We start from the raw sequence: 144,179 nt of genomic DNA, 5'->3' as shown, positions 1-144,179 counted from the left end.
GGAACAGGTCCTACATCACTCCACAACGCAGGACACTCTTTGCAGGCTCTGTAAGGCTGAAGGAGCCAGGGCAAGAAGGCTTATGGTGTTATGGGAGGGAAAAGCAACTAGACAGGATCCACAAAGTGAGTTTCCTCAGAATTATTGACTTGTCAGTGCACCTAGTTAGCCCTCAGCTGGTTCTCACCCAGCCTGCTCAGGTGTCCAAGATACCTGCCTGACATTTAGCAATTCCTATCTCCATCTGAGGGACGCGGGTGGCGCTGTGTGTTAAACCACAGAGCCTAGGACTTGCCGATCAGAAAGCAGGCGGTTTGAATCCCCGCGACGGGGTGAGCTCCTGTTGCTTGGTCCCTGCTCCTGCCAACCTAGCAGTTCGAAAGCACGTCAAAGTGCAAGTAGATAAATAGGTACCGCTCTGGCGGGAAGGTAAACAGCATTTCTGTGCGCTGCTCTGGTTCACCAGAAGCAGCTCAGTCATGCTGGCCACATGACCCGGAAGCTGTACGCCAGCTCCCTCGGCCAATAAAGCGAGATGAGCGCCGCAATCCCAGAGTCAGCCATGACTGGACCTAATGGTCAGGGGTCCCTTTACCTTTACCTATCTCCATCTGAAGACACCACATTCACACGCAAACAAAAGGTATATGTGACAAAATTCTTCTTCTTCTTCTTCTTCTTCTTCTTCTTCTTCTTCTTATTATTATTATTATTATTAAATGTAAATAAAGAAGATCTTAGGATGTGCTGCACTAAGGACCATATTCAAGAACCTAAAGTGAGCTCAGGATGGAAAGATGTTTGACCTCTGAGTGCACTGATTCAGCACATTCCAGCCCTGAGGTGAGCACTGGGCTGATCACCACCAATCTTCCTAGCAGAGTGGAGGATAGTCAAGATCTGCATAGGTGGCAAGTTCAAAAACAAGGGACTGCTTACTGCTGGCAAAGCTCTTGCAACTTTGTATTGTTTAGTTCCTCCCTTGAGTAAATAGGCTATTCCTGCTCATTTTCTGCTTTCAATGATCAATATTTTTTTTAGCTCAGTAGATGCACTGAAAGTGCATTTATCACATCAGACTTTCAACCTAGATTGTCCATCTCTGGACATTTGGAATGTTGATCATCAGGTCACTGTGGTTCTTTATACACAGTGGCAGCAATGTGATGTTAACGTACACTAAATCAGACTGCTGTGACATCTAGCTTAGTATGATGTAGTACAGTGGTACCTCGGGTTAAGAACTTAATTCGTTCTGGAGGTCCATTCTTAACCTGAAACTGTTCTTAACCTGAGGTACCACTTTAGCTAATGGGGCTTCCCGCTGCCACCACCCCGCGATTTCTGTTCTCACCCTGAAGCAAAGTTCTTAAGCCAAGGTACTATTTCTGGGTTAGCAGAGTCTGTAACCTGAAGCGTCTGTAACCTGAGGTTACCACTGTATAGTTAATATAATGGCAGTGGCTTGTAGAATCTCAGACAGGTTTCCTCCCCATCATGCACTCTGAGATCCTTTAACTAGAATGCCAGACACTAAACTAGGGGTTTTCTGCATGTACTAAACTATGACTGCTCTCTGAATTACCTTCTTTGACTAATATCTGGCTAGCAGATTGGATTTGATACTACTGTAGCAGAAGCATTCTTATTTTCCCATTTAAAGCAGCACCACAACCTTTCCTGATCCCTTGAATACTGCAATCTTATGTACACTTGTTTGGGAGTAAGTTCCTTTGGGATTTACTTTGGAGTAATGCTGCATAGGGTCAAGCAGTGCATCTTAGCAAATGGGTGACAGTGAACAGACTAGGTGGATCTTTGATTACTTTCAGAAACAATTAGCATCAGATGTCTCCAGTTCTACTCTGATCCTTTGAATGTAAGCATGAGCAAGATCAATCAGTGTAATGAGCACAGTGGAACAGAACATGTTTTGCAACTGTTTGTCAGAAGAGGATAACCTTGTTTTCTGATCTCTGCAGAAGATGCAATAGAACTTGCTTCATCCTGCTACTGGTTGCCAGATGGCAATTCTCCCTAAAGGAACAGGCTATGCAAATCATAGGTTTCTGCATATTTTCTCTGATATATACAGTATAACAGTGTTTCCCAACCTTTTTTGGGCAAAGGCACACTTGTTTCATGAAAAAAATCTCGAGGCACACCACCATGCCAGATGGGGAAAGGTCACTTTTTACTTATGTAAAAAAAAAATAAAAAAATAGTAACAGCATAGAAGGTAATGGTTAGGCTAGCATCCCTCTTCCAAATATGCTAGGTTTTTATTTGCAGGGACTGTTCTACATGGGAAAGCATTCAGCACTGTCATTCTCCCATCTGCCATCTGAATTGGTACTATTCTGGGTCAACTTACTCTGCTGCATGTGTAGATGAAAATGGCACCAAGTGTGGGGGATGGGGCAGAACAGGTTTCAGATACAGGATATTAAGCATACACGTACTTCAGATTGAACTGGTTGCTTGCTTTGCAAGTTTTCATTTCCCAAATGACTGCCTTGGCAAGCGCAATACCTACCAGGCTCAACGCCGGTCTTGCGCTGCCGCTTCCCGCGCTCTCAAGGACCCGGGAGGAGGAAGGCGTGAAGGGAATCCCGAAGGCGCAAAAACCTCGCGCATGTACAGGCCTTCCGCCTGCGACAGCCCAGTAGGCCGGCCGAAGTGAGCGGCGATGGGATGTGGGAGGGAGCTCGCTCACCGCCCCGCGTGTGCCTATGTGGGGCACGTTACAGCCCCGTGACGTCAGCGCCACGCAGGCAGCCAGGCAGGCAGACGGCGAGAGCCCCGCGCTGGGCGGCCTCTCCTCGCCGCCCCGCCTCTCGCCGCCCGACTCGCCCGCCTCCCTCCCACGGCACACCAGGCAATGTCTCGCGGCACACTAGTGTGCCGCGGAACACCAGTTGGGAAACACTGCAGTATAAGAAGAATGTTTCTCACAGGCAGGCATGAATGTTGGAGCCAAGAATTTCCTGTAACAGTTTCCTCTTCAGAAATTGATTTCATTCTCCAGTTGAATGAAATCTGGAACTTGTTTAAATCCCTTTCTTTTAGATCTCGTTCAGGTAAAAATGGTGAGGTGTGAGCTATTTAGTGACTTTTCTTTTCTCTGTTCCTCCTTGCTCACCCCCACCCCCACCCAAACCTACAAAAGGGATTATGGGGTGCACATACATTTTACACTAGAAGGGGAAGAAGGTAGGTGCTGAATAAATTTGTGCCATTCCCTTGTCATTCTTTGAGCTGCTGACAGGGCAAGGGGAATGAGGCTGGGAGCCAAGCAGAGAATAGAATTTCAGCAATGGATGCTGTTTCACCAGTAGAGAATGCCAGTTAGCCAACTTCAAGTTTTTACTCTTTGTACATAAATAAAGCATTTTAACAGTTTGGGACCAGTTTACTTAAGGATCACCTTGCCTCAAACAGGCCTATTCAACCACTTTGATCTGTAGAACCTGAAGTTTTATATCATGCTTGTTCCACACCTGTGAGGAGCTGATCTTTTAGTGTGACAACAACTTTGTTTGGGAACTCCCATCCTATTCACACCAGGCAGGTGTTTGCATTGTTTTAGATGCCTGCCGAATTTATTTTGCTTTATTTCATCAAGCCTATCCAGATATAGAATAGCATCACCTGTATTTGCTTTAAATGTTTGCTGATTTTATTTGCATTTTAATGATAATTGTTTCATGTTTTTGATTTGTTTGTGGATTTTATTTGTGCTGTTGTTTATTTACTGCTTGGAAAGTTCAGTGATTAAGTGATATATATTTTTTTCTTCTTTAAAAAATTGAAACAAATTTTTAAGGGGTCATTGTCATTGAGGCTGAAGTGTGTGGTAGGAGTGCCATTTTTCTACTATGAGGATTCCCACTGGAGATTAAGATTTCCATTGGATTCCTCTTAGAGGGACTGTGTCACACAATATTATGAGTAGGTTCTGCCCTTACAGCTGCCAAGAGTTGCACCCGTTTATTTTGCCTCTTGAGGAGTCAATAGCAGCTATGCACTAGCATGGGAGAAAGTAAAGGGAAGTCCTCAGGAACAAAAAGCTGCTGAGAAATTTGGTCGAGAAACTTGATTTCATTGCATTTTAATGAGGAACTACCTACTTCACACATCCCAAGCCAATATGTGAACTGAAACACAGCTATTCTTTGAAATCCATGTATCTCCAGATTTCACAGTGCACTTCTCTAACCAACTAGTGTACTGCATATTCAAATGTTTTCTTCTTCTTCTTTGGCAATCACTCGTAGCCAAGTAAGATTGTCTTCCATAAACATGGTTTTAACCATGAGTCCGTAAGTGACTATGGAGGCCAATTCTGGATCCACACGTCCTTCCACAGTTGGGACATTGGTTTCTGGGCAGGAGTTGATCACGATGTGCATTTGCCAAGCGAGCCTTCATCTTAGCGCGTTTCTCCCTTGCGTCCTGAGTCCAAGTGTCTTCAAAGCCCATGACACCTTTGGTAAAGGCTGTTCTTCAATTGGAGCACTCACAGGCAAGTGTTTCCCAGTTGTTGGTGTTTATATTACATTTTTTCAAATTTGCCTTGAGACAATATTTAAATCTCTTTTGTTGACCACCAGCATTACGCTTTCCATTATTATGTTTGGAATATAGTTGCTTTGGAAGACATTAATCAGGCATCCACACAACATGACCAGTCCGACAAAGTTGATGTTGAAGAATCATTGCTTCACCACTGGTGATCTTTGCTTCTTCCAGTACACTGGTATTAGTTCGCCTGTCTTCCCAAGTGATGTGTAAAAATTTTCAGAGAAACAGTTTATGGAATCTTAGTGTGATGAAGAGGAAAGCGGCACCAACTTCTTCTTTAACACCACAGCTGCAGTCGATATGCCGCACAACCGAACGAAGTTCCAAGTAGCCTTATTGTACAAGGACAATCGAGCTAGGACATATCTGAGGAGCTGAAGGACCCTTTAACGGTCCTCCTCCAGCCTCAACAATTTTTTTTCCTTTGTTTAAGTAATCGCCCAGGACGATATCTACCTTTACCTCCCCACCCCTATTTTATGTTGTTATCTCAATGTATATCATGCTATGGCCACACGGCTAATGCAATAAAATAAAATAAACTTGAAACTCAAATCTTTCGAGGAGTTGGAGATGGTGTTTATAAGTGGTCCATGTTTCACAAGCATATAGTAGGGGAAAGGATACATAAAAATGCATGCTCTCATGAAAATAGCACATACTGTTTTAGGGGAAATTGCTTGCAAAAATGTGAAAGGTAGTCAAAACCTGTGCATAAATATGTGTACCTTAGGAGAAATTTGCCTAATAATTCTGATGAATTTTCATGAGGTCCCCCCCCCCCACTTTAATTGCAAATTGCTGCTGCTATTATGATTGGAAAAAATGAGAAATGGAGAGAAACCCAAATTGCCAGACTCTTCCATCCTTTACTATACCTCTCAGCTTTTATCTGCACCTCTTTTCTGTGTTTTATGGCTTTGCAAGGCTGTACTTTCAATTGTTCCCACAGTGCTTGGAAGTGGCCATATGCAAGCAGAGGCTGCTCTCTCTGGATCCTTCCTGCCTATTTGGTTTTACTTAACACCCTTCAAGAGAGCTGTGTAGCCTAGCTGTTCCACCAACCAGCTTCTCTACATCATCCAGTCTGATTTCTCACTGCCTTTTTCTTGCAAGACCTGTTGGCCAAGAAAACCGTCAGCTCTTCCTTGTAATTGCTGCTTATGTTTCTCATTTTCCCAAGTGTATCTTGACCTGCTAGCCTGAAGGGATCATTAAACTTTGCCCAGAACTCTTACTGTAAAACTGTTGAATAATGCTCTTGGAAAATGAGCATGGTTTTGCATTGTTTTGCTTGTGAAATGAATTCCAGTTAGCAGAGAGTCTCTCCTACCACCTTCTTCATTGATCTACACCCTGCCACCCTACATTTGCCTCTCAAGCAGATATTTTTCTTCTTCCTTTTAGTAAATCTCACTTACTGTGCCCATGACATACAGTAAATAGGGCAGTATTCCAGTGAAGTATTGTATTGTATTTTGAGAAATATGCTTTTTTAAAAACAGCCTTGCTCTTGTATTCCCCTTGAAGACTTGGAGACCATTTAGGCTTCAATGCACGTCCATTAACTCGCAAAATGTGGGAGCAAATTAGGAGCCATTTTCTGGTGTGGATTCTGTAAGAAGTAGCTAGCCATCCTCAAGAATTATTTGCACTGAAGCAGGTTAGCAATTTTTTTGAAAGAATTAATCAGAACACCTATGAAAAACCCTTTGAAGGAGAGGGTTTGCAGATTGCTGCATTAGCCCCCATCTATAGACTCAGGCTCAGGAGAATTTGCTCTCATGATGTCCTAGTTAAATACATTGCAATTGTTTCGGGTTTTGCCATTTGCTGCAAGCATGGGAATCTGCAGTGCATTTCCCAGCCACCATTGGCAAGTGATGGTAGTGATGGAGAGAAAGTTGCTTCTCAGTCACCACACACTGGGCAATGGTGGGGACCAGGATTCAGGCTAAAGGCACTGTGCCTGTACAAAGAAGCCTATAGCAATGTAGGGTGATGACGAGACATGCTGATTGGGTGTGCTTGGCCCAATATATCTGAAGGAGCATCTCCACCCCCATCGTTCAGCCCGGACACTGCAGTCCAGCTCCAAGGGCCTTCTGGCGGTTCCCTCCTTGTGAGAAATGAAGCTACAGGAAAACAGGCAGAGGACCTTCTCGGTAGTGGCGCCTGCCCTGTGGAATGCCCTCCTATCAGATGTCAAGGAAATAAACAGCTATCTGACTTTTAGAAGACATCTGAAGGAAGCCCTGTTTAGGGAAGTTTTTAATGTTTGATGTTTTATCTTATTATTATTATTATTATTATTATTATTATTATTATTATTATTATTTTGGGAGCCTAATAATAATAATAATAGACCTTTGCAGAGGCATAGCTTTGGAACAAATGGAGCCACCGTTTGTCAGTAGTTTTTATTAGATGGCTAATTTCTTCCAGAATGCTGGAAAACTATACATATGGAACCAGGAGGTTCAAGGTGCCCCTTCATAATAATAAATGAAGATCTGTTCACTTCATGTGAGCAATGCCCCATCTTTCTTTCCTAAATGCTTGAAGATAGCCAACATACTCTCAAACTTCACACTGGCCTAACTCCATAAGCAAGCTAAGTGGCTAGCAATTCTGAGTGGCTGGCAATATTTTTAGGGCCATGAATGTACAATCCAAAAAATGCTCTGTAAGATCCCTTGCAATGTTGCCCCTCTGTTAGTAATGTTTGTATTGAGTTATCACACAGCAGGTGTTCATAGCATTGTGGTCAGTTGCTCAGGAAGGACAAAAGAAAATACTCTTTTGCTTTACTGTAAAACCCTATTCTGTAATGTGCCTTGCCACAAAATAAAGGAGAAACAGTGAAGTACCAATAATCAGTTGCTTGTGTAAGTCATGGTATGGATGTTCACCAAAAGTACTTCCTAATAAGGATAGCCCAGCTACATCAGACCAACTAGATGTCTCTAGGAAGTCACAGTACGTGTGACAATCACTATCTGGATTATTATGAGCTGAACTACATTGCCACCGCTGTGAACATGTGCCTTTGACCTTTAGATTCCTTCTCCCCTAAAGGTTTTCTCTCATTAAAAATCATTATTGTGCCTAGAATATATTCAGATTGTGTGCATTATAGCGGATAAGAAGTGAAGAACAGAGCAAAAAGAAGAAGAAAAGAAACCAGAGACTGACTTTTATTCTGTAGCCATTCTGCTATATTGCTGTACAGAGTCCTTCAGAATTGTAAGTGTATAATTTTTCAGAATTGTGCACGTCCATGAATAAGATATTTTCCCTTAAGTCCTATATTTGTTCTTGTGCCATTACAGTATAAAGCTTAGTAGATAGGTGCTTTTCTGCATTGGAATGTCCTTGAATAATCCTCTCCTATATACTTTAGAAGCTCTCCTTTCCTACAAGAGAGTTCCTTGATTATACATTACCCAGACTTTGCTTGCCTGCTGCCATTGAACTATATTACTGAATAGCAGTTCCTTTTGAATTAGACTCTTCTCCTGTACTTTTCTGACCCCCTTAGAGAAAACTGTGCTGGGCTGTGAATGGCTAGCATGAGTTATCTTTTATTCATTAGGATGCTAAATGTTATTGAAATATATGCTTATATATGCTTAATTATTCCCTGCTGAAAACAGTGGTGTTCATGAACAAGTGTTTTGCATTTCACTATGTCCTGCTGCTAGCATAGTTAATAATGCATGTAATAAAAATCAGAAACTATTATTGCAGAAATAATAGAACTTATTAACATGATTCAATTTAGGAAATTGTTACTTCTGTCTTTCAGGAGCCATGAGCAGCCATCTCTGAATAATTCAGGTGGCTAATCGTTATATGGAACTTTAGAGCTGAAATGCCAACATTTCCTGTTTGTTTAGAAAGAAAATCACTGCACACTGTGCTGTGAGTGCCTTCATCTTGGCATAGTAGTTCAAGAATTCCAGTGCCACCTCAATGATTCTATCCTGGGGAAAAAGCTTGCCACTTCCCCACCCACCCTTATGGGCAGAAATTTAATGGGCAAAGGTTTCCTTACTACTGCATTTCCATGCTGGCAAGAGTTGAATTTTTGCCTATCATTCAAGTTGTTGAATGCACAAAGCCTCTGCAGCTGAGGGGATATGAGATATAGCTGGGGTATTTGTTTCCCCCCCCCCAATCTCGTGGGGAACACATGCAAAAGTGAGCAGCAGAGCAGTGGATGAGCTAGTAGCCACTCACACACAAGTCAAAGGTATCCATAGTACACACAGCCCTCTGTCTGGATCCAGGCAAGCCAGAGACACCATCAAAGGATGCATTCCAGATGAGCAAAAGCCTTTTAGAATGTTTTATCATTTTACTCTGATCGCCAAAGAATTGATGCTTTTGAATTATGGTGCTGGAGGAGACTCTTGAGAGTCCCATGGACTGCAAGAAGAACAAACCTATCCATTCTTAAGGAAATCAGCCCTGAGTGCTCACTGGAAGGACAGATCCTGAAGCTGAGGCTCCATTACTTTGGCCACCTCATGAGAAGAGAAGACTCCCTGGAAAAGACCCTGATGTTGGGAAAGATTGAGGGCACAAGGAGAAGGGGACGACAGAGGACAAGATGGTTGGACAGTGTTCTCAAAGCTACCAGCATGAGTTTGACCAAACTGCAGGAGGCAGTGGAAGACAGAAGTGCCTGGCGTGCTCTGGTCCATGGGGTCACGAAGAGTCGGACATGACTAAACGACTAAACAACAACAACAAATCATTTTACTGTTGTTAGCCGCTCTGAGCCCGGCTTCAGCTGGGGAGGGTGGGATATAAATAAAATTTATTATTATTATTAATTTATTACTGAGGAAGTTGTAGAGCAGGGGCACTGAGGGGCATGGACAGTAAGGGGAAGAGGCCCTTGAATCAGATGGAGAGGAGAGGACTGTGGGCCATATGCAGCTTTGAGGTTCACCTGAGACCTGTGTAAACCTCATCAATGTTTATGGGTCCTGGTCATACAAAATACCTTACGCTGCAGACATAGGGAACTTGTGGTCTTCAAGATGCTGTTGAATTCTAGCTCCAAACATGACTGACCAACAGATCATGCTGAGTTTGAAGCTGCGGTCCAACCTCAACCCCCTTGTGCTGGGCTGTGAGGGGTTTGGACTGAGCGGGGGAATCCGTTTGCTCACCTCTGCTGGCTGCTGAACATGCAGGTAGGTGGAAGGCCTGCTAGCAGCAAGCTGCCAAATGGGGTATTCCAAGGGTGGGATGGGGTGGGGATGAGCTAGCCCTGATCTGCTGGATTCTGAGCCATTCTCACTGCCAGTACTGGCTGGTATCTGGCTCGATCTGATTTAAATTGCTGCCCACCCAAATCAACCCACCCTGTTAAACAGAATGAATGAAGCAAGCAGGAACTTTTCACTATGATAGAATAGAGCAGGAACATTCCTCAAGCAACCAAAATTTGTTTCCAATAACTAAGATTAAACATAAACCTGCACATTATGCTTTTTCACAAATGTGCCTAGATATGCAATAATTCTCCATCTTTCTCCAGAAGCTGATTATCACTTGCCTGGCTTTGTACTTCCATAGCCCTCTTTCAATCACCAGTGATTGCTAGGCTCCCACTGAGACCTTTCACAATATATAGTTAATTTCTTCTTTCAGAGTCTTCTGTTGCAGTCTGGTCCAATAAGTTCCCCATCATTCAAACACACATCCGTGGTTGTCCCTGACAACCAGTAGAGCCCAGGACCTGAGTTCCTACCTAGATCCTGCTGTATTTTAAACACCTGGAGGCCAGGAAACCAATAACCATCTAGTGATTTCACAGCTACATCCAAAATGGTGAAGAGAAACTTTAAGGAATGTAAAGGAACAGCAATTGGCCGGGAGCCACACACACAGATTACGTCTTTTGCCTCCTCCAATTGCAAAGCCTTTAGGGCAGTGAGGGCGAGCCTGTGGCCTTCCAGATGTTGTGGACCATCAGGTCTCACCAGCCCCTGTCAGCATAGCCAATGGTCAGGGATGACAGGAGTTGTAGTCCAACTACACCTGGAAGCCCAAATTTCCCTAATCCCGCTTTAGAGCTGTGATTGGGTGATTGGTGGATTTTGAACTGCTAAGTTGGTAGATCTGAGCTGCTGTTCCTCCCAAATTAAGTCTGGCAGCACAGAAGATTAGTCTCACGGAATAAGGCTTAAAGGCTCACAGTCTAGCAATCCTGTTCTCATAGTGACCAATGAGTTGCCTATGGGAAGCCTGTAAGCCCGCAGGCTTACTCCTAATTGAAGTGCAGGGTGTTTGAGTACTGGGACATTCACAGGGGAACCAAAATGCTTGTTTACAAAGCTATTGTACTACCAACCTTACTGTATGCTTGTGAAACATGGACCACTTATAAACGCCATCTCCAACTCCTCGAAAGATTCCATCAACGGTGTCTCTGAAAATTTGTATACATCACTTGGGAAGACAGGCAAGCTAATGCCAGTGTACTGGAAAAAGCAAAAATCACCAGTGTCGAAGAAATGATTCTTCAACATCAACTTTGTTGGACTGGTCATGCTATTCAGATGCCTGATTATCGTCTTCCAAAGCACTCTATTCTATTCTGAACTTAAAAATGGAAAGCATAATGCCAGTGGTCAAGAAAAGAGGTTTAAAGACTCTCTCAAGGCAAATCTAAAAAATTGTAGCATAAACACAACTGGGAAATACTGGCTTGTGAATGCTCCAATTGGAGAACAGCCTTTACCAAAGGTGTCATGGGCTTTGAAGACACTCGAACTCAGGACAAAAGGAAGGAACGAGCTAAAAAGAAGGAACGTTTGGCAAACCCTCACCATGATCAACTCCCACCTGGAAACCTATGTCCCCACTGTGGAAGGATGTGTGGATCCAGAATTGGCCTCCACAGTCACTTACAGACTCACTGTTAAGACTGTTCATGGAAGACAATCTTACTTGGCTACGAGTGATATCCAAAGAAGAAGAATCCATGATTTTGTCTTATCTCCCTTTAAAATCACTTAGATGCCAGATGGGCGGGGTATAAATAATAAATTATTATTATTATTAGGCTGGTGGACATCACTACATCCTGAGGTAGAAATTCGATTGTTTAACAGCAAAGAAGTGCTTCCTTTTGTCTGCCTTTCATATTCCAGTAGTCAGCCACATTGGATGGCCATAGGTTCCATCATTTATTTAAGTGTACCACATCCATCCAAGGAGGCCAATGTGATATACATAGGTCTCTTCCTCCCTGTTTTATCCTCACAACAATCTTTATGTATCACTGACAGAGACAGTGACTGGCCCAAGGCCATCCAGGGATCTTCATGACTAAGTGGGGATTTGAACCCTTGTATTGCAGGACCAAGTCTGACACTCTAACCACTACACCATCCTGGTAGGGGGGCGGGGAAGTCTCACTAGCTACTATTTCCATTCCATGCATCGTTTTAATGCATCTCTCTTGTGTACACCTCATCTTTTCTCTAAACTAAAAAATGCCCCATACATTGTGACCATTCTCCTCCCAAAGCAGCTCACAATCAGAGGGTTCTAAACAAAAGTTACAATAACACAACATTATCAAAAGCCGATTACTTACAGTAGCTACTCGTTTAAGCATTTTACAGAGCATTTTGCCTTCATTTGTTGGCCATATGTTACATATATGATAGGACAATCACAGGGATGGCAAATCCCGATGAAATATGACTTTATTTGGTATGCATAACATTTGTTTTGTAGTCTTTCTGTATCATGTTGATTTTTGTTGCACATCTGATTTAATGTCTCTTTTTCTTTTTCTATTCCTTACTGGGTTGTAATTTTAACTTCCTAACAAAGACTTGGATTATTATTTTTTAAGCTGATAACTAAAAATCACATGTTATCTAGAAAGTTGGAAAACGCTAAATCCTTAAAAATCTAAACATCTTAAAGTAAAAACAGAGTAGCATTATAACACTGCATAAAAAATGGTAAGAGTCAGCCAGTTTGCTGGAGTGTCAGATACAGCAAGAACATAGGAACCAGGGGAGGAAGAGGAAACACTAGCTTTTATTGAAAGTTGTGAAAGCCTCTGTAGACTTCAGAAATGTTGCCTTATGGAAAAAACAAGATAACAGAAAAATCATTATGCAAAAACATCGCCTTAGAGAGATTTATGCCCCCAAGGAAGAGCTTTTGACAGCATCTAAATATTTACTTTTTACCAGAGTTTGGGGACTTCATGAGTACAATAGTCTTAATCTACAAAAGGTTTTTTATTGTGCCAATTTTTTTAAAATGAAGGATGATTTTAGGGGCCTGCAGCAAAAAGGAAGCATTTAAGACCCAGTTATTCTACATAGCATCATTAAAGAGCTCGTTATTTTGAAAGGAAGACAAAAGATGTTGAACGTGTCCCTTTGATTCCCCCTTTGAAGTATAAAGAGGGATTTTGGGATTCACTTGGCATATTTGAAGCTTCTTTGTGTTTATTTTTTCTTCTGTTTGCAACCAAACCTGAAATTAAAAAACATCTCCCTGATATTCCCATCCTCCATCTACTTGTAAATATCCTACCTCAAGAAGTCCGAAAGAAACAATTGTTCCAAGGTTCTGCAGACACACAAACATTATTTTTAGACAAACTATAAAGTATAATTACTTAATTGACACTGAAATGGGGAATGCCTGAATGTGTACTACTGAAGGCTTTAACATGGGGGATTTTCACTGGAGTATACTAAGTGGTTTCTGAGCTCCTAGATGGATTGATAATTAAGTATTGTTTTCTGCTAGCTGACATGTGAGTGTTTAACCTTAGATCAGGTGACAAAGGCATTTGATTGCAAATTCTCTATCTTGGAAGGGTGGTGGCTGAGTCTTTGTTCCCAGGCCCTGTGGGAGTAAAGTGTCTTTCCAGGAGCTGAACAACCATAGGGGCTAGAATGCAAACAAATGGAGCCTAAGGGAGAGAGAGCTATGTTGGTTAGCTCTGATTATAATTTTCTTTTATTTTTAAGAAGATGAACCTGTGCTGGACTTGTACAATATATTGTATGGAATTATTTGGATGTATCTTTGATGTTTTTGTGCTGCTTTAAAGAAAAATAATGCAAGTAAAGTTTTGAATAATATCTAATTGGTCTGGACAATGCTTCATTCCAAAAGAAGTCAGTTTTTGTGCATCCAGTCACTTCAAGCTGCAGAATATCAATATCTGCAATATGAACACTGATTGATGCAAAATTATTATTTTTTTTAAAAAGAGGTGATGAAAAATATCAAGGAAAAAGAGACTTTGAGGGTAGGCAGACTCTTATGGAGCTTTCTGAGTGGCACCCTGTATCTGGAAAACTATAAAAGGACTAGACCTCATATGCAAATACACCTCTGTGGTCTGAGCACTTTGATTTCTTTTCTTTTCTTTTCTTCAAATCAAAACAGATTCCCCTCCCCCAACCCATACACACACATGAGAAAATCTGGACATACAGACCAATCTGCTTGACTAAATCACTTCCACCTCATTATGATGTTAAGTAATGAATGCCTTTTGTGTCTGCATGGTATTGACTAGGGGGTCTGATCACAGCGTTTAAGCTGGCATGCCATATGGACTGCTAGAATAACAAGAGCTGCGTTGTGTGCCCAGTCTGAACAATTTGGCTCTTTTGCAATCAGGTGAAGAAACTTAATTGTGATTTTCTGTAGGATAGGCTTTGCAGAATGGTTCCAAGTGCATAATGCAAATCATCCTGTGACCCTTATCCTAATAGTTATGCACTGCTAGCAGCTGAACAAATCTTGTGAGCGACAAGATTAAACAGACAGTGCTGTGAGGCTCCACTTCACTCTTGATAAAAACTCTCTGCAAATTCTGTGGAGATTCTTGTTATGAAGTGGTTCTGTACCATTTGATCTTAGTTTCTTTTTCTTATTGGTATTAGAAAGAAACATTCCTCTTTTATGCATGTACAATAAAATGTCTGTGCAATGTTCAGTTACTGGTGTGTTTACTTTATCTACTTGCCATGCTTTTCTGCTTTCAGTCAAAAACATCTATTCTTTCTGTTCTTGAGATTGTTTATATCTGTTAAGAAAGTAAGGCTTAAATAATAGATTTTTTATTTTTTTAAACTGCATCATTTCCTTCACAGTTGGACAAACTTGTTGTAGAATCGAGTAACATTTGTGTGAAAACAGATCAATATCACTTAAAAAACAACTTCAGACTGCCAAACTATACCTAGCAACCTGCGAGTAAGCCCAGTTGAACTCAGTGAGACTTACTTCTAAGTAATAGCACTGTCAATTATGTCACTACGTACTGGAAAAGATGTCTCTTCATTTTAAAATTTTGCTGATGTTCTGTTTGATCATAACACTTTAATGCAATTTATGTTCTATACGTTTGCCAGTAGTGTATCCTAAGGCAAAATTCACAAAGAGAATGAGTCGACAGGATGAGGAACTGATTCAAACTCTACAGAATCTGATAGAAATATAAAAAAAAGCTTTGATCCAGTCTTAAGAATCAATGAAAATACTGCAAAGAGGGAACAAGAGCTAATAGAGAATGAAAAATAAAGGGAATAAAAGATACTCAGGCATAAATTTCTGTAAAGAACAAAATCACACTTTGATCTGATAGCTTACAGTTCCATTTTATGTTTGAACGATCTGTATGCATTTCACAACATGGGGAAATTCCACTGAAGTATACTAAATAGTCTCTGAGCTCTTTGTTGGGCTGCTAATTAACTATTATTGTTTTCTGCTAGCTAACACATGAGTGTTTAACCTTAGATCAGGTGACAAAGGCATTTGGTTGCAAATCTCCATTTTGAAAGGAGTTGCCTGAAGTCTTTGTTTCCAGGCTCTCCAGGGACTCAGCAGGCTAATGGAGCTTTGTGTGTGAGAGAGCCATCTTTGTCAACTCTGATTATAAGCACTTTTATTTTTAAGAAGATGATGGACTTGCACAAGATATTGTATGGAATTATTTGGATATACCGGTATATTTGATGTTTTATTCTGTTTTACTCTGCAAGTAAAGTTTTGAACAATCTAATGGGTCTGGCCAATGCTTTATTCTGAAAGGAGTCAGTTTTTATGCATCCAGTCACTTCAAACTGCCCAATATTAACACCTGGAATATTAAATGTGCTGTTAATATCAACTGTTCATCTAAATGAACGAGAGCTGGAGAGATATTGGGCTCATCCACACTTTCTTTTATGCCGTGTTCTTAGGCACAGGTCCGAGATTTGCAGGTCAGTGTATGAGCAGATTGGGTTTTTTTTGTCCCAGTGATTTCCCCAGGGAAAGTCTATGTTTTATCTTTGAATCAGAGGAAATGGCAATTGGGTTTTCCAGTGACACGCCTTGCTCTGTACTGTGACTAACAGAAAAGCAATATCTTTTGGGGCTGATAATGCTGTGAGCCCTCCATCCTATGCTCAGTTTTTTTATGTGTGTAAATAAATCCATATATCCTAAAGACACAGCAGTCTCCATTGACCTTTATTCCGAGGAAAACGAATCCTGGGTAAGCTCTCAGATATTGGGGTAGCATGTAACAATATGAAAACATCCTCTGTCTTTATAAAAATGCCTTATTCCTTGGCCTTTCTTTGGAATTGTAACCTTATTATCATTTGATTCATTGCTGAAGCTCTGGGTTCCATGATGTGTTGTTAATACTCCCCTCCCCCTTTCAAAATGCTATTGTTATATTTTATTTGTGCATTTTATCTTGCTTTTATAAACTGCCCTGGGAGCTCTGCAGAAGACTGGACTATTGATCTTTCAAACAAATAAGAGGATATGAAGACTGAGAAACAAGTTTACAAAATAATAATAATGCTGATTCGTAAAAAGTGGAAAGTTAATGCATGACAAAAACAATCAAGGCAGTCACCCTGCTGTATGCTTTCAATTTTTGGGCGATAACATTGGGGGGGGGGAGTGGAATTGTGATGGCAGAGTGAGAGCAGCTGAATAAAAGGCTTGATCTTTTTTTCTCATTTTTTTTAAAGTTCTCTTTAAGATTGACAAAAATAGCTGGCTTCTTTCCTGGAGCTGTGTCTTCTCCCTTTAATGAATGTCAATGAAGCAGAGGCAAATAGCTCCATTTTCCTCACGCCGGGGCAGCTGCTCTCAACATGTAGTAATGTTTGGTGCTAGGATACAGATCTAAATTTAATCTTTCCTTGGGACAGAAGCGCAGGGGGAGATTGCAAATTAACTTGAATGTGTTTGACAGCCCTGTGAACTCGTGAATAACACATGTGGGATGGTGGGTAAACATCTCTTGACTCTTCCACCCATTTGTTATGCCGGGGCCGCGGGCTCTGTGCATTCTGGATGGTTCCCATGTGTGCAGAAGGAAGAAAGAGACCCTTCTGCGGATCCCTGCAAAGAGGTGAGTTTCTCTCCAGGCTAATGTGCACCCAAATCCCACACCAATTAAGGGGAACTCTGCAGCATCCCATTTAACGCAGAGAGATAATTTCTCATTTAATCATTGCGTTAGATGAAGCCGCAGCATTCGTTTTGGAGCTGGGCGCTTCTACGCAACTGGGAACTAGGGCTGAGCTTAAGGAGAGGCGTGTTTCACAAACATTTCAAATGGTATCTGCCCTTCTTAGTCATGTTGTGGGAGGCTGTTAAAGGAGGGGAAAGTGGAAACTGAATCCCCACTGTCTCCGCACCATTTACTAAATGATCACCTGGTGCTCTGCATGTGACAAACTGAGTCATGCAAGGTACTAGACATCATGCTAGGGATGAGCAAATCTGTTTCAATTTCACATTTTCCCAGTCTTAAGCATGGTTCTCCACATTTCTACATCAGTTTGTGATTATTATTATTTTTAAGTCCTCATGGCATTTTAATTTTGTAGGCACTTTTGTCTCACAGACAAATTTTTGCAAAGCAATTTCGCCGAACACGATGCATTTTGGTATATTATTTTCACCAAGCTATCCTGTTATCTGCATTTTTTCTACACGTTACTGGGCTGGAGAACTGCACTGCAAACTTGAAAGGATGTATTTCAATTCTCATATTGTAGTTTCATTTTTAAATGCAAACCAACTACTACTACTACTAATTTATTTGTACCCTGCATCTTAAAAAGCAGAGACATTACCTTGCCAACAAAGGCCGGTATAGTTAAAGCTGTGGTTTTCCCAGTAGTGATGTATGGAAGTGAGAGCTGGACCATAAAGAAGGCTGATCGCCGAAGAATTGATGCTTTTGAATTATGGTGCTGGAGGAGACTCTTGAGAGTCCCATGGACTGCAAGAAGATCAAACCTATCCATTCTGAAGGAAATCAGCCCTGAGTGCTCACTGGAAGGACAGATCCTGAAGCTGAGGCTCCAATACTTTGGCCACCTCATGAGAAGACTCCCTGGAAAAGACCCTGATATTGGGAAAGATGGAGGGCACAAGGAGAAGGGGACGACAGAGGACGAGATGGTTGGATACTGTTCTCGAAGCTACTAGCATGAGTTTGACCAAACTGCGGGAGGCAGTGGAAGACAGGAGTGCCTGGCATGCTCTGCTCCATGGGGTCACGAAGAGTCGGACACGACTAAACGACTAAACAACAACAACAAACCTGCCCATCTGACTGTGTTGCCCCAGCCACTTGAATCCCCGCCCCCAATTTCTAGCTAAGGCCCAACACATTTCATTCTCAAATCTGGACATCTTCAAATATATCAAGAGCTGACTCATGGAAGAGGAAACAAGAAAGGGGATTCTGACTAAACATCAGGAAGAACCTCTGACCACAAGAGCTGTTCCACATTGGAACAGTTTGTGGACTCACCTTCCTTGGAGGTTTATAGGCAGAGGTTGAATAGCCATCTGCCATGGACGGGTTAGCTGAGATTCCTGCATTGCAGGGGGTTGGACTAGATGACCCTTGGGTCCCTTGCAACTCTATGATTCTATTAATGCAATTGGAATGCTTTGGCACCCAAAGCATGGCAGGAAAATGTTCAAAGTTTTTTGTTTCAGATTGATGTTGTGCTGAAGGAAGCCTAGTAAAAAGCTGTGAAGTGACTGCTCTGTACTGTTAGATGAGTGTAAAAAGGGTTAGGGAATGTGGGATTTTGGAAATCATCGCTTTTCCCGCAGCCTTCAACATGTGTAGCTGTTAAAGCTGAAGAGCAAAGTGACAAGGTAATTTGAAGCTGTCATGGGAAGCAGCAAAAGTGAGTCACAGGGATACATATACCTTCATTATTCAGGTAAGAGACAGCCAGGGGACACACACACACACAAGCATATACACACACTCAAATCAATTCACATATCTAGGTCAAGTGAAGTCAGCCTACCAAGGTTCAGGCGAAAACAATCTTGGTGTCAGCTTCTCCAAGTAAATAAGCCATATTTATTTTTCTTTTCAGTTTTGAGTTAAAACACATGCATTCACACACACTATTTGGGATTAAAAGAGCAGGTTCCTGAGCAACCTTCACCAGAAGCAAATTACAAGGTAGTCATAGCTAGAAAATGCAGTGCCTAGCAATGGATATACAGTGGTACCTCAGGTTAAGTACTTAATTCATTCCGGAGGTCCGTTCTTAACCTGAAACTGTTCTTAACCTGAGGTACCACTTTAGCTAATGGGGCCTCCCACTGCTGCTGCCACGCTGCCACCGCACGATTTCTGTTCTCATCCTGAAGCAAAGTTCTTAACCCGAGGTACTATTTCTGGGTTAGTGGAGTCTGTAACCTGAAGCGTATGTAACCTGAAGCGTATGTAACCCAAGGTACCACTGTAATGCATTTATTTCTTAAATTGTTAAGCAGCCTCAAGGTTGCATGCATAGTTCTTCAACTCCTCATTTTACCTTCACAACAACTCTAACAGGAAGTTCCCTTAACCCTTTTAGTTTTTTTTAAACTAGTGAGCAGTATCTAGCTTTATTAACCAGGGGTTGTTTTTGTTTTTGTTTTTTTTAAAAAAAAAACCTAGTATCTTAGATTTATCTGTTTAGCTTGTTTAGTGCTTCTGTGTCCTGGTGTTTTTTGATAATTGGAGTGATAGCCAAATAGTGCATACTCAGAGCAGACCCATCTAAATCAATGGATTGCAGTTGCTACGTCTATTGATTCAGTAGGTCTGCTCTGAACACAACTAATCATGGAGATAATTGTTGGGTTTTATGACAAGTGCAGCCCTAATCAGCTGTACTCCACACCCTCAAGTGCTTTTGCCTGGTTGGATGAACTTGGACAATGCCTCTTGCTTAAGTGGATTGAAATATGGGTGGGGTGTAGAAATCTCTGGCCTTTGCAGAGCTGGAATGGAGCCCACTGTACAAAGATAAGAGTCATGTTGGCTTCTCCTCTCCTCTCCTCTCCTCTCCTCTCCTCTCCACCTCTGACCCCACACCCACTACTGGCATGCAGCTCCTGTGCTGTAAAAGGTCCCCTACAACAGTTTTATGGCATGCCCCTCCCTAGTATCAGTGTCAACTTTTATTCATGGGTTTTGCGTAAAATAATTTAGAAAAATCTCTGCACAGTGTACAATGTAAAAGCAAAAAATTGTATCATTAAGGCAGAAATGCGACCCAAAACTAGTAAAAGATTAGAAGAAAAGCAAGTTTCAAAACAAAACAGGATTTCAAAATTCAAATAAAGAAAAATGTATGGATGAGGGAAAAAGAGAAAAAATGTATTTGTGTGTAAAGATCCCCAAACCACCTAGAAATAAATTCACACAAGACTCAAATTTAAGTTTGAGGTTTTGGCATAATTTTGGCCACAACTTTATTGATTACAGGCTGTGATTGGTTTGCTTAGGCATTGGTTCAGACTATCTGAACCTGTCCACGACTGTCCAGAACTGACAACTGCCAGCACACAGGTCAGTGAAGGTAAGCACCCTGGGAGATCGTTTGGGATGGGAGCAGATCCCAAGATCATGCCCAGAATGCTCCCAGGGACTCTTGCGTGGCCCTATCCCCCTTTCAGGGGTCAGACAAAAGCATGGCGAGCCCCTGGATTCCTTTAACAGAATACCCACACAGCAACCATTGGAGGGACAGCAAGGCCACAGCAACACCTAGTCCTCTCCACCACACATTAACCAATGCCTAACTGCAAACCTTAAAAAGTTGTGACAATTTGCTACACGATAGGCAAAACCCAAATGGTACCAGCCAATCGGCCAAGTGGGAAAAATTCCTGCTGGGCCCCTGCCCCAAGAAGGAACGACCCATGACGGTATAGCAAGGTCAATCAAACCCTAAATATAGGGAAGGGTGGGCGGTTGATCTGGTGCATGAAGCGAAAAAGAGGAAGCTCAACGCGATCGCACAGCAGTATATAAAAGTCCCTCAGATGCAAATTTAAGCACCCATTGGTCAGAAGCAGTCCCATGCCTCTGAGGGACCAATTGGGTAGTTGTGGCTATCCAAAAATATTCACTCCACCAATCAGCAAGCAGTTGTGGTGATCTCACCACAAAGCGTGCTTTCTGTGAGGAGAACCCGATTTACAAGAAGAGCAAGCCCTGGTGCAATGTAGGGACACAGCATGTGAAGCCCTAGGTTTGAATGCCACCTTTGCTCCTCAACCCAGGAGAATGCCTTGGGGGAGGGGGAAATGTTTTTCCCCTCAGTTCCCCTCCTTCTTCACTGCCTCACATACATATTTTTAATAACATTTGTTGTTTTTTAGTTTTCTCATACTTTTTTTTGATGCATTCTATATATTAAGTGGTATAGGTAAAAATAAAGGGACCCCTGACCATTAGGTCCAGTCGTGATCGATTCTGGGGTTGAGGTGCTCATCTCGCTTTATTGGCCAAGGGAGCCGGCGTACAGCTTCCGGGTCATGTGATCAGCATGACTAAGCCGCTTTTGGCGAACCACAGCAGCGCACGGAAACGCCGTTTACCTTCCCGCTGGAGCAGTACCTATTTATCTACTTGCACTTTGATGTGCTTTCAAACTGATGGGAGGGAAGGAGCAGGGACTGAGCAACGGGAGCTTACCCCGTCACGGGGATTCGAACCGCCGACCTTCTGATCGTCAAGTCCTAGGCTCTGTGGTTTAACCCACAGCGCCACCCACATCCCATTAAGTGGTATAGGAATGGCCTAAATAAACAAACAGAATAATAAAGGGTATCAGCCAGAAATAATATACTGCTGGGAAAAGTTGAAGAATTAACTTTTCTCTGTACCTGACTGTCATTGATGCAAATGAGAGCCCGTGGCTGGTAGGGGTGCAGATGAATTCCAGATAGGCAATTAATAGGCGTGCAACAGGTATGAGTGGCTCCCCTGCCCCGGGGCATTCTGACTTGTCTCCAAGCAAAGCCACAGCTCATGCATATTTTGGGAGAACAAGCACTTCTTAGGCACTTCATAGATCAAAGAATGAAACTGCCATTTCTGGGTCCCAACTGTGCTAAAAATAGAAATATTATCTTGTTAAAAATGGGAAAACACAGAAACATCAATGCTGCCGTGGCTGGTTGGGAGAGTGAGTAAAAGCCATGAGGTGACAGCATTTCATCTCTATGCACTGAAATCCTTCCAGCATACCCAGAAGCCCTCTGTAGTGCCAGCTAGTTTGTCTTTCATTTGCTCATATAATTTTCAAATCTTGGTCTGGATAAATATCTTATTGACTGGTGTACAGAATTGGGTTAATGATTCTTTGTGCCTTATTGCATCAATGACTTCGAACAAGGCAACATTCCTCCATGGCGTATGCACCAATCCATTGCTAGGTTCCGATGCTGACATGAAACTATGCTTTGTGCTAACAGAACCAACACCATTGTTTGGGCTTTCAGGCATATAACAGACAACCTACGGTGTCTACTTTTTGTTTCACATCTACTCACAGTATTTGGCCTCGTAAGCTCATAATAAATGCACTCATGCTTCCATGGTGCAGTAGTCTTTTGAGGCTGAGCAATGGCACAAGCTGTAGTTCTAGATCCTGGTTTTTCAGACTCAACCAACCATAGTTTGTGTGAAGCTCAAGTTGTTTGAACCATAACTTAGGTCTGAACTTATCACACCCATCCAGAATGGGGCAGCTAGATTGGTGACTGCGAGTGGCCACCAAGACCATATAACACCGGTCCTGAAAGACCTACATTGGCTCCCAGTACATTTCTGAGCACAATTCAAAGTGTTGGTGCTGACCTTTAAAGCCCTAAATGGCCTTGGCCCAGTATACCTGGAGGAGTGTCTCTACCCCCATCATTCAGCCTGGACACTGAGGTCCAGCTCCAAGGGCCTTCTGGCTGTTCCCTCACTGCGAGAAGAGAGGTTACAGGGAACCAGGGAACCATTCCCGCCCTGTGGAATGCTCCCCCCCATCAGATGTCAAGGAAATAAACAACTATCTGACTTTTAGAAGACATCTGAAGGAAGCCCTGTTTAGGGAAGTTTTTAATGTTTGAAGTTTTATTGTGTTTTTAATATTCTCTTGGGAGCCACCCAGAGCATCTGGGGAAACCCAGCCAGATGGGCAGGGTATAAATAAATGATGGTGGATAATGATGATGTGTGTGATAAGTCTAGCCAGGTGAAAGATGTCTGCGACAGGAACAAGAATAGTATATTTAGATCTCATAGCTTCAGACCCAACCAAGTGCAAACTCAACAGGGACCCATAACTAATCACCATTTCATTTAATTGCAAACATATCTGTTGCTTTTACATTTAAGACGTTAGGTGTGCACTTAAGGTCCTGCTTATGGGCTTTGCATAATCATCTGGTTGGCCACTGCAAGAACAGAATACTAGATAAGCCTTTGGCTTGAACTGGTTGGATTCTTCTTAATATCTTATGTTAGGCATACATCTATGTTCTATAAAATATGATGTGTATGAACAGCCCAAATAACCTAGTTAACGGTTGTGTATATTTCTTAGTGTTGTATTGGTTAGTAAATCTTGTGGTGGCAGCAATGTTGCCATCTGACCTTCATGCTCAGTGTGTGCAAGGATGTACAACATGTACAGTACTATTGCATAATAAATCCCAGCTCACACGTGTTAGGAATCATGAAATCCTGGACACCTGGTCTCTTGATAAATGCCAGAAGGTGGGGCAGCGCTGTCCTTCTCACTTTTGCTTAGACTCCAGGAGATCCTGTGTTTCTCCTTAAGCACTTAACTGCTTACAATTAAGTAGTAAATCCTACTTACAATTAAGTACTGTTACAAAGGTACTGCCAGAATGGTTCTTGTCACGGGGATACAGACGATGTGCATACAGAATAAGTACCAAACATAGAATCATAGAATTGTAGAGTTGGAAGGGACCATGAGAATCATCTAATGACCGCAGGAATCCTTTGCCCAATGTGGGCTGGAACCGATGACTCTGCGATTAAGAGTCTTGTGCTCTACTCCCTAAGCCACCACAGAAGGCGATTAAATGGCAAGGCTGTTAAATGTACCTTTTCTTTTAATGGCACTTTTTTAAAAACGCAAATTGCATCAGCTGGTGTGGTGGGGTGAGGACCACAACTAGAATCAAAGCCAGCATGGAGGGATATTTAACCCTTTCCTTCCTTGTCGTGGTCCTGAGGCAAACCCCAGCTCTTTGCTTTGGAAGAAAATCTTCCACTTGTGCCAACAGGAGATTTCCTTCCGCTCCCTGCTTCAAAGCAAATTCCATCATCTGCAAAGAAGACTGTTTAATTTTGTCTGGACTGAGTATTTGTCATCTGAGTCTTTCAAGGAAAATGCATTTTCTTCTTTTAAGTATTTCTGGTTTCAGCCTGGGCTAGGCAGGCGAGCTGATGTAATTCCCATAAATATACTCCATATGTCACTTTCTCTGCTGCTTATTCCAGGTTATAAAACCTTGGAAAAATCTGAATAATAATATGTGGAGAGTGGTTGGGTTGGCGAGAAGCATGTTGGCAAAATGTTACCAAATTAAGACATTCACCCTTTCTTTCTCTACCTTATTTATTTAGTCATGAACAGAAGGGAGAACTGTAGCGTCGCTTTTGCTGCAAATCCCTTGAAGCGAAATGGGCACAGGGGACTGTCAGGCCGGATAAAGATAATTTACTTGGATACAGACTTTCTTGAGTGACAGGGAAGCAATAGCAACGAAACTTACAATGGAATGCAATGGTCTGACTTGTGCATCAGTATTAAGGCACCTGCATTTGAATCAGCCATGTGTAATTATTAGTCTCTTGACTCATCACCAGCTTTCAAAACAAGATAAAGGTGGCTACGATCATTTCTTTATGCTTTATTAAATGGGACGCAGTCAGCATAGCCACATAAATCCTTCAATATTAAGCTGCGAATAGCAGTGCTTTATTAAGAACCCCCACTCAAGCCACAGGAAACACAAGGAATAACGTTTCGCTACCTCCCAGTGAATGGTGAGCAAGTACAAAGGACGATGGGAAATTCAATCAAGAAACAAATTCTCCTCTCTGTGAGGTCAGGCAATAGTATTATGTGTGGATGTGGTTTAGAGGCAGCCAAATTGGAAGGTTGTTTTTTTATTTCCCTGTTCCATAGCTGGCATTTCCCTCAGCAAGCAGGTGTGCAAGATGCTCATTTTGCATAGTAGAAAGCATATTTAAGGTCCTCCCACTGTCATTTGAAGCACTGCGGGCCATTAATTATAATTTTGTGGCGGCATACAAAAACACCTTTTGAAAAGCCCTGGGCACAAAGAGCTTGCAAAGTAAGCAACAGATAAGAGACAACAGGTGAATGTAAGCTAAGGATGAATCCACGTAAAAAGATAGGGCTCAGCTCAGCAGCTGAAATATCCTTTGCTATAAGATGTATTTAATAAATGGGACCATTTCCTACAAAACAGCCTATTTGTATTCCTACACCTTTTATAAGGCTCTTTTGTGTTCTTATAAAGGCTTGCTGGGAAAGTTAAATGTGTTATTGGCTGCAAGATGTCAGGGATTAAAAGCAGGTATTCAAATGCCATAGTTTAGTGGAATGAGTTATAGGCATTATTTAAAGCTCCAGTAAGCACAGGGATACCTGGGAGGGCCAGGGCTCCTTTCTTCTGCATGTCAGAAACATTGTGTGCTGTATTTACATACAGGGAGTAGGAATGGAGAAGAAATCTGATTCAGGTCACATTAAAAGCAAACATACATAATTCACACTTTCCAAAATAATAGGAGTAGCAAAACACAAGTCACCCTTGGAAATCTGTATTACTCTGACTTTTGAAACGCAGTTTTCCAACCAAGTAATGTGTACAGAAATGCATGTAACATTAAAAAGCCATTATTTTAGGGGAAATTGCTTTGCAAAATTGTCTCTGTTGAGCAAAACAGTGTCCAAACATGTGCATTTGCACTAAAATGCTGATGAATATCCAAGAGGATAAAAATAAATAAATCAGTGTCTCATGTGGGGAATTAAACTTAAGACTGGAAAAATTCGAAATGGAGAGAAAATGAAATGGACAAATTTGCTGATCCCTAACATGGAGCAATCCCTACTTTGCTTTATTGTTCTCTTGATCTACTTACCTGTCAGAGCTGTTGGTTTGTGGTATAGGTTTTAGTACATGGATCAGGAGTGCTCTCACAATACAATTGTGTGTCTGTTGATGTTTGAATTATTGAACTCCACATGCCATAGTTTGCAGGCAGCTCCCATCCTTTGTATCCTGGTTCAGTCCCCAGCATCTCTAAGTAGGGCTGGGAGGACTCCTGTCTTTGATGCAGTAAAGCTGTTGCCAGTCAGTGCCAACAATGCTGAGCTAGATAGACCAATAGTCTGACTCAGTATAAGGCAGTTATCTATGTTTCTCATCCCACTGGCTCCTCTCCTCTCAATTTTAGCAAAATTGTGCTCTTCTGCAGCCTTCTCAGAAGAGTTGTTTAGGTGGGTCGACTCAAAATGGAATAGACCCCTTCTGGGCCCTTGTAATCCATAGAATCACAGCATCTGAGTTGGAAAGGACCACAAGGGTCATCTAGTCCAACCCTTGCAATGCAGAATTATTTTTGCCCAATGTGGGGTTCGAACCCATAATCCTGAAATGAAGAGTCTCCCATGCCTTAAGGCCCTATACCACAAAGAACAGGCACATGAAACCATTTCCCAACACCCTTATTGTGCACCTGAAGAAGTTAGATGCTTAATGAGAAATGACACTGTCAGGATTAAAATAAAGCAACCTCTAAAATAGCTTGTGAAACAAGTAATGGAGCACATGATTATATTATGAGAGTATATTACAGTAAATCTGGTTCCTTGATTATTGCTGAGCTTGATGAGGCTAATCTTATAAGAGCATTTTGAGAAAGTTAATGCTGATGAACAAGGAAAGACAATGCAGCATTTGGGAGATATGCAGACTTTTTTGGCTATGTACTTACTGGACTGTAACAACAGATAAACTGGCATGGAATCCAGCTTTAATACCTACCAATAGGCTTGAGCAGGGCTCCTGCAAAATCTCTCTCTCTCTCTCTCTCTCTCTCTCTCTCTCTGTGTGTGTGTGTGTGTAAGAGAAACAGAGCTAACACTTAATGGTGTGATGAGTTGCTTGGGTGAATCAGGATAACTGCTGAGTCCCCTTTTGCCACCCAAATTTGCAGTGGAATAGCAAACAGTCCACAAACATGATGTGAAGTTTCAGTACAGGTGTTCCCTTGCTGCAATGATGTTGATGTGTGGCCAAGGTTGGATGGAGATAAAGATGTGATGGAGATCAGCAGCCAGATATGCTATCCATCATTCCACAACTAAATTAAGCAATGTTTTATGCTCTGTAGGGACGTAAGAGCATCTTAGGTTTGGGGAGAATGTGCAGTGAGTCCCCAGACCTGTTTCAAACGAAAGGTCCCCTTCATGTACAGTGTTCAAGCACAACATCAAAGCAGAGGTGGATAGTCTTTATCAGGACTTAAGTAAAAAGGTTTGAGTATTATTTTGTAAGCAGATGGTGTTCCTTCTTCCCACACCATATGGTGTACACAACAGATGCATCACATTTCCTTCCAGTTATAATGGATAGTTAACATCAGCTACATGTCTCTACTTGTATGATGTGCAAGAAAAAGTACTGTATGGAAATACAGGAAAGTACAGGTAGGTTCAGTCTAGCAGCTAGAATGTGAGCATTTGAGTGGGTTTTCAGCATCTGACACCTCAGCTATGGACTCACTGTGAGAGGGCATGAATCTATTCAAGTAAAAACAAAAAAGCTTAATACAACTGAAATGAAACATAAGTGACTGTCTTCACTTAAGGATTGCAAAAAGAGAACTGGAGGACCAGACCTGGAAGGAAATATGTATCCTAGGAGGATGCAGGGGGGAAATGAAAATGTATGTTTCCATTTGTGAAGGGTTTTCAGATACACAAAACCTTTAACAACTTGGACCCATTAACCTGTCAAGCTGCATATTGTGGGTTATTTCCAAGCACCCCCCACAACAACCTATTTGATATCTGAGGGATGCAGTTTTTTATTACACACATACACACTTTTTTTCATACCTGGCCTCAGGGCTTGTTTTCAGCCAGAATTCATCAGAACTCGGTTCCGGCACCTTTCAGGTGGGCGCTATTGCCATTATAAGAGAATGAGGGAGGTGTTCATGGTGGGTTCCAGCACATCTTTTCCTAGAAAAATAGCACTTCATTGCCCAGAACTATGAATGGGCATCATTCTTGCAACTGCAAGATAGGCTCAATTAACATTACTTCCTCTTCTCTCTAATGTTCAGTCAATGAAGATTTTGGGATATGGCTATACTTCCTGGGCAATGGCAGTGCTTCCGTAATTTCACTGTAAAACGACACTCTGAGCTACTAGAAAGAAGGCTATGATACAGATTAATTAAACCAAAGGCAGACAGAACTAATTCAAGTAAAGCTTTGACCAGATGTCTTTCATGGCACTGGGTATTCTGTAATAACATGCAGAACTTTTGTATCTGCAGACAAAGGAAGCAAGGCGGAATGTTCCATGCCTATATTACATTCCATGCACATTGGCGTAAAATGACGCAGACTGTTCTGATTATGAAGGGACATTATTCTTTTCAGATTGTAGATTGGTTCTTTAAGTACTCGGATGTGTTGAAAGAGAGAGAAAATGACAAGGCATTCAAGTCTGTAATTAGCAAACTTAAAGCAGCATTTGCTAGAAATGAGATACTATCAGAAATGGTTAGTGACCTCTTGCTAGAGGAGGACTGAGGGTTTTACAAAGCATTTGGGGAAGCTGTTCAGAGCATTTGAGCACAACCATTTGAGCTATGGCTGAAAGGAAGAATTCAAACCTTGAAATTATGATGCAAAAGAAGAAGAAAAGCAAGAACCACAGGCTCTTCCTCAGATTTCAGAGAGTTTTCTAAATGGCATTCTAAATTTCTCTTCTTAATATTGCACATAGCCATAACTTATCTTTCATTCTACACCCATTTCAGATTTAGCAAAAGAACAGTCCAGTTACTACATTGGCAACTTGAGTTAGCAGGACAAGCAGACCCCAACCCGCATCATTGCATCACCAGGCTCTGAAAAGCCACGCCAAACAAATAACAGAATTCCTATGTTATGGAGAAGGGAATTTCAGCAGCTTGCCACCCAGGAGTAAAAAATTCTGTCAAAATGACCTGTTTGGCACAACCATTAGAGATATTGGGGACCTCCTCGGCCTTTTTGTCTAGGCATTCTAGCAATATTCCAGCATTTGACCCTAATCTTGCAAAGTTCAGTACAGGTTGTAAAATCACACCAGAAGAGGTTACAGTTGATGGCACACTGGGAGATTCAAGTGTCAGCACTGATATGAGATAATAGATCTGAAGACAGCCATGAGGCAGGGAGCAAACAGGGATGTAAGGCAATGTGAGAGAGGTTAAACAGCAGTTTCACTATGTGACAGTCTGGGAACACAAGAGGCAAAAACAGATTTAGGAGTCTTTGCAGAGCATAGAGAAGAAATATATTTTGGGGTTGGGAGCACATAGGATGGTATCAGAGAACCGTGAACTATTAAATATTTTTGCATGGGCGCATATTTTTTTTTACACAGGCTATTTGTCCCTTGGCACCGGGATATTCCCAGGGGAACTGAAGGAGGCGGTGGTGCGTCCGCTCTTGAAGAAAACATCATTAGATCCCTCAGATCTATCCAATTACCGCCCGGTCTCGAATCTTCCATTCCTGGGTAAGGTGATTGAGAGAGCGGTTGCTGAATAGCTTGGTAGGTTTCTGGATGAAACATCTGCTTTGGATCCATTCCAGTCCGGCTTCCATGCTGGTCATGGGACCGAGACGGCTCTGGTCGCCCTAACAGATGATCTCCACAGGCAGCTGGATCGAGGCGGGTCGGGGCTGCTGATTCTTCTAGATCTGTCAGCAGCCTTTGACATGGTCGATCACGAACTCCTGGACCACCGCCTCGCCGACGTGGGGATCCAGGGCACAGTCCTTCAATGGCTGCGCTCGTTTCTCTCTGGTCGGGGACAGAGGGTGGCGCTTGGGGGGGAATTGTCATCGCGCCACTCCTTGGTGTGTGGAGTGCCTCAGGGTGCGATTCCCTCCCCGATGCTTTTTAACATCTTTATGCGCCCCCTCGCCCAGCTTGTCCGGAGTTTTGGGCTGAGCTGCCATCAGTATGCCGATGACACCCAACTCTATCTGTTGATGGATGGCCATCCTGACTCGGCCCCAGACACACTGACCAGATGTCTGGAAGCTGTGGCTGGATGGTTACGTGGGAGCCGGTTGAAGTTAAATCCTTCGAAGACAGAGGTCCTCTGGCTGGGGCGGGACGATATGGGATCGAGGGGGCAACTCCCATCTCTTGCGGGGGTGCAATTAGTGCCAGCACCGTCCGTTAAGAGTTTGGGTGTAATCTTCGATACCTCCCTCTCTATGGAGGCGCAGATTACAGCTATAACAAAGGCGGCATTTTTTCATCTCCGCCAAGCTAAGCAGTTGGCCCCTTATCTCTCTCGCCCTGACCTAGCCACTGTGATCCATGCGACGGTCACCTCCAGACTGGATTATTGTAACTCGCTCTACGTGGGGCTGCCCTTGAGACTGACCCAGAAACTCCAGCGGGTGCAGAATGCCGCGGCGAGACTCCTTATGGGGCTTCGCTGCGAGATCACATTCATCCGGTACTATACCAGCTGCACTGGCTCCCGGTGGAGTACAGGATCAGGTTTAAGGTGCTGGTTTTAACCTTTAAAGCCCTATACAGCCTAGGACCCTCGTACCTACGGGACCGCCTCTCCTGGTATGCCCCACAGAGAAACCTACGGTCTGCAAATAATAACATCCTCAAGGTCCCAGGCCTCAGAGAGGTTAGGCTGGCCTCAACTAGTGCCAGGGCCTTCTCGGCTGCGGCTCCAATCTGGTGGAATGCTCTGTCACAAGAGACTAGGGCCCTGCGGGACCTGACATCTTTCCGCAGGGCCTGCAAGACAGAGCTGTTCCGCCAGGCCTTTGGTCAGGGCGCAGCCTGACTCCCTCCTCTGGCAACCTGCACAGAATTTTGCTTAATTGGTTGCCATCAATTTGATTTAATTAATTTTTATAATGAAATATTTTTAGATTGTGTGACTATTTGTCTGTTTGATTATTTGATTGTTGTTAGCCACCCTGAGCCCAGCTTCGGCTGGGGAGGGCGGGATATAAATAAAATTTATTATTATTATTATTATTATTATTATTATTATTATTAGGCAGTTATAGAATACTACTTTTAGAAGGCAGCTGATATTCCTGCTGACATTTTTATGTTTTTTGGTTCAGCACACAGTGGTCCAGACCAAGTGATAGTCACATATACTAAGGCAGGGATGGGGAACCTGTAGCCCTCCAAGTATTGTTGGGCTAAAACTCTCAACATCCCTGAACACTGGATTTGCTGGCTGAGGCAAAAGTACCGGTAAGTTAAGAGTCCACCAACATCTGGAGAGACCGGGTTCCCCATCACAGCACTAAGGTATACTATTAGAAATGTAGTGACCCTATATAACAGATGGACATGTATAGTTGTAAGTGGATATGAGGGTGCAGTCCCATCCACACTATCAATTCTTATGGAAATTAAATTTAATAGAGTACATCTGTGAAAGCACATCTAAATCCTCTGGTATTCACTTAGTTTTTCATGTAGGCCATGGGTCCCTAAAAAGGCTCCCACAAGGATCTAGTTCTTGGTCCTTGCTGCTTTTAGGCCTGAAATATATCTATCATCTATCTATCTATCATCTATCTATAGTACACACACACACATATACATATATAAAGACTAATTGCTGCTGTGGTGGTGGCATGTATGTTTCTGATTTTCCTGAAGTTTACAGCCAGGAAGAGAAATTTAACTCTCCAGTAAGATCCTGGTCTTGCTGGTGATTTGCAAGGTGGGGAGAGCAAATGTGCAGGCACATGGCACTGTGAGGCATGTGTAAGTTGTAGTGTATGCAGGATGCTCACAGTTTCTCTGGTTGGAAATATGCCCAGAGACCCCCTGAAAGCTGATAATGCCTGATCTAGGGCCATATGTTACATAAGGATCTTTGGTTATAGGATGAAGGCATCCAACCAGAAGAAGCTGGTGTATTGTTGAATTGACATGTCCTGACCCAGTCCATGTCTTGACACTGATTTTCTCTGTTATTGGATTGAGATGACTGTAAGGAACACATGGGCAAATTTAGTATTCATACAGATTTTAGCAGGACTCCAAACAACTATCATTGCACTAGTACATTTGCCAATTTTAAAAATTGATTGATGTTTGCTGTCTATCAAATCATTTGGCAAATTTGCAAAAAACAAGATCTGCTACTGTCTGTAATAATGCCATAGTATGTTTCCCTCTTTTTTACCTTTCCTGATACAAAAAGGGTGTTCTGAATGCATGGGGTTTGCTTTGCTTTATTACTTTCAAAAATTAGATTGTTCAATCGTTATGTAAGTTAAATGAAATTTTCATGCTTCCACCAGCATTGGAGCTAGGCCATGGTGAAGTCCGGTTCCTTCATCCTGGCCCAGACCTCCCTCCCAAGTCTCTGTGTTGTGGGCTGTGAAGCTACCTATTGGGAAGATTGCTCAAAAGAGAATGTGGCTCCCTGAAAAAAATGTTCGTCACCCTGGTATATAGGATGGTTCAGTTAATGGCTTGAATGTATGCTGTATGTCACAAAGAGGGCCATGTAGGCAGCACTTCTGTTTCTCCTAGGTCACCCAAATGTCCTGGGTGCTTCAAAGATGATCGATTGCACAGGGAGAAATCTTTTCATACACTTCTTATGCTGCAAATGGAGATCCACAGTGAGCTCTAATTATCCAAGAAAATTAATGTGGCTTGGGTAAGCCCATGCACGCTACACGTGCACTAGTATTTTCATCAGAACAAAGGAATTCTGTTAATGAAATTGAACTGACTTAATTAGGACGGAACAGATTGGGAATTTCGCAGTGTCAGTTCCATAAACATAGTCTATAATTTTTATTTTTAATGATGGCACAAGCCTTAACCCCAGAGATGAAAACAGATGTCATCCTGTATGGAATGCAACTTCAAGTAGTATTCTAGTAAAAATGTTTCAGACACAGACACTGATACATTGACAGTGAGCCTATGGCCCACCCACACTTTCATTTGTGCTGTGCCTAGAAAGCATGGGGGTGAAAGATTCCCCCCTTGCCCAGCTCCTTTGCAAGGGAAAAACTGCTCCTTAGCAATAGATCAGAACAAATGAAAATTTGGGGGAAACAAAATTGCTGTTTGCTCTGATGGAGTGCTAAATAGTAGTTTTCCCCAGGGAAAAGCAGTGAGTCAAGAGGAAGTATGCATGAGCCCTTAACCACTTCTTGACAGGTGACTGGGCAACAACCAATGAAGCTGAATACTGAAGATTCAAGAAAGACAAAAACTTCATACAATGCAGTTAACCTGGAATTCTGGGAGCAGCTTGTTCACTGGGGTGGAAGGACCTGCAAGAAACAATGGCCTCCAGACCTCAGCAGTGCTGCCACTTACTGAGACTTACTGGTGAATCAGCGGCTACCAGAGCAACCATGCATCCCTACCTTGCTCCCACCGAGATAATTTGCTCCCTTAAGATATAGTGATGCCCTAAGATGTAGCAATATTCGCCAGCTTGGATGGCTTTGAAAGAGTTTCAGTTTAGACATACTCATGGGGGATGAGGGTATCAGTGGCTACTAGCCCTGGTGGCTATACAGTGGTACCTCGGGTTAAGAACTTAATTTGTTCCGGAGGTCTGTTCTTAACCTGAAACTGTTCTTAACCTGAGGTAGCTAATGGGGCCTCCCGCTGCCGCCGGAGCACGATTTCTGTTCTCATCCTGAAGCAAAGTTCTTAAGCCGAGGTACTATTTCTGGGCTAGCGGAGTCTGTAACCTGAAGCGTCTGTAATCCGAGGTACCACTGTATTTTACCTCCAATGTTGGAATTCTACATGAGGGGAGAGAGCTCTTGCTCAGGTTCTGGTTTGTGTGCTTCTCATAGGTGGGCTATTGCTTCTTTTAGCTGTTATTATTTTATCTGTAATCAAAACTTGAGTCCCTGTCAGGGCAGATGGTGGGGTGTACAAGCAAGCAAGCCAGCCAGCCAGCCGGCCAACCAACCAATTTGTTATTCACCTCTTCTTCACTGGAGGCTTTTTTAGCGGAGGTTGGCTAGCCACTAGTCAAGGTGGTACTTTATATTCCTGCACTGCAGGGGGTTGGACTAGATGACCCCCGGGGTCCCTTCCGCCTCTACGATTCTACCACGGCTCCGCTTCGTCAGCGCAAAGGCTGCGGGGCAGCCAAGCACGTCTTGGGGGAAAAAACCCATCTCTTAAGGGCGACGACGCGCCCTTACTCCAGGAACCTTCGCTTAGGGACCTTGTGTGCCCGAGCGGAGCAGTCACTGCGCAACACCCTCCCACTCCCGCCTTCCCGCCAGCCTGAGGATTCTCTCGCTCCCAGGATGAAAAGGAGGGAGAAAGAGAGAGCCGGACGGGAGAGCGTTCTCACAGCGCAGGCGCGCGCCGTCCTCGCCGTTCCGCCGGGCTGGCGGCAGGTGGCGCTGCCGGGGAAGCCTTCCCGGGCGGCCAATGGATGAAAGGAGGGAGGCGGAGCTCCGGCGCGGAGGGAGAGCGAGCGAGAGAGAAAGCGAGCCAGTGAGCCGGAGCCACGGTCGGCTCAAGTTGGTTCGCGCGCCGCGACGGCGGCGGCAGCAGAGAGCGAGGAAGGGGCGAAGGAGCGGCTGGGCTGAGAGAGAGAGAGAGCGGCGGTTGCGCTGGCTGGGCAGGTAGGAGCTGGAGCCGCCGCTGCTGCTCTCCATCCCCACCCCTTGGAGCCCTTTTCGCTCCTTGCAGAGAAAGAAGAGGGGGGGGGGGTCTTATCTGTCAGTCAGTCAGTCACCCCCCCTCCCAATTTCTCCTCCCGAGGGTCCCTTCTGCGCCGGTCTTCCCCTTCTGCGCCCTCCCCACGGCAGCCCGGAGGCGGGACAGCGCTTCTCCCAGCGCCCCCCCTCGCCCACCCCACACTCGTCCACGCGCACCGTCGTCGCTCCGGCTCCGGTGTGGCGGCGGCAGCGCCTCCTCTCCTCCTCCTCTCGCTCCGAGTTCTCGCTGGCTGCTCAGGCTGCTGCTTCCAAACTGATTTACAACCCCCCCCCCCAACAAAAAAAAATTCTCTCCCCATCGCTTTCTAGGCAGGGACTCCCGTCCCACCCCTGTTGCCACTTCTCAGGATCCATTCCTCTCCAAATCTCTCCTCCTCCGTTACCCTTTAGGAGCCTTTCCTACAGGTTGTGGGGCGGGGGCTACGGCGGCGTTTCTCTGTCGCCTAGCCCCACCAGTTGAAGCCCTTTGCCTGCCCCATGCTGCCCTAACCTTTCCTTAACGCTGCGGGGCGAGATTCCCATGCCTGTCCAAAGTCTCTGCTTCCCCCCCCCTCCTCTCTCCGCTTCCTCCTCCTCCTCTCCAGTTTTAAACTCTCCCGCAGCCTCCCCGTGGATACTTTAGGTCCTCTTTTTCTCCAACGTGCCCTTTAAAGATGCTCGCTACGAATTGGCTCTGGAGGGTGCTGTCGTTTTCAGTTCATTGTTCGCTTTCCACTAGTGGGGCGGTTGTGTTTGGTTTCTTGGCACGGCATCAGTTTGCAGAAGGTGGACTTCTAACCCGGGGGACTAGTATTTGGCAAGCCTCCTTCGCATCCTTTTTATCTTTCTCACACACACCTTCCGTAGCTCAGCTGAGCTCTGACAGCGATTTTGTCCCCTTTTTAAAAACCATCCCGAACGATTTTCTTTCTACACCTGGGTTTTGCTCCCTGTTCTCCTCAGCCAGCAGTGTAGTTAGTGAGCAGTTCTTAGGACCACCTGCTGCACATCTTTTGCTGTGTATAAAAAGAAGGAAGCGACTTCATGTAGAGAGCTGGGTGAGGGTTGCTATTGCCCATACCCTTTTGTCAGTTTGATATATAATACGATAATTCAAACAAGTGTATTGTGGTAACTTTGTGATTTAATGTCTCTTTCCCTTCCCCGGGGAAACAGCAAATGCAGAACTCAGTTTTCCCTCTTCCTTTATAAACAACAAATACATCTGAGCCTAACATAATTTTCCTTTGCCGAGGGTGCTGTACCCATCAATTAAAGCTTCCACTATTTCATATTTTAATTGTCCCAAGAGTCACTTATGCCATGGCACAGCACTAAAACTGCTAGCACATCTGCAAAGCTAAGCACGCTCTGGTATGGTTTCAAATTGGATGGGGGGGGGGTTGGACTAGATGACCCTCAGGGTCCCAACTCTACAATTCTTTAATTCCATGAGTGCATGAAGTTGACCTGCAAAAGCTTCTGCAAGTGTTAATTTAAGTTCTTCCATAGTTCATTTGAAGTGGTGCCTCGCAAGACGAAAAGAATTCGTTCCGCGAGTCTTTTCGTCTTGCGAAGCACGGTCCGTCGCAACTGCGCCTCTTCAAACGGCTTTAAAAAAAAAGCAAGCCCATAGGGAAATTCGTCTAGCGAAGCAACGCAAAAACGCAAAACCCTTTCGTCTAGCGGGTTTTTCGTCTTGCGAGGCATTCGTCTTGCGGGGCACCACTGTATGCAGTACAGCTGTCTTGATCTCTTTTAGGAAAAACCTACACGGAGATTGCATGTGCTTTTATCTAACCAGACACCTACTTTAGTTTAAAACTTTGCTTCACCTTTGAAAATACATATTTGTCTTCTGTGGAAGAAATCAATGGACTAAGTGGATGTAGTAATGAAGGACTTAAAAAAAATATGAATTAGATATTCATAAAGAATATTGTGTTGATAGTATGAGTAGAATACAGTATTTAAACTGTGCCAAGTGGTGCTTCTGAGAGCCATTCTACACATGGACTATGGAGGTAGAATTCTAGAATGTACCACTTCAGACTACAGGGGTGTGTGTGCGCATGCTATTTTGAGTATGCACCATATAACAAGGTCCTTGAATATAGAATGCTTGCAACCAAGGATTAAGGAGAAATTAGATTCAGTTTGCATTTAAAGGCGAAACTACCAAATTGCTCTTTCCGAAAAGTATATGAACCAAAACACAGTAATCCTTTGAAATGGATACTTCTCCAAATTTTGCAATGCTGTTAATTCTCCAGCTAAGCAGTTGTACAAAAGTGCACCTACTTGGATAAAGTGTGTATAAAAAGGCATATAATTGCGAAAATAAGATACAAAGTGCCATTATATTGGGAGGTGGAATGCTTTGTCAAAATCTGTACACTTCATGACAGTGAGTTTAGGAGAATGTTACACTAAAATGCTGATAAATTTTCTTGAGGATTTTTTTAAATCTGCAAATTGGTGCAGAAATGTGTAGAACTGAATTTAAGATTGGAAAAATGAAATAACCGAGAAAGCTGAAATTGGGAGATCTGTCTCTAGCTATTACATTGGGGAGAGGGGTAAACTTTCCCCATTATATGTTGGATTCCTATGTTCAAAGAGTTCTTAATTTGGGTTGCATTCAACAGTACAGCAGAACAAAGTACTAGACTGGACTGTCCTGCTTGAAAGTTCACTGTACAGTAATACCTCCGCGAATGTCCGCCTCGTCTAGCATCCATTCCGGCGAACGTCCATGGCAAACCCGGAAGTACCGGAACGGGTTACTTCCGTGTTTGCCACTTGCACATGCGCAGAAGCACAAACCGCACCATGCACACATACTCAGTGCTTTGCCCTGAGTCCTTTTCGGCTAGTGGCCAGGGCCCCAGAACAGATCCCGGTCGCAAAACAAGGTATGACTGTAGTTACAAATCTAAGAGGGTAGGAAACAGTCTAGGTTTGAATTTTCTGCCTGATGTGCTAATTTTGTTTGTGTGGAACTTGTTTTTTTTATGTGGGGGCGTATTAACCATCTTGATTAGCTTTTTATGCTCTTGTTCACTTAGGCATTTGGCTGTAAGTTGATGCCGTACGTTATGATGATACCCTAGCACAGGGGTCTGCAACCTTTAAGACAAAAAGAGCCACTTGGACCCGTTTTCGCAGGGGAAAAAAAACTGGGAGCCGCAAAACCATTGCGACATTTAAAACAAATATATCTCCGGAGCCGCGATCTGACAGCGGGCGGGAAGGTGACGTCGGGACGGTGCGTGACTAACGCACGCACGCCCCCACGCGACGTCACAGCCAGTACAGCGCCCGCCACAGTGGGGAGTGTCGGGGCGCACAATGCGCCTCCTCCCCTCGCTAGTATCCGCCTTGGAGCCGCGGCAAAGGTGTAAAAGAGCCACATGCGGCTCCGGAGCCGCAGGTTGCAGACCCCTGCCCTAGCATGTTCTGATGGTTATCTTTTAGCAGGGTGGGATAGTATTTGTCTTTCTTAGGTTATTGCAGGTCGAACATCTTTAGTCAGTGCCTTTATATCTTTTTGATGTTGGCGGCATCTGTCTGTCTTGGGAGACAGTGGTGGAGTGCACCTTGAGGAGTAAAGTCAAATTATTGGAGCGTTATAGTGCCTGTCGTGGCTGTGGAGAGACATGTTTTATTTCAGGTGAGGCAGATGAAGGTGTCCAGTTTTGCTGCTACAGCTGCACCATGGCGTTTCTTTCCTCTATGATCTTTCTTTTTGATGTATACAAAATATTTTATGTATCCTCTAATATAAGGCACCTTGAGATATTTTATATAGTAAGTGATGAACAATTGCAATTAATACTACTACTTCTAAAAATAATATCACCTAATTTCCCATCATTCTGCTGCATGTGTTGACACAGGCTCAAAAGCAGCTGTAACACTGATGTCCTGTTTTGACATTTATGAAAGGAGGATTAGAGCAGACAGAATTTGTAGTGGGAGGATGCGAGTAGGATGTCAAGTAAAATCTTGTTAAATTTAATCTTTCAAGCAGGTGGCTGAAACTACTAGCACAGAGCATCAGATCACATGCATATCTTTTATCTAAATGGTTAAACGTGGTCTTTTAATTGTATTGGGTATATTGTGATACTAATTTTGATTGTTTAATGCAGATCATTATACTGGGATGATTCTTTGAGAATTACTAGGCTAACTGGGTTGTCTAAGTGGATTTTTTTCCTGCTATGCTGGAAAAAATAATTGCACTGGAGCAAGAGCAAGCAAGATACTTCAACTGCAGTCATAAGCATAGTTAATAGGGTGTCCCCTTGAACTCCATGTTTGTACCTCTGTGTAAACATAGGATGGGATTGCAGGGTGCTTGTTAGAATAGCTGTTTAACTTTAGTGTTTTTCTATTCTGCACAGTCTGGAAAAAATTATCTAAGATATTTTTTGCCTCTCATTATATGTTCTAAATCTAAGTGTGTGTTAGTGTCAACTGTTGCACCATAAAATCATTTTGTTCTAAAACATACTATTTTTTACAGATTTTATATCTATTCTCTGTGTGATTAAAATTCTTTTTAAAAAAATGATTTAGTTTAAAGTTGCTTAATACACTTAAGTGTAAATGTGGTACCACAATGTGGGGACTAACCTTGGGGAAGCATTCTGTAAGTTGGGGGTCACCACTGAAAAAGCCGCCTCTCTTAAGAGGTGATCTTACTATCCTTGCATGTGGCATATAGCAGCCTTTCTCAACCTTGGGTCCCCAAATGTTTTTGGCCTACAACTCCCATCATCCCTGACCACTGGTCCTGTGAGCTAGGGATCATGGGAGTTGTAGGCCAAAAACATCTGGGGACCCAAGGTTGAGAACCACTGGCATATAGAGCCAAACAGAAACATCTCTTATATCTAAACTTATACTGTATCGGATCCTTCCAGTACTCAGAGTGGTTCAAACTGCCTATATTCATTAATTACAACTCAGCTAAGGAAAAATGCCATTCCCATGAGATTTGATAGATCTATGTATCCCTTTAGATCTTCGCTCATTGTAGTTGGATGCACTCTTGTAGCTGATTTCTCATACTCTTATTTCAGATGAGATCCTCCAAATCTAATTACTTGTAGCAGAAGTTGGGGGAAGCTAGTAAGTAAGGCAAGCATGTATGAAGAGTCTAGCTCTGCAATCCTGAGGGTAGGAAGATTTAATTTCTTGTCAATAGCAAGTGACCTCACTATACTATTCATTTGGCAAATTTTATGCAAATCTACATTGTCTGTTGTGATTTTTTTAGTGTGCACTGGCTGAAATCAGAAAAAAATCAGTGTTTATTTTTTATGATAGTTTTGTATGGTGCTGGGTTCTACACTTAAGTTTACATGGATGAGTGCCAAAGCACCAGCAAATGAGGACTAGGCAATAATTTCAGCTTCTGGACAGCTTTCAAACATATCTATGTGTTACAGTTGTCTAGCAGGATCTGCAGTAGTCATGGTTGCCGGAACAAGTTTCAGCTAAAAGGCACTGTGTGCTTTAATCATCTTAAAGTTAGAGTTTAGCCCAGGGTTTCCCAGATTTCTGAGACATTGAGTCCCTGATGAGCTTATAAAGTCACTGTTGGCTCCAACTCCAGTTCTTAGGAATGTAAATGAAATAAAGTAAAGAAATAGCAATGCATAACCAACATTTATTAATCTGAATTGATGGAAAAAAGGAAGCAAAAAAGAGGATGAATATTAATAATGGGCTTTAACAAACGTCGGAGAATTGGGCTGCAGGTTTGTGAGGTGCACTCTGCACATGCTCATGCCTTTTATATTTGAGATCATAGGTATTATTATTTTTTGCGTTGTAGCTCGTTAACTTCTTTTTCCCTTGGGCTGTTTCTGACCCCTTTTTGCTCCCTGCACAGTCTCAGTGACCTTGGGAGGTAATAGTGATCACTTTAGGAGGGACAGCTTCCAGCCTAAATATTACTGAAGTGTGTAGTGTAGTCTGTTTCATCAGGAAGGGAAGGGAGCAATGTAACTCCCACCATTAGTCCATTCATCACCTTGACTAGAAAGGTAAACTAGATGGTGGCAAGTATATGAGTCTAGCAGGCTAAACAAAGCAGGGGTTTCATAATATGCTCCTTTAGGAAGGCAGAAATTGCCAATTCTTAAATGGAGGCATTGACTAAATCAACTTCCTTACCATAGTGACATCATCTAGAAAAAGCAAGAGCCAAACACAGATGTCGTTGGCTGTACATGGTAAGAAAAAGATTTCAGCTTATATAGTTAAAATCAGGAAGGTCCTGGAATCTCTGGCGTAGAATCTGTAGTCAGAGTTATTCAGAGTAAGGTTACCGTGAGAAATTTATTTGAAGTGCTGACCTTGAATTTTTCCAGTGGGTCATCATTACCCACTTCAAGGTTGTTGTTTTCACAGTGTGTGTGTGTTTACAGTGGTAGCTCGGGTTGCATACGCTTCAGGATTAAGAACTTTCTTAAGCTCAGGTTAAGAACTTTGCTTCAGGATGAGAACAGAAATCATGCTCCGGTGGCGTGGCGGCAGCTGGAGGCCCCATTAGCTAAAGTGGTGCTTCAGGTTAAGAACAGTTTCAGGTTAAGAACGGACCTCCGGAACGAATTAAGTACTTAACCCGAGGTATCACTGTACAGACACATACAGAGATGCACATATATATGAAATAAATAAGTCATAGGTTATTTTTTTTCATGGTTCTGTCCAGTATGTTAAAGGCCATTTAATCCATATGGGAAAGCGTCAATTGACTGTACTATGTGTATGGGTTGGTGATAGCATTATGGTTTATTCTGCCATGGAGTTGGTTCAGTTTATTCCATGTTCAGTTTATTCCATGAATTTATTCCAAGTTACCTGTTGCTGTTATTCAGGTAGTCAGTCCTAGTAATCAATTGCCCACCCAGTTCTTGGAACATAGTCCTCAAGTACCAAAGAGTTTAATGTACACTGATCCGTTGAGGAATGCATGCCAGAGGATTATATCGGCTGCCTAAATGAGATCTGTACTTCAGATAGTACTAGAGTTGCAGTAGAATAGGAGGTGCAATATATTTATAGTCCCTATTCAAGTTACTTCTTGAAACTCATTAGGCTTTGGAACAGTCTTAATAGACCCACCACATCTACATTGGAACGAACTGTGACAGTGTCAGCAGTCACCCGTTAATTTCCTGTACATAACAGTAGTTACTACTTTCCCTCGCCCACAGAGCATCACCCACTCGTTCAGTTCAAAATACTGTACCAAATCTAGTTATGAGTTGATTGGTTGATATCTTAGCAGAACCTCATTCTGGTATTGAGTGTAAAGCCAGGCCATCTGTTTCATGGCATACTTGATGATGAAGTCTGAATTCTTGTGCGTCACCAAAATGATACTGCCACTGATCCCAGCCTGATGCTGAACAGTGAACCCAGCACATTCCCAGACCTCTTGGCTGGCTCAGCATTTTCATCTGGGAACAAGTCCTAGATGACCAAACTGTAACTACTGAGTTGGCTTTATAAGGTACCTACCACAAAGTTAGCAGGCACCTAACTCTGTGTGCAGGATTCAGGAAGAGCTGATAGGTTTTAATGTTCTATTCATTCTTTCTCCCAGATGACAGCCCTCACTTTTCAATGTCACATTCCCTTATTGTTGAGAACTTACTGTATTTTTCGCTCTATAACACGCACCCGACCATAACACGCACATAGTTTGTAGAGGAGGAAAATCCGTAGGCATGCCACCAGTAGGCATTCCCTCCATAACACGCACAGACATTTCCCCTTGCTTTCTAGGAGGAAAAAAGTGAGTGTTATGGTGCAAAAAATACGGTAGTTTTCATGGGCCTCTCCATCCCGTTATGAGACATTTATATGTAAAATTTATACTCTGCCCTATCTCATCCCAAAAGTGCCCAGTGTGACTGACAAATATAAGATGAAATGAAACCATATCCCATATGCAATAATTAATATGACAGTTACAAAAATACAGTGGCTAACTGTACCTGCCCCTTTCCAAGTTCCTTTCCAAATAAAAATGTATTCAATTTTTTATTTGAACAGAGCTAGGGTAGAGAATTGTCTGGCCTCTCCTGGGAATTCCAGAGACACCAGAGAAAGCCTTTGTGTTCACATCCCCCTAGACATCCATGGTATTAATGTAAGAAGGGCCTTTGCTTTCATTGGTGGACATATGGAGAAGCCATGTCTTCATGCACTTGGGTTCCAGGGAATTTAGGGATTTGTAGTATCAGCGTCTTGAAGATACGGGCAATTTTCAGTCAAACTGAAAGATAAAAATGGAAGAGATAAAAAGGAAAGGAGTCATATGCTCAATTTCAATAACCACCTCTTTATTGCACTAAAAACATCCCCTCTTAACAGAGAAATGTCTATATTTACTGGCCAAACTCATTACTATAACAAAGGTTCAAAACCATCTTAGGGAACGTAACAAGGAATAGTAAATCAGTAACTAATATTTTCCTCTCATAGGTTGATGCAATAAGACAGCATCTTTTGACATTATCTTTTGGGCAGTGACCCAGCAGTGAGCTGCCCTCCCTCCACCTCCCAGTAAATAAATAATCATCCCTAATGAAGTACTTAGAAGTCATTGTGGGAAGATATCCAACCAGTAATAAGGCTTTGGTTCACTATAGAGTTGCATGGTACTCAGCATGAGGTTCGGTTGTAAAACTGTTGCTGTTGAGCTAGTATACCTGCTTTATTTGGGAAATGCCGTACTTTTCCATGTATAAGACTAGGTTTTTTTCTTTAAAACTTATGTTTAAAAGACAGGAGTGCCTGGTGTGCTCTGGTCCATGGGGTCACGAAGAGTCGGACACGACTAAACAACAAATGTTAAAAATTGGGGGTCGTCTTATACACAGATAGTGTATCCCCCCATTTTCTTAATTCGGAGTCCCCCCCAAAAATGGGGCATGTTATATATGGGGGCATGTTATACATGAAAAAATACGGTATATGAATTTTGAAGTTGAAAACATATTGATAATTCAAATCAACCCACACTGTTAATAATCCAGTGAATTTGTATTTGATGCAGTTGAGAGAGGCAGTTGAGAAAGTCTGATCAGTTGATATGAAGGCAGATGTAAATGAATAGTAGATATTGGTCTTGTTAATTTATGCTTGTCTAGAAAATTAAACAATGCAGGATTTTGTTATAATCTTTCGATAACTTAGATCACTCACCCATAGTGCTGTGCTTTGTGTCTTTCTGGTTGACATTTTCGTCTGCCACCTGTGGAGACTGTTGACCTTTGGTCTCTGTTAATGATTGTATAATAATGACAAACTAGTCAAATACGGCATCACTTTCAAGTTTTTAGGGCTGCCACTGACTCGCTTCTTCCTCTCCCCACCCCGCCCACATCATCAACCGCTATTTTTGTAGTTGAGTTATGTTTTTTGTCTTCGTAAAATGCTTGCCTCAACTTGAATTTCTGTTTAGTCGTTCAGATAGTTTCCATGCAGCTTTCAGGTTTAGGATAACTTTTTACAAAGAAAAATGTAAACAGAACATTTATGTTTCAAGTGGAAGAGTTTAAAGGGTCCTTGTGTGTAGAAATGTTTAGCTACAGTGATTATTCCCAAGGAATTCGCTACATAGGGAGTAGCTTCAGTCCATTTTCCAAATGCTTCTTTCTGTACTGTCACAGTCTTATCCTTGCATCTTAGAGGAGCAGATCAAAAAGTTTTTAATTTAGGCATAGTTAATTGTTTATTTTAGACTGCCTCAGTGGGAGAGAGGAGGAGCGGGGCTCGTTCAGCATGCGGTATATCTTGCTCCTGAACTGCTTCCACTCCAACTGCCATTTGAACTTGAAGAATTGGTTCCTGAGTTTGCTTTTTCTCTATTGACTCCCTGTCTCTTTTCTCTTTTTGAACTGTCTCTTAGATTATAGTCCTGTGGGTAGAGACTGTCTTACTTTAATTGATTGTATTTAAGCTGCTCTGGAAGGGGTTTTGGCTGAAGGGCAACGTACAAATGCTATAAATAAACAGTTGCTTCCCAAGGAAACTTCATTTAGAAGTATCAAGAAAAGTTACTATTTGAATACTGTATATCAGTGGCTAGAGAAATCTCTACAGGACAACAATTTACCACTGGCAAATTTATCACACGGAGAGAACAGTTCTTCTGAATAAGGAGTTAGTCCACAAAAGTCAATTTTTTTGGTGACATGTATGTGCTTTAAGCATGCTTTTGTTTTTAAAACACCTAATGTAAGCATTAGCTTTCATATTTATAGCAAATATTTTTAAACATGAAAGGGCCCAAGTGCAGTACAGTCATACATTGGCAGTTGAACAGAATCTGTTCCAGATGTCCGTTCGACTTCCAAAATGTTTGAAAACCAAAGCGTGGCTTCTGATTGGCTGCAGGAATTGGAAGCTGCCAATTGGAAGCTATGAAAGCCCCGTCGGACGTTCGGCTTCCAAAAATAGTTTGAAAACCGGAACAGTCACTTCCGGTTTTGCTACGTTTGGGGGCCAAAACATTCGAGAACTAAGCTGTTTGAAAACCAGGTTACGACTATATACTGAAGTGGGGTTATGGGTGGAAAGTCCTCTGATTATTACAGCAAGTTATCACCATGTAATACGCATAGCATGTTACAGTGTCTTGTAAGTATTTATAGAATCTCTTCTAGCCATTTATTTAGCATGACCAAGAACTATAGTTTGCACTAAGTAACTTTTTCATAAAAAGATTTCCAAAGATTACTGAAAACCTTGTAACTTGATTATAGTGATTTACTTGGGTTTTCTTCTTCTTCTTCTTTGGTGAACACTCGTAGCTGAGTAAGATTGTCTTCCATAAACACGGTTTTAACACTGAGTCCGTAAGTGACTGTGGAGGCCAATTCTGGATCCACACGTCCTTCCACAATGGGGACATTGGTTTCTGGGTGGGAGTTGATCAACGTGTGGATTTGCTAAGCGTGCCTTCTTCCTAGCACGTTTCTCCCTTGGGTTCTGAGTTTGAGTATCTTCAAAGCCCATGACACCTTTGGTAAAGGCTGTTCTCCAACTGGAGCGCTCACAGGCCAGTGTTTCCCACTTGTTGGTGTTCATACTACATTTTTTAAAATTTGCCTTTAAATCTCTTTTGTTGACCACAAACTCGTATTGGCCTGAATATAAACCTCACTTTCCCCCCAAATTCTGACTGTGAAAAATTAAAGTGCAGCTTATATTCGCGACCTTACGGTATGCAGCCAGGAACATGGGGCAAACAGCACCAGGAGTGCGGTGAAGCAGTGCCTGCCACGTGCGTACTCCCCCGTCCTTTCCCCCAAGGCTGGGAAGGGAGAGAGTGAGGAAGGGAAAAGGCCGCTGGCAGCGCTGCGCGGCTCCCCCCTCCCAAGTATGCAGCTAGGAGCAGCAAGGAATGGAGTGGCTTATATTCAATTATTTTTTCTCCCCGCCCTCCAATTTTAAAGGTGCAGCTTATATTCGTGTGCGGCTTATATTTGGGCCAATACGGTATTAAATTGTAATATGGAAATATGTCCATGCAGCGGTATCTTCTCCATACATAGGTCCTAAGATTGTCATCCTGACTTAAATCTCAAAGCATGGAAAGTCTGACTTGCTGATTTAATTGAAGAGACCTCCTGCAATAGCTATACAAGTGCATTTCTTCTTTGTTGCTGTAACCTAAAAATGTACAGAATCATTTGAAGCTTTTAAAAGGATACTTGTTTGGACAGGTTATTAATGGGCTTTGCATAAAAGTAGCACTCCCAGTGCAGTTGTTAAGTTGTGCCAGTGAACAGACACTGTCAGATATTACTCTGTATCCTCAGTGATACTTAATTTTCCTCCCCTCACAGATAAAAGTAAAAGAGAAGGTTTATTTATTTTCAAATGCAATGGAGAATTGGCAAGCTAGATTTTTTTTTATAAAAAGCATGTCTTCTACATGCAAATTTCCTAAGAAATATGCAGCTTAATCTTAACATGAGTATGATGAACATAAAAAAGGACATTTTAACCGGACACATGGTGTGGACTCACTTTGACTGACTAAAGTGTTAGCCCTTAGTTCACTGCTATTTCTGTGGAATGAGGAATTTCATATCAGCAAGCATAATCTTTGAGAATAACTTGTACTGTTTCGTTTTACGAGATGCCTGTTTGTCTTGTATGGATTTTGCCTTGGACCTTCTCAAGAACCATAGAAGAGAGTAAGCGGTAGCGACTTAAGCTGCTTCTGTTCAGGCTTATGGGTATCATTTGAAGCAGGAAATTGCACCTGTCCAATTTAGTGACAGAATATTCGCCACCCTTGGGCGAGATATGGATGGATCGGAAGATAAAAACACATTATGTGCTCTCACTGGGAAATGAAGTTGCTTATAAAAGGAATTTTAAAGTAAAGGGTTTTTGATGTAGCAGCAAGCACAATACTGCATGGGTGATGCAGTTTGTGCTACCTCTAATTTTACAAGACTTACAAATTAACACCCCAAAGTTACTAGCCATGTATGATACCTGTATGTAGCGAGTGAATAGTTTTACCACAGGGTTGCTGCATCGACTTCTTGGTAGGGTCTGGCCATGTTTTCCACTTTCTGCAATTTGTCAGACTACATGAATCAATGTTGAAAAGATGACCAGCTTTCCATGGTAATTCCTCTCTGTGTGTGATGATAACACACACATGCACACACACACACACACACATGTGCACACACACACTCTTACTTTTTTGCATTCCATTGCTTTTAATTTGAATTCTAACCCACATATAAACATTCTAAACAAATAAATTATCTATTTGTTCTGAGAAAATGTTCATATATGTGTGTGTGTGAGAGAGAGAGCGCACGCTGAAAAGAAGCAGTTTTGAGTTTTTTTGAACAGTGTCAGAGACATGCAAAGAGAAACACGTTAAAGGATTTCTATTCTTCCTATTACAATGCATGTTGAAACTGTGAATTTGTAAATGACGGTTTGTTATAGTGATATTGTAAATCACCAGGGGTGTCTCCCTTTCAACAGACTCTGAATTTTCCATGATGTGGGCAAAGAGACCAAGGAACAAAACAACCACCCTTCTTTGTTTCTAGTTCTGTGTCACAACTTTCCTGGGGGATAAGACTGATAGCCAGTCTATTATTATTACTTGTTTCATTATCCAGTTTAAAAGTATGGAGTTACAGTTGAGGACTGTGGTTTGGTTTTGGTTCTGTATTTTGTTCAATGCTTTCCAAGCCCCAAGTTGGGTGAAAGATTCCTGAATTGCAGGGAGTTGGACAAGATGATCCTCTTAGTCCCTTCCAACTCTACGATACGATGAGTTCTAATAAGAGATGCTAAGTGGGACATACTCTAGCACATTCTAATAATTATTTGCAGTATTTCAGAATTGACTTGCACCAGCACTTTTCATTGACTACATAACTATCATAGAAGTTTGTTCATGTGTAGTCTTCCAGTAGGACTACAGTAAGTAAATATATTTAAAATTTATGTAGTAATAAATCAGAACAAATAAACAGCAACGCTTTGATTTGAACCACTTACTTCGCCAAACCTTTGTTAGGCTTTGAAAAAATAGGCCATCATAAAACATCAGTATATAAAATTTTAAAATATGTACAAATAAACAGCCATGTAAGAATGAGGATTTTCATTGGAGTTTCTTCCCGCTAAATAGTGCCATTCACCACTCTGAGAGACTCAGTTGATAAAAGCTCAGCCACCCTTGCAGTTACTTTGGCATTGAGTTTGCTTTGGCAGATGTTAAAAGAATATAAATTCTGTATTAAGATCAGCAAGCGTTGATCGATTCCTAACTCTACAAGTACGAACTGAAACAAAGGACAGTGATCAGCCCTTCCCTCTCGGGGCAGGAAACTGCGAACTCCCCTTTTTCCTCTGGAAAGTACTCATGGGGAGGGGGAAAGGAGGAACCGGCCAGGTGACAAGACACTCAGGTTACCACCACAACTCCTCCCTCAACCCCTCCTTTTTGTGATGTATCAATGATGTAGTCATGCTGTAGTTGTGATGTAGTCTTAGGGGTGTAGCATGAGGGATTAGTAGCTAATAAAAGTGGGGGTCTCCTTTTGTTCAGGGCTTCCATCTTGCTTCATCTTGCAGTGGGTGGGAGTCCTGTCGCGACAGTCTTCAATAATGACCAAGCCTGTTGGTTGCTGTTTTGCTCCAATTGTCCTGGTTGGTGTCTTTACTTTTTGTCGGATTTCTCCGTTAACAGTAGAAAAATTGGGTTAGATGTTGTGGCCACGACAGCATGTAGGCTCAGCCCCAAGATTGAGATTGTAAGATGAAGATGTTCCACTGAGGTGCTACAGATATTGACTTACGCAATATTTAGAATCTTGGGATAAAGAAACAATGGTTTCTTTCTCCATTATTTTTTTTAAAGAAAATGAAGTCTGGCTTGTAATCCAGGTGTGACCAATACCTTAAACAAAACACACAGGCACAGAGCAGAAGTAAACAGAAATGGGGTATTCTGTTATCATTGCAAAGCCAGGAGTTAAACCAGTTAAGTAGTAATTGCTGCTTTATCTCAGAATCCTAGGTGTGCAGCCAGATATTGAAGCCCCTCCTTTCAGGTTCCATTTTGGAAGTGAGTGTACAAGCTGACCTCATGGATGCAACACCCTACTTTTTTCTTTGTTTTCCCTCACCCCAGTATTCCCTGCTTTGTGTAATATTTTGCCTGCTGAAGAATTCTGGAGAACATAAAAGCTTACCATGTTTTTGTGTCTTTTTGTTTGTTTTGTGTCTTCACTGCTTGACTGTGGACTTTTGGGGTTATTTTCTTATGGACCAGCATAGCTAACTTAGTTTATACTTATACAGTGGTACCTCAGGTTACATACGCTTCAGGTTACATATGCTTCAGGTTACAGACTCCGCTAACCCAGAAATAGTGCTTCAGGTTAAGAACTTTGCTTCAGGATGAGAACAGAAATTGTGCTCCGGTGGCGCGGTGGCAGCAGGAGGCCCCATTAGCCAGTGGCGTAGCGTGGGGGGTGCAGGGGGGGGCGGCCGCACCGGGCGCAACATCTGGGGGTTAGGGTTAGGGGGCGCAAATCCACGGGTTAGGGGGGGCAAATTACTTGCCTTGCCCCGGGTGCTGACAACCCACGCTACACCACTGCCATTAGCTAAAGCGGTGCTTCAGGTTAAAAACAGCTTCAGGTTAAGTACGGACCTCCGGAACGAATTAAGTACTTAACCCGAGGTACCACTGTACTAGCATAAAACATATACACACTTTCTCACACATTAAGACCAAACTCAGAAACGCTGATAGCTGTTTGACTGATATTTCCCTTCCAATTATGCAGTATTTTACTATTCCCATTAAACTGTGGCAAAGCAATTGATTGGTAGCAAAATATCTCATGCAGTAGCTGGAGGAATGGATATAATGGGAATGTCATCCCTTGCTATACAGATTGGTCTAGGAAATGCTTTCAGGAGTTTCCTTGACAACTGATTTCTAGTGCAAGAACAATTTTGTATTATTACCTTTAATAAAAGCTGTAGCTTTTATCAACCTGTGCATGCCTTTTTTTGTAGTTGCTGGTACAGTGTCCATAGAATAGCACAATAGAAAGCCAAGATTGAAACTGGTAGCAGGAGGAAATAATGTAATGACAGGACAGATTTCCCAGAAATGCAGATTATGTGATCAAGTCATCTAGGCTTGCCACACATCCCTTCTTCATTGTGCATGGAACATGTATTTTAAAAAGAGTGTGTTTGTGTGTGGTTTATTTGTTTTTAAAGCCTGTATAAACTCCTTTAGCTCATCATTTTCTCTGCCTCTATAATTTCCTGTGCTCCTAAATAGTACCTTGCTATCTAATTGCATATGTTAAGTTATTCCCAAAGGCCATTAATTAGCTGATGGCCTACGTTGGAGAGTGCCTTTTGGCCCCTTGGCATTTATGCTGTGAAGTGCCACATGAGACTATTTAATCCTCAGTGCAGTTGAATATCTATATGAAACTGTTGGGAGTGTGGAGTACGGTGCCATACATATGCTGACAACACTCAACAATATTTCTCTGGAACATATAAAATAGCAGAGATTGTGTGGATCCTAGATTGGTTCCTGAATGCAGTGGTGTGCTGGCTGAGGAAAAATAAACTGACCTTGAATCATGACAAGACAGAGGTGCCGTGGATGAGAAATTGGCTAATTACCTGCAGTCTGGAGATGCTTCTGGATCTAGCTTTGCCACCGGAGGCCAATATGGCCTTGGTGGCTAGCAGCACCTCTTGTTACCTTAAGGCGATATGATGGCTATTGCTGTTCTGCTCAGTCATATCTCCTGGCCGTCAGTGTATCTCTGTGGAACTAACTTGCCTAGAGTGAGGAGAGAGTAGATAGAATAGCATTAAGTTGCTGAACATTCAGCTTGTACTACAGTGGTACCTTGGGTTACATACGCTTCAGGTTACATACGCTTCAGGTTACACACTCCGCTAACCCAGAAATAGTGCTTCAGGTTAAGAACTTTGCTTCAGGATGAGAACAGAAATCGTGCTCCGGCGGTGCGGCGGCAGCAGGAGGCCCCATTAGCTAAAGTGGTGCTTCAGGTTAAGAACAGTTTCAGGTTAAGAACAGACCTCCGGAACGAATTAAGTACTTAACCTGAGGTACCACTGTGGGTTAGGTGGTCCAACCTTTGCACATCTTGTCACCACAGGGATACTGAAGAACAATCTTGCCTTGAGGAAAGGAGAAACAATACTTCGAGAACTTGACTGAAGAGCAGTCATAATGCAATGAACACAGAGACCTGAATGCAGGCAACTGAGAGCAAATATCTAAGGGAGGTCTTAATGCCAGTTTGGAAAAAAATAGTTCTTTTTGCTTTGTCCTACTTACTAACGCTCAAACTCAGGACGAAAGGGAGAAACGTGCTAAGAGGAAGGCACATTTGGCAAACCCTCATCATGGTCAACTCCTGCCTGGAAACCTAGGTCCCCACTGTGGAAGGACGTGCGGATCAAGAATTGGCCTCCACAGTCACTTACGGACTCACTGTTAAGACCGTGTTCATGGAAGACAATCTTACTCAGCTATGAGTGATCACCAGAGAACTACTATTAACACTCACCTGTTGTGACATAACCAGGGATGAGAGAATTCCCACTATTCCATTCCTTATTGTAGTTGTTATTCTGTATTATGAATCTGACTTGTCGTTTCCTTTCTGTTCTGCTATTCTGTGTTGTATCACACTCGTTATAGATTGTTAGGGTTGTTTTTTTTAAAAAAAATATATATATATCATGTAAATTGTTTTGAGATTCCTGGTTTGAAAAGAGGCATACAAATACTACAAATAATAAGGTGTTCCTGTTAGTATATAAAGCCCTCAGCAGCTCCAGGCCAGTTTACCTTTTCATATTCATGCCCATTTAACCAGTTTGATCTGCAGAACTTACACTTCTGCAAGTGCCAGATAGTGTTCATTCCACATCTGCCAGTAATTAATATTTTAGTCTGGCAGGACATATTCTCTGGAACACCCTGCCTATTATAATCAGGCTGGCATCCTCACTATACTTGTTTAATGTCTGCTAAAACTACCCAGACATAGGGTTTTATTAGGTATACTTGTTTTTAAAATTTTGTTTTTAATTGGTACTTTCCCATAAACATTTTACAATATTTTATGTAAACAACTTTCATTTTGTTCCCTTTATTGGCATGCCTGTTCAAAACAGTGCTCAACATGTTGTGTGTGTGTAAAATTCTGTCTAGGTTGTGCTTTTAAGATGTGTGTGATAAGACAGAAAAAGCAAGAGATTAAGAATAACATGACACCACAAATTCGTAATATTCTTCGAGCTACCCTGGAGTGGAACTGCAGGGAAGCCAAAGCATGTTAACACTATGAAATAAAGGATCTCAGTCTCTTTGCCTGAGAACGTGCAAGGAATTTAACTCCAGTAGATATTGAACGCAGCATATAATCCTTCTTAGTTCATAAGAACATGATTACGTAGCAACTGTCTTGATGGGTCAGTCCAAAGGTCTGGCTAGTCCACCGTCCTTTTCCCCACAGTGGCTGACTATATGCCTATGAGATTCCCACAAGTGGAACGTATACACAATGACTTTAGTGTGTGATTTTCAGGGCAAAACTGTCCCCAAGTACTTTGCATCAGAATCATAACAAACACTATGTCCTAAGCCATTAGAATATTTTCAGTTTCTCCAAGAGCTTTTAGAAGTTTGTGAAATATTTTTGATTTAATAAAAACATTTTCCCCATAACAGGAGATAGTGGGAATTTTTTAAAAAAGTGGTCTTTTACAAGGAGTGCAGAGAAAGAATATTTTCTTTAAAATAAAGTTCCATGTTTTTTAATGACGCAGCTGTTATTCTTATCTTTGGGCCTTGTGCAGGTCAAGAACTTGTTGTTATTCAAAGAAATGCTCAGCACTTTGCTTTTAAACAGAGGAAAGCAAGGCATAATCTCTGTTCCAAATCTCTCCAACACTTCCCCTGAACACTTTGCTGCTCACTTCCAGCACTGCAATTTGTAATTGAAAAACAAGTGAAACACATGATTAAAGAGTTAATACAAACAAATTATCAATTGTCTTTTTCTTATGTTTGCATTCTATCTTTCCCCAATACTTGGGACTCTATGATTTTGCCATAAGTGATATATAAATAAATAAATAAATAAATAAATAAATAAATAAATGTATTTGCACTAACTCTGTATGACAAGAGTGGTTAACATTTTTTGGCCTGAGAGTCAAATTCACCCTTGGCCAACTTTCTGGGACGACATACCAGTGGTGAGTGTGGCCATCTCACAAAGTTTACACTACTGTCCTACCTTTTTTTCTTTTAGTTAGTTTGTCTTGCCATTAAATCATACAAGTAGCATGAAAGTTACAGCTGGGCACTAGGAGTGTCTAAAACAGCTAAACCTGTGTTTAAATGAAACCTAGACTCAAGCTGGGAGCATTGCAGTCAAAGAACAGTGCTACTCTTGGCTCTCTCCTTATTTTCATAGGGGCAGGATAATTCTTAGTTGTACAACGAAACAATAGTATAATGGCCAAGTGACTTATCTAGTGAAGTTGAAGGGAGATAGCAGGAGAACTGACGGCTTTTTAAAATAATAAACAATGAAACTTGGGGCCTTGGATTCAAACCACCCATCTTTTGCATTTGCACAGCATGTGTGTCATCAGTTTCTACCCATTCCATTCTTCCTCCTTTGCCATGTATGCACAGTGATCCCCCCCCTCCCCCTGAGTTCAGAAACAGCTTTTCAGGCAACATGAGAGGCTGCCTCAGGAAGGGTCAGTGATAATTATACTGATGTAGAGGGAATGCTGGTCTTGGAGCTGGTGTGCAAGAACATTGAAGATTCAGAATATCAGATGTGGGGATGTAGGGTAAAAGGCCATGTTGAGCATAATTCCATGATCATAGGCATGACTAACAAGTATATTCGGTGGCTGACAAAGGAAATTGGGAGGGCTTGGAGAGGGGACGATTAGAAGCTCTGTATTTGCAAGAATCCAATTACTAAATAATCCTTTCAAGCTATTACATAATCCTCACTGCCTTTTCATTTAAAAAATGGCTGCTAAAAAAAAATTGCAATTTTTATGTTCTTCTACCGCTCTCTCTCTCTCTCTATATATATATGGATTTGTTTTGGTTTGAATAATTAGGAATCCCCCCCATTAGTGTAAAATATTGTGTAATAGTGAGAGGCGCATAACTGATGGCATTCCTGAGAATTATTTCCCCAACTAAATAGCTACAATTATGTTGTACTCTAATAATCTGTGAAGTTGTTCTATGTAAACTTCAGTAGTAATCTATAGATTTGCTTTTTTAATGTTGAAGGTAAAATATTCAGATGTGATTACTGATTAAGACTCATCCTCTTGAAGAATATAATAGCTGTTTCGCACATAATGCTAAACCAGGTTATTTATTAGCAAGAATGAGTATGCATACAGCCACTCAGTTGGAAAATCATGGCTGCTTTGTTCTTTTTGCTGCTCCTGGTGCTGCCATGCTACCTAGAACTAATGGCATGGTTTGGTTGAGTGTTAGGGTTTGTGTTTGTCTTGCTCCTAACAAGCCACAAGCTGTAACCAAAGTCTGATGTTTGTTTACTGCATGCAATTTGTTTGGGGAAGAAAAGCATTGAGACTGGTTTAGCAAATGTTGAACCTTAATAAAACTTGGTGTAGGTGTGTAGCAGTGACCATTGTAGTCCTTAAACAGGTGAAGTTCAATGTGTGGAGATGGGGTTTCGAATTTATTCTTGTAATCAATTACTTGAAACACTTTGCTTAGACGTATGTAAGGCTGGAAGAGGTTGATTCTTAATAAAAAAATTCCAGTTGTCTAAAGCGCGGGCAGCCAACAGGCATCCCACAGTCTACATCCGGCTCCTGTGGCAATTTGTCAGTCCCTGGCAATGCTAGCAAAGTTGAATCAAAGCAGTTAAAAAATTGCCCATAGTTTAAGCCTTGAGGATCATAAGCAAGTTTTCAAGATGTAAGAGAAAGGGAATCCATAGTTACATTTTGCATCTTGCTGGTGCATAAATGTGAAGAGTATTTTGGGAATCACTATCTGGTGTATGGCTGCAGTGATACGGGGTTAGCCATTCTGGTTTAATCTTTTCAAATTTAATTTCCCCCTCCTTGGCCCCTTCTCTTAGTTCTGTGCTGAAGCAGTCCTTAAAATGTTTTGCCCAAGCTCAAATTAGCTATCTGTCACACTGACAAGGTGTTGAATTCAAAGGACTTACTGCAGCTTGCTTCTTGTAACTGAGCAGAAGCCTTTGGAAGCAATAGAAATTTACTGCACAGTCTAATAATGAGATTTACTCAGGGTGGGAAGCTACTCATTTGTGCAAAACATTCTGGATCATTAATGTACGGAGACAAGGGCTGCTTTTAGTTGTCATGACAGATTATGAAGTACAGTCCTGTGATTGTCAGAGATTTCATTTACAGAAGGCCATGACTGGGCTAGTGATATCTTGTCGTAACTTACAAAACAAAACCGTAAATAGAGCAAGGTGTGTGTGTGTGGGGGGGGAGAGTATGCTCTCAGAATAACACAACAGAACTTAGTGGTGAGCCTAGGGTATGTGGTCCTTCCTGCTATCTTTCCATACAATGTTATACACATGAATATCTGAATAAGGCTACAGATTGCACCCCTTGATGTATTTGGAATGCAAACACTTGGCTCTTCTGAGCAATATCTTAATATTTTGCTGGAAATATTCTTCAGATGTTAGAAAGATTTTCTACAGTAATTAGGGAAAATCATAAGAAAACTTGATCCTAATACTCTGTGTGCTTGTTAACTCCAGCTTTGTGTCACAGAGAAACCTAGACTTTCTGGGTTGCACATCAGAATGTTACCTGCACCCCTCAAAAATTGATCCTGAGGCTTGGGGGACCCTTCATAACAGATTTGGGGCTATGACAGCAGAGGAAGGGGAAGTCCCATTGCACAAGTGGAGCTCTGTTCATGAAGCATTGAATGCAATGAACATTTATTTTTTAAAAAATCAATAACTAAAGACATAAGATTATTGGAAGATTAGTCGAAACATTAAAGATGTGCAGTCGGTTGATTTTTCTTGAGTTCATTAATCAACACTCTTCAGTGACTAGTTCAAAGATGCAAAGTGAATCAAAGTCTCAATAGGATATTAGTTTCTTAATCAGGAATATTGATTTAGAAAAAGATCTGCTAAATCACTTAATTAGGTAATCAAAAATTTCAGAGTGCATGAATTCACTTTGCAGATTGAATAGGAAGGAAAATCAGTGGCAGGTGGTAACTTTGTTAAAGGTTCAAGTTCTGGGTTAGCAGCATTCAGGAAAGGGATCAGCAGATAAGCAGAAGACATGAGAATAGTCAAATTTAGAGTGAAGATAATGCAGATTAGCCACCCAGTAGAACTTGGAAAGACTAACAATATTATTCATTTTGAGTACAAAGAACAGGAACAATGTTTTCTTGTGGGTGTCAAGCGCAGTGTCTGCTCAGTGTCACTCTTTCCATTGCTGAGGCACACACAGAAGTGTTCACCACAGCAGCGAACAGATCTTTGCAGGAAGGATTTGGAAATTCCTCCTTTTGTTCAGCCACCCAAGGGACTCTTCTTTCCCCCTGTCTGCTCCTGCTAGAGCTACAGGACAGACAGAACTTTTAGGTAGAATGGGAAAGGCAAACTGCCAAGCAGAACTGAGCTGAGCTCATGGCACATACTCATACTTTCACCTGTATTATTCTGTTTTATGTCTAAGCAAAGAGTTAAGGGCCAGTCACTCAATATTTATTTTTCATAGCTGTTCATAATAGGTGAACAGAAGCCTAGAGGCCATTAAGAAACAGTCAAATTGTGCTTCAGTCAAAAATTTGCATGCTATTTACAGGAACTTACTGCTATTTACACCAGTGGAAAAAGGTAACTCGGTAAAAGAAGTGTGATAACATTCCCCCAAAGATATAGTGCATGTCTTTCCTGATTTTTATGTGAAACTTTAAAAAGTGGGGAACAAGATCCTAGGTTCCCCCTCCCCCCCCGCCCCACAAAACAGCTATATTTTAAATTTAACTTCTGGAGTTGCTGATAGTTTGAAAGGCCCAATAACCTTTGAAGAACTCACAAATAATGATTCCTTATGCTCTAACTAAATCACTGAGAGCCTCTAATGGGACACTTCTTGAGGTTCCTCACACCCCTGAGGTTTGGTTGGCAATGGAGACTTTTCCCCCCAATGCTGCTGTAACCTTCTTGGGGCATATCTATGTGAGAAGGAGCAACTGCTGTCTCAGTAGATTGGTCTGTTGGAAAGCTGGAGGAAAGCTGTTCTTTTGCCTTTCCTGTAACTTTACTACGGACGCGGGTGGCGCTGTGGGCTAAAGCCTCAGCGCCTAGGGCTTGCCGATCGAAAGGTCGGCGGTTCGAATCCCCGCGGCGGGGTGCGCTCCCGCTGCTCGGTCCCAGCGCCTGCCAACCTAGCAGTTCGAAAGCACCCCTGGGGGCAAGTAGATAAATAGGTACCGCTTACCAGCGGGAAGGTAAACGGCGTTCCGTGTGCGGCTCTGGCTCACCAGAGCAGCGTTGTCACGCTGGCCACGTGACCCGGAAGTGTCTTCGGACAGCGCTGGCCCCCGGCCAATAGATGTGAGATGGGCGCACAAACCCCAGAGTCTGTCAAGACTGGCCCGTTCGGGCAGGGGTACCTTTACCTTTACCTTTAACTTTACTACATTGAGTTACCGTATTTTTCCATCTATTTTTAGGGGGGAAACCTAGTCTTATACATGGAAAAATATGGTATATTGTATATCTTGTTCAATGTTTGTATCATTTACTTTCTTTTTTTCATTTACTGTTTCTCTCTCTCTCTCTTTCTCATATTGTGTCAGTTTGCATCGTTTTGATCTCTCACACCAGATAAGTACAGTAATTTCATGGAGGCAGACTTTGAAGAGTGCTATTGATTATTATGGAGACAAGCCATTTTAATCAATTCATTTAAGCTGTCACAGTGATTCAGTGTAATAATGTGTTTACTCTGGGCGAGACAGGAGGCTGCTGCTCTAAAGTAGCAGAACGATGGGCTGCTTCTGACTCCCCCATGGAAGTGACCAAATACTCTTTTGTATGGTGGCTGAAGCAAAAACTGCTAAACCTGCAGCTTGACCAAATTCTCTACACAAGTTTACGCTGCACAATCTAGAAGGGCACCATTATGGAGTCCCTTGATGCGATTAAGTCAAATCACATGGTCATACTGCATTGCTGAGAATAATTTTTTGGTAACCTCTACATACAGTGGTCTATTGTATGAGATCCAGGTTGTAAACTCAAGACTGCTTCATGTTTTTATTATATGCGTCCATTAATTTAAACAGTCTGGTAGCTTGCTGTAGAAAGAACACTGCAGTGAGATACCAATGACTCACAAGTGATGGTGATGTGGTTTCTTTTGCTAGGCGGTTTCTGGCTGACAACAGTATTCATAGAAAGAAAAGGGAGTGCCAGAAAGATTAGAACTCATAGCGGTAGTGTTCATTGTCTCTCAGGGGCTTCACATGCAGCATTTCTCCTCCTGCTCCATAAAGGGAACCTGAAGCATCTAGTGTACTTCTTAAAGAGTCCTGTGTGATGCTGTCACTTTGTAGAACAGTTCAGGTTGGGTAGATAAGTCTCCTCACGTTTATTGATGGAAAAATGCAGCCCATGCATAGTTCTGAGGCAATGGGTTGCTTTTATTTTTTAAAAAAAGAAATAGGAAAAGAGAGTGTGTGGCCCAGTTATTATTATTGTTTCTTAAATTTCTATACCGCCTTTCATCCGAAGATCACAGGGCGGTGTACGGTATAAACACACCAAAATACGTAACATAGTAACAAACAAAACAGTACACCCCAGTTTAAAAGGCCATAGATTGTTTCATTAGCCAAGGCCTGGGAGAAGGAATTTTTTTTTTTGTCTGGCACCTAAAAATATGTAACAGAGATGCTAGGCAAACCTCCCCGGGGAGAGCATTGCATAAGTGGGGAGCCTAGCTACAGCCTAGCTCCCCACTCTTCCCTTGTTGTCTAAATGTTTATCTGTAATTTCAGCTTTGTTGATATAGCCTCATGCCATACATCTTAATATTTTAGCTGTATTTCCTTTCTAGCAGTTAGATACTTCTAAAAGGTAAAGGTAAAGAGACCCCTGACCATTAGGTCCAGTCGTGACGGACTCTGGGGTTGCACGCTCATCTCGCTTTATTGGCCGAGGAAGCCGGCGTGCAGCTTCCGGGTCATGTGGCCAGAATGACTAAGCTGCTTCTGGCGAACCAGAGCAGTGCACTGAAATGCTGTTTACCTTCCCGCCAGAGCAGTACCTATTTATCTACTTGCACTTTGACGTGCTTTCGAACTGCTAGGTTGGCAGGAGCAGGGACCAAGCAACGGGAGCTCACGCCGTTGCAGGGATTCAAACCGCCAACCTTCTGATCAGCAAGTCTTAGGCTCTGTGGCTTAACCCACAGCGCCACTTCTGGTGGCCTTCAAATATTAATATTAATAATAATAATAATAATAATAATAATAATAATTTATACCCTGCCCTCCCCGGCCAAAACCGGGCTCAGAGCAGCTAACATTAAATGTATAACACATTAACATCAAATCAGGCAATCAATTAAAATACATCCTAAAATCAGATCGGAAGCAGAAAAAAATCCAATCAGATGGCAACCCGCAGATTAAGAGATGAGTATTATTATTTATTACATTTGTGACTGTATAGCTATGGTGGTCCTGTAACTTGATTGCGTTAGGTTTATTTGTTTTCCTGTATTCTTGTATGAGGTCCACCCCCACCCCCCCAGTAATAGATTATGATAGACTTGAAAGTGACAGTTTTAATATCCTGGCTGTGTGTCATTTTGTTTGGCAATGTAAATAGTTTTTATTACAGTATTATTCATGAGTTATATCGTATTATTGTAGTACTTGTACTTGATCCCAAGGAAAGCCAATATCAAGTAGCACCTGAAAACAAATTGCATTGGCAGCTTCTGTTGGGCACAGTTGTTCATTGGGAATGATCCCAAATCAATCATGGATGGCATAATTACTTTTATTTATTAGATGTCATGATTTTCTTTTAAAACACCGTTTTTGCCTTGCTCTGGTATTTGAAAGCCATTGGCAGTCCAGGCCTAGATTGACAAGAGAGAGAGAAATTGACGGGGTGACCTGCCAAAACCAAAACCCGCCTGGGCTAATACCCAACTGTACAGATGCTGGGCTGTCGTCATTCTCTTTTCCTTCCTTTCGTTGATCGTTTTTTCTTGAAGTGTTTTCCTTCTTCAAGGGAAGGGAAAGAAAATATGATTGCCACCTCAGGAGCTAGTTCCACCCCCACCCCCCAATCCAGGGCTGTGTCCGGGAAATTGAAGGGTTTTGAATCCACTGGACTCAGAACCACACATCACATGCCCTCAGAACAGCTCCTTTTTGCCCTCAGCAGTGGTGAGGGAGTATCAGTCACTGTCCTTACATTTTCTTTTTTCCCCTTTTCTTTGATGGCTGGGATGGAAGTTCTCAAGGTGGACAACCTTCTCTGCCTGACAGGGAAGATCCAAAACATTTCCTATGGCCCCTTGGATGACCTCACAGGGATCATAGGATTTAGCCTTTAAACAGTTACTTACGTTACTTAAACCCACTTACTTCAATGGGTCTATTCTGAGTATAATGACTCTGAATAGTTGGATACTGTTATACTAACTGCTTTGTACAAAGCAAGATTTGGAGTTATTTGTATGACTTTTGAAATGCTCAGAATATCAGTCCTCAATCGCATTTTGAAATAAGCTGAGTGGGTTTTGCTGAATAGTTATGTATTAAAACCTTTATTTCCCAGTAAAGGGCCCCTGGCACTTGACAACAGGTGAAGAACAAGTTTGGGAATTTGCTTTCAGGGAAAAATAAACTTAGAATGAACAAAAGGCTTAAAGGAGGAGGCAACAGGATTTTTTGGTACGCTGGAAACCATTTATTGACTATTGCAAAGGGAACTCAGTGCTTCCTCAAGCAAAGCAAAGCTGCTTTATTATTTGAAGGTAGGGATGACAAAGGTGATACCCTCCAGCTCAGGGCTCAGCAACCTTTTTCAGCCGTGGGCCAGTCCACCGGTCCTCAGACTATATTTTGGAGGGGAAAAAATAATGAATTCCTATGCCCCACAAATAACCAAGAGAGGCATTTTAAATAAAAGGACACATTCTACTCATGTAAAAACACGCTGATTCCCAGACCATCCGTGGGCCAAATTGAGAAGGTGATTGGGCCGCATCCGGCCCACGGGCCGTAGGTTGCCTACCCCTGCTCCAGCTGTTCCTGGACGACATCTCTCATAGGCCATGCCGGCTGAGGCCAATGGGAGATTGAGCCCAACAACAACTGGAGGGGGCACCACATTATTGGCTACCTCTGTTCTAAAGTATCAATTTAAAATGGAATTTGTAAAGATACAATTGCAATTTATTAGTTTAATTCAGTAATCAGTAATAAAGTGGTAGTAATGAAGTGATTAATAATAGTATTAGGTAGTAAAGGATAGCAAGGTAGGCTCTGGTGAATATTGTTTTGACTTTTTCATATAAAAAATGTGTATATTTTCTGTCTGATTTTTGTTTTATGGAAATAGTTATTTTGCTAGTACTTACTAAAAAGAATTTTAAAAAAGAAAGAAATCATGTCCTTTCTTTTCTTAATCCTGGAGCTTCAGAGTTTCTCAAAAGGGTGAGGGTTATCTCTAATGCATTTTTTTGTATTTGTGTTGACAGGAAGTATCTGACTATGGAGGTGAAATCATGAAGAAGTAGCAGAAAGAATAATAATGCTTTTCCGAAATCGTTTTTTGCTCTTGTTGGCCTTGGCAGCCTTGTTAGCCTTTCTGAGCCTTAGCCTACAATTCTGTAAGTATACCTCGGTTCACATTATGTGAGAAGTGTAAAGCCTCACAGCGTTCACCATGGCGTCTATTAAATTTGGCCTACTTTCTGTTTGCCCCCAACCTTTCTTTGTAAACCACGTATTTGAATGTAGCTCAAAGGAAGTTGATGCCAAGCTGTATCTGTGAATGGGAAATGAATGCCACCACTTTTTCAATTCTAGAAACATGAGTTCTACACAGATTCTAACCAAAGTCATGCTGATTGTGATGATTTCCTGGTTTGCATGTAACATCAAATCATTTTAACTTTATTTGCACTCAGTGGTGCATACTTCTACAAAGTCCCTGATGTGATCCTTCCCTGCTCCTGTATACCAGAGGAGAAATAAGTCGGTGGCTGTCTTTATGTATTATGCAAACCAGTGCTTGTGGATTGTTGATCTCCAACAAACCATAAGCGATTGCCAAGGTTTCTTGGGGAAACAAACCACAAACACTTATTTTCACAGAACACAAAGTTGCTCAGTTGGTTAGAGCATGGTGCTGATAGCGTCAAGGTTGCAGGTTGGATCCCTGTATGGGACAGCTGCATATCCCTGCACTGCAGGTGGTTGGACTAAATGATCCTTGGGATCCCTTCCAACTCTGTTATTCTGTTATTCTTTCTGGCATGGCAGGGGCATGGAAAGGGCTCATCAGGAACTTTTGAGATGCATGCACCAGTATGCTGCTCATTTGTGTTAAGCCACAATTAGTTTTTCAGTGCATTTTAATGCTACATGTGAATTGGACTGATTGAAGGAAAAGCCCTCCCCACCACCCTGTCTATATGCTTTCAGATAATTGCTTGACGATTTAAAAAATATTAAGAACTATGTTTTCTTTAAATAGAAATGCATTAATTGCGACTCTTTCTACAATTTGAGTAATTAAGTAAGGCATAAAATGTCAGGGTGATTCTCAAACACAAAAGCTTGGTTGCAGACTGGGGAAAAAAGAGAACATATATATACTTATTTATATTGGAAGCTAGAAGTGGAATTTGCAGTAATATGATCAACGCAAACTCTCTTTCCAGGGTTGTCATGCTGTAAATACTTATATACCATACTTTCAAACAGTTAGTTGCTTCTGTGCTAGCCTTGGCTGACTAGATACCTGCTTATGTGATTGTGGAAAAACTTATCTCAAGATGATTTTCCATTGATTAATTCAAACTGTGGTGACTGTTGCTAGTTTTTGAGGTCTCTGCTTTTTTAGACTTCTTTAAATAACCGTAGAAGGAAAGTATTATAACCTCTCTTCTTCGTAATATGTGAACCAGCCCTCATGGATTGAGACAGCATGCCTTTTTGTGATGGACTCTTACTGATTCTGATTTGGCATGTTTTGCTAAACAAATAGATGTTCCTACCGATTGGCTGTGATACATTTATATACAGTGGTACCTCGGGTTACATACGCTTCAGGTTACATACGCTTCAGGTTACATACTCCGCTAACCCAGAAATAGTGCTTCAGGTTAAGAACTTTGCTTCATGATGAGAACAGAAATCGGGCTCCGGCGGCGCAGCAGCAGCAGGAGGCCCCATTAGCTAAAGTGGTGCTTCAGGTTAAGAACAGTTTCAGGTTAAGAACGGACCTCCGGAACGAATTGAGTACTGTAACCTGAAGCGTATGTAACCCGAGGTACCACTGTATAGTGGAGATCTGCACTGGTTGCTGATTTGCTACCAAGCTAAATTCAAGGAATTATCATTATTACTATTATTTACAGTGGTTTCTTGGTTCTTGAACTTAATCCGTTCCGGGAGTCCGTTCAACTCCCGAAACCGTCCAAAAACCAAGACGCGGCTTCTGATTGGCTGCAGGAGCTTCCTGCACTCAAGCAGAAGCCACGCCAGATGTTTTCGGGAGCTGAGCCATTTGGGAACCAAGGTACCACTGTAAAGCCCGTTAACAACTTGGGACCAGTTTACCTACAAGATCACCTTACCCCCCCCTACTCCCTATGCTTTTTGACTGATTTGATGTTTGCATTGGTAGAATGTCTGTTGCTTTATGTTTAGCGTGTGCCTTGATACTGCCTTGAAATGTTGAGTGCCTTCAGCACCACACCTCTGCTGATGGCTTGTTCTGAATTAATTATTCTCTTGTCTATTTGTATTCATATTCCATATTCTTCTTGGGAGTAGAGTTGCTGAAGATCTTGCTTCCTTTAAACTCCATTTTTGGGATCTCTTGGTAGAACTGTTCACTGGCTAAGAGTACATTATTGGTATGATAAGCTTGTGTTTGTTTTCTCCTATACAAGTTCCATAGTATGGGAAAACAAGGAGTCTGTAGCAGATTATTAGGATGAGGTTCAGGGGAATTGACACAGGTAACTCAAATGATGTGTTGTTTTCTTGCTTCTTAGCAAGGGCTACAAATTACTATTCCACCCTAACAATTTGGGACCATGGTTGGGTTCTTGCAAAGATTTCCAGTAAGTAGACATGGGGAAGCAAATGAATCATTCACAGACCGTACTCAAAGATGACCTCTGAGCTGCAGCTGTCTATGAATTCAGCTTATGAGATAGTCTGCAAGCAAATTGTATTGATTAACATTTTAGCTCAATATTTTCAGCTGAATGCATCTTGGTTGACCATTTATAATTGAAACGTATGTGCCTAGGAGTCATACTTACGATGCACATATTATGTCAGAACTGCTGTAAGGGAATGTGGGGGGGGGATTTATTCATTTATTTAAAACACATTTCTTTTTGGCAGTATGTATCATCAGACAATATATAAGGGTTTTGTTGATGGCTGAAGATCCTGTTGCTGTATTATTTCTGTGTGTACAGAAATACACATTTCCTCAGCAAATACTTCCTATAGGTTAGGCTGGCGTTTGCCAACCTCCAGATGTTATGGACTACAACTCCATAAGTCCAAAGCAGATCTGCTGCCTAGGACTCATGGGGGTTGTAGTTCAAAACATCTGGACCAGGTTGGAAGTAGGTGAAGGCCATGTTAAACACTACACTTGTGCCTTCTAATGTTCTCCTGCCATGGTTTGACCTTCATTAATATTAGGATGGGTACTCCATGCCTCAGCTATTATTTATGCATAAAACTATTTCTCATGCTGCTATGTCAAAAAAATATGCCACAACAGCTTGCAGAAATAAAACAAACAAAGTTAAAAAGTTAAAAACAGGCATCAGTTAACCATTGTTAATGGTCTTAGTGGCACAGTCGCATTTATGACTGTTTCAGTTACAGATAGGTAGCCGTGTTGGTCTGCCATAGTCAAAATAAAAAAATTCCTTCCAGTAGCACCTTAAAGACCAACTAACTTAGTTGGTCTTTAAGGTGCTACTGGAAGGAATTTTTTTATTTTGATTTATGACTGTTTGTTTGTTTTTGTTCTTCGTGGACGCCACAGCATGTTGGCTATCATTCTACCCTGAGGTTATTTTGTTCTTTCATGAACCTTTATCAAATCATTCCATGCTTTCCCTCCAGCCCTTTGGTAAAGCAATTAACCTATATTAATATAGCTGCTTTTATTTATTCATTTGGCTCCTTTGCTAATCTGCTTGATGCAAAGGAGGAAAACCTTTGTCGCGGTGTTACATATAGAGTTTTTCTTTATTAATGTTTATAAACTTTACCCACTCCTTTATTTCTTCACAAATATCTCATGCTTCCTACTTTTCTTTTGCTTGTCTTTTTTCAGTTTCTGTCCTCCTTCCATAATAATAAATAATAATAATAATAATAATAATAATAATAATTAATAATTATTTATTATTTGTACCCAGCCCACCTGACTGGGTTGCCTCAGCCACTGTGGGCAGCTTCCAGCATACCGTATTGGCCCAGATATAAGCCACACCTGCAAATAAGCCTCACCTTTAAAATTCAGCGGCTTGGGAGCCGCGGACAGGACAGGCGCCGTTGCCCCATGCTCCTGGGCTGCTCTGTGCGGGGAGTGGGAGCCGCACCGCTTTGCCGGCAGCGTAAGGTCATAAATATAAGCCGAACTTTAACTTTTCACAATTGGAATTTGGAAAAAAAATGTGGCTTATATTCAGGCCAATATGGTATATAAAAACATAGTAAAACATTCTGGTTTGCGTTAGCAAATGTTTTGCTGCAGACCAGAATTAGCAAGATGTCATCTTATGAAGCCATTTCAGTTATAAATGGTGACATGTGTACATTAAAAATATAGAAACAAAGAAAATGGGTGTATTTAAAAGCTTTCATTAGCTAGAATGAATAGTTGATTTACTGTATGTATGTGGGGAGATGCAAACAGCACTTGAATTATTGTTTAGTTAAATGGCTTCAGGCTAATAATGTGGAAAGTAGCTAACAAGCCAATGGAATCTCCCTTAGTTTACAATATATTCTTTTGAAGACTCTGAGCTCCCAGGACAGATCCATTATCGTGTTGAAATAGTAGAAAGATAATAACTTTGGTAGTCTAAATCACTGCAAGTATTTTTTTTAATTTGGCAACAGTTTTTAATTGACTGTATTTCACCTGGTTTGAGAATAGGAAAGCTGTAACACCTCATTATGTCACTTAGTTGCTGTCTCCTAGAGAAAACAAGTCAACCCAATAAGTTCTGCCACAGTGTGATGTGGAGCTCATGTGCATTAGATCCTAGATCAAAGAAAGATGTAGTAGTGAATAGAACATCCTACTAAGTGGATAATGTGTGCACTGACCTATTTTCCATGAACACTACAAATCTGTACACATTTGAGTCTTGGTGGGAGTGGGTGATGATGGGGCGATGATATATTTGTGTAGTACGTATTAAGTATGTAAGCATTCGCTATATAGGCAATTGGGAGGTTAGGTGAAAAGGAGATGTGGTTTTGAAGAATATAATGGGATCCCATTCAAGACTGATATGAGGTGATAACTGGTAATTCCTTTGCAGTAACTACTTTTAAGTGCATTGCGTGATTATATGCTGTTTGAAAGAGGCTTGCTTAAAGCAAAGTCAGTTTCCTTTCATAAGTTACGTTAATACTGTGCCGGCCTAGCTAACTGTTGCTGGGTGGTGAAATCCCAATAAATAGAACTATCATATAAAGTTCACTGATTGGTTGCTATTACTGTATTTGTTAGACTTGGGCTGTCCAACGTTTGTCAATAATTCACATTTCCACAGGTAGCATTTGATGCATGGATGAGCCTCCTTAAGTCTAATTTGGAATTCAGGTTTTGCTAGTTTAGTGATAATCTTCACATTTGTTTCTGCTGCACATTTGGCAAATGCAGGGCATGTTCCTAGCAATCCTGCAATCCTGCAAAAATGTAAAAATAAAAAAGCAGAATTACTTTTAAGTTACATTGTTTTACTTTATCTATTGGCTTCACATGTCAGTTGCTTTTCAGACTTCTACCAAAGTGTTATAATTATTGAGCTACAGTTATATTTTCTGCATGATAATTAGGTGAGGTTGTTGATACTTTGCAGTAATTTCAAGGAGGAGAAGTGAGTAGGTGTATGACTACTGTCTGAATTACTTTCTGTAAGAGAATGCAAAGAAAGAAATCTGGATAAACTTTTCACATATTTAATTTTCCTCCTGTCGAGTGGAATAATCTCTGCAAAAACTAATGGGAGTATGCTTTTAAACTTAATGCTAGTTTAGTGATGCTTGCACAGCAGTCTGGATGTCTACTGTACATACAGTCTGAACAGATGTGCGTCTCTCTGATGGGTACCATCCTCAAGTATATAGGGGCCTCCCCAATGATTGACTGAATGGGAATATGGGAAATGGGAATATGGCTAGTTTAAGCCTGGGCAGTTTCACTGCCATCACCACATTTCCTTCTCAGAACCAGCGGCACATTTTGAATTCTTAAGAATTCTTACTTGGTAAGCAGGTTTGAAAGGGAAGGAGAGCAGTTTCAGAGAGCAGTCCCACTGAACAGCAACTCTGTTGAAGACAGCACAAAATGGGCTATCTAAGCACTCAATGGGTTTTCTTTATAGACTCAAAGAGAATGACTTACAGTAGAAAAACAGAAGGTAACCTTATGGAGCAGTTTCACAAAAAAGCAAATCTACTTCCTAAACTTTAAATATGCTGTTACTTAAGTATTTCTACTTCCCTAATTGCTGTTGAAAGAGCAAAACTGCCGTAGAGTACAGAACTTATACCAGATCAGTTGTCTCATCACTGAATGCTGCTTCTCCTAAGATCTAATGGCCTGAGAGCCAGCCACCAAGGAGTTAATGGCCAGTGATGGTTGTGGTATGTTTAGCCTTCCACTCCTGGAATCTTGTTAAGAAGGAAGGAGCTTCCCTCTTAGACAGACTAGGCAGCTCCTATGGCCAGTCTCCCAAGTTGGTAAATTCACTTCAACACAGTGTCCATTTGTATTGTCTCATTACCTTGAATTCAATGTGTGATAAAAGACCACTCAACTAAAAGGTAAATCTGTTCAGGAAGTTGTAAAATCCATGCATCCTTGCATTCCAGGTGGCATTGTAGGTTCCCAAACATAGTTGGAAGCCTCCATTGGGAACAATGGAAATTTAAAGATGGGGTCTCAGCTGGTATGTGTGGGAAAGAAAGCAATGGGAAATGCTGGGAAATATTGGCAGAGATATGACATATGTCTGGTCTTTCTGAGATTTTAAATAACTCATGGGAAGAGTTTGTTATTTAACCAATGCATTTTCTTCTGTACTTGTATTTGAATTTCCATTGCTGGGTAAGCAAAAGTGATCTGCTGCAATTTCAGTGTAGTCATACTTTGAAATTCGCCTTAGCTGGACTAATACTGGGGATAACCAACAAGTGAGGCTGTTGAATTGTTTTGCATTACTGCCGTTTGTGTTGGAGCTTTCCAGACACCCCAGTTCCCAGTAAATTGATCTTGTTTGGAGTTGTATGGCATGACAGTACGACCATTCACCCCTAAGGATCATTTTTCTGCATTTTCTTTTCCTTCTAAAAATGTAACTAAAAATCTGTTTTCTCTTACTGTATTTTAGATACACAGGAAATAATTTCAGAAGTCATAATTTATGGCTGTTTACTGCGGTGTGTTTGTCTGTCTTGTGTTCTCCAAATGTGTAATGAGTTTCTTAGCAAAGTATTGCACGTTGAAAAGCAATCATACTGTTCTGTCTTATCACTGTGTAATCTGCCTCATCGGTACATGTGGATATTGCTAATGTCTTTCAGAAGGAGGATTAAAATGATGGAATCTTGCTATGGCTGGTGATAAATTTTATCTTTAGACCCCTGGGCAAATTTTTATAGAGGTAATTAAAAGAAAATGGTTGGAAAGTGGCTCAGTACTTCCTGTGTTGTGCCTTGAGCATAAGACATGTTCGCGGGATGGAGATTGCTGTTTATATCCATGAACACATATTAGCATGTGAGATAAGAATATGATTTCTATTTCAGTTTCAGGCGGGTGAGATGCATTGTAAAATGCTGATGTATGTTCAGTTATAACGGGCTAAAATTATCAATATTGTCTGGTCTCTCTTTTCTTAACCTGTAGGAGGCATGTGAAAATGCATAGGGTATGTTAAGATGTAAGTAACAGTTATCATGTTTTTTTTAAACCATAAATATTAGGTGCGGGAGGTAGTTTGTATTGGGACCACAGAACACAAGGAAGGTTCATTCCAATCTATGGTTGAAATGAAAATCAGGAACATTTTCCTGCTGTGCACCTTAGGGGTGGGGGTGAGGACTCCTGTTGACACCAATGAATTGTGGTGCAGGAGCTGTTTCTGTGAGGCTGGCTATTCCACAAGGAACCCTGTAGTGCAGCCAAGTCCATCAGGCTTGAAGTCAGTGCCTCTGGTAGTGCCTGCAAGCCTCTGTTGCCAGGGAACAATAGGGAGAACATTTTAATAGTTCCTCCTTTTTTATACTGCTTAATATATTCAAAATATCTCTAAGTGGTGTACAGAAAACTGAAGTTCCACAAACAGCTTAAACAAAGCATTACGCAAATACACAGCAACATATAAAAATGTTACACTGAGACAAAGTTACAAATATATATAAATCAATATAGGTTCATTTTCCTTCTGACACACGCTCCTTCTCAGCCTCTGGGTTCTCTTTCAGGGTCCAACAAAAACAGCGAGAAGAGTTCCTGGAAACAGTAGGCATCCCCCTGGTCTCTTACTCTAGACTTGCTTCCTATGGGCAAGCCCAAGGTGAATGGTGCTTCCTCAGGCTGCCCAAAGCTGTGTCCCATTCAGCTGCACATTTTACACTCAGTTTCAGGTGCACCAGGTTTCCTGAGCTTCCCAGGGAGTTCAAAGGATGGGAAGAGGGCCCCTCCATCAACTCAAAACTTTTTCTTCTTCCTTTGTCTTCCTCTCCTACTCCAGCTGCCTGACCCACACCTGGCGTCATATATGACACCAGGTGTGGGTCAGGTGGGTGTGGTTTTGGACAAACTGCTTCACAGTGCCAATTGGGACCTGTGCCAGGACTAATTCAGCTTGCAGACAGAAGATAACACACCCCTGTTTTAAAGGGATCTCTGCAAGCAACGCTCAGATCTTGCCTGAGGTCTTGGAGAGCTTCTGCCAGCCAAAATAAATCATGCAGAATCTGAATGATTTCAACTAAAACACACAGAACTTTTTCGAAAATTGTCCTTTACTGAGGATACAGTGGTACATTGGTTCTCGAACTTAATCTGTTCCGGGAGTCCATTCGACTCCCAAAACCGTTTGAAAACCAAGGCGCGGCTTCCAATTGGCTGCAGGAGCTTCCTGCACTCAAGCAGAAGCTGCGTCGGACGTTCGGCTTCCAAAAAATGTTCAAAAACTGAAACACTTCCAGGTTTGCGGCTTCTGGGAGCTGATTTGTTCAACAACTAAGCCATTTGGAAACCAAGGTACCACTGTACTTAGTTGGTCAGCGACATAAGTACGTGTCACTTAATGCTTGGTTTGCAAGTTTGCTCTCAAACTTAGGAAGCTGTTGATGGTTTCCTTTTTAATATAGTTTTATTTTCATGCTTCTCAAAGGTGATGGAATTTGTTGATTTAGCTACTACACACAAGTCTCTTGTTATAGTGTCACAATATTGTGATATTTGTAACTGTCTTACTGTAAACTGAGAGGCCTCTAAAGCTGCTGGAGCACATTTGTTGCCTGATTGACTTGGCAAAAAAAAACTTTGCTCAGTCTGCTGTCAAGTGTGCAAATGTAGGTATTTCTTTAGCAATTTGTTTACTTTGAGGTCCCCTGTATTTCAAAATATAAGCACAGTAAACAGTTTCATTCTCCGTTTGCGTTTCTGTTGAAATAAAGTGTGTACTTGAACAATGTTACTTTATTTCTGGTTTCATCTGCTTCTGTAAATCCTTTTATTTCCCTGTTCTGCAAGGAGAGTTGAAAGATCTGTCTAGTAATCTCCCCCCCCCTTTTCTTTTTGGAGGGTGTCTTCTATTTGTGTGAATTATGCAAGGTTATATTAAGCACAAAATATATACTAAAGACCATTTATTTTGAACATATGACACATTTTGAATTGAAAGTTTGGCATTTCAAATAAGTTTTGTTTGCGATTTCTCCCTGTTTTCTCATACTTTGATAGGAAATGGACCTTCTAGACAATGCAGTACAATAAAAACAGGGCCACCCTAGGAATGAAGGATTGAATGGAATTGGGGAAGTGGAGATGGGAAAGACATGTTAGGGGATAGAAGGAGGATAGCTCATGAGTTCTTACATGTCTGTTAACATTCACATCCTTTCTTCATATAGCGTAGTGGTGAAAAAACTTTCCCCCTGCATTCAAAGTGGGAATGGCCTCTGCCTCTGATCACACTGGGGCCTTATCAGGACCCTAATTTAGGGTGGCGGCTAGAGGGGGTTTAACTCTTTGCTCCCTGCTGTGGTTCTGATCTGGACTGAGTCTCCTGCACCTTCAATTTGTATTGCCAAAGGAGGATTCATTAAACTGAATAGGTTCTTCTTTTGACAATGCTGGCAATAAGCCTTGGATCTCTATTGTAGTGGAGTAGTAAAGGGTAAAGGTAAAGGGACCCCTGACTATTAGGTCCAGTTGTGGCCGACTCTGGGGTTGCTGCGCTCTCTCTTTATTGGCCGAGGGAGCCAGCGTACAGCTTCTGGGTCATGTGGTCAGCATGACTAAGCCGCTTCTGGCAAACCAGAGCAGTGCACTGAAATGCTGTTTACCTTCCCGCCAGAGCAGTACCTATTTATCTACTTGCACTTTGATGTGCTTTCGAACTGCTAGGTTGGCAGGAGCAGGGACCGAGCAACGAGAGCTCACCTCGTCGCGGGGATTCGAACCGCCAACCTTCTGATCGGCAAGTCCTAGGCTCTGTGGTACTATGGCATTAATCCTTTGCTCTCCACTGTGGCCATAATCTGGAGTGTATCCAGTGGCCAACTTGTTTGTTTGGCAATATGAAGACTGAATTATTTCAAAAAGTTAGCAACTAGGAAACATCCACCAATGGTCTGTATGCACTGGCATGCTAACAGGCTGTAATCCTGGCCCCCTCTTACCTAGAAGTAAGCCCCAATGAATTTGCTTTCAAGTAGACAAATAGATGGAATTGTGGTGTAAGAAAGCTCATACTCCTTCAGAGCTCACCACAACACATGACTAGAATTATGCTACAATCCTAATTATGCTACTCAGAAGTAAGTCCTGTTGCATTAAGTGGGGCTTACTCCCCATTAAGTACAGTAGGTGGAGTGCAGTAGACTTGAAGTTCTACGATTCCTTCATTTTTCTCAAGCAATAAAAGATGTTAAGTAGTCCCAAATATACAACTTTATAATTGAGTCTGGCATGATAGTAGTCCTTAAATTGGCATAGCAGATGGTAAGATTTTCTGCAGTGCATTCTCAGGTTTGCTTTGTGTCTGAATTGGCAGCATTGGCATTGTACCCATTCAGCTGTCTAATCCATATGCACCTTATCTGTCTCTTCCAGGCTGGGTTTTTTGGGGGGAGGGGGCATAATATCTGCCACTGGGTTTTCTTAATTAACCATTTATTTCCCCTCTCTTTACGTAGCATATACCCACCCTTTAATGTGCTTCTGTGCTAATTAGTCTCTTACTTGTGTTTTACTTTTTTCTGTATTTGTATATTTTAGTGAAAACTACTTTGCAAGACTTGGAAACCACAAGCCCCTTCTTTAGGGGAGAGGGATAATGAACTTTGAATAGTTCTTATTATGCATATTTTCTCTTCCATGCTGATGAAAAATTGCCACGTAACTTGAAAAAGTATTTGCTGTGTGACCTACTTCCTACGTCAGTGAAAAAGTTTTAAACAGTTTGGTTGCATGGAACTGAAAGAACAGTCTGTATTTAAGGCTACCACTAAGAAAAAAATTCCAGACTGAAATGGCTACTTTCTCTGCATACTCTTTTTGGACCGTTTGTGGTTGCAAAGGAAAAAGAAAATGGGAAACAGATTTCCTTTCTTTTATTCTAATTTTAGGTAAATGGTTTAAAATTGATGATTTTGCTGCAGCTGCTTTCTTCCTTCTATGCTTTTTTGTAATGCTTACATTGCTTCCTATTCTGATTACTATGCTTCAGACAAAAAGTAAATATATCTTAATGTTTTGCAGTTCACTGAAAATACATATAAGACATAGTCAGTGATACCGAAATGCAAGTTTGTAATATTGATTTGGCTTATTGCACGGGTCTTTCCTTCTTTAGAAGTAGCTTTTGTCGTAGCCACTGTGATGCGTATATTCTTCCTATTAAAATAGGAACATTTATTATTAAAAGTATTTGTATTTTTGTGTAACTATAGAAAACATTATGAATTTGTAGCCCCTTTTAAAGGTGGTATTTTTGGAGTAGGGTTGGGGAGGATAGCAGAAGGGCAGAGATTACAGGTATATTTTGAAATATATGGTAAATTGCACTTGCATCGCACTTCCACCGGTGTGGAAAATATTTCAGTGGCAGGGCATCAGTAGTGATGATTCCACATTTCTTTTCTTTATTTCTGTTTCCAATCCCCCACCCCTTGTTGTGTGTCACACTTATGGTATGCCTAATGTAATAGGGATATCCTGGAAAACATTTGTATTTATATTTAGAGTCAAATGATAGAGCTGTAACATAATGTAACAATAGCAAAATGATGTGAATGTTGCTTATTTGTATTTTTAGTACACTTGATCCCTGTTAACCCTGTTAAAGAAGATGATCTTGGCTCCAAGAATCGAAAGAGAATAATGCCTGATCCTTTGACGGAGACACCTGCTATAGATCCAATTTTCGAAGCCCAGTTTTATTGTAACATTCCCAACATACCTGAACGCAGTATGGAAGGTAAGCCTGTTACAGCATTGGTGTCTGCTGCTTTATTTCTGTGTAATTACTGGTGTTTTAATTTCAAATGCATGCTTTCTTGATACAGAGTGCTCTTAAAAAATTTCCAGGTAGAAGCAAGCTGCTATAGTAAATAAAGTAAAAAACAAAGCTTTGAAAACCTCACCACCTACTTGGCTCAGTTGCAGTCAGTCCTACTGGATCAGACCAAAGGTTCTTCTAATATGCCAATGTGTTTCCTTTTTTTAAAAAATAACATTTTATTGATTTTCCAAAAATAACAAAAAACAATGCAAAAACAAAACAAATTGACTTCCATCTAATCCGCCGCCGACAGGGACCCTCACTTGAGTATAAGCCGAGGGGTTTTTTTCCCCCAGCATAAAAAATGTGCTGAAAAAGTCGGCTTATACTCGAGTATATACGGTATATCTGATAATCCTTTTCCCATTTTAGTATTCTCCCTCCCTGTTCTTGTCTTCTTTTAACAGTTTATAGCATATTAGAATAATGCATCTTTGTTGCTGTTGGATGTTTGCTTTTGTGTGTGCTCATGTTCTGTTTGTAGCTCTCGAAGCTACAAACATGAGTCTGACCAAACTGCGGGAGGCAGTGGAAGACAGGAGTGCCCGGCGTGCTCTGGTCCCTGGGGTCACGAAGAGTCAGACACGACTAAACAACAGCAACATGTTCTGTTTATTTTTTGACTTGTAAAGATCAGCTTATGTGTTTTTTCCTTTATTGCCTATATGGTATGTAGCTGAATATATGAACTTGGTGAATTCTAGACTTCTAAAACTGATTGTTGTTTTTTTTAAAATCAATTTTAATGTTTCTTTTATAGGTCATGCCCCTCACTATTTTAAACTGAATTCTGTTCATGTGCTGATTCGCCATGGGGACCGATATCCTCTTTATGCCATTCCCAAAACGAAAAGGCCAGACATTGATTGTACATTAGTGCCCAACAGGTAAAAGTTTTGGATTTTACCATTTCTCTCTAGGATTTATTTGTTCAGTAGAATGCAAGTACCCATAAATAGTCCATGGGCATTCTGTATTGGATTTCCACATGCTCAAGTAGAGACGTACGTACTTTAAAAGAGTCCTTTCTATCCGTAGTGCCTAGTCTATATGTTCACACAAAATAACAGTTATTTTCTGCTCTCCTCTGTTTCCATCTCTTGCATAAAGATTGCTAAAGGTTCAAGGCATGATGAAAGTGCAGATAAATAATGGAGCCTCGTTTTATTTACTGAATTTGTGTGCCCATCAATTTAAACTCTCTGGTCGACTTAGACAACAAAGAATACCAAACTACATTAAAATACAATAATTAAAAGGCAATAAAGACAATAAAATGCAGCATTAAAAGCTCTCCTTTAGAGCAAAGGAAAAATAAAATCAGTTAGCAGCTCAGATTATGAAATAAGTGCACCTCAATTACTAGGACCCCATACAACTTGTTTTGTTCTACTTCTGTTTTATAATACAAGTTGTTTAAAAGGTTTGAGTAAATAAAAGCCTTTCAAAAGGAAGACATCTAGTAAGCCTCTTTGGAAGCCATTCCACTACTGAGAAGGCCCTCTCCTTCTTCTCACCTTGTTTGCTAGGGACATGTGGAACTTTGCCTCTCATTATGATCTTATAGATACACTAGGCATATTCAGAATAAGGTGGTTTCTAGGTAAAGGTAAAGGGACCCCTGACAATTAAGTCCAGTCGCGAACGACTCTGGGGTTGCAGCACTCATCTCACTTCACAGGCCGAGGGAGCCGGCGTTTGTCTGCTTCTGCAGACAATTTTTTCGGGTCATGTGGCCAGCATGACTAAGCCGCTTCTGGTGAAACCAGAGCAGCGCATGGAAACACCGTTTACCTTCCTGCCGGAGCGATACCTATTTATCTACTTGCACTTTTTTTGGCGTGCTTTCAAACTGCTAGGTTGGCAGGAACTGGGGCCGAACAACAGGAGCTCATCCTGTTGCGGGGATTCGAACCACCGACCTTTTGATTGGCAAGCCCAAGCGGCACAGTGGTTTAACCCACAGCGCCACCAATTTAGCTAACCTAGTCCCAAGCTATTAAGCGATTTAAAGATTAAAATCAGCACTTTAAATGAGACACAGGCTAGAAGCCGGTATTGCATATAAAGCCCTGCCATAATATGATATAAACGCCTAGTCCCTGTTTCAGATCAACAGTTTTGGACCATTGTTAAAGGCAGCCCACATTGCAATATATTTGTTTTGTATCTTTTGTATCTTTGTTTTGTTTGGGTTGAATCTCAGTTTATTAACCCTCCTCCAGTCCATTAAGCTGCTTGGGCAGAGTTCTTCATCCACAGTCCTTCTGAGCTGGACATATTTTCCATGCTGGTCAATGGTCAGCTGGAATTGACCGAGTGCCAACCACATCTGTATTCTCAGGTTCCAGTAACTGAAAGCCATCTTGAAAGATGAGACCCAGTGATGCTGTACGTTAACCACAAGGGCCAAACAATCTCACCCTCAGAGTGTCCTGCAAATGTGTAACAGCTAGCAACTGAGTTCTACCTTGGCCAGATGGTAATTGGCCCTGCAGCACTCAGATATGCTCCTCTGGAAAATGATCGAGGAGGAAAAAATGCTTTCCCCACCTCTATCATTGCCACATCGTAGGCTAGATAATGGGCTGTAATGCAATCAAACTCATCATAAGATTTTTTCTCCTTCTATGTCAGGGTGTTTTGAGGCAAGGAGAACCACAGAACCACAGAATCTCCCTGTCTCTTCATTCATCCGCTCACAGTGTTAAAACAGTTTGATATATTCTGTTTGCCAGTTATCTTTCTGTAATGTTAGCTGTAGTGTCAGCTCAGTTTGAGAATAGTGCCCCCCCCCCCGTTTTTGAACACTTTGTGTGCTTCTTCAACAATAGTGAGATCCTTATGAAATGCAAGTATGTTGACTATGGATTCAGTGTTAATAAACTGCATTCATAGGTTTTAAAATACCATAAATGACACATTCCTGTTATAAATTGCTTATTGGCATCACAGATGGGAGTCTAGTTTACTTATCTGATGGTTTTGTCAAGATAGCCAGCTAGAAAACAAAAGTTCATTTTTGATGCTACGGAAAGGGTCAGAACACATGCTTAAAGATTAACTAGAATTGCTAAAGGAGGACAAGTAATACGTTGAATGAAGTTGTATCATAATTATAAAGATAATAGTTAAAACCAATCCTGGTTTGTGTTAAATGTATACCATTACACAAAGGTGAGGAATGTAACACGATCTTTTTATGTAAGTGTTCAATATCTGTAAAATTGCATATAATTGAATTTGGAGGAGGGAGCGTATTGCGGTAAACACATTTTCACAAAGAAAACTGTACAATCCTGAAACAGGGAATGTATATTAAAAGTTTTGAGGGTTGAACCTACTTGGTGTTACCAAAGTGTACTGGCAACAGTAAGCAATTAAATTCTATAATAGGATAAGCAGTTAGTAATGTGCTAATTGCAGTGATAGGATTTTTTAATGAACTTACTCTAGGGAATGAAACATTAATTGAAGAGAGATAATTCAAAGCCATTTGGAAAGCCTACAGGGTTTACCAGTCTCGGCTCTAAAATGTCTTGCTGTATAGCATTAAAGAAAATATTTTGCAGAGTTGTCAAGTGCATGTGACAGGGGTAGAAACCCCCCCTTTTTTAACGCTTAGAAGCTGTATAAAACTTAGTAGTAATTAAAATCAGCAGATCACACTGTAGAGAGGCCCACCATACATTGAATTTGGAAGGTCAGTTTTTTATTATATCCAGTGAGTTACTTCATCAAAATTTATTCAGATCTCCTGATTTAGTTGTTCTCACCAATCACTTGGTGTGATGTTAACATATATGAGAGAGTGCTGGAGGGGAAATAGTTAAATAGGTTGCACAGACAGGACCCAGGGGGGTGGAGTCAGTGTGTTTATAAAACCAGTTCTGGGAGGAGTTGGTTGGGAGTTGTTGGTGGGTAGTTGGTGGGTTTTCGTGGGTTGGCTGGTTGGGAAAGGCAGTTGGTAATAGAGAGACAGTTAGGGCCGTGGGTTCTTGAGTGTGGGGAGGTAGAAGAGATAGATAGAGGAAAATAAGACTAAGAAAGTAAAGAGCAACAACGTTTGGAATGCTGTAAAAGTTTTGTTTGTGTCTGAAATAAAATACACTCTTCTTTATTAATTGAAAAGTTGACTGAGACTGAAGTGATTTTACCAGGGAGGACCTGGTTGGTGACAGCGGATTAGTGGTGTACGGGTCAATAGTCCGTGAGACAACCGGGGGCTCCGTACGAACGCCACACTTGGGAACAACCATAACATTTTCTGAGAAGAGAATAGTGTGATATGTGTGACTTTTGATATGTTAAACTAATTCATTCCTGGCATTCCTTGCACATGGATGCAAGGCGCTGTGTTGACTTCTTTCCACCAAGCAGAGAAATTTGGTGGACTCTCAAATGCTCATCCATATGGAATTTTTATAATTGTTTAATGTGGCTTCTGAAACATGATTGGATAGAACCTCCATAGAGGCCCTCTGTACCTACCCCCTCGCTGAAATAGGGTGACTGGTAACCAGACACATCCTTTCTTTTGAACTGTACTTCCACTGAGGCATAGTCTTTTTATTTTTGATAAATGTGTAAAACAGTGATATACCTAGCAACCTTAGGATAACATGCATCAAATGAATTGGACTCTGGTCCATCAAACCAATAATAAATTGGTTAGGCTTTAAGATGCACCAAATGTTTTTACTATTTTTTGCTGCAAGAGTTTAACACAACTATTTCTATGGAAGTTGTTACTGGGCAAGCATTCGGGTTGCAGCTTGCACCTGCCATGAACAGAACATGCTGCTTAGGGAGCCATTCATATTAGCTCCAAATTTCTGCAATGTGCCTACATGCTGGCTGCACACATGGTTCCCTTCCTTTTTTGAGGAGATTTTTTCAGGGGGAGCAAAACCTTTTTTTTTGAGGGGGGGGGGAGAAACGCACTGCCCCACAACCTCTGACACATGCACACAGCTGCCAAAAGGCTGCCAAAACACGCCGAAGAGGTGGCGGAACTCAGTTCTGGTGAGTTACGGCTAAAAAAAGCCCTGTTAAAGGGCTTATCTAAAGCTAGAAGAGAGGGAGATGAACTTCATTGTGTGACGTTGCAGAGAGGAGTTGAGGGGATCAGCAGCTGTGGAGGCAAATTGAGCAAGAGCTATCTCTAAATAATTGCAGGACTATTTTAGGAACTTTCTAGTTAGGCTTGTAGTGTAGCAAAGAAGTTCTTAATAATGACATAGTGACTTCTGTGAAAGTACAGTTGTTTGTAGTGAGAATTAAAACAATGGTAGAACTGCCACACATACGTTCATACTGACAGCTGTTTAAGATCAGTTATTTTTTCATTATAATTTGTATTTGTTAAAGCTCTTTGGACTTTGTGTTGCGTTAAGTATCCCATTTGTATTCCACCCCATTCTCCATTTCATTTAGTATTCCACAGATGGAGTTCATTAATTACGCAGATTATGCTGCAGCCCTATGGACTTCTAATGGATATGCAGGATAGCTTAAGGTGTCCTGCTTGGGCTTTGTGAATTAAGAAGTGTGGTATATAAATAGTGAAGAATGAATGTAAGAAAATAGACCAAGTCCCTGGGGATTTTTCCTGTCAAATTTCAATTAACATTTTCAAATCAAGGTAGATTTCCACAGAGAAAACTTGTTTTTGTAGCTGTTCACCAGAATAATTAACTTTCTATTTGTGTGTGTGTGTGTGTGTGTGTGTGGATTTAGATACATCATACTTAGGCTTTGTATTAATTTCAGATGTGAAAGATATGCTGCTTGATTAAAATCTGTTCAGAATGCCACCATCTAGTTTTATAAAAAAGTGTAAAGGACCCCTGACAGTTAAGTCCAGTCACAGACGACTCTGGGGTTGCGGCACTCATCTTGCTTTACAGGCCAAGGGAGCCGGCGTTTGTCCACAGACAGTTTTTCCAGGTCATGTGCCCAGCATGACTAAGCCGCTTCTGGCGCAACGGAACACTGAAACCAGAGCAGTGCACGGAAATGCTGTTTACCTTCCTGCCAGAGCAGTACCTGTTTATCTACTTGCACTTTGACGTGCTTTTGAACTGCTAGGTTGGCAGGAGCAGGGACTGAGCAATGAGAGCTCATCCCGTCGCGGGGATTCGAACCGCCAGCCTTCTGATCGGCAAGCCCAAGAGGCTCAGTGGTTTAGACCATAGTGCCACCCACGTCCCTATCTAGTTTTATAGTCAATAGTAATGAAATAGCAAAAAGAAAAGAAATGTATATACCAGTTAAAAGAGGCAAATACAAGCTCTGTTATTTCATACTTCAATGGCTATAACAACAACAACAATGGCAAAACTAACATTATTTTTTTGAAACCTAGTCAGGTAAGTTTTCATTCCGGGGATGTCATTCAGAGGTGCTCATGTATATAGTGTACAAATTATTCCAGCAGGGTCTTTTGTGTCTGATGTCCTCCCAGCAACTCCTGTAATCAAACTTTTTGAGCAGTTAGAGATCCACCGGGCAAAAGCTAACGCCATGTTTTTCTTTCCCCTTTAATCTCTTGATCAGCAGCTGTTGTGTCAAGGGAGCTTAAAATGGGAGGTCTGCTTGCTGATGTCAAACTTTTGTACTCAATATGCATTTCAGAATATCCTCTGATTGGCAGAACATTCTGTTGGAGGGTTTTCTTCAATACATTGGAAGTGCTGTAAATGAAAAAGAAAATTAGTTCAACTAGTAAAAATATGGGATGGATTTCAGTTCGTGCCTCATTGAATAATCTTTGAGCCATGGGTGGGGTCTGCAAACAAAAGGGGGGCAGATGCTATTTTTCTTGGCTGTCTTCCCCCTGTAGCCCCAACAGCCCTGATAAATTAGCCCCAGAGACTTAGGAGATCCTCAGAGCAGGCTGCAAGATGTCAGCGGAAGGGGAATCAGCAAAAATTGCCTCCCTCTCTCTTATTTTTATGGCATTTGTGCTGGATTAAAAGCTATTCCATGTGTACAAAGGCATAAATTGGATTCTAGCCACGGTTAGAGTTATAGGCTTTTTGATAATTCACTTCAACATGCTAAAGATTTGTTGTGTTACGGCTAAAATCTGGGTGCGGGGTTACTCTGCCACCCAGCTCATCGGACTAAGTCCGTGGGTCCCTGCGGAAGAAAATGAGCTCAGCCGGACGCAGGAGCAAACGGCAGAAGATCCAAGTTTATTGCGCAACAGGTTCAAGGCGAGATTGAACAGCGAGAAAGGGGGTGACATGAACTTTTGAAATTTCCCTCCATGTCCCAGAATACAGTGCAAAATACCTCCCAGTTACATCACGAATACATTAAGGAAAGGTTGGGTTACACAGATTACATCATGAATACATTAAGGAGAGGTTGGGTTACACTGGATTAACATATGGAGGAGGGAGGGGGAATATGCAGAGCTGGAGATATGCGCAGATAAGCACATCCTGAGAAGACAATGGTCCATGTACGCATAGTCTGTCACCTGGCATTGCCCGAGGAAAGGTTTGGCAGAGTGATTTTGACAGGATTACTTGAGAGATTATGGAGGACAGGGGAGGGGTGATGGAGTCCTAGAGAAATTGAGCAAATATATTGTAGTGAAGAAGACATGCCCCCCCCTTTCCGTAACAGTCCCCCATTCGGAGATAGATTTGCATTAAAGTTCTGTAAGAACTTGCAAATCTTTTCTCCGCACCCTAAATCTCGGTGAATGTAGGTTTTCCCTGTGAGTGGGAATACGCTCTAATGGAAAGGAGGTGGGTTGAGCAGGGCAGCAAAAGAGGGAGCAACACGGACGAATACAATGTACACGCGTGTTATATATATGCGCTAAATAATAACTTGGTATCTACCGTACCAGATGTGTGGGTTTATGCAAACCTGAAAGGGACTTGCATATCATGCTGCTTTAAGGATATTTGCACAGAAATATAATGGTGTAACAGTACACATAGCTAGACATAGGATATCACGTAAATTAATATTTTGTTGCTCAGTTACTTGTGGTATTCTAGCACCTTGGAAGAAATATTTTCTCAATAGTGATCTATGCTTTACATTTAGGCAGGAAGGTCCACTAATGACTGCAAAGTGCAGTTTGCTTCCCCCCCCCCGCCATTTTGTGTTCTCAGGTGTCAAGGTAGCTCTTCTGTGGTCTCACACTGACATAGTGCTACAGCAACACATCCTGTCTGTTGAATCCCCTCAGGGCTTTCATTTAACCATGTCGCCTGGCATTCACCATAGCTGGCACAGGTTTGGGCATCTCTGAGGGAGATGTCTTCGCCTTGGCCTTTAGCTATGGGATTTTATTATAGGCTGTGGTTTTGCACGCATGGGGGTTGCTCACTTGCACTTAAAGGACCAAAAGGCTAATTGCAGCCTGGATACACGTGCCCAATTCAAACTGAGTCCAATTTGAATTTATCTTGCCCCATGGTTCTCAACTCTTCAAACCAATCTGTTAAAAGAAAACCATTCTTAACAAGGGCAGTTGTCCAAATAAGTCAATTTAAGTCTATAAGGAATCATTCCTGCTAAACCAAAGCATATCCACCTTCATGTTTCTTAGAAGCTTCTCCTTGGTAAAGCAAGTTTTAGCACATTTTTAAAATGGGTAGGGAAGGTTGGCATAGTGCCAGGTGGGACAACGAATTGTGGTTATCTAAACATTGGACTACACAATAGTGTGAGCTATTAGAAAGTATAAAATGCATGAGAATTCTCCACTGGTGTGTAAGGAATAAGACATTAAACATAAAAACAGTTACACACAATAAATTGCCCCCCTTTGTGGAAATCACACTGTCAGACACATTTCAACATTCTTACATAATAACACATAATACAAAACAAACTAATTAAATATCAGTTACATATCTTGACACAATTGTGATCTTTTATGCATGTATCTTTTGAATCCTGGAGCACAGTCTTAAGGTTCAAAAGTGAGAAAATGTCCTTGCAATTCAACTCCTCCCCTTAGCCATGAGGGGTTGTTGCTGCTTTTCATCACTGCACATCTGTAGAAGTGATATCCTGTAAGGGGCAGGGTTTGGGGGCTTAAAGACAGTTAGAAAAGGGAGGGGGCAAAGGGCGAAAAGGATGTCCTTCGGTTTCTGTTGGAAGTTGCAAATAATAAAATCTTAGCGAATTAAGCGTTTCATTCATCCCAATATTATTATCACATTTTCCTATAACTACTGTTATTATCTGCCAAGTTTGTTTGCTTTCCTTCACCTTGGAGGGAAAGAGAACTGTAAAAAATACAAAGGTTAAAAAATACAAAAGAAAGCAAAAAATTAGATTACCAGTCAGATGAAAACAAACTTGACACAAAAACATCAGATTTAGAAAATAACTATTATTAAATAGTACAGAGATATTATCAAAACCACACATATTACTACTGGACTGAAAAAAAAATGGAAAAACAATGAGGAAAACTTAAAATTCACCATGTGCTATTCAATAAAAGAACTTCATGAGACTGACTTTCAACATGTGATGAACATGTCCCCCAAAGTAAAACACAAACACACAAAAATGAGCTATGAGGAACCAAAAATAAATAAATGCTAAGACACACAATTAATAAGTAACCTGAAGTAATCTGTTTTGGCATTCTAACATCCCAAATGAAAATAAAAGTGTTTCTTGATGTGACATCAGCTGTAATGTTAATAGCGGAATACTGGGAAATGAGTTAATACCAATAAAATGAATGGCAATTTAAAGTTGTGCAGGTACCTTGCACTAGCCAAAATGACAGAATTAGTAAGAAATGCTCAGGCCAAAGGTAAACAAGTACCATTCCACAAACAATGTTTGGTTGTGCTTCGATTAACTTCATAGACATCATGGAGAAACTGATTAAATAAATGAAGACAGATTATTTGTAACTTAAAAAATGTCAAAGGCACAAAGAGATAGAGGTCACTAATACAGCAGGGATTCAGACTTGTTTCACAGAACAGAAAGAAAGTTGCTGTGGGAGGAAAAAGGGACAAACACTTTGTTATCGGGGTTCACATATCCTGTTAAAAGGGAAAATTATTTCATGTGAGAAGCTTGTCAGGAAATGCTGTTCCTAAAATTCCCATTGAGGGGGGGAATGCTTTGATATTTACCTGTGAAAAGAATTTGGCATGTTAAGATTTGGAACCTGGAAAGCTCTTGACTTTTGATGGGCTAGTTTTTTTTTGTTGTTTTTTTTTGTAGCCTTTTGTCTTAAGTAGCCCCTGGAGCAAAGACAGATTAAGGGTGATTTCCCTCAATGGTTCTGACTTTTCTTTTACATTTGGAAGAAACCTCCTCTCCCTCCTTACAGTCCCCCCCCGTCCTCTCTCTCTCTCTTCTTTAGCTGATCTAGCCTCTGTGCATGTGCAGAGTTCATGTCTCAGCAAACCTTTTGTACTATTGAAAATGTTGCATCCTTTGGCTAAATTAACATTTGAATAAGGGAAGGGAAGGGTATGGAGTAGATTTTGAAAACAGGGTTTGATTTTAAACAAAAAAGAGAAACTCAGCAATTTAAGTATTTACCAAAGCTAGCGATTTCGGCCCAAGCAAACGAGACTGCTTCCTTTATGTACAGGAAAGGGCTAATATCCCTCTGGCCATTCGCGGAACAATCAACCGCTCTCTTATTTATGAGTAAAATGGCCAGAGAGTTAGAATTCATATGATTTTTTTTTTTTTAAACATTCTCAGCCTTACCATCTGCAGACAAATTTTACTGCCCTTTATTTACAGGATGGATGGTCAAGGCTAATTCTACTTGATTATATGAATTTTTATGTGCTTAAACTTTTAATGGACTTTTAAGTTTGATTTTTTTTTTAAATAATAGACAAAATGATGAACACTGTAATCACTTAAATGCTTGATATTACCAGTTGGGCTTCACCTCTCACCTTTTAAAACTAAAGAGCATAGCTAGGTTGAATTTCAACTCCATCACGTCACCAGAATTTAAGAAGTACCCTCCAATGCTTGCAGACACATGTCCTTCCACACAGCCACAAATCGGGAGAGTTGAAAGGGGACCCTGGGGTCATCTAGTCCAACCCTCCAAAATATAGGGTTCACAGCAAGATTTTGCAGCAAGATTTGTACTACCAAAGAGGCATACACATTTAAGTACAGATTTACAGCTGGGAAAGGAAACATCTATGCTCCTATCATGTACTAAGGAAGAGGAAAATAAAAGTACATAACTTTACACAGAACCCTTTTTGCAGATCTTGAGATAGTTTGAGTGAGTTTGAAATGATATTTAAGGAAGATTGAAGTGAACAGTTTTCGTAAGATAGGGAGAGGATCTCTTATAAAGCACAGTTAAAGCAGCCCTAGATTTGATTTTTTTTTTTAAGGGAATACACGAGTGTTGCCCCCCTCCCCTCTTTGCAGTTTCCTTTAAAGGAAGCTTACTCGGGAGTAAATTTACCTGGCACAGAAGTAAGAAGGGGGAAAACAACTGAAAGAGGCAGAGTGAAACAAGGGGGAGGGGGGGCATTTTCTAACAAAAGAGGCCATGAAGTCTTATAGAGACTGATATCAGGAGCCTTACAATAACTCTTCTGTCCAACCAAATCAAAGTTAAAACTGGATTCAAATATTTTTCTTAGAATGAACACCATACTTTTATAGGCATATGCTTAATGAAGTACATACACTGCATTTTAGCTTGAGAGAGCAGTTGGCTCAACTAGGCTTTTGCAGCAGAAACATTAGGTTATCAGCACCTTCCAAAATAAGACTGTAGACTCACAATCTCAAAAGTTGGGGCAAAGCAAGAGGTGGGGTAAACATTTGCACACTTCATTCTCAATTTTTGTCTTATTTAGGACTGCTAAGATCCAGCATGGCTTCCTTAGATTTAAATTTTGAAGCAAGCTTGCAGTTTAAACTATGCACACTTAAGAAAGGCAGTCTGCCAGAGACAGAAGGAACAGACAACACACATAACAGACAACATGTAAACATACATATTCTCATATATGTATTAACAGACAACACACATAACAGACAACATGTAAACATATATATTCTCATCCTTTAGTTGGTTATTGCAAGGAGTTGGGCCACTACCTTTGGCTTCATTAAGTGAAATTAGTAGGAAGGTCCCACATGGTTTTATGAGCCTCCTTGCCTCTTCAAACACACCACCAGGTAATCAGACTGGTAGGGCTCACAACGCTTTGTTGACTGGGTACCCCTTTATAGATGCATGCGTTGCTGTTGTTGCTTTTTTGCTTTTTGCTTTTTTTTGGGGGGGTGTCTGGGATAGAGAAGGGGGAAAGAGAGGGGTTGATTAGGATTGGTATGTCTAGGGGTTTGGTACGCTTAGTACAGGGACGTATAGTAAAGAGGAGAAGGGGCTTCTAGTTGCCTGGCAACTTCCTTAGTGGGTTTTAGAGAGCTCTAGCTATCCGGTTCCTTGCGTTCCCTTTCCTATTTCCTTATTTCCTATTTCCTTATTTCCTTTTTCCTATAACCTGGGGTCTCTTTCCACTCTGCCGGTCCTGCCCAATTCCTCATGGGCTATCCCTCCTGGCAACCTCCTACCTATCGTCACATCTCAGGAAAAGGGGCCCTACTGGACGCCCGCGCCATGCAGTGCCAGATCAGGTGGTCCCTGGATAGAATTTCGAACTGAAAATCCCCCTTGCTTTTGGAAGCGGGCTCACGCATGGTTACGTGGCACCGACCAGTGCGGCTGGGATTGGGATAGAAAGCCAGACCCCTTCCTGCCCCCTCCGTAAGGGCGCTCGGGAAGTTCGGAAAGAGAGCTCCAACCCCTTGCTTTCAACTGGGATGCCCGTTGCGGAAAGTCGGCTGTCTTTCCAAGCCGGGTCTCACCGTCTTACTTTCGGACTCCCAATTGGTGCGGCTGGCTGGAGATTTTAAGGAAAAGAGATAGAGCTCAGAACCCCCCTTTCGGGTTGAGCAGCGGTCCACGGTCTCTCTCACTAACCGGACCAAGAGAAAGGCAAGAAGGAGCGATAGAGAGGAGGGCAGAGAATTCAGTTGCCAGGAGACTTCCACCCCCTTCCCACCAGTGCACTGGATTTTCCTTTTTCCTTATACTCACGCGTCTTCTATGATGATCCCGGGATCGATGAATAAGCCGGCTGGATCCCTCTTTGCTCCCCGGCTGAACTCCTAGGGCTTTCGATTACCGCCCAGAAGATGGCTGGGGGTCCAAAAGGATCTTCCCAGGCAAAATGGCCCGGAGCCGGCTGAAGATTTCGGGGCCCCCAGTCAGCAGCTCGGGAGAACCGCAAGCCCCACGTTGGGCAGCCAACTGTTACGGCTAAAATCTGGGTGCGGGGTTACTCTGCCACCCAGCTCATCGGACTAAGTCCGTGGGTCCCTGCGGAAGAAAATGAGCTCAGCCGGACGCAGGAGCAAACGGCAGAAGATCCAAGTTTATTGCGCAACAGGTTCAAGGCGAGATTGAACAGCGAGAAAGGGGGTGACATGAACTTTTGAAATTTCCCTCCATGTCCCAGAATACAGTGCAAAATACCTCCCAGTTACATCACGAATACATTAAGGAAAAGTTGGGTTACACAGATTACATCATGAATACATTAAGGAGAGGTTGGGTTACACTGGATTAACATATGGAGGAGGGAGGGGGGAATATGCAGAGCTGGAGATATGCGCAGATAAGCACATCCTGAGAAGACAATGGTCCATGTACGCATAGTCTGTCACCTGGCATTGCCCGAGGAAAGGTTTGGCAGAGTGATTTTGACAAGATTACTTGAGAGATTATGGAGGACAGGGGAGGGGTGATGGAGTCCTAGAGAAATTGAGCAAATATATTGTAGTGAAGAAGACATGCCCCCCCCTTTCCGTAACAGTTGATAAGATTTTTAAATTTAGTCTACGGCCATACTACCCTGAACACGCCCGATCTCGTCTGATCTCGGAAGCTAAGATTTTTAAATTTTATTTTTGGACATATGAAAGCATCAAGTTAAACATTGTTACACCCCGAAGGTATTAAAAAGGGCCGAGTTGTGTAATTAATCTCTTGCATTTTTATTATTTCCATGTTTTTATGGAAATTAATTTTTAAGAATCTCTCTGGAGGCTTAAGCTTTCAAACTACACAGACTAATTTATTTGTGTTCCGCTCAGCCCCAGCAACCTTCACATTGTTGCCTGGATGCTCCATTTCATGTAGTATCTGTAAATTGGCCAATTCAACAGCAAGATTGCTAATCTGATTTTTTTAAAAAAAAAGCATAAGGAAAGGTAATTGGCCTAGCAGCATCTGAAATACTTTTTCAAAATCTCTTTGCCACCTCTTCTTTCCATCCCTTCTCTTGCGAATTATCACAGTGGGAGACTTGTATGTAGGAAGCTTCCTGTATGGCTCCTAGAGACTAGCTTGCATTGTTTGATGGTGCACTATTAGACTGGCATGCAACAAGGAAGTTTTCTATTGCTAAAAACGTTGAGATTTCAAAATACAGATTCCCCCAGTTTCTCATAAATGCCACCATCTGCAGAGTATCTGCTAAATTAATTTGTGGCATGGCATACAAATATAGATACAGAAGCCCAATTTGAGATTAGTGGTGAAGTGAGTATATGGGCGTCTATTGTGTGCCATGCACCTCACCAAAGACTCCTGAGTAAACTAAGCAGTAATGGAATAAAATGAGAAGTCCTCTTGTGGATCAGTAATTGGTTAAGAAGCAGAGAGCAGGAAAAACTGGACAGTTCTTGCAGTGGAAAGATGTAAAAAATGAAGTCTGTGAAGGGGTGTGTACTTTTTAAGTTGTTCATAATCAATTTAGTGGAGATCATGAAGAGCTCCAGAAGGATCTCTGCAGATTGAGTGAATGGGCAGTAAATTAGCAAATGCAACTTACATTAAAGTGTGAATTGATGCACATTAGGGCAAACAAGTCTTAATTTCATGGAGTCTGAAGGGCTGAATGAGACCATGGGATTGTTGCGGATACAGTAGCTTCATAATGATGTCAAACCAGCAGCAGCAGGAGTTGTGAAAAAGGTCAATCCTTTTAGGGAAGTTCTTAAAGTTTTATGTTTTATTGTGTTTTTAATATTCTGTTAGAAGCTGCCCAGAGTGGCTGGGGAGACCTGGCCAGATGGGCAGGGCATAAGTAATAAATTATTATTATTATTATTATTATTATTATTATTATTATTATTATTATTATTATTATCACCATCATCATCCTGGTTAGAGGTAATCCACAAAGGAATTGAAAATAAACCCATCAATATCATAATGCCATTATACAAATCTTCATTGTAACCACACTTGGAATACTGTGTACAGTTTTGGTTGCCTCACCTCAAAAAGGATATTGTAGAGCTAGAAAGGTTTAGAAAAGGGCATCCAAAATGATCAAGGGGATGAAGCAGCTCCCCTGTGAGGAAAGGCTACATGTTTGGGGCTTTTGAATTTAGAGAAAAGGGTTAAATGGAGACATGATAGAGATGTATAAAATTACATGTGGCGTGAAGAAAATGGATAGATTCTTCTCCTTCTCCTTCTCCTTCTTCCATCAGAACTTGTAGACATCTAGTGAACTTGAACGTTTCAGGACAGACAAAAAGCAAGTACTTTGTCAGACAGCCCATAGTTAAACTGGAATTCATTCCCGTAAGAACTTAGGTGGCTTTAGGAGAGGATTAGACCAAGTCAGGGAGGGCTAAATCTATCAGTGGCTGCTAGCCATGAAGGCTGTCTTCCACCTCCACTGTACAGGGACAGTATGCCTCTGAATGGACAGTGCTGTTGCCCTCAGGTCCTGCTTTTGCGCTTCTCATGGGCTTCTGGTTTGCCAGGATGCTGGACTAAATGGCAGTTAGTCTGGTCCAGCAGGCTCTTTTGTACTTATGCAATAAATGAAAGAGGCTATGGAGGAAAGAGTCCCCTTAAGAAGACATATTGAGCCCAAATACTTTTAAGAGCACCCCACAGATCTTTTTGCTAAGAAAACAAGTTTAAGGAATTATGAGTAAGAAAGATTCAAACATCACCCCTGATCAAAATTACTTCTCCATTCAAAATTGCAGCCTTGATTCTGCTTTCATAGCCTCGTGTTAGCTTGAATACTATTGTCATTCATTCAGACACTATTAACAACGGGCTATATTCTTATTTCCTGGTTCTCTGGCATTTGGGGCTTTTCTCCTAGAAGAGAAATAACTTGTTTTCCTCCCTCCTTGTAAATGTTTGTGAGTAATATTAGAGTGTCTACAAGATCTAGGGGATTTTTTCCCCCCTCAAACAAAGGAAAGTACCGTGAAGTCCAAACAATCATATCATGCCTAGGATTATTATTCTCATTTAAAATGAAAGATAAAAATGGAAACTGAAATCCAAAGATTTTTCTAAAGCGTGAGAAACCAAAGTGGCATAAGTCAGTTGATTTCTATATTCTAATATTATTGATGGATGACATGTTAGGTCTTCCTTCAATTCACTGGCAGCACTGTTTATTATTATTATTTATTAAGGATGTTTATATTCCGCCCTTCCAATGGAATATCGCTCAAGGTGACTAACAGTAAATGGAAAATGCATCAAACTACAAGTCTCATGCTCAAACATACATTCCCCATTCATCATAAGGGATGATATTTTGTCCAACTGAAAGCCTTCAGACAATATCTGCCTGCTATTTTCCTACACATGTGTTTAAAGAAATCTATGAAATGAGGTTCACAAGGACACATAGATGTAACTAACCAGTTGAAATATTAACCTTTTTCTTGGTTTATTCTCCAGATGGTTTTGATTATTCTTCTGAATGGACAGGTCAGGCCCTAGGTAAACCTGTGTTTGTACTAACTCTGCTTTTAGAAAACCTTCATTTATTTGTGGGGGTTACTTCACAAGCATGCATCTATCGTATTTCGCCATGTAACGGTCACATTTTTTTGTGCTGAATTTTCCTTTCCAAAAAGGGTGTGCATGTGACCATTATGCGATGAATTATGGGATGGAGGTGGAGGTGGTTGCTCACCACTGCTTCCCCTTCTGGGGTGGCCCCAAGGGCATTTAAAGCGAGCGGTGGCTGCAGCCACCTGGGTCTGACTTTGTCTCGCCTCGAGTCTGGAGCGTGTGGCGAGAGTCAACAGCACCACTGCCAAGCTGCCTCCTTGCCTCTGCACGACCCAAGGTAGCAGCAGCAGCAACAGCAGCAGCCTGGGCCTGGTTTCACCTTGCCATGCCTCTACAGCTACTTCTGCTTGGGGCTAAGCCAATGAGTGCCCAAACTCTGGCCCTACTCACCAGAAGCCGCCCCTGCAGACCCCCAACTCGTCTCAGAATTACCACTGCAACTATTATGTGGGCCAATTTCTCTGGGACCAATTTTGGGGTCTGAAAAAGGGGTACGCAACTATCACGCAGTGGTGATCAGTATACGGTGAAATATGGCATGTTGTATTTGTCTTGAAACCACGGAGGAGTAAGTGGTCCACTGCATCTATTATGCAAGTAAGAATACTGGTTAGTTATGAAAATATTATTGTTAGAGAGGTTGTTTCTAAGTAATAAATTAGTTTACCTTGCTTAGTGTATGATTCAATCATGCATTGATTTTCCTTAATCTTCTGCCTCTTAGTTTTATGGAGAGACAATTAGGACAGAGAAAACACATGGAATTGCCTTGTTTTCACTAGCTTTGGCTGGAGTTTATGAACCATTTCATTAAGACTTCACCATAGCTTTTCCTTTGTAGCTGGGACCTGGTTGATTGTTACTGAACTTCTGTTGGTAAATATGATGTTTGTTTTGCAGTTAGTTAACATGAAGCCTGACAGAATTAGGTTATTGCTTACTATATATGCATTTGTGGGCACATGTAAAAAACACCCTTTATTTTGTTGTTGTTGTTTAGTCGTTTAGTTGTGTCCGACTTTTTGTGACCCCATGGACCAGAGCACGCCAGGCACTTCTGTCCTCCACTGCCTCCCGCAGTTTGATCAGACTCATGGGGGTAGCTTCAAGAACACCATCCAACCATCTCATCCTCTATCGTCCCCTTCTCCTTGTGCCCTCCATCTTTCCCAACATCAGGGTCTTTTCCGGGGAGTCTTCTCTTCTCATGAGGTGGCCAAAGTAATGGAGCCTCAGCTTCAGGATCTGTCCTTCCAGTGAGCATTCAGGGCTGATTTCCTTAAGAATGGAGAGGTTTGATCTTCTTGCAGTCCATGGGACTCTCAAGAGTCTCCTCCAGCACCATAATTCAAAAGCATCAATTCTTCGGCGATCAGCCTTCTTTATTGTCCAGCTCTCACTTCCATACATCACTACTGGGAAAACCATAGCTTTTACTATACGGACCTTTGTTGGCAAGGTGATGTCTCTACTTTTTAAGATGCTGTCTAGGTCTGTCATTGCTTTTCTCCCAAGAAGCAGGCGTCTTTTAATTTCGTGTCTGCTGTCACCATCTGCAGTGATCATGGAGCCCAAGAAAGTAAAATCTCTTACTGCCTCCATTTCTCCCCCTTCTATTTGCCAGGAGGTGATGGGACCAGTGGCCATGATATTCGTTTTTTTGATGTTGAGCTTCAGACCATATTTTGCACTCTCCTCTTTCACCCTCAATAAAAGGTTCTTTAATTCCTCCTTACTTTCTGCCATCAAGGTTGTGTCATCTGCATATCTGAGGTTGTTGATATTTCTTCCGGCAATCTTAATTCCGGCTTCGGATCCAGCCCAGCCTTTCGCATGATGAATTCTGCATATAAGTTAAATAAGCAGGGAGACAATATACAGCCTTATCGTACTCCTTTCCCAATTTTGAACCAATCAGTTGTTCCATATCCAGTTCTAACTGTAGCTTCTTGTCCCACATAGAGATTTCTCAGGAGACAGATGAGGTGACCAGGCACTCCCATTTCTTTAAGAACTTGCCATAGTTTGCTGTGGTCAACACAGTCAAAGGCTTTTACATAGTCAATGAAGCAGAAGTAGATGTCTTTCTGAAACTCTCTAGCTTTCTCCATAATCCAGCGCATGTTTGCAATTTGGTCTCTGGTTCCTCTGCCTCTTTTAAATCGAGCTTGCACTTCTGGGAGTTCTCGGTCCACATACTGCTTGAGCCTGCCTTGTAGAGTTTTAAGCATAACCTTGCTAGTGTGTGAAATGAGTGCAATTGTGCGGTAGTTGGAGCATTCTTTGGCACTGCCCTTCTTTGGGATTAGGATATAGACTGATCTTCTCCAATCCTCTGGCCACTGCTGAGTTTTCCAAACTTGCTGGCATATTGAGTGTAGCACCTTAACAGCATCATCTTTTAAAATTTTAAATAGTTCAGCTGGAATACCATCACTTCCACTGGCCTTGTTATTTGCAGTGCTTTTTAAGGCCCATTTGACTTCATTCTCCAGGATGTCTGGCTCAAGGTCAGCAACCACACTACCTGGGGTGTACGAGACATCCATATCTTTCTGGTATAATTCCTTTGTGTATTCTTGCCACCTCTTCTTGATGTCTTCTGCTTCTGTTAGGTCCTTACCACTTTTGTCCTTTATTATGGTAATCTTTGTACGAAATGTTCCTTTCATATTTCCGATTTTCTTGAACAGATCTCTGGTTCTTCCCATTCTGTTGTTTTCCTCTATTTCTTTGCATTGCTCGTTTAAGAAGGCCTTCTTGCTATTCTTTGGAAATCTGCATTCAATTTCCTGTATCTTTCACTATCTCCCTCGCATTTTGCTTGCCTTCTCTCCCCCGCTATTTGTAAGGCCTCGTTGGACAGCCACTTTGTTTTCTTGCATTTCTTTTTCATTGGGATGGTTTTAGTTGCTGCTTCCTGTATAATGTTGCGAGCCTCCACCCATAGTTCTTCAGGCACTCTGTCCAGCAAATCTAAATCCTTAAACCTGTTCCTCACTTCCACTGTGTATTCATAGGGGATTTGGTTTAGACTGTATCTTACCAGCCCAGTGGTTTTTCCTACTTTCTTCAGTTTAAGCTTGAATTTTGCTATAAGAAGCTGATGATCTGAGCCACAGTCAGCTCCAGGTCTTGTTTTTGCTGACTGTATAGAGCTTCTCTATCTTTGGCTGCAGAGAATATAATCAATCTGATTTCGATGTTGCCCATCTGGTGATGTCCATGTGTAGAGTCGTCTCTTGTGTTGTTGGAAAAGCGTGTTTGTGATGACCAGCTTGTTCTCTTGACAGAACTCTATTAGCCTTTGCCCTGCTTCGTTTTGATCTCCAAGGCCAAACTTGCCGGTTGTTCCTTTTATCTCTTGATTCCCTACTTTAGCATTCCAATCCCCTATAATGAGAAGAACATCCTTCTTTGGTGTCACTTCTATAAGGTCTTGTAAGTCTTCATAGAAATGGTCAATTTCAGTTTCTTCAGCACCAGTAGTTGGTGCATAGACTTGGATTACTGTGATGTTAAAAGGTCTGCCTTGGATTCGTATCGAGATCATTCTATCATTTTTGAGATTGCATCCCAGTACAGCTTTCGCCACTCTTTTGTTGACTATGAGGGCCACTCCATTTCTTTTACGGGTTTCTTGCCCACAGTAGTAGATATGATAGTCATCCGAACTGAATTCGCCCATTCCCGTCCATTTTAGTTCACTGATGCCCAGGATGTCAATATTTATTCTTGCCATCTCATTTTTGACCACATCCAGCTTACCCAGGTTCATGGTTCTTACATTCCAGGTTCCTATGCAATATTTTTCTTTACAGCATTGGACTTTCCTTTCGCTTCCAGGCATATCCGCAACTGAGCGTCCTTTCGGCTTTGGCCCAGCCACTTCATTAGCTCTGGATCTACTTGTACTTGTCCTCCGCTCTTCCCCAGTAGCATGTTGGACACCTTCCGACCTGAGGGGCTTATCTTCCAGCGTCATAACTTTTATATGCTTGTTGTCTTTGTTCATGGAGTTTTCTTGGCAGGGATACTGAAGTGGCTTGCCGGTTCCTCCTCCAGGTGGATCACGTTTGGTCAAAACTCTCCACTATGACCTGTTTATCTTGGGTGCCCTGCACGGCATAGTTCATAGCTTCTCTGAGTTATTCAAGCCCCTTCGCCATGGCAAGGCAGTGATCCATGAAGGGGACCCTTTATTTTACGCAGTCCCTATCTTCTTTCCAACGCAATAGCTGAAGTGATTCTGGGGAACATCTGCAGGTATATTTAGGGTTGTTTGTGTTGTCACATGTATTTTTTGACAGTTAAAAGGTAAAGGGACCCCTGACCATTAGGTCCAGTCGTGACCGACTCTGGGGTTGCAGTACTCATCTTGCTTTATTGGCCGAGGGAGCCGGCGTACAGCTTCCGGGTCATGTGGCCAGCATGACTAAGCCGCTTCTGGTGAACCAGAGCAGCGCACGGAAACGCCGTTTACCTTTCCGCCGGAGCGGTACCTATTTACCTACTTGCACTTTGATGTGCTTTTGAACTGCTAGGTTGGCAGGAGCAGGGACTGAGCAACGGGAGCTCACCCTGTTGCGGGGATTCGAACCGCCGACCTTCTGATCAGCAAGTCCTAGGCTCTGTGGTTTAGCCCACAGCGCCACCCGCGCTACATTATTAAATCATTAGCTCAGCCAAAACAAAGTTATATCGCTGCGGTGCAAAAACAGAGGCTGCACCCACCTTTTTGTTGATTCAACTGTGGTGATAAACCTGGCTGTAAGTCCCCCAACATTGCAATTCTATGCACATCCATTTGGGAATTAAGCTCCATTTAACATAGTGGCACTTACTTCCAAGTAAACATGCATAGTTTTGCATTGTAAATGCACATTCAGACTTCTGGTATACCAAATAGGTATTGATGTGGTTTTGCAGATGACGGCTGGGAGTGAACTCTCTGTAGAATTTGCCCATGTCACATTGGTTCTTAGACACAAAAGGTCTCAAGGTCTTCTATTTCACTTTTCCCTTCCTGAAATAGTATTATATCTACAAATCCAACCATAACTAGAAGTTTTCTCATTTGTATATTCTGTACTTTTCACTATGTGAAAAGTAAGGGTAAGGTGTCATACAGTGTGCTTATATTGAAGTGATAGCATGGCACCCCCTTGTGGTTTAAGTTAGTTTTAAAAGTCTGGTATAATGTAGCAAAGAGTTGCCATTTAATTGACCAATTTCTTTTGAGCACTTGTTCAGACAGAGAATGGAATTTAAGTTAACATTCTTTTCTTTTTTAAAAAACCACCTCTATTGCCTAATGCACACATAAAAACTCGCAACATTATATATATATATATATATATATATATATATATATATATATATATATATATATGCTTTCGTAGATTTTCACGGGTACAGGAATGCAGGTTTTGGTGTCTTCGGGTGTCTTCCCGTGTAAGAGTCGGGGTGTCTGTGCGACGTTTCGACGAGGTCTCACTCGTCATCTTCAGGCTGGTGCTTTCGGCTTCTTGTTACTGGAACAACTCTGTTCCAGTAACAAGAAGCCGAAAGCACCAGCCTGAAGATGACGAGTGAGACCTCGTCGAAACGTCGCACAGACACCCCGACTCTTACACGGGAAGACACCCGAAGACACCAAAACCTGCATATATATATATATATATATATATATATATATATATATATATATGCAGGTTTTGGTGTCTTCGGGTGTCTTCCCGAAGACACCAAAACCTGCATTCCTGTACCCGTGAAAATCTACGAAAGCAAATATATATATATATATATATATATACTTTTTTCTTTTTAAAGAAACCTATCGGCCAGTAAAGCGAGATGAGCGCCGCAACCCCAGAGTCGGTCACGACTGGACCTAATGGTCAGGGGTCCCTTTACCTTTTACAATAGTGCAAATGTCAATTCAGTGAATGGAGTAAAATCTTTGTAGACAATGCAATGTATTGAGCTTCAGGAACTTTGTGTTATATAGTCTCACATTAGGACATTAACCAAAAGTAATAGGTTGCTATTGTAATTCCAAAAATTATTAGCAGGAAAGACTGATGAAAGGTATGTCTAAACTTTAGGGGAGATTATTTTATTTTGGGTTCAAGAAGCTGTACATCTCTCAGCATGACTCTTTCTATAATTGGTATCCTCCTCTAAGAAAAGGTTTCGTGCTGGGAATGAGCAGCAGGAGAGGCAACACAGCTTTGACCAAGAAAGTAAATGCCAATAGATGCAGGACAGTGATCTCTTTCAGCTTCTGCCTTCTGGAAGAAGGTACAGGGTTATAAAGACTAGGACTAGCTGCCTGAGAAACAGTTTCTATTCAAATGCAATTTTGGTTTTAAACACAGTGTAAGGTAGTCTCTATGGGAATATATTGTATTTAATTATGGGGTATCGGAGTTTGGGGGGGGGGCTAATCAGGCTGGGATAGCTGAGATAGCAGGCTTGTTGGTTTTTGAATGTCTGATGTAGATTCTTTCAATTTCATTGTTCTGTATGGGACAATGACAATAAAGATTATCGTATCGTATCATTTCGGACCACCCTTAACTCACCACTGCATAATTTAAGAGCTCTTCAGAGTTGTCTGGATGTAAGAGATTCCTATGGTGGCAGTGTAACTCTCAGGCAGGGTTTGGAAAGTTGTGAAGGCTTAGTCGTTGCTTCAGAAAAAGAGGAGAGAAAAATACTTTTGAAATAAGTAAGCAGTTAAAGAGTAAAAACAACTCAGACTCTTCTCTGATTTTTAACTGTGGGCTTGATCACATTGCATGAGCAGAGCACACTTCTGCCTGCACAGGTAGGAAGTGGCAGAGAAAGCCATCTCCTCCATCTGCACTCCCTGTGCCTCCGAGACAAGACTTCAGATATAGGAATAGCTGCCTACCTTGTACAGCAGCAGAAGAGCCTTTCACTCTTGAAGTGGGATCCTAGGATGCAAACAGATAAATGTAGCTACTTTAAAACACACACCAGAATACTCCCTCCTCCAAAGTAATGTAATGAAATTGTTGTCGTCTTTCCCCCTTATATACGAAAGTCTTGTTGGAAAGGTTGAGACCAGTCCTGACGCTAGTAACTGATTTGCACTGTGATTTCATGGGATCCTTTTAGCAAGGGGTAGCTGGCTGCTTCAGCTTTGCAAAATGCCACGTGCATTTATGATATTAATCAAGGTGTCTAGGCTGTGCAGTGGTAAGAGCAAACCTGTGTCAGTAATGGGAAAGAAGCATATAAGAGCAGATCTGTAAATGAAAACTGCTTGGTAGCTTTGGTCTAATTTTCACTCCACTGAGTTGCAAAAGCACACTGTTACCATGTCACTCCTGGATTAAAATGTAGTTTGGCAGTTTAGCGGGTGGCGGCTTGAAGTGAAAATGAAAAGAAGCACCCAGCTGTGTTTCATTCTGATTTGATATTTTTTTTTGTAGTTTTCTGAATGGTAGCCAGTTTCTTTAAATGGATTTCCTGTGCTAGGTTTTTAAATTGGCATGGACTGATATTTGGAAATCGGCTTATGAATTTAAGTTAACTAGATTTAAATGCAGTCATACCTCGGGTTACAGACGCTTCGGGTTGCACGATTTCGGGTTGCGCACCACGCCGAACCCGGAAGTACTGGAACTGGTTACTTCCGGGTTCTGGTGCTTGCGCATACGCAGAAGTGTTAAATCGCTCTTTGCGCATGTACAGAAGCACCGACTCGTGACCCGAGCGTCCACTGTACATCCAGATTTGTGCATATTATTATTTTTAACTATCTAGAGACTCAAAGCACCATGTAAAATATAATACTCTTTGAAAAGGACTTTACAGCATCAAATAGCCTATGGGTACCTGTATTGTATTTGAAATGATTTTATTTATTTATTTTAAATTTTTATTCATATTTAATAAAGAGCAAACAAATATATAAACAAACAGATTAACATAAATTGTTATTCCCATTTCCCATTCTATACAAACAAGAATTGAACATACAAAATCATAGAAATAAAAATAAAATAAAAAATACTTTATACTCTGTCGAGTCTTTGACTTCCCTCCACCCTTTTGGTAAGTTTCTAATAAATTCTATGGTTACGTATTTATTTTGTCGCTGATAGAGTTTTTCTTTCCCCGCCAGATCATCTTATAAGTCTGTTCCAATATAATTCCAGAATTTACTCCATTTTTTTTTTGAATTTCTGTTCATCTTGGTCTCGTAATCTGCCTGTTAGTCTATCCAGCTCGGCGTAATTTACCATTTTAACCTGCCAATCACTTATGCTAGGTACAGTTTCCAATTTCCAATTTTGTGCCAGCAGGATTCTTGCGGCTGTGGTGGCGTAGAGGAATATTGTTTTATCCTCACTTTTTATTTCTTTATCCATTATTCCCAGCAGAAATGCCTCAGGTCTCTTGGGAAAAGTGTATTTTAATATTTTTTTAAGCTCATTATAAATTAGTTCCCAAAAGATTTTATGTATGTGCTGCTGCTGTTTTAAATTGTATATATGTAACTGGGTTTTTTTTTAATGTTCTTATAGTTTTTATATATGCAGTTTTTATATATGCAGTTGCTTTAACTGTATTCAGATATGTAACTTTATATTTGCTTTTGGTTTTATCATTTTGTATATCGTTTTGGGATGGCTCATGAGAAGTGATTTGTAACGAAATAAATAATAATATGATATAAGAAGGTGAAAATGCAGCCTAACTTGCATGCAGCAATATTAATAGTAGTTTAGAGGAAGCATGGATCTCCTGCTCTTCTTGTTCCAAGCTAGACTTTTTCTGCTTATTTCTTATTTGACATTTTCATGGGATGAAATCATGTACTGTACAAACGTGTTCATCACAGTAATTTCCCACCTCTCTTTTAACAAAATAAATCCCCAGAAATTGGTACTGAATCATCCATTGCCTACCACTCCACACACCAGATACATTGTTTTTCTCTTTTATGAAGATAGTAGGTCATTTCACGGAGATCATATAGAAAGCTAACATTGTCCTGACAGCAAAATAGTAGCTCTGAAATAGTGCATCCTAGGTTACAACAGCACAACTTCTTTGGAGGTTTTCTTATGTATTTTTAGCTTTTGCGTTTCTTCCCTCTTCCTCCCATCACATGCTGGGTTTTTTCAGGCCTTAACACCCATCTGCATGGCTGCATATTTCATTTCTTTTAAGAGCAGAGTTTTGTCGTCTCTCCCCCCCGCCCAGCAGTAGGTATGCCTTCATAATGAAATGGTGTGACTTGACATAATTAGAGCACTTTAATCTTTACAGCTTCTTCATGCGTTTAAGAGTTTTTGTTTGGTTTATCTCCTTTAGGAAACCTTCCCACCCTCAGCTTGAAGCTTTTATTAGCCATATGTCTAAAGGATCAGAAACCCAAATGGATGGCATTCTGAGCAGCATGCCTCGTTACCCCAGCCATTCACTGTGTGAAATGGGAGAGCTTACACAGACAGGTGATTTTATACAGCTGTTTTATTTCCATGTCCAAAAGAACCCCGTATGTCAAGAGGCTCTTTGGTTCTTAATTGGAACTTCCTAGGCGCTTGTTAAGGGTTCAAAAACAATTTTTCCAGGGAACATTGCTGGTACTTTTTAAAGGATACCATGGTTGTAATAGCAATATCCCAATTGTTTATGGGTTGTTGTTTTTTTTTAAAAGAAAAAAATCTCATATTTCCTTCTTGCCTGTACAACCATTTAAGACTTGTGCAACTAACGTTTTTGAAAAATTAAAACGTTTTTATATTCTTAGCATGATCTGCCCACCCCAGCCATTACCCTTTCACATGGATTGTATGAAGTAACTGCATGAGCAGAAGGCAGCTCAGGCTATCAATATTTTTATACTCCTTCCTGTGCAGCCACATGTACCCCCAAAAACTTCTCGGGGTGGGGGGGGGGTCAGCCAGAGTTTGGTGAACGTTTGGAGCTATGTCACATGGAAGGGAAGATTCTTCTGAAATTGGACAAAGAGATTTTGTGCCATTGTAGCTGCCACTGGAGCAAGATTGTTCTGCTCCATTTCAGATGATTTCCCCCTCACATCACAGCCCATGTGACACAGCTCCCAAAAGGGTCAACCTTTGACCCTCTTGAGAGGATTTTTGACTGGGTGCTTCAGAGGAGAAGGAGGGGAAGAAAAAGGTAGGTTGCATGAGCTGTCTTATACCCAGGCAACTGTTTGATACAACACAATTTCTCTTAACAGTACAGTTATACCTCTAGTTATGAACTTAATTCATTCTGGAGGTCCGTCCTTAACCTAAAGCTGTTCTTAACTAGAGGTGTACTTTCGCTAATGGGGCCTCTTGCTGCCACTGCGCCACTGGCACACGATTTCTGTTCTCATCCTGGGACAAAGTTCTCAACTCGAGGTAACTCAGGTTAGCGGAGTTTGAAACCTGAGGTGTTTGTAATTCGAGGTACCACTGTACAGTCTTCCCAAGATCACTCTCAAATTATTTCATAGAAGAATGCTTACCTTCTTCTTTTTCTTTTTTGAAGGGATTGTACAGCACTTGCGAAATGGACAACTACTGCGGAATATTTATATAAAGAAGCATAACTTGATACCAAGTGACTGGACAAGTAAACATTTGTATTTGGAGACAACTGGAAAGAGTCGAACACTACAGAGTGGGCTGGCACTACTATATTCCTTCTTGCCGGAATTTGATTGGAAGAAAATTAACTTTAGGCACCAGTGGAGCACAATTTTTTGTTCTGGAAGCTGTGATTGCCCGATAAGAAACCATTACCTAGAGGAGGAGCAACGGCGCCAGTACAGCCTACGGGTGAAAAACATACACTTGGAGAAAACGTATGCAGATATGGCAAAAATTGTCGGCATACCCACAAGGCAGTTAAGGGCTTCTAACCCTGTAGATTCTATGCTGTGTCATTTTTGCCATAATGTCAGCTTCCCATGTACCAAGAATGGCTGCATTAACCTTGAGCACTTTAAAACAATCAAGACGCATCAACTTGAAGATGAAAAAGAGAGGCAGGAGAAGAAATATTACTACTTGTATGCGCTACTGGCCACTCATCCTATCCTTAACCAGACAGCCAATCGTATGCAGCGCATTGCAGAAGGCAAGAGAGAAGAACTATTTGTCCTTTATTCCGCTCATGATGTCACCTTGTCCCCTGTTCTGAGTGCCTTAGGCATCACTGAGGCCAGGTTCCCAAGATTTGCAGCCAGACTAGTCTTTGAGCTGTGGAAAGATGGAAAGAAATACAAAGAACATTTTATCCGCATCCTTTATAACGGTGTTGATGTCACGTTCCAGACTTCATTCTGCCGGGATTATAACAAACATTACACCAAACTGATGTGCCCCTTAGAGAAATTTGTTCGTTTTGTTAAACAAGACATGTTCTCACCTTTTAATAGCACCAATTACTATGATGCATGTCACAGGAGGCCATTCTAAACAAGGGAGGAATAAAACGTTACATTTTGTATTGTCAAAAAAAATTGTCTCCAAGGCAGCTTGACACTGTCAAATCCTAGTGTGCCTAAGTGCAAATGAATATAGCTTGAAGTGGTTTTGTCGTTTCCCCCCAAAAAATGCATTCTAGATTGATTTAAAATGTCATTAATTCATAATGTTTGTCAGCCTTAGCAGCACAGGGCCTATGTTCTTTTGTGCTCTAACTTGATTTGTCTCTTAGCTGCTGTAAAATGGATATTGCTTGAAGAACTGAATGAGTGCATTCTGGTTCCTTGTTGTTCCACTGTAAAAGTTGCCACAGTAAACACAAACCATACTTGTCATAATTGAAAGTATCCTTCATTCCACGAATCCATTCGTATGATCTAGCTAAAGTAGGAATAATTTTTGCCTTAGGGCAAAAGTGTATTATAGGCAGGCTTTCGTTTTTGGAGTGTTTTTTTTAAGGTGCATGGATTCAAATGCTTCTGCAAATGCTTCTGATGTGTTTTCTTCAACACATCACTTCTAGCTACTATACAGGGACTACTTCATACATGACGTAGATGCTGTAAAGATTGTTACTTCATGGTAGAGGCTGCCATGTTTGACATGGCTTCTTGTTGTGTTTGGTTAGAACACATGCGAATCTACATCAGCATAGATGACTTCCTAGGAGGCATTAGCATTGTCAGAAATACTTTTTTGAAATTACCTGTACAGGCAATCCACACAGGAAACCTTTTATATATAAAATCAGCCTCCTTGTGGAACCCCCAGCATATAGAAGTGTTTGGGATTTCTTTAGGTAAGGAGCTATCCTATGATATACAAAGCAGCCCCTGGGGTAGATGAAAAGAAAAGTTCCGTTCTTTGCACTTTTAGCACTTTATGTGTACTTCAAACACAAAGTACAAGTTGTGTCAGATGCTAGAAAGGATTCATACACAAGAAGTGAAAACTTAAAATCGTGCTTCGGATACATACTTTAGGAACTGTTTATGTTGTTCAGATCATTCGTGCTGTGATAAGAAGCAATGTGTTATAGCCGTATGTTGTAATGGCTGCATGTAGCCAAACAAGAACTTGACTTAATGCTTAATTTTGTAGTCCATTTAGTACTTTTATAGACTAGGAAGACATTTTATAAGCTCAGTCTTGTTTTTTACTGTCTGGTGATTGTACTATAGTGTACTAGATTTTTTTTTTTTAACCTTCTTTGTAAAGGGATGCCAAAAGCTGTTTTTCAACACTTTACTTTGGGCGTAGTACAAAGATTCAGAAATCTATTATAAATAATTTTACTGGATAAATTAATAATGCATATTAACTCAAATTTTAGATTCCTTACATCAGATTTTTAGACAGCTTGGAAAAGCATTTTGTTACTATTGGAATGCTGAGTTTTGTAATGTCAAGAGTTTTTAACACACCCTGAAACCATACTTTTAGTGTAATTTGTATTGAAATGGTGGTAGCAATTAAAAGGAGCTGTAATTTGTGTTCTGACTTTATTGGCATTTCAGCCCCCTTTTGAAAACAATGTATTTGAATGTTCTATAAATAAAGTTTTGAAAAAAAATCTTTGATGTGGTTCCTAAAAGCCAATATTTCTGTTTGTGCTCTTCAAACCAGAGTTTGTAAAATTTATCTTTGCCTAATCAGTTATGTCAAAGGTTTGTTGCCACATTGGTTGTTGAAATTTAATAGATTCTTAATTAGTGGTGCTTGATACATCGCAAGGACACTAAAAGCTTCATAGAAAATATGTAACTGCAAAGAAAGTATGTAACTGCAGAAAAGCTTCAAGCTCAAATATGAAGCTAGGTTACCACAGTATTTGCGATAGTTGTTCCTATGAAAAACCTGCCATTTTATTCTATTCAGTACATGTTCAGGTGGTTTTGCTCAGAATAAACCTGTCAGACTACCTATTCCTCAAGAGCAAAATCAGTCATAGACAAATGAGAAAAGCAGGCAGAGAAAGGAGAATTCTGTGCCTTGCCTCGATAAGTTTTGTACCTTGAGTCAAACAAAGAGGAATTATTCCCTGACCAGTCAAGACCAAAAAAGAGTATAAAAAATGGGGATGCAACCTCATATACAATATGTGGCAACTTCTAAACACATTAATGAACAAGAGTAAATACAGCTTTAAAAGCCTTATGATTAGGATGGAAGGAAAGGTTTATTTAATGAGCTTTGCATAGGTACAATGCTACATTACCACTACTCAAGCAGATATTGTATAAACAGCAGTATGCAGAAAAAAATCCTATCCAGAAAGAGATTAAATTATACATAGAATATCTTCCTTGTTCTTGCATGCTTTGCATGTAAAAAGTCCCAAGTAAAATCTAGTCTTTCGAGGTAGCGATGGGAAACATTGGAAACCTTGGAGTGGCGCTGGCAGTCAGGGTTGACAAAATGGGTGCACCAATGGTCTGACTTGGTATAACCTTCTTCCCATGTATCTGCAGACATAGAATTATAGAATTGGAAAAAGTTAAAGCATTATCTCATCCAACTAGCCGTCATTTTGCAGGAAATTCCTAACTTCTTTACCCCTGTAAACCAGTCTCTTGCCTTATACAAGCTTCAATGAAAGAGAGTCCTCCAAGACTATCTGTTACACATTTGAACACCTCAAGGCTAATTAGAGAGTGTTTCCTAATGTTTTATCTTATCAGAATTTCCATTCTGGGGATTGCAACAAAAGCTGGCAAAAAGATGTTATTTCCTCTACGCTCTTATTCTTAGATCCACTTTTTTTGTAGACGTGTCAATCCTCTGCAAGATTTTAAACTTCAATGCCACCCTGTGGCAACGTTGATTTGATTTTTCATGTTTTTTGAAACTGTGTAGGAAAGGCTTAGGCTTCCCTCTTGTGGCCAAATGTAATAGTACATTGGAAAGTAATTGTAATTAAAAGCTATGCTCCTAAGAGGAAAAACAAGTAAAGTTCTTTCTACAGATTTTTCTAAACAAGCGGATTGTCAGCATTCTGACTAGAGAGATCAGTTTAGGGCAATATTTACATCCCCAAACCTTATACATTTACAGAATTATTATCAGTGATTAAACACTGTATTAAACATCATATTTATGTGAGCAAAATGTAAGAGATGTCAGAACAATTGTGGAAAGTCTGGCCCAGTATATAATGGCAGAGGTTTTTCATTCTTCCACTCCTCAGCTGCCGCATGTGAGAGAAATAAAGGACACAAACCCTGTAATTGTTTATTTATTTATTTTTTATAAAATTTTTATTGGGTTTTCACATTTTTTATAGACAAACAAACAGAAAAACAAACAGACAACAAAAAAGACACACAAAAAAATATAAAGTTTCAAAGAAAACACTTATTTTCTTAACCCTGGTCTCTGACTTCCCCCCACCCCCTCCTTTGCATCCCTATTCCCAAAGTTATATCAGCAAATTGTCATTTCTCAACATCCTAACCTTCTCAATAATAGTCCTTCCAAAAAGAAAAACAGTTGTTCTAAGATGGACCTCAGTTCCCTTCCCTCGATTTCCCATTTTGTCATTAATATCGGTCATATTGATTAATTTCCATTGTCCTGAGTGTTGTTAAAATTACATCTTTCCCGACTTCCGGTTCGGCGCCAGCGCTAATGGCTGCTCCCTCTCCGAGCTCCGGAGAGAGGACGGCTCTGCGAGTTCGGGTCTGACCCGCTACGGCAAGCGGGGGACCCCTAAAATCACAGGAACGGAGCCTGTGAACAAGGAGATTCGGTGGGCACCCGAAGCGCCCCCCTTTACCGCAGAAAGAGCCTTTTTAAAGGCTCCGGAACGACAACGGGGAGCGCGGTGCTGAGAATCGCTACCCAGCCCGCAGGGTGAAGCCGCGTCGCCATTAGTGGAGAGCGCCGATTCCCTTCCTGAATAATCTGGACAGAAAAGACCCGTGAGTAAGATTGAACCTTTATTCGTGTCAAAATTACCTGAAATTAGGCTGAAAACGGGAAAGGTGAAAATTAAGGAAGTCTGCCTTCCCCCGACTGCATGACAATTAAAGCAACGAAAGTTACTGAGCTGCATCCATATGGGATATTGTTTTTAACTGCTTGAATCCGACATTTGGACTTTGATTATCCCCTCCAGCTTGCAGGGCAGAGGGGAGGAATAAGTGAATTTATAAGCTGCATGACCAACTTAAAGGAAAGGGAACTTTCTGCAGCCTTCAACCTGGCACAAACTGCTACTGAAACAAAGGAACACTGAACTGACTTTAGATTCCTGTGAAAGTAACAAAGTGGAAGTCTTATTGTCTATTTGTTACAAAGTTTTGGGACTCTGTGGACACAATATATCAGGGAAGGCTGGGACTCTATCTATTGGGAAAGTGTCGCAATATATATATAGAAGCCTCCCGATAAATTTGCCTTTTTAATACTCTTTGCCTTTGTGTGTGGACATTTTGATTTGCTCCCTCTAGAGGGTAAATTAAAAGTTGCTACGCTTTGGGACAGTGGAATTTTCCTTTAGGAGAAGGCTCTCGTGGGAAACGACCTTGGGATATGAGTGGCCCAGCTGACGAGATAAGCACGAGAGCCAAGACAAGGCAATATCAACAACAGCTACAGCAACATAAGAAAAGAGGCTCGATCTCAGGCATAACCTCTACAGTGACAACAGGACAAGAAAAAGGTACAGCAGTCTCCATGGATGCAGTGTCGCAAGCTCTTTTTAAGATAAACCAGTCTCTGGAGAATCTAACAAAGCAGACGGCAGAAAATACTAAGAAACTGACAGAGAATTCACAGAAATTGACAGATTTAACAACAAGACTTGACCTGAATACAGAATCTATAAACAGGCTTACGCAAGAAAATTCTGCCACACGTCAAATTGCGGAGGAAGCTAGAACTATTGCTGGAGAGACCCAGGAAAAATTAGAACCGATTGCCAGGAGGGTCTATGACCACGACGCAACTTTGGCATTGTGGGAACTACAAAGAAAAGAAAGGAATTTGAAACTACGATCAATTCCAGAGGACGAAGGAGACAATCTTACGGACTTTTTAACGAAAGAGTTTGCTGATTCTTGGGAAGATCTAAAGGAAGACGAATTTAAAATCACAACAGCATTTAGACTGGGCAGAAGACAGAACAGAAAGGCGCCGAGAGACTGTCTGATTACCTTGAGATCGAAGGAGGAAAGAGACAAAATTCTAAGACTGCACTTTGAAAAGGCCTTACAAATTGGGAACTCACCGATACAGATCTTTAAAGACATTCCTAAACATATTTTGGACTTGAGAGCTTCTTATAAGGATTTGGTTTACCTGTTGAAGAAGAACACCATTCTTTTCAGGTGGGAATTTCCACAGGGACTGTCTTTTGACTATAGGGGGAAGAAGGTGAAAATAAAGACGATACAGGACAAAGACAGGTTCCTGCAAAGAAATCAAGAAGATTTACAGAAAGGAACTGTAGACCCAATTGCTGAGCAAAAGAGTGTAATAGACATCTTGAACCTTTCGTTTGGACAGAATCTTCCACCACCAACAGAGGAGGAACAACAATTGGGAGCTGTTGGAGGAATACCAGAAAAATAACAAGATGGCCCTGCAATTCCTTAGTTGGAATTGTAATGGGATGAACAGTCCTTTGAAGAGACGTCAAGTATTTCATATTTTGTACAGAGAACAACTGGACTTGATTTGTTTACAGGAAACCCATATAACTAGAGCACACAGAAGACTGCTTATGAATAAAAAATTGGGACAAGAGTTCATTTCGTCGGATAAAGTGAAAAAAAGAGGAGTTGTGATTTATGTAAAAGAGAAATGGGCTCCAAAAATGATATTCAAAGATGAACAAGGAAGATATTTAGCGGTGGAGATCCAGGTACAAGGAGAAAATTTTTTGATAATTGGGATCTATGCACCAAATGAAGGCAAAGCAGAATTCTTCAAAAAACTTCATGAAACTTTGACGGACTATTTGGAATACAATATGATAATTATGGGAGATATGAATGGTGTAGTTTCTACAAACATGGACAAGACACAAAGACTGACACTTACTAAAGAAGGGAGACTCCCGAAGACTTTCTTTGAAATGACTGAAAATATGGACTTAATAGACATTTGGAGAACAAGGAACCCTCTTGAAAGAGAGGGAACCTTTTTCTCCCATGCAAAGATGACCTGGACCAGAATCGACCAAATATGGGTTACTAGTGGAATGGCTCCGAAGATTAAGAAGGTAGAAATCTGCCCAAAAACCTGTTCCGACCATAACGCCGTGAAGATGGAAATGAAATTTACAACAACTGGTCAGTTTAGATGGAGAATGAATGACACCCTATTTCGAGATAGAGAAATCCACATGAAGGCCCAAAAAACTCTAAAGGACTACTTCGAAATTAATCTAAAGGGCGATGTGGAAAAAAGAGTGGTCTGGGACGCAAGTAAAGCGGTGATGCGAGGATTTTTGATTCAACAAAATTCAATAAAGAAGAGAAAACAGAACGAGAAAAAGGAAAAATTTTTGGAAAAGATAAAAGAAGGAGAGAAAAAATTAAGATCAAAACCAAAGTCCCAGGAGATTTTGAGGGAGATTAAGTTGTATCAAACACAATATATGGAATTGATGAACCAAGAGATTGAATGGAAAATAAAGCAAATGAAACAAAAGACATTTGAGTCGGCAGACAAATGTGGTAAACTTCTGGCATGGCAACTTAAGAAAAGACAGAAATTAAACACAGTCACAAGTCTAGAAGTGGATGGAAAAAATATATCTAAACCCAACGAGATAAGAAATTGTTTTGTGAGTTATTTTAAAAAACTTTATTCCCAAGGATTACAAAATGAAGAAGACATAGATAAATTCCTTAATAAATATGGATTACAAAAGATCCCTCATCATAGCAAGGTGGATTTAAACCAGAGAATAACAGAACAAGAGATAGAGGGTGCCATTCAGGACATGCAATTGGGCAAATCTCCAGGGCCAGACGGACTGACTTCCAGATACTACAAATCTTTAAAGGAATGGTTGATACAACCGTTAAAGGAAGTTTGTAACGAGATCTTAGAGGGAAAAAAGGCACCCGAATCGTGGAAAGAAGCATATATTTCACTCATACCAAAGACAGAGACTGAAAAGACTCAACTGAAGAACTACCGCCCAATTTTGTTATTGAATGTGGATTACAAAATATTTGCAGACATTTTAGCAAAAAGATTTAAAAGAGTATTGATGGAGAAGATTCACAGAGACCAAGCAGGCTTTCTCCCAAAAAGACACCTCTCAGACAATGTTAGGAATATAATAGACATTCTGGAAAAGTTAGAGGTGAATATAAATACCAAAGCAGTTTTGATATTTGTGGATGCGGAGAAAGCCTTTGACAATATTTCGTGGAGTTTTATGAAAAAGAATCTTCATGGGATGGGGGTAGGACAAGGATTTGAGAATGGTATGGGTGCAATATATTCCGAACAAAAAGCTAAGTTGATTGTAAATAATATAATAACTGAGGAACTTAAGATAGAAAAAGGAACACGACAGGGGTGCCCAATTTCCCCATTGCTTTTTATTTCGGTCCTGGAGGTGTTGCTGAATATGATTAGAAATGACCAGCAGGTTAAAGGTGTAAAGGTCGGAACCAAACATTATAAGTTAAGAGCGTTTGCAGATGACCTAGTTTTGACTTTGCAGGAGCCAAACACTAGTACAAAAAGAGTGTTGGAAATAATCCAACAATTTGGACAGGTAGCTGGATTTAAATTGAATAAACAAAAAACTAAAGTCTTAGGGAAAAACCTAACAGATATGGAAAAGAACAAGTTTCAAGAGGAGACAGGTCTGACGGTGGTTAAGAAGGTGAAATATCTAGGGGTTAATTTAACATCTAAAAACTTGAACTTGTATAAGGACAATTATGAAAAATGTTGGTCAGAAATTAAAAAAGATCTAGAAATATGGTCAAATTTGAGATTGTCAATGTTAGGCCGAATTGCAGTGATCAAGATGAATGTATTGCCTAGGATGCTATTTTTATTTCAAACTTTGCAGATTATTGACAAGATGGACTGTTTCAAGAGGTGGCAGAAAGACATTGCGAAATTTGTCTGGCAGGGCAAAAAGCCCAGAATAAAATATAAAATTTTAACAGATGCAAAAGAAAGAGGGGGATTTGCCCTGCCGGACTTAAAATTGTATTATGAAGCAGCAGCATTCTGCTGGCTGAAAGAGTGGATGCTCCTCGAGAATACAGATATCTTGGACTTAGAAGGTTTCAATAATGCATTTGGCTGGCATGCTTATCTATGGTATGACAAAATTAAAGTGCACAGTGCCTTTAAAAATCATATTGTAAGGAAAGCTTTGTTCAACGTTTGGATGAGATATAAAGATCTGCTGGAAAACAAAACCCCTAGATGGTTGTCACCCTTAGAAGCTAAGGCCCACAAGAGAGTTAACATGGAGGTCGGATGGCCAAAGTATTGTGAGATCTTAGAACAGGATGGAGAGAAATTGAAATTAAAGAGTCATGAAAAATTAAAACCCAAAGTACAAGACTGGCTCCACTATTGTCAAATAATGGAGGTTTTCAAACAGGACAGGAAAATTGGCTTCCAGGTGGAAAAATCAAAACTTGAGACAGAATTGTTAGAACCCAATATTAAGAATCTGTCAAGAATGTATAACTTGCTGTTGAAATGGAATACACAGGATGAAACAGTTAAATCAGCTATGATTAAGTGGGCACAGGACATTGGTCATAATATTATGGCTGCTGACTGGGAAGGGTTGTGGAACACCGGTATTAAATTTACGGCATGTAGTGCCTTAAAGGAAAATATGATGAAAATGGTCTATAGGTGGTACATGACCCCAGTCAAGCTAGCAAAAATTTACCATTTGCCTGATAACAAATGTTGGAAATGTAAGGAAACTGAAGGTACTTTTTACCATCTTTGGTGGACATGCCCGAAGATTAAGGCTTTCTGGGAGATGATATATAATGAAATGAAAAAGGTATTTAAATATACCTTCCTTAAGAAACCAGAGGCCTTTCTCTTGGGCATTGTCGGCCAATTGGTGCCAAAAAAGGATAGAACTTTTTTCATGTATGCAACAACAGCAGCAAGAATACTGATCGCAAAGTATTGGAAGACACAAGAACTACCCACCTTGGAAGAATGGCAGATGAAAGTGATTGACTATATGACACTGGCGGAAATGACAAGCAGAATTCGTGACCAGGGAAAGGAGACTGCGGAAGAAGACTGGAAGAAATTTAAGATTTATCTTAAGAACTATTATAAACTTGATGAAGTTTAGAATGTCGAGATTTCATAGAGAGAAAGGGTTGCAGTAATATAAGATTAGATTAAGAAAGGACTACGATGAATTAGGATTGGAGAAAATATTTATAAGTTGCTATAAAATTTGGACATGAGGATGCAGAAAGGGGAGGTATGGGGAAGTCCGAGGAAAGAAGTTTATGAAAGGACATTTTGAAATTATATTTGTTTGTGTGTCTGTTTCTTTTTTATGTTTGTTTGTTATAAAAACTTTTGTAAAACCAATAAAAATGTTTAAAAAAAAAAAATTACATCTTTCCCTCCCTCCCATCCCCGGTTTGCGTCCCTTCCCAATACAAGTCCACAATGTCATTTCTTAGCCTGGGTCCCACACGTCCGAGGCTCTCAAGTCTATCACAGTCCCTCTCCGCCGGTCTTGTTGGTAATCCTTTGTGTTTATCCTCAAATCTCGGAAAAGGTCTATCACAACCCATCCATAGTCTCTTAAGTAGAACTGCTGAAGAATTTCCACAAGGCATGGATCTTTCAAATCATAGTCAGAATCAGAGTCAATGTCAATGTGGAGGCCCCAATTATATTTCTTTATTTTAAATTCTTGCATTCCATAAACTTCCAGGGCCTCCACATTCATCTTTTGCATCTTTCGTAGATTTGTAGTAGATTCAATCCAATAGTCTCCTTGCTTGTATTCCACAGATGTCAGATTCTGGTCAACATTTCCCAGCTTTCCTTTCTCTTTCTCTTGTTTTGTCTCCTTTTCTTTGATTATCATTTCAAGTTCAGCTGTGGGTTCTTTCTCCTTCCAATCCTCCTTGCAATCAGCAGGACTACTTGTTTCAGTAGTCAAGGTCATCATATGTTTACTCATTTCCGAAATATGCTCTTGTAAGGTTCCCACCAGTTGAAACATCCTTTCGATTTGCTCCAGTATCTTTCCATCCACAGCCATTGTAATTCCACAGAGTTCCCCCTAGAGGGAATCTGGTTGCTTAACGTTGTTTTCTCCAACAGTCCACTTTCTTATTTTTATTACTTTGTTTCCAACAATTTAAGTTCAATTGTAACACCTTTTATTCCAGAGGGATCTTATGTAGCACTTTTTTTCCTGTAGACTGTCTATTTGACAGCTTTGACAGCTGTCAAATTCTGCGCTTACAGGCTTCAAAATAGGACGCTCCCGGGCCCGGGGGGGGGAGGACAAACCCTGTAATTGTTTAAAGCTGCTACTCTCCTCTCAGTTTCCTCCATCCCTGCTTCACTTAAACTTCTGCCATTGTTTCAAACCACTAGTCTCCCCTTTCACTCCCATGCCATAGCTGCTATTGTGCAACCTGCCTTCACTTTTTCTCCTCTATTCCACCCTGACTTCCAGGCTTGTGATGAGGCACTACAAATCTTCCAATGGGGGCTGCGCCATGACATTCTTACGCTTTTATTATAGAGTTCCTCCATATATATGTTCCCCCCTAATTCCTTAAGAGCCAGTTCACCTGAGACAAAAGTAGCTGTCCACCAAACATTTTGGAGCGACTTGCCTTCACAATAGTTGTGCAATTGAGAAATGCAACTCTTTAGATCACAGCAGCCTGCACACAACTCATGCAACGGTGAAAGTGTTCAAGTAGTTAGTTCTGAACTATGCCTTGACAGAAGTGCAAGTAAATGGCAACCAGGCAAATGGCTTGGCTCAAGTGAAGCCACTCTTTGCAGCTATATGGCAGTGTCCTGGTTCCCATGATGGCGATCTCAGTTTTTAACCTGGCTCCTACAACAGGAATCAGCATGAGCACAAAAAGAAAGAACCTAACAGCCCCTAGTATCCACATGTGGAGACAGATTTCCAAGGCAGTTCGCATGGTTGTCAACAAGGTTCCTTGGGGATCAAGTCTCATGGCATGCAAAACTAGCTCTGCCATATGATTTAGTTGACAAAAAGTGGCAATTAGAAATGGTGTCAACTCAAAGCAAGAAGAACAATGCGCTGGGCGCACTGCCGCCTTGGGCTAACATCTGTCACACTAAATATTTGCAAATAAACAAACCTATTAAAGTCAAAGTCTCCTTATGGATAATTTGCAAACACGAAAAGCGGATAAACTAATTTGATAAACAGACTGCCTTGAATAGTTGTCCTTGACATAAAAACATGTTAATCACTTGTTTTTCCATGGAACAGTGGTGCAGGGTTTTTTAAAAAAATAATAATAATTGAAGCTGTAAAGCAAATAAAGATTAAAGTGTCCTTGCTGTTTTCTGTGAAGACTAGTTTAAGACACAGAAACGCAAGCAATCTACCCACCACAGACCCACAAGACTAACATAAATAGGAAAAAATAATAGGCCAGTTCTAAAAGGCCACTCACTATCTCAGCACAGGCTTCCAGGTGTACATGAAAAACCTTTCATCATCATCATCATCATCATCATCATCATCATCATCATATATTTGTACCCTGCCCCATCTGGCTGGGTTTCCCCAGCCACTCTGGGCGGCTTCCAACAAAGACCAAAAATACACTAAAATGTCACACACTAAAAACTTCCCTGAACCTGAGCCTTCAGATGTTTTCTGAAAGTCAGGTAGTTGTTTATCTCTTTGACATCTGATAGGAAGGCGTTTGGAAAACAAACCTTTTGTACACAGTGGCTCTATATGCAAATCTATCCCCTCTGTTGAAATGAATATGGTCTTGAGTATCCTCAAGAGAAATATGCTGTCTATACGATCATGTCCACACTAAACATGAGAGTAATTCTTCACAATGATAAACTCTACACAAGAAACACATAAGACAATTCCAATACATTTCCACATTTTTTTGGATAAAACATGTCAAAGACACATCAAACACAACAAATCAGAACCATTTGTAGGAATGGTCCTAGCAAAAGCCTGCATTCTGAGGAAAAAATATTTTTGGAGGGGTTAGATAAATCCTTTGATCCAAAAAGATAGCACAGGCACATATTTAAGAAACCTACGAAATGCCTGTTTGAAGAGCATGTTACTTTAAAACATAGGGGGGCTGCTCTCCAGTCTACCTTGGTTTACAACCAGGGAGGGGAGCCAGTGTGGCCCTCCAGCTGTTCTTGGACTACAATTCCCATGATCTCTGATCACTGGCCTGCTGGATGGAGTAAATGGTAGTTGGAGTCCAACAACATTAGGAGGGCCATAGGCTCTCTAGCCCTCATCTACAACCTGGCAGTGATGGTTGGCCTGCTAGGTATTGAGCGACATTAAATATTCCTCATTTGAGGAGACAATTCTCAGTGGCTAGGTTAAATATTTTCCCACCAGGAGTTATGATTTACGTGTCCTCTCTTTTTTCCACCATGTGAACCTGACCAGTGAGGATGCCAAAGCTGGATGCTCCAAGCCCAGACCATATGGCTTTAGCAAGCCATCTATGTGTTTCCATACAAATAACTGAGAAACGCTTATCATTTTTGAAACTAAGTTGTGCTGCCTGTCTTTTCTTGCTGCTGAATGGGAAAGCACATGAATTTGACCTTTGAAGAGTTTGTAAGCAAACCATTTCTAACTTACCAAATGTGTGGTCTTTCTATACTAAAGGAAGTGGATAACTTTGGAAGCAACTTAGAGGGGGATATTTTAAAGATCTGAAAGCCTATATTTCCATGCTTTACATTGCTGTATGTTTTGTGATTTTAAATCTCTGCTAGGGCTCTCTCACCAAAGAGTACAGTGGTACCTCGGGTTAAGAACTTAATTCGTTCTGGAGGTCCATTCTCAACCTGAAACTGTTCTTAACCTGAGGGACCACTTTAGCTAATGGAGCCTCCTGCTGCCGCCGTGCAATTTCTGTTCTCATCCTGAAGCAAAGTTCTTAACCCAAGGTACTAGAGAGCCAGTGTGGTGTAGTGCTTAAGAGCGATAGACTCGTAATCTGGTGAACCGGGTTTGCATCTCCGCTCCTCCACATGCAGCTGCTGGGTGACCTTGGGCCAGTCACACTTCTTTGAAGTCTCTCAGCCTCACTCACCTCACAGAGTGTTTGTTGTGGGGGAGGAAGGGAAAGGAGAATGTTAGCCGCTTTGAGACTCCTTCGAGTAGTGATAAAGCGGGATATCAAATCCAAACTCTTCTACTATTTCTGGGTTAGTGGAGTCTGTAACCTGAAGCGTCTGTAACCTGAGGTACCACTGTACTTGTTCCAAACGTGGATCTGGGCACCCAGAGAATTACCCTTTTATTCTTTACCCAAATACAACCAACCAACAGCAGAAGCAAGCCTTAAAATCCCAGAAAGTTTTGCATATTGTATTGCCTTGTTTTGCTTTGGCTGTGATTGACTTCAGAAGTGACTCTAGCTTTGGCTGAGGTTGGCTTCAGGAGCTAGCTTCCTGGCAGGATTCCCCCCCTTGTCTATAAGGAGGGAGGGTGGAGGTGGTGGGGAGGTGAATAAGGTTACAGGTGTACCAATGGAGCCAGCCCTATGCTCCTAACTGTGTCTGTTCACACAGGGCTGACATCCCTACAGCCTGCTCACCCACCCCAGTATATAGCAGTGATGCTATTGCTGCTCCATCCAAAAGGGCAAGCCACTTTTGTTGTTTTGATGACTAGGGTTGCCATATTTCAAAAAGTGAAAATTGGGCACAAAAGATATTGAGCTTTCCCCCCCTTTTTTTCAAAACTACAAAAAACCCAAAAACATTTTAGAGCTCTTTTGTGCCGGGGGAAATTGGCAAAAACGACACTGCCGACATGGCTTGCCCTACATCTGTATTTTCCTGGACAGTTTCCCGATTTCCGCCCGGACACTGCTTCTGACTGCAGTATTCTGGGTATGCCCAGGAAATTCTGGATGTATGGCAACCCTACTACTCTCTTTGGCATATTAACCATCATTGTTAGTTATTTTAGCAAATGTATATTTTATAGTTTCCTTTTGTTGCAACAGATCTTCCTGTAAACCTCTTTGATTGATATATTAATAGACAAACACAATATACAATATCAAATAAGCTCAGTTATAAGCGGAACTGTTTATTTTAATTGTATGTTGCTCTAAATAGCACTGAGAGATAACAGAAAAAGCTGTAAGTATCCTAACAACAAGATTTCTTAATGTTTTGTCAGTTCAGTAAAAAATATACAACACTGCTTAAAACATAGCTGTGATGCCTTTGACAGCCTACCGGCCTTTGTTTGTTTTTCACAAGGGTGTAAACTCTTCAGCCTTTCCAAAATGGAGCCTAGCTCTATGTGAATATTTCATCTGTCAAAGCCAAGGCCCAGAATGTGGCAGCCTTGAGGTTTCTCTCCAGATCTAGTATCCTCAGGAGGGTGCGAGTCTGTATTTCTTCCATGGGCTCCTGCCAGAAATCTCCGTTGGGGGGTGAACAGAGGCTGGCTGAAACCTACTATGTTTCATTATTTCCTCTCTCTTAACCAAAGAGGTTGAGAGAGATTTCCTGTTAAGTTGGTGACAGGCTGCGGTGTGTTAGTAAAATGCTATGCTAGAAGTGCCATTCAGACATGGAAATTAGTTGTCCTTGATGCATTCTTGCATGATTGAAACCACGTATTTTTGAAGTGATCTACCGAGAAGCTTAAGGGTCGGGGTTTTTTTTTAACAAAGAAAAGAAAACGAAGGAAAGGAAAGGGGAGGGGGATTTGTATTTCTGAGCCCAGCTCCAAAGCTGCTGCAGTTAGATACATCCACTGACACTTGCCACATATTCACATTCTGAAAGAAGCTTAAACTGAAGTCTTCATTCAGGTATTGCTACCACTTCACTAAGAGAACTTCCTGGACACAGTCCTACTTCAAGAGCTATGACTTAACAATACTGAAAAAGTCTAAGGTCAAAAGGCAGGCATGCACCTTGCTTATTGGGAGAACAGTATACAGTGGTACCTCGGGTTACATACGCTTCGGGTTACATACGCTTCAGGTTACAGACTCCGCTAACCCAGAAGTATTACCTCGGGTTAAGAATTTTGCTTCAGGATGAGAACAGAAATCGCGCTCTGGCGGCGCGGCGGCAGCGGCAGGCCTCATTAGCTAAAGTGGTGCTTCAGGTTAAAAACAGTTTCAGGTTAAGAACAGACCTCCAGAACGAATTAAGTTCTTAACCCGAGGTACCACTGTATTATAAACTGAGAACTGAAAATGTGGCCCTAGTACCAGGCCTCTGTTTTCTAGGCTGACTCAGAGAAAGGACCCCTGATTGTGTAGAGTACAACTACCCAGTGGGCTTTGACTGACCCACTTCAGGGACAAACTAGATGTGATGTGGGGATTCTGTGATTAGGGACCCCCTTGTCTTTTTTAAAATATTTTTTATTAAAGATTTCAATGAAATACAAAAGAATGTGCAATCTCTCTTTTTGCTGTTCAGATTATAAAGCCTTGGTTACATTCAGGGTAAGGCAATATGGTATCCAGAGGTAGGGGGAGGGAATAGAGGGGAGAAGGTGGGTGATAAACTTAATAATAGCAGTCAGTGCTTTCTTTCTTAAAAAAATGTTTTGGGCTACTCTCATTTTCCTACACATATTGAAATACTGCCCCAAAATGAGGCCAAACTTAGATTCACAAAATGTTTAGGGGTATGCGTACCCCTGCGTCCCCCCAGAAAAAAAAAGCAGTGGCAGCAGCAACATTTGTGTCCACTTGATTTAGATTGGAGGCACAGAGTGAGAAGAGGTGCATTTTAATTCTTTGCCCTCAAATCTGTTCCCTAGTGAGAATATCTCTGCCCACTGCAGAGAAGAAAAAAATCCACGGTAATCCCATTGCAAGTTTGGTGATTGATGCACGCTGCACTTGCATACTAACAGATCTATCTCTGCATGTATTCTTGGGCAATGAGCATTGAATCCCAAGTATTAATTCCTCCCTGTTAACGGGACTGTGTAAGGCATAAGGCTGTGCTTGTTGTAAGCAGATAGGGTCCCCAGGCAACCATGCAGGGACTGAGCGATGGGGAAGAAGCAAATGTGGGGTTTTTTTTGCCTTGCCTCTGGCAACTCAAACAGGGTTGCCGGCAGACTTCCTCCGCACTGGCCATGCTGGGCCTGCTCCTTTTCTTTCCATGGCCTGAGGAAAATCGTCAGTGAATGCTGAACGAACAGCAAGGAATAAGATGCTTTTGATCCAAAAGGAGCATTGCTCTGTGCTTTGCAGGTTTAAGTACAGTGGTACCCCAGGTTACAAATGCCTCAGGTTACAAACTCCGCTAACTTGGAAGAGTTACCTCGAGTTGAGAACTTTGCCCCAGGATGAGAACGGAAATTGTGTGCCGGCGGCGCAGCGGCAGCAAGAGACCCCATTAGCAAAAGCACGCCTCTAGTTAAGAATAGTTTCAGGTTAAGAACGGACCTCTGGAATGAATTAAGTTCGTAACTAGAGGTACCACTATACTTGTTCCACAGCAGTTTCTAAATTAAGCTGCATGCTGAGAGAAGCTCCCCAAGTTTGGTAGTTTATATTTCACAGGACATGAAAGCCACAGTTAGAAAAGCCAGGCATTCTGAAATATATTTCATTAGCAGCATCAAATGAAATATACACCCATGAGCAGGTATTTCTCTCTCTCTCGTAGTAGTAGAAGAAGAAGAGTTTGGATTTGATATCCCGCTTTATCACTACCTGAAGGAGTCTCAAAGCGGCTAACATTCTCCTTTCCCTTCCTCCCCCACAACAAACACTCTGTGAGGTGAGTGGGGATGAGAGACTTCAAAGAAGTGTGACTGGCCCAAGGTCACCCAGCAGCTGCATGTGGAGGAGCAGAGACGCGAACCCGGTTCACCAGATTACGAGTCTACCGCTCTTAACCACTACACCACACTGGCTCTACCACACACCACCACACTAGCATTTCATTAAGATCCCAGCCAGGGTTGTTTGGGGCCGAAAATCAACAGTGCGTCATTCTTTGGATATCGTTGTCAGCTGTAGATTATCTTAGTCCCAGGGCCAGTCCAAAGCATTTTGCAAAAGACGCAATGGTGCCTCTTCCCCTTCCATGTACAGAAGCTGAACAGACTGGCAGCCAAATCTTCAATCAGGATCCTTCACCGTACTTGAGGGCAGCTAGCTGGATTTGAGGGTGGCAGGCAGGCTGTGTAGCACACATGGATTTATCCGCAAACTTACATCTCATCCCCTTTCCGCATGCTGCTATCTCTCATCATCCTCACAAGGCAATTAGGCCTGGGCGGGTGTCCCCAACTGAAAAGTCTTCTTCTGAAAAAAACAAACAAAACCTTGGCATGTGAAGGGAATTCCAAGGGCAACTAAAGAGGGGAGGGTTAATCCTTCGAAGAAACCAAGCCTTTGATCTAGCCATTTCATATCAACTATGCAATCACATCCCAGTTAGGCTAGACACAATGCACAGTGCACTCACCTCTCCTCTCCTCTCAGCCAGCTCTCCCACCTGTCTGCCTTCTTACAACCAGTCCAGAGGATAGCCTTGGCTGTAAGCTGTCAGGCCTGGGGAATTCTCTTCCTCCCCTCCCAATGCTTTCAAGGAGCTGGGAAGAAACAATAAAGCTTTTAATTAGGCTTTATTCAGTCACTGTGGTGAGAGACAAAGAATTCCAGTCTTCCCTCCATAATGGATTTGCTCACTCTGGATCCTCCTCCTTCCCCAACAGCATTGGCCTCTATGGAAGCCTCCCATTGCCAAATGTCACTGCGGACGTTGCTCTTGTACCCTCAATGACTGTCATGTCCTAGGGGACGGAGGATCCTCTATGTTGTCTATTGAAGTGTTTGCTGGCTACTCTCTCACTTCCCTTATTTCTCCTAACTCAGCATAGCTTGGCTGCTTGCCCGTCTCTGTCTCATTATCACCCTCATAGCTTGGCTGCAATTCAATACTGTCTCTTCCCTGTCAGCTATAGGAGAAGTGGGGCAAGTGGGGGGGGGGGAATCCCCACCATGCCTCTGCCTCTTCATTCCAGTCCTTGACATAAGCTTCCTCTTCCTCACTCTCAGTTTTGTATTTGTAAAATTCAGAAAGGAGGAGGAAGAGGACTCTGCCTGTTATTGGCTCTGGCGCCACCTACTGTTGGCTTCCTTGTCTTCTGCCCTACCAGTCCCAATGGACACGATATGACCATGTATAAGACAATGGACAAGGAGCCATTTCAGAAGAGGTCATCCTCCTTTGTGCTCATGCGGTCATCATCTTAAAACAAACTTTCCCCTTCCTAAGTGTTGTTTTATTAATGCTCAGATTTATGGAGATTTAAGCAATCAATCTCTCAATTGATTAAAATTCATACTGTTCATCAACTATAGTTTCTTTAATTGCATGAAAGCCCTGCTTTCTTGCAAATATGAAGAAATACAGGCATTACAATCCATTAAAACTGCCTCCCCCCACCCAGCTACATCTTGATGAATTTGCGCAGATGGCACAACATTGCAAATGTAGTTCATTATTAAAAATTGCCACAGAAGGATGCCCTTAAAAACGCGCGCGCGCACACACACACACACACACACACACAGAACAAGGACTTCATTTCCTGAAAAGTCTGGGGAAGAAAACCGGGAACAGAAAGTCTTACATGAACATAGCTGTCATTGTTTACAGTCCTGGCAACATCTCTCTACCAAACTGGCACCAATAGCAGCTTTCTTCAGATGTTATTAAATTGAAAGCATGCAGAAGGTGTGGGGCTGTGCACCCTGCGCCTGTTCTCGCTGTGTTTAGCCACAAGGTTAAAAGTAGTCTTGTAAGCATGTGCGTAAACACACAAGGTTCCCCACAATCAGGAACCCTCTTGTGACAGGTTTCCAACTGCAGGGAGACATAAACCTTTGCAGGTGGCACATCCTTTGCTAGGTCGGAGCTGGTCGGGGGAACTGGTGAGCAAGACCCTGAACTTCCTAAGATTATAAGAAGAGCCTGCTGAATTGGCCAATGCCCTAACCAGTCTAGCATGCTGTTCTCACAGCCAGGAGGGATGCTGCTCCTTGCTTCAGCAGTGTTGTGTTTTTTTTAAAAAAAAAGTTGTTAAGAAAGGAAGGAAAAGAAAGAAAAACAGAGAGGAGATGTCTCTGCTGTCCTGAATTTCAGAACACACTGGTCCCACGCTGGAATCTTGTTTGTTAGCTGCCAAAAAGGATGGTGCAATTATCTCCCCCTTTCAAATCAACAAAAGCATTCTCAAAAGGTACTTTGGCCCAGGAGTAGTTTAAACTGACCATACTTCCCAGATTCATCAGGGAACTCTCGCTAGTTTAACAGTAGAAGCAGATCTTTCTGATCTTCTTATAGCTGCACTAGAGAAGGAATGGGAAGAGAAACCACATAAGTGTGAGATTCATGCACTCTTGTTTTTATTCTGATAATTATTTTAGGATATATTTTAATTGATTGCCTGATTTTATGTTAATGTGTTAAACATTTGATGTTAGCTGCTCTGAGCCTGGTTTTCGCTGGGAAGTGCAGGGTATAAATAAAAATTATTATTATTAATATTATTATTATTATTATTATTATTATTATTATTATTATTATTATTATTTAGCATTATGGCTGAAGTGGACCGCTGATGGAGCAAGCATCGCTTTGATGGAGTCAAAGACAACTATGAGCATTGTGACATCTCAGCATATGCCTTATCACTTTCTATAGATTTATTTCTTGTAAACTGCTAATACTTAAGCATCTTCTCCTACCTATAAGATTTTTATTTTATGCCCTTCTGTTGTCTTGATCTTCTTAAATTCCATTTCAATTCACTTTGGGATGAAAAAAGACCCTCCTCCCTTTCTTCCAGGGACAGCTCCACCTTCCAAAATACATTGCAACGTTACCAGAAATTTGCATGGAATCGTGATGAACTGCATCATAAAAAGAACAACTGGGACGAACCCCATGCCAAATGTAATGTATTCAATGATTCAGATTCTCTGTTAACGTTTCTTGTACTTCTTTCAAAATTCCTGGGGGGAATGGAAAACAAAAAGAGCAGAGGCAGAGGAAGAATCAATAGCACGAAAATTCACTTCTAATCTAAAATGACAGGTTGACAGCAATTGCATTCAACATGAATTGCAAATTCACTGGAGAAGGAGGATCTTAATCTGATCATTTATATCATAGATCATCCTATAATGCAGTGTCTTATGTGCGCTAATAGCTTTTATATTGTCTTAAATGCCCCGGTAGCCTATTTGGGTTATGTGCAACAACCTACATATATTTATTTATGTGGCGGACTAAAGAAGTCTTAGGGTGAGGTAGAGAAATATTTCTTGGGCAGAAGTCTCCCCTCGCTTCTTACTTTGTTAGAAAGAGTAGTGAATTAATGCCTATGCTGAAAAAATCTGGATGTCATTTGGCTATGGATATAAATTGGGCATTTCATGACAGTAAATCCTCTTACACAAAAACTAATCATTCAGGGTTCCTGATCACATGCATGGTCCCATGCTTTGGGCAAGGTCCATTGCTCAGTAGGAGAGCCTCTGCTCGGCATGCAGATGCTTCCTGGCTCAATCCCCAGCATCTCTAAATAGGGCTTGGAGAGGCTCCTGCCCGGAACCCTAGAGAACAAAGAAAGGTAAGCTAAAGGACCCTTAGATGGTTGGCGCTGTGGTCTGAACCACTGAGCCTCTTGGGCTTGCTGATTGGAAGGTTGGTGGTTCGAATCTCCACGACGGGGTGAGCTCCTGTTGGTCTGTCCCAGCTCCTGCCAACCTAGCAGTTCAAAAGCATGCCTAGAGAACTACTGCCAAGCAGTGTAGGCAAGTTGGACAAATAGTCTGAATCAGCATACGGCAATTTTCTATACAGTCGTGCCTTGGTTTTTGAACAGCTTAGTTGTCGAACATTTTGGCTCCTGAATGCCGTGAACCTGGAAGGGACTGTTCCGGTTTGCAAACTATTTTTGGAAGCCGAATGTCCAAGGGGACTTCCACGGCTTCCAGTTGGCTGTAGGAGGTTCCTGAAGCTGCACTTTGGTTTCCAAATGTTTTGGAAGTTGATCAGACTTCCAGAATGGATTCTGTTCAACTTCCAAGGTAAGGCTATATTCCTGTAGTCTGAGGAAAATTGACTCTTTGGGTGCCATAAACGGAGCATAAGAAATGGGTACAAGTTTGTGGTAGGATCCTAGATCATAAAGTATAAAATATGTTTGGCTAAGGAGACGGTTTGTTGTCCAGCCTCAGCTCTTTTCTAAACCCATCTAAATCTAACATCAAGGAAACCCACTTCTAGCTTCATCTCAGTGGGCTGCAGTAATGGGGCTTAGCACCGATTTTTTTTCCTGCATGGCTATGAAATCTTGCCTATTACAGTGATTCAGAACTTTATTCCCAGTTAAAATAGGACCATAAATTATAATGTTAGTGCTTTAAAAATAAATAAAAAAAATCCTGCCTATTCTGGCTGCCCCTGACTGAATCCTTGGATACGGATCACAAGCTCTGGTACTTGGAATAATTTTTGCTTCTGTGGCTGGCAGGTCAGAAGAAAATTCATCAGTCAATTCATTACGGTAGCGGTAATGCTGTCTCTTCCATAGAAGCGTAAGCACTCACTCTGTGCAGTCTCCTGTCCCTGGAAGCAGCTGTTGTATTATATGGAGGTGTATAGTAATGTTTCTGTCAGAGGCATCAATTGACCTTCAACAATAGTGATTCTTCCATATAAAATTTCCCCGGGATTGCTTTGCTGTTTTCTTTCACACACACTTTATGACACTAATAACACTTGCTCTACGGGAAGGGTGTACTTTGATTCCCCTCTTTGTTTAAAACGTCGAAAACAAGATGGTGTTGGGAGGCTCGCTGACTTTCAAAATTATGCTGATGACTGTGCCAAGTCAGAGGCGCAAGCTTCCAGCCGTTCCACCAACCTTGAAAGGGTAATAAAAGCATTTATGAATGCTGGTGATTTTTAATGGCAACATTTTTCTGACGACCTCCAGTGCCTGGGACAATATAAGGCTGTTTAGCTCATTATGAACTCTCAAAACACATTACACACAAAAGAAATTAAGAAAGCCATAAGCCCACGGATTCAAAGAAGGTTTTCAATATCTAAAAATAAAAGCAGTATAGCTATAAAATTTAATACCCCACCGAGCATGAGAGAGGGCTGCTATCATCTGTGCTGCTCTTTCTTGCACCACAGTTTGTCTCGTAGTTGTGGCTGTTATTTTCATTTTAAAGGTGTGTGTGTGTGTGTGTGTGTGTGTGTGTGTGTGTGTTTTAATATCCTTATTTGTATTTTTCTTTTCTGTATAAAACATTTATTGGAGCTACTTTATATACAGGCTCAGCTGGGGTTCAGATCCAAATGAATACGATGGTGTGTCTTGAACTCATGAAATGGCAATGGAACTGCTCCCAAATTTGAAAAAAAATAAAACATTTCTGGAAAAATAAATAGCATACAGAAAACCCATAAAAATTGTGATACTGTAAATAAGTAACCTGGCACACATACCCTCATTGCATATGCAAAGTATGATGACTTCCTGGCATTCACATGCCCACTTCTTTTGTTTTGTGATCTCCCTTTCATAGCCTTTTGTTGAGTTTGTTTTCTTTGGAACATACATATGTCCCAGTTTAAAAAGAAAATACTAGAGAAGATCAAGGATCATCCTATTGCCTTCTTCATGGATGTGCTATTATGGTTCCTGTGGTGGTGGATTCCTATAGGTTAGGCTGGAAGGCAGGAAGACCAGGAATATGGGGAACCAGATCGAATGACAGCCAGAGCCAACTAATTCTGGTTTCATCCCAATTTCCGCTCTCCACTGAATTCTACAAGGGCAACACTGACACTTAGAAGAAGGAAGCAGACAGGCAGTGCCACCTTCCATACTGGTCATAAGTAAGAAATAAAGCAGGTGGGAGGTGTTTCAGAGCAGGCTGAGTTGGTGGGGCAGTGCCTTATTTGCCTTAATAGACCAGACTCCATTATGTAGCTTTCACAGCTGACCAAAGCTGAGTAGTGTCTTACAGGTGTCACAGTCTGGTTCACAGGCAATCGAACCCCAGCTGGGGATGTCGGGACCGGGGGCAAGATGGTGGGGTGGGAGCAGGAACAGGAGTCCAGAAGCCAGGAGTCAGGAAGCCAAGAGTCCGAGGGTCAGGAAACAAGGAGTCACGAAGTCAAGGGTCCGAGGATCAAGTAGCAAGGAGTCAAGGAGCCAAATGCAGCAAGGCAGGGAACATGCTGCTGTGGCAAAGAGCCAAAGGGAAACACTGACCTTATATCCCTTCCTGGCTCTTGCCACCAGGTGCTGTGAGCTACCAATCGGCCTCACCTGTGTGGCCACACCTTGCCTCTTCAGAACAAACTTAGGAAGGCCCCAGTCCTGCAAAGTCCTACTGGTCACAGGGCCTGGCTCCTGCACGCAATCCTAACAACGGCTGGTATCTCACACCCAACGATACTCAGCAATAAGTTCTGACAAGCAATGCCAGGAACTGGCTGAACACTGAGGAGCGGTGGCTGGATGCTGATGAGTGGGCACCAGGAGAAGGGAGGTTGGAGAGTGACTTAGAAGAAGGAATCAGTGATCTGGGAGAGCCTGGAACAGCCAGGAGATTATAGCCAGAGGCAGGTGAAGCTGCAGGATTGGAGAGTGAGGAACAGGTGCAGGCTGGTGCAGAGTCAAGGTCTTCCACACCTCCTCCTCCTCCTACCTCTCCTGCTCTACTGTCTCCCAGGACCAGGCAAGAATTGAAGAGGGAGGAGCAGAAGCAGTTTACATGCAGATATAGTCTTCACCTGCTTGCACGCAGCTCTGCTGTGGAAGATACGTAAGCTGAAGTCAGGGGTGGGGCTTCTCTGGTGCCTCAACTGCCCCATCAGCTGCACACCTAGGAGTGGCAGAGAGATATACGACTGACAGACATGCCTTTTCCTAACTTGTAAGTGTACTTTTGAAAAAATGAAGGTGTCAATTCCTCACTCTGGGCATTCCTTGCCTGACAGCTGTGACAGGCAATGGACTATGTATGCAAAGTAACAAGCCCTTGCTCTCCTGGCGAAGTTTTTTTTTAAGCCAGTGTGTGGCTGGGAGGGTTGGCAGGCTTGCTTGAATCATATCGAGCTGGGGTGGAGAACCTGTGGCCCTACCAATGTTATTGAACTAGAACTCGGATCTTTCAACAGTGTAGTGGATGCAAGTTGGAGTTCATCTCCATCTACAGGGCCACAGGTTCCCCACCGCTATTGCTCAGCTGCTCTGCCATACTCCTGCTTTGTGCTATCATCATCATCATCATCCCTGCTTTTCCCCTGATGGGACTTGGTGTGGCTTCATAACATATGCTCGGGACAAACAAGGGTGACAGGCCTCAATGCCTTTCTTATGATCTTCCCAGACACACCTGGCTGGCTACTGTTGTAAAAGAGGATTGCCTATGTTCCACAGCAATAGGTGAATCTACACAAACATGACTGGCATTAAATTTTCCTCAGTTAAGATTGGCTGTGGACCCATACATTCAAGTAGTTGTCATACCATTCCTGTTGCATATGACTTGATTCACTTGTTTGAATCAGCAAGAGATTATTATATTGTCCCAAATATTATAAAGTCCTGAATTAGATCCCTCTTAATTGGCCTGATATCCTCCCCATATCAGCTACTCCTGTTATTCTTGTACTTCAATAAATAATTGCCTTTCTGAAATGTAAACTTGATTTACAATGAATTTGAAAGGACCTATATCATACTCATGATAAATAAAGATGTCTCCCTAGCCCACCCAGTCACCCGGCTAGTACAAAAGATATGTGTGGCAAAGACATTTTGAGCTATCCCGGTGATGTGTTCAAATGAAAGCACTGCTCTGTCAACACATAATAGCTCTCTCTTCCTACTTCCTTCCCTCTTAATGACAGGGTCACCTAGCTTAATTGTGTACCCCTATTTCTTTCTAATAAGTAGCCTCTGAAAGGAATTAATGATCAAACATACTCTCAAGCTAATGGAAATGAAACATTGGCTCAAGAGCATGTGGGTGCTTAGATAACTTTTGAAGCAGGCTAGAAAAAGCAAACCACCACATGTAGCTCATTTTGTAAGCCAATTTGCCCACAGATTGTCTTTGTAATGTGTTTCTTGCTTCAGTTGACAAAAATGGTAATTTTGACCCCTTCATGCATCGTTACACTTGCTGCAGGTTTCGTCCAAAATTGGGATGCAGGGGCAATGCTCTCTCGCCAAGAACAGAATGACAGTGTTGTTTCTGCATATGCTTTACATGTGGTCAAGTATTAGGGTTACACTGGCCAATGGGCTAATTAGTATCTTCCTACAGATCCAAAAGATGAGGCTTCCTTCTTTACCAACATGTGTCTTAAATGCAACTGGAAGTTATTTTGGACAAGCCCCACTTTAGCGTGGGGAAAACAGAAGAAGAACAGAATAGTCCTCTTATTTTTTTGCAACGGAGCTTCCTTAGAAGGACTTCTGAGGAACCCCCATTGCAAAAATAATCAGGACTTCCTCATGTTCTTAGGATTGTATTCCACAACATTACATGCACCTCCAAACCACACTTATAAAACACATTGTTCTGCCCACTGGCCCACCCAAGGTCTGTGCATTCAGCAGATGATGTGACTGGGACGCTTCAAACTTTCATATGTTCCTTGACTCTGCAGACATAGCCCATGTGTTTACCTAGAGCTCTGTTCATACCTTCTATAGCATATGCCTCTGTGGTGGTGGTGCTCCTTCCTCCATGCTTTCAGCAAACATGGTTTGAAGGCAGAAATAGGCTTATGCCTTTATCCCTTTGCCACGGCATCTAATTCCAATTCTGATTCTCCAGCAGGATAGCAGTGAACAAATAGGAGATAGAGGATTAGCTCCTCAATGGCATCAAGCAGCAATTCCTTCTTCATGTCACTATGACTAGGCCAAAGCCTTCCTAAGTTTCAGGAGTTGGGTATGCAGCTTCTTTTGAAGTCTTTCTGATCCCTGCACTCCAGAAATATTGAGGGCTTTAGCCCTTGAATTATTTTGTGGATGTTTTTTTGTTGGTGGTAATCTCTGTCTTTGGCCTAGTATAGGAGCACTTGGGGAAAATGTACCTGCCTGTCCCCAGAGTATATCCTGTGCTCCATTTGCACAACAACCAGGAAAACAGACAATGCTGTCATTCAAAATAAGTTGCATGCGTTTACACTTAGAGCGTTTTTAACATGGCAAAGGCCATAGAAGGATGGATTGATAGCTGCTGGTGATTGACTGCTCTCCCAGCCTCTGTGCCATTTGCTAAATGATAGGCATGAGTTATTACTCATCCTCATTATTCATGCCAAAAGGACCCAGTATTATAACTCATCATCAAGTGAACTCAGCATGAGCAACATCATAAATCTGCAGGAAAATAAGATTGATGATCAGTGTACGTTTATTTTGCTCCGTAATTTATGTGTGATGCATTTTGTCAGGGCAAATGATCATTTTCTAATCCCAAAGCCATCCTGTTTGCTTGCTATAAGCCTATAACCAATCAATATTATTAAAAATGAGGGCACTTGAGCCTGTGAGTGATAACTCATAATGCTGCAAGTGACAGACTTTCACTAAAGAAGCTCTCCAGTTGGTACTGCAGCCGTAATGACTGCTTTAATGGTGGCTGTCAAGGTGCCACTAAATTTCTTCCCAGCTATCACCACTGCCTTCTAGTTATAGGAAAATCCTGGAACTGTTGACTTGAGAGACAGTCATTATGAAAGAAATATTATGTGCCTGGCTGCTAGCCTCATGCTGTGTGTTACAAGGAAGGGTTAATAAATGGCAAGGAATCATCACTTTTTTCCACACTGAAAGGACATGAAGACTCCTTGCATGCTCTAATTATACAGAGCTTTGAAAGAAACAACTGAGACTATTACCCATCTCTTAGAGGATGCAATGACAAATAGAAACTCAAAAAACTTACTCAAATATCCATAGAAGAAGGTGGTGGATTGTGGGAGGGGTATCTTTTGCTGCAGGGAACAATCTGCTTTAATTTGCATGATTGTGTTGCACTAAGTTTTTAAAGGGCCAGAAGTCCTTTCCTGCCAAATGACAGTGAGCATATGAAGGACAAATACCCATATGACATCTCTTTATTCCCAACATTTAGGTTTTTAATTAGCTGCCCTCTAGATCTTAAAACATATCCAGTACTTCCCATGAACATTGTGATAAAGAAATGTAGACTTCTATCTGTTATGGAAAAACAGGCTCATTGGTTCCTTTCCCCCAGTGTAACCATGTGACACCACACTTTCTGAGAACAGGACTTTAGGGTTCAGCAATTTATATATTCATTTATTATATTTCTACCCTAACCTTGGTTGTGAATGATCCCAGGGCATGTTACAGTATCATACAATCAACTGGCTGATACAGTAATAATAGTTACATACAATTCACAAAACAACCAGAGCAGATAAAATACTATAATTAACAGACAGTATTAAAAAGAGACCATAAAACTGCAAGAGAACTCTTCCCAGAACACTGACTAAGTTAACCCCCAGATACCTAGGTAAATAAATATATTTTAAGTTGCACAGAAAATAAAAAGTGTCAGCACCAACTGACATTCTATTGTTAGCCTAATGGATATTCTTCTCATCTGAAAGAAATTGCAAGCCTTTTTTTTGCAAAGGTCTGTAAAACAGTTAGAAGGCTATCAATAGCAATCAGTCATTATTGCTAATGGATGAAGAAGCAAGCTGTGAACTGCCTTCCCTTAGAGAAGCAGAAATCTATAAGTTGCTGATAATTACGAGAGGCCAGTGGAAATGAAGGCATTAATATATTTGGCAAGGCTCCCAGTTCCCAAGTTCACTTTTTAATCCAAAACGTTGACTGACTCACACACCTTAAGCATAAGTTTGTCTCAACTTTTGAGTTCAACTTGAGTGTGAAATGGTAAAAAAAGACATCAAAATGACCCAAAATGCAAAGTTCACTGTCTTGCTGAGAATTTTTTTTAGGCCCTGTGTATCTTCAAAAGAAAAGTTAACGGACTGCACCACTGAATGCATATTATACAGCAATCTGCATATTGTACATTGTAATAATAATAATATAATATAATATAATATAATATAATATAATATAATATAATATAATATAATATAATATAATATAATATAATATAATATAATATAATATAATATAATATAGTGGTGTTAATGTCATATAGTCACCATGAAAACAACAGTGTAATGCAGATTTGGCTCAGTGACTAGCTTGATCAGGGACTTAACAGCCTAGGCCCAGTATATGTCATGGAGCATCTTCTCAAGAACCTCCTTTGTGAAGTTTTGCAGGAGGCCTTGCTCAGGCTCAAGAAAAATTTGGATTTGATATCCCGCTTTATCACTACCCGAAGGAGTCCCAAAGCGGCAAACATTTTCCTTTCCCTTCCTCCCCCACAACACTCTGTGAGGTGAGTGGGGCTGAGAGACTTCAGAGAAGTGTGACTAGCCCAAGGTCACCCAGCAGCTGCATGTGGAGGAGCAGAGAGGCGAACCCGGTTCACCAGTTTACGAGTCTACCGCTCTTAACCACTACACCACACTGGCTCTCAGTGTGGCTCTCAACCAGCATGCACATATTTTTCTTTTTTTAATGGTGGCATGAGAGCTGTCTTAAGCCATCGAAAAGGGTGGTCTAACTCCAACACTATTTTAAAGGCTTGTTTTTCCTCTGCCAGACTTAGGCTGGCTAAGCCAACTTTTGCCCTGCTGCCAAACAGAGTTTGGATCCGGTGTAACTTGACACCAGGTTAACTTATACCCACTTGCCTTACATCGGCCATCTTCCCACATGAGTACAGGGTGGCAATCTGTATATTACTAAGACAGGCTTACAACAACATACATACAAAATACTGCATGAGAATGAATAACAGGGTCAATGAAAAGTCTCCCAATTAACCTCCCGATGGATGCAGAGGTGCTCCAAGTCATTGGGGAAATTGCTCCAGGCCATGCAGCAGTCATCACAGCCCTGCTGGTACTACTGCCTGCCACTGCTACCAGCAGACTGCCAGTTTGCCAGAGCCCATTCAAACCTGGCGTTGGCCCTCTCTCCGAGCCATTGACTCTAGTAGCTTCAGGCACACTCAAACACTGTCTTAAGCGACTCGAAAGGAGAGTCAGTGCCACTCATTGTACACAATGCTGAGCTACTAGATGGAACAATGGCCTAACTTTGGATGGAACAGCTTTATATGTTGGTATGGGATGAGTGTCAGCAAGCACAAACCCTTTTTCCTTGCTTTCTCCGAATGTGTCAAGAAGCGAGTTGAAGAAGTAAACATAGAATCCTTGCAAGACACAGCGAAAATCTGCTAGGAAATGCCACCAGCATCTCATCTGAAGTCCAGTACAAAGTGCACTGTCAGAAAGCTGGCATACCTAATCTGTAATAATATAACAATAAATATTAAAGTTTCCCAGTCCTTGCCGGTGTTGTTTTGGGAAGCAAAACTCTCTTGTGGCTGCTAGATTTACATATAATGACAAGCTGGAGCTCATGCTGATGACTGAGTTGCACAGCAAGCTGGGCCTGGTCTTTATCTACACACCTGCAAAACTCTTTGGTAAAAAACCCCATGTGCACAAAAAAACTCAAGGGCAACAGTCAGTAGCTTAAAAAAATTATGATGGATAGCAGTAATTATAAACCAATAATATACGGGAAACAGAAAAGACTGCAAAGAATTTCCTGCCATGTGCATTTTAGGAGGCATCTGGACTACATCTGGTTAAGCGTGGATTTAAAGGACTGCAGGCATTCAAAGAGACATGATTGTGCTATCACAGATAATGATATAAAGCCATAATTTATAATAACTAAAGAAATTTGTGTGGGGTGGGGAAGAAGCATCGCTTAGGTTTATTTTTGCAGAGCTTGGATCCAGTGTATAAATTGACAGAACAATGCTGGATACATCACCTTGTGACCTCACATTCACTTAAAAAAAAGTTATGTTCAAGAAGATTGATAACAGTCCTGAAAGAATGTGATGCTGGGACTACTATTAGCATTACATGGTGACATGAAAATAGGACTGGCCTGAGCTTTCACATTTTTGGTTGGGGAAATGAAAATGATGTTATTGCAAATGAGTCTTTTAAATAATTCTGTTGATCTTCCCCAGCGAATGATGGCTATGAACTCGGCTGACTAGTCAAAAAAAAAAAAAAAAAAAAACCACACCAAAAGCACGTAAAATATGTTGCTCCTTAAATTTTGAAGATCCTTCCCTGTCATTAAAATAAGCATCATCTGTTGCATCTTGCTCTATCTAACATGATTTAAGTATGTTTTGCCATTCGTAAAAAAAGTTGAATAAACCAACTCTGTTAGTTAAAGCAACGAGTGCCAAGTACCAAACTTTTTCACTCAGGTTCGACTTTTAAACTAGACAGCAAACTACAATATGTGGAAACAAAAGTATCTTTGGGGTGGGGTTGTTTTTAAATATTATGCATTAAATAAAAATGATAAGGCCTTTGGGCTCGGTTTAGGAAATATGCTAAAATCCCATAGGATATTAAGGTAGAGGGAATTCTGTCCTGTTGAGAACAAACAGTGTAAAGTGTTATAAGCATTATAAATAATGTCTGTGTCCTACCACACACATAGTATGAATAGCCATATTCTAAAATGGTCTATAAAAGCAGGAGTTGGGAGCATAGTTTTCCCAGAGGGCTGGATCCTAAAGTGGCCAACCTTCCAGGGAGAACATGGACCTCACTGTCACCAAATTCTCACTGCAGCTTGAATTCAACTCCCCCGGACTCAAGCTGCACCAGCAAAGGAACAGTCCAGAGGCTCCAGCTTCTGAAAAAGATTGAGGGGGCCTGATGCGATGCCCTGATGTCACGTAAGCAACATTGTGAGGAGCCTGGAGTTTGAGCTGAATGTGGTGGTGGCATGGCCCCAGCAGCTGGTGTCCTCCCTCTCCCCCAGCAGCAGCAGGAGAAGGAGCTACCAGCCACAGAGCTATACTGCACCCGGCTCTGTGTTCACCCTACTATGCCCTTTGAACATTGGGGGCCCCTAAAAAAATCAGTGGTGGAGGCAAAGAGGCTTGGACCCTAGGAGCTGGTGCCTATGGTACGTTCCTTGGCAGGCGTGACTTCAATTCAGTGTTCTTTGCAGCTGCAGGTTTACCTGCCCAGTGGCCTGGTGTCATATGAAATCAGGTGGGTGTGGCTTCACGGAAATGGCCTCCTGGGCCAAATTAGGAGCCCTGCTGGGCCAAAGCAGACGCACAGGTGAGAGGTTCTTCACTGCCGCAACAGATCAAAAGAAGAAGAATCTGCAGCACACAGGCACTGAGCAGTGCTAAGCATGGAGGAGAGTTGAAGCAACAATTCACTTCTTCCTTTCTGACTCACTCATTTTTTGAAGTAATGGATTTTGAGCATTTTGACATATCCCTTATGAAAGCTGTACTGAAGCCCTTCAAATCCTTGAGCAAAATGCTGCCTGATAAAAGAAGACAATTCTGATGTGCCACAAAGTTGAACGTAGCCAAAATGCACTACGGAGGGTTGGGATGGGCAAATCTGTCAATTTCGGTTTCTCCCAGCTTCTTATTCTTCCAGCCTTAAGTTTAGTTCTCTGTATTTCTGTATCAGTTTATTTTTTAAAAAAATCCTCAAATAAGTATTTCAGTGCACAATATTTCTAATGTGTACATTTTGCATGTGATTTTATCAATACTTTTGTATGATTTTTTCATTAGTATATGCATTTTTATACATGCCTCTTCCAATATACACATTGCTTGGTTTGGAAACTCCTTAGCATAATACTGTGAAGTGTGAAAGTTGATAGATAGCTGAACTTCAGTTTGCATATTGTTTCAGAAACTGCAAATTAGGTAGTTTCACATTAGAATGCATACTAAACCAAAACCTTCCCATGTCTAATACCAAGTTAGTAATGAATGTCATACTTTCCAAAGAACATGTGGCTATTTCCGTTCAGTATTCCTTTTATAAACTAGCAGTTAGCTTCATCTCGTGGGAAACCAGTTATTTTTCATTCATAGATTTACAGCACAATCCTATACATGTCTATTCAGATATAAGTCAATGGGGTTTACTCTCAGGTAAGAGCCTTACTGAACCATCTTATGCACAAGAAACTGTTGTAAAGCACACCAGTGTATGTTAAGCCAGTGTCAAGTTACACCAGATCATATTTTGTTCAGGCACCAGATCATATCCTGTTCAGGGCTACTGTTGCTACTACTCTGCCAAACCCTGGCAGAGGGAAAACAAGCCTATAAAATAGTATTGTATGCCAGGGTGCCAGGTCAAATTACCAAGTTGAATGGCCTTAGGAGCCAGTCAACACTTTCTGGTCACCCCACCCCTGGAACAGCATTTTGGGTGGACTGGGTTCAAACCTTGGTTCAGTAGGCTAAGTCACGGCTGAGGTGTGATAAGCAAGTTACGCTAGTGTATCTTTCATTAGGATCCGCTGCATCCTAAATTGTTCATCCAGGCAGATCTAGCCATAGGATTGTCTCCTAATTTTGTGCTGCCATTTTGAAAAATGGCAACAGATAGAAAATTTGGAGGCACCATTTTCTTTTTTCAATATTTTTTTATTAATCACTTTTAGCAAATCAATTTATAAATCAATATAACCAATTACATTTCCCCACTCCCTCTCCCACCCTCCAGAGACTTCCCTCAGCTCCCCTCTCTGATTTGTTTATACATATTATTCTCTGTATGTTGTAAAATTGTATATATCATTGCCTTATCTATCATATGTTCTACTAATGAATTTGTGGGTGTTTATTCAAAACCTGCCAAGGAGTCCAAATCTTTTTGTTGTCTTTTAAAATAGTTTGTAAATAGTTGCCATTCTTCCTTGAAATCACGATTGTCCTTCTCACACAGTTTATATGTCAACTTTGCCAACTCTGCATAGCTCATCAGTTTTTCTTGCCATTGTTCTTTCATTGGGATTTCCTCATTCTTCCATCCTTGTGCTAACAAGACTCTTGCTTCTGTTGTAGCATACATAAATAGGCACCATTTTCAAGTGCCTAATTACCATGCTTGATAAGATGAATCTAAATCATCGGACCATGCCACAATGGAACCTTCTTTGGTGTTAAATATGGAACAGGTCAAATGGCATCCCCACATTCTGACCATTCATTGAAATATGATGGCAAACAGCAGCAAGGGGGAAAAGAAAAAAAACGAACACCATCAAGAATAGACAGAAGGCAACCCCCCCAAAAAATTTGTTCAAGCAGTATGTAGCAAAGGAAGTAAAAAAATTGCAAATCTCATTTTTATTCCACAGCATTTTTTTCCTCAGAAGAAACACAAGCAATTTACAGGAGATTGCAGCTTGTAAAACATTTTGTGATTCTTGGCAAAGAGTTGGAGGACTACATCATCCTTATAGTCTTCTTCCTCTTCCTCTTTCTCCTTCTGCTGAAAGTGTGCTTTAGTTCAGAGGTTCTGCTTTTTCCTTAAGAAGCAGATCAAGGTCATCTACGATTCTACTGACTCTCGATATTCCCTTAGCATCTGTAAGTATGCCAAGGATTAAACTGAGTTATGTGTTTTCAAAACAATTTAAAATCAATTTGGACGAATTATTACCAGATCACTGGAACCGTGGGAAGCAAGGTCAAAAGATCTACAAACCACGGGTGCCTACTTTGAACCTCCACATATGGAAGATGCTCTTCCCAGGTAACAGCAACCATCCGATGTAGATGGACTTTACCATCACCATGTCCAGTTTGAGGACTATCCTTAAGGCATCTTTCCGGCCACTATTAGAAGAAAGAATGTTCAGTAAGCACTGGCTCGAAAGAATAGGACAATACTTATGTTTTAATACTGGCATTTCTATACTGCTTTCTGGGCTAATAAACAGCAAACGCTTAAATAAGGCTACATACAACAAGTGAGGCAACCTACTTTTCTTTTCTTGATCCTGAAGTTAGAGTAGAGTAGAAAAGAAGTCTGAGAGCTTTGTATGTTCTTTTTGCTTTGGCCCTGGAAAACAAAATGAAAGGTCTTTGCCTGTTTTAGGTAGCGATCCTGTACGCATGGTACAAATCAATGCCACTTTGTTCTGAGTAGAGAAGAATAGGATCAGTCCTGTTTAAATTCTGGACTTACTTTCATTACCATCATTACTTTCATTTCAATTCTGCACTTGCTTTCATTACCATTCTTAGCGCAATTGCTGAAATAGTTGCTGTTATGATGTAACAGTACTCTGAGGTATAGTGTGGTGTGCTTTTGATTTTCATGTAAAGTAGATACCCAAATTGTGCTATTGAGCAGAGTTTGGTCCATATAAGTCTCCATGACTTGATGTTACAACCCGATACACCGTTATAACCCTTTCCCCTCCTCCCTGCTGTGAAACAATTTGAAGACACCTAATTTCAAATTATATCTCACATGTTCACAGGCTTTAATCCATAGATGACAAGTTGAAGCAACATTTGCATTCAAATTGCACCATTGGATTAATCACATTGTATTTGCTGCAAATAATTAATTTGGCTCCGGTCTGAAAGTAAAATTAATTGAGTACTAGAAGCACCAAGAGATTTCCTTATTACTCAACATGTGCAAGGGAAGAAAAAGTACCTACAGTATTAGAGTCCTATTTCCTTAAAATATGTTTTTCTTTCATCAGATGGTACTTCTATTTTTTTTTCTATTTTAAAGTTCCAAATGTGAACACTGAGGAAATTTAGATCCCTGCATCTTTCTTGTCATTAGAAATTGCTGTGATACTGTGAAAAAGCTTGGCTTCCTGTTTCCTGTGTGCCAGGGGATGGGCACACAGATGGAGATAACTTGCTGTGAGGAGGGGTAGCCAATGTTGCATCCTCAAGATATTGTTGCAATCCATCTCCCATCAGCCCCAAGCCATCATGGCCAATGGTCAGGGACAACAGGAGTTATTAACCAACAAAAGGGCACCATATTGGCTACCCCAGAAATGAATTTAACTTTCTCCAGAAATGATGCGATGAACAGGAGGGTTAGGCGTGTCGGTGAAACATCGATCTGCTTTCCCTTTCCCTGTGACTACTGCCACATTGTTTTCCAGAAGCCTCTTCATTTAGTGGAGAAATTGCCAATCTGATATGCTGACCGAGCTGGGTGAAACCCTGTCAGTTTCTTCACCATCAAAAGGAATTACACTGCAGGGCTCTCCGTGTTTATAGAATCTTAGTCCTTGGGAAATTGCTGACTGAATTGCTCCTTCAGCTGGTTTATACTTGTGAATGTCACTTTGGGACATACTGCCTGAATTAGTAGTTTCAGGTTCAACTTGTTTGTTGTTGTTGTTTTTTATATTTATAAAAAAATCAATTTAAAATACAAACATAGTTTCAGGAAATCATCCATCGGATTGCTCTCTAACTCAGTCGGCACCTGATAGATTACACCTCTCTGGAGAAACCTACACCTTGCATTGGTCAATTTCAGCATATGCCAAAGTCTATATCCTGCCATTTCGTTTCTGTTTCCATTTTCTTGTCGTTTGGAAGATAGCAGTTTGTGAGTGCTTAAAGGTCAGCACTGCAGACATCAAAATATTCCATCTGTGTGCCTGGATATGCCACCCAAATGGATATGGAGAAGCTTTCCAAACCTCTCCCATAATAGATTTTAAAAGCAAGTTTGCTAGGAGGCTGAAGGGAGGAGAGAGAGAAACCTTTAACATATATATGTGTATTTGCTTTCATATCCTTTGCTTAGAAGAGAAGGCAGAACTCAAAGGTGAGTGAGTAAGTGTACATGTAGCAACTCAGTGATAAATTCTGCACTGTGTTCCCATTACCAGTGCTTTTTTTCTTTCTTAATAAATGTTTAGGGGTACTCTCATTTCCCTACTCATATTGAAATACTGCCCCTCAATGAGGCCAAAGATAGATTTACAAAATGTTTAGGGTTATGCGTACCCCTGTGTCTCCCCAGAAAAAAAGCACTGCCCATTACTATGATTTATGGGACTAGCCAGGATGTGGGTGGTGCTGTGGTTTAAACCACTGCACTGCTTGGACTTGCTGATCGGAAGGTCAGCGGTTCAAATCCCTGCGACGGGTTGAGCTCCCGTTGTTTGGTCCCAGCTCCTGCCAACCTAGCAGTTTGAAAGCACGTAGTGTAAGTAGATAAATACGTACCACTCCGGCAGGAATGTAAAAGGTGTTTCTGTGCACTGCTCTGGTTTTGCCAGAGGCGGCTTAGTCATGCTGGCCACATGACCCGGAAAAACTGTCTGTGGAAGCAGACAAATGCCGGCTCCCCCAACCTGTAAAGTGAGATGAGCACCACAACCCCAGAGTCGTTTGCGACTGGACTTAACTGTCAGGGGTCCCTTTACCTTTACTTTTTTATGGGACTAGTTAATGCAGTTCTGAACAAATCTCTCTCAAATTAGACTAATTTGGGCCCACTCAGTTGATGTTGTCTATGGCCTCCTGTACATGTTGTCCCCTGCCACTGTTGCTGCTCCTCAGTCATGTGAAAGGTGTCTACACTTTAGGGTCTAAACAGCATCCATAATGATATGCACAGGCACACACACAAACATCAGGGCTGTGAAGTCCTGGCATGGTGGGGTGACAAAGGATGTATACTTCACCTTTTAATAAACTTTCTCAGAAGGCCGACAACAATTTCTAGATGTCAGGAATGCTATGTGTCAGGGAACTGACATCAGAGGAACGGGAGTTGGTAGGGCTCCCAGAGACTGGGAGAGAGTCAGCAGCTAAAGCAGGGACCAGCAGGGGGAGCGAGGGGTCCCTGGAGGAGGATCTCAGTAATGCTGAGAGAGACGCAGCAGCCAAGGCAGGAAACAGCAGGGGAAAGAAAGGGGTGAGAGACACGTCCAGCGAAAATAGCGGGGAGGTGTCAGAAGCAACTGTAGGGAGACCCATACTTCGCCGGAAGCTGCCACGTCATGAGTCCAGGAGACGCGTTTCCGTTAAGGAGCTTCTTTGCTGGAAACGCTTCCGCAGGCAGCCACTGTCAGACTCTACTAGTGACTAGAGCAGACATGTCTGAGGAGCTCTGTCACACACAGAGGTTTGTGGAGCCGCACAAACTCTGAAGGGGCACAATTTTAAGCACAAGCAGCTAATCATCCCCTGACAGCAGTCTGACAGTCTCTGTACGCTGCCTGTGCAGGAGAAAGCATCATGAGCAACCCAGCCGGAACCGGAGAGGCAGGGGTTGGAGCTGGTCCAAGCTTGGAAGAAAGGTATCAAGCTCTGGAGGTCCAACTTGCGCTGCAGACGGCGAGGCTCGAGGAGAGAAGGGCTCAGGATGCAGACAAAAAGGGGAGAACCACTCAGTTCCCCAGAAAGGTACCAGGATTGGTGCAGAAGTTTGGGGGGGACCCCAAGGATTACCATGCCTTTAGGACAGAGATGCAATATGCCCTTAATGTGCAGTTTGATGAGTTCCCTGATGAGGAATCGCGAGTTGCTTTCGTAATTGGGCATCTTGAGAAGGGGGCGCGAGACTGGGTTCGACCCCTGATGGCAACGCACAATGATATCCTAAAGGACACTATGAAGTTCTTTCGTGCAATGGATATCATGTTTTCCAGCGATACTGAGGAAGGGGTGGTGCGCAGACAGCTAATGGCTTGCAAGCAGGGAAGCAGATCTGTCCGTGAGTACTGGACTGAATTTACCATGCTCATTCACAGATTGGGGTGGGATTTATCGGCGGCACCCATTCAGATGCTATTTGAAGAAGGTCTTTCTTCGGCTGTGAAAGACGAGCTGTCCCGGAGCCCCAGGGCGGTGTCTATGGATCAGCTGACCAAATCTGTGCTGACCATTGGAGCGCGCCAGGAGGCAAGAGCCTTGGAGAGGCGGGAAGGGAGAGGGGAACGTTGGAAGGAGTTCCGCATTCCAGACATTCCTGAGCCAGCTTTCCCGCCGGCAGAGCCGATGGAAATCGGAACAGCCCGCGCGCGCGCAGTTTCAAAGCCCAGTGAGGGGGCTAAGAAGGAGGGAAAAGGAGCCCGGAAATGCTATCTCTGCCAACAGCCAGGCCACTTTGCCAGAGTCTGCCCCCAGAGGAAGGAATGGCAAGGGATGGTGGGAGCTGTTGAGGGGGGAGAGCAGGGAGAAACGGAGCAGGTAAAAGCCAACGCCTGGTTGCCACCGTCAGGGCACTGCAGCCAGGCCAAAGAGCAGTGAAAGTGCCCGTGCCAGAAGCTCCTCGACCTGCTCTAGTGATTGAAGTGTCGCTAGAGCTGCAAAATGGACACCCCCTAAAAATAAAGGCGCTGTTGGACTCAGGCAGCTCCTGCAATTTTATGAGCAAGGAGTTTGCTGCTGAACACCAGATACAGACGATCCCTTTAAGCAACCCCCTGCAGGTGACCACGATCGATGGCAGGGAACTGTTGGGAGGAGGAGTCAGCTTGCAGACCGTCCCAATGATAATGAGGGTGGCAAGGCACACAGAACTGATAGCGTTTAATGTGGCCACCTTGGGAGGCGCTCCCATTATTTTGGGAATGAGCTGGCTAGCCCTACATGATCCGCTGGTGGGCTGGCATCAAAGAGTGGTTTCCTTCGGTTCAGCACATTGCTTAGAACACTGCAGGGGGGAAAAGGGGTCAGCAGGGGCCCAAGCCACCCTGGCAGGGACTGAAGTAATGGAGAAGGGGAAGGTGCCACCACAGTATGCTGATCTCAGCGACGTGTTCAGCGAGAAGGAAGCTGACCAACTACCCCCGCATAGGCCCTTTGATTGCCAGATCAATTTACTCCCTGGAGCACAGCTTCCTGTAGGCAAGTTGTATGCCATGTCAGACAGGGAAATGCAGGAGTTGCGAGAGTTCATTGACAAGAACCTGAAGAGAGGCTTCATCAGAGAGTCCAAGGCAGCGGGGGGTAGCCCAGTGTTTTTTGTGGATAAAAAGCACACGGACAAGCCGAGACTTGTATGTGATTTCAGGCGGTTAAATGCGGTGACAGAGCCGGCGGCTTTTCCTATGCCCAGGATTGATGATATTTTGACCAGGGTGCGGAAAGGAAAGATTTTTACAAAGCTGGACCTAAGGGGGGCGTACAACCTGATACGTATAAGGAAAGGGGATGAATGGAAAACCACCATGTTCACCCCTTTGGGGGCATTTGAATACCTCGTGATGCCTTTTGGATTACAAACAGGCTCCGCGTGTTTTCAAGCCTTCATGAACCACGTACTGGGGCCTTTGCTCTACAAGAATTGCGTGGCCTTCCTAGATGATGTGTTGGTGTATTCGGAGAATGAGGAGCAACATGTGAGAGACGTCAGAGAAGTGTTGAGCAGGCTGCAAGCCAACAGGCTGTGGGTGAAACTGGAGAAGTGTCAGTTTCATACCAAGGAGGTGGAATTCCTGGGGTACCGCTTGTCAGACAAGGGGTTGGCCATGGACCCCGGCAAGGTTCAAGCAGTGCTGGAATGGAAAACACCCAAAACCAAGAAGGATGTGCAGAGGTTCCTAGGGTTTGGAAACTTTTATCGTAAGTTCATCCGAAACTTCGCCCACCTGACGGCGCCCATCACGGACTGTCTCAGCAGTAAAAAGAAGTTTGTTTGGACGGCGGAGGCGGAGCGAGCGTTTGAGGAACTGAAAAGGGCCTTTGCCTCTGATGAACAACTTCTGCATGTGGATTTACAAAAAAAGCTGAGGGTCGAAACAGACGCATCTGACAGAGCCATAGGGGCGGTGCTTCTTCTGCAGCCGGGGAAGGAGGAGTCAGAGTGGCGACCGTGTGCCTTCTTTTCGCGAAAGCTGAACAAATCCGAGAGGAACTACACGGTGTACGACCGGGAACTTCTCGCGATTCATGAGGCTTTCCGGAGATGGAGGCACCTGCTAATTGGTGCACAACATAAGGTGCAAGTGTGCACGGACCATAAGAATCTAGAGTATTGGAGAACTGCGCGAGTGCTCAACCAACGGCAGTTGAGATGGGCCCAGGAGTTCTCCAAATTTAACTTTGAGATTTGTTACGTGCCAGGCCCAGAGAACGTTAGGGCGGACGCTCTCTCACACAAACCTGAATATTTGGAGGGGGAGGGTGCACCCGAAGAGACCCATGTCATTCCAGAGGACCGCTGGGTGTGTGGGGCGGCATTGGTGGGGCAAAGGGAACTGGTAGAGGGAACGGTGCAGGATGAATACGCCCAGGACAAACTCAGGGGTCTCAGGAGGGGGGGAGACAAACCCGGGGGTTTTGAGGAGAGAAACGGGGTGTTGTACTACAAGGGAACGTTATATATACCTGAAGGGGAATTGAGGGAAAAGGTACTCAAGCAACTGCACGATAGCCCCACAGCAGGGCATTTTGGGCAACACAAAACCATGTGGCTGGTTACCAGGGAATTCTGGTGGCCCAAGGTCAGGGAAGATGTGCGGGAGTATGTGAGAGGGTGTGACCAATGCCAACGAGCCAAGGGGGAGAGGCGGGCACCGGCAGGTTTATTAGAACCACTACCCACGCCGGAAAGACC

At 41.8% G+C, this 144,179-nt stretch overlaps 1 protein-coding gene and 3 long non-coding RNA genes across 5 annotated transcripts; 1 reads left to right on the top strand and 3 right to left on the bottom strand.

Annotated features, from left to right (window-relative positions):
* The first annotated feature begins 34,706 nt into the window (after positions 1 to 34,706).
* On the top strand, positions 34,707 to 104,166 carry PXYLP1 (2-phosphoxylose phosphatase 1). Of its 2 annotated transcripts, XM_082221847.1 has the most exons (6): positions 34,707 to 34,901; positions 62,400 to 62,531; positions 74,700 to 74,861; positions 75,706 to 75,832; positions 101,209 to 101,348; positions 102,400 to 104,166. In XM_082221847.1, the coding sequence occupies exons 2-6, from the start codon at positions 62,453 to 62,455 to the stop codon at positions 103,329 to 103,331; spliced, it is 1,440 nt and encodes a 479-aa protein (XP_082077973.1). In that variant the 5' UTR covers positions 34,707 to 34,901; positions 62,400 to 62,452; the 3' UTR covers positions 103,332 to 104,166. The 2 variants fall into 2 exon arrangements, with proteins under 2 accessions (XP_082077973.1, XP_082077972.1); XM_082221846.1 differs by lacking the exons at positions 34,707 to 34,901; positions 62,400 to 62,531 and adding an exon at positions 73,749 to 74,010.
* On the bottom strand, positions 43,031 to 44,267 carry LOC309532567. The gene is made up of 2 exons (XR_014219937.1): positions 44,211 to 44,267; positions 43,031 to 43,278 (listed from the first exon to the last, which is right to left on the bottom strand). It is a non-coding gene; the product is annotated as an uncharacterized lncRNA (long non-coding RNA).
* LOC309532069 lies at positions 98,294 to 99,727 on the bottom strand. Its single transcript, XR_014219579.1, has 2 exons — positions 98,774 to 99,727; positions 98,294 to 98,549 (listed from the first exon to the last, which is right to left on the bottom strand). It is a non-coding gene; the product is annotated as an uncharacterized lncRNA (long non-coding RNA).
* Positions 104,167 to 120,226: 16,060 nt separating the features above from the next.
* Positions 120,227 to 132,166, bottom strand: LOC309532074. The gene is made up of 2 exons (XR_014219584.1): positions 132,008 to 132,166; positions 120,227 to 120,265 (listed from the first exon to the last, which is right to left on the bottom strand). It is a non-coding gene; the product is annotated as an uncharacterized lncRNA (long non-coding RNA).
* Between the last annotated feature and the right edge of the window lie 12,013 nt (positions 132,167 to 144,179).

The sequence above is a fragment of the Podarcis vaucheri genome (assembly GCF_965113315.1).
Source record: "Podarcis vaucheri genome assembly, chromosome: 5".
Classification (NCBI taxonomy): Eukaryota; Metazoa; Chordata; class Lepidosauria; order Squamata; family Lacertidae; genus Podarcis; species Podarcis vaucheri.
Note: the sequence above shows the minus strand (reverse complement) of the source record. Positions and strands in the feature narration are given on the sequence as shown.

Bases quoted from the DNA above. Each gene is read 5' to 3' on its own strand.
- PXYLP1 (XM_082221846.1), top strand. From the start codon at position 73,914: ATGGCTACTTTCTCTGCATACTCTTTTTGGACCGTTTGTGGTTGCAAA. The intron at 74,862-75,705 runs GTAAGCCTGTTA...TTTCTTTTATAG, and splicing joins ACCTGAACGCAGTATGGAAG to GTCATGCCCCTCACTATTTT. The intron at 75,833-101,208 runs GTAAAAGTTTTG...TATCTCCTTTAG, and splicing joins TGTACATTAGTGCCCAACAG to GAAACCTTCCCACCCTCAGC.